We start from the raw sequence: 144179 nt of genomic DNA, 5'->3' as shown, positions 1-144179 counted from the left end.
TCTCTATGTGATAAAGGGTTAGTGAATATCTTTTCCCAATTAATCTGAAGACTATCATTTGTCCTATTGACTACTTCCTTTGGCTTGTAGAAGCTTTTCAGTTTGATGAGGTCCCATTTGTCAATTGTTGGTAATTTCAAAAATAAATATAATGCCGTCTCTCTCACATATTTACTATTTCCCTTTTATTCATCCCTTTTCCACATTCAAGTCTTTTTGTATAGTTTTACGATCTATTGAATTTTATCAGTGCGATGTGTCTGATTATTGAATTGGAACATACATTGATATACAACTTAATATGGGGCCACATCCCCCCACAAATATTTCAGTAACTATATAGTTTAGAAAAAAATTGATCATCCTGAACTCTTTCCCCATATATGGCCTGACTATTGACAGGTTATTGTTGCATAACTCATTACAGGCTGTCAGTTCATTATTGTAATTAGGATTTCCTGCCCAGAAGAAGACAATTTATAGAACTCTCCCTTACTTCACAGATCTTACATTCTTTATGTACCCTCTTTCAGGGTGTTCCACCAAGCCTTAAATGAGGGTATATAAATGTCATGATTAAAGTCAAGTACTCAGTTATCATTTATCTTTAACAACTTAAATAGCTATGATTTTATATACTCAGAAACCATTGACTGTAAGAAAAACTTCTTTGATTAAATTCAATAGAAGAATTTGTCGATAGGTATAAACATAAATATTTAGATGGAAGTTTAATATTATGACAACTTAACTAAACAAGAGTAGGAGGTTTAAAATACTGTATTTATTTAATCTTTTATTTAAATGTACCAACACCTGACAATATTAATGATACTCTATTATTCTTGGATACATGACTCTAGCAAGGCTGTCTTCTGAAAGCCTCACTGAGCAGATGATTAGGCAGAGACCCACAGCCAAAGAGTGGATGGAACTTGGGGATACTTATGGAAGAGTTGCCAGAATGATTGAGTGTCTGATGTTTATAGGAAATCCAAAATAAAACCAACAGAGTCAACTAACCAGAACAATTGATGTTATCAGAGAAACATCAATCGAAGACCATATAGGGGTTAGCCCTAGGTCCTCCACACATATGTAGTAGATATGCAGTTCAGTCTTCATATGGGTCCTAAACAACTGGAGCATGGGCTATCCATAATGATCTTGCCTATATGTGGGACATGGTCTCATAGTTGGGGGGCCTTGACTTGCCTCAGTGGGAGAGGATGCAACTAATGGGGGGATATCTGAGGTAGTTCTCCACCCTCTCAGTGTAAAAGAGGAAAGCAAAGGGGTTTTGGAAAGCTGTGACAGGAAGTGGGGACAGCAGACAAGGTGTAAAGTGAATAAATTATATATATATATATATGTGTGTGTGTGTGTGTGTGTGTGTGTGTGTGTGTGTGTTTGTGTGTCTGTGTGTGTGTGTTTGTGTGTGTGTGTGTGTGTGTTGCATGCAACTTTCATGTATTTATCAGTGGTGCAAAGTAAGTTTCTTCTGAAGTAAAAAAATATGAAATATTCCATTCTGGAGGGAGAATGGAATGTATAAATTGTTGGAAACTCACGAGAGTACTTGATATTCATGAAACCTTGAGACATGAGGCTTAGGAGACCTTTCTTGAGAGGTTTGGGACTCATTTTGGTATTGGTTTCTGCCCTCTAGATGTGTAGGAACCTCTATTGTGACGTGCCGGCCGACAGGAACAGGAAGTGTAGTATGATGATGTCATTATGCAGGTGAAGGAAGGTACAAGATAGAATGACAATTGGACAAGAAGGAAGAATGGGCAAGAGAAAAGTTTTAGAGAGGAGGAGGAGACTGGACCAAGGAGGAAGAGCAGCCAAGAGAACATCGAGGCAGATGAGATAGCATTTTCAGCAAATGGTGCTGGTTCAACTGGAGGTCAACATGTAGAAGAATGCAGATCGATCCATGCTTATCACCCTGTACAAAGCTTAAGTCCAAGTGGATCAAGGACATCCACATCAAACCAGACACACTCAAACTAATAGAAGAAAAACTAGGGAAGCATCTGGAACACATGGGCACTGGAAAAAATTTCCTGAACAAAACACCAATGGCGTATGCTCTAAGATCAAGAATCGACAAATGGGATCTCATAAAACTGCAAAGCTTCTGTAAGGCAAAAGGACACTGTGGTTAGGACAAACATGCAACTAACAGATTGGGGAAAAGATCTTTACCAATCCTACAACCTAGATAGAAGGCCCCTTATCCAAAATAGGGCGGTACAAAGAACTCAAAAAGGATTAGACCGGAAAGGGACAAATAACCTATTAAAAATGGGGTTCAGAGCTAAACAAAGAATTCACAGCTGAGGAATGCGAATGGCTGAGAAACACCTAAAGACATGTTCAACATCTTTAGTCATCAGGGAAATGCAAATCAAAACAACCCTGAGATTTCACCTCACACCAGTGAGAATGGCTAAGATCAAAAACTCAGGTGACAGCAAATGCTGGCGAGGATGTGGAGAAAGAGGAACACTCCTCCATTGTTGGTGGGATTGCAGACTGGTACAACCATTCTGGAAATCAGTCTGGAGGTTCCTCAGAAAATGGACATTGAACTGCCTGAGGATCCAGCTATACCTCTCTTGGGCATATACCCAAAAGATGCCCCAACATATAAAAAAAAAGACACGTGCTCCACTATGTTCATCGTAGCCTTATTTATAATAGCCAGAAGCTGGAAAGAACCCAGATGCCCTTCAACAGAGGAATGGATACAGAAAATGTGGTACATCTACACAATGGAATATTACTCAGCTATCAAAAACAATGACTTTATGAAATTCATAGACAAATGGTTGGAACTGGAAAATATCATCCTGAGTGAAGTAACCCAATCACAGAAATACACACATGGTATGCATTCATTGATAAGTGGCTATTAGCCCAAATGTTTAAATTACCCTAGACACACAGAACGCAAGAAACTCAAGAAGGATGACCAAAATGTGAATGCTTCACTCCTTCTTTCAAAGAGGAACAAGAATACCCTTGGGAGGGAATAGGGAGGCAAAGTTTAGAACAGAGGCAGAAGGAACACCCATTCAGAGCCTGCCCCACATGTGGCCCATACATAGACAGCCACCAAACTGGAGAAGATGGATGAAGCAAAGAAGTGCAGGCCGACAGGAACCGGATGTAGATCTCTCCTGAGAGACACAGCCAGAATACAGCAAACACAGAGGCGTATGCCAGCAGCAAACCACTGAACTGAGAATAGGACCCCCGTTTAAGGAATCAGAGAAAGGACTGAAAGAGCTTGAAGGGGCTTGAGACCCCATATGAACAACAATGCCAAGCAACCAGAGCTTCCAGGGACTAAGCCACTACCCAAAGACTATACATGGACTGACCCTGGGCTCCAACTTCATAGGTAGCAATGAATAGCCTAGTAAGAGCACCAGTGGAAAGGGAAGCCCTTGGTCCTGCCAAGATCGAACCCCCAGTGAATGTGATTGTTGGGGGGAGGGTGGTAATGGGGGGAAGATGGGGAGGGGAACACCCATAGAGAAGGGAAGGGGGAGGAGTTATGGGAATGTTGGCCTGGAAACGGGGAAGGGGAATAACAATCGAAATGTAAATAAGAAATACTCAATTTAATAAATATGAAAAAAAAAGATTCCTCTCTGCACATTTATAGGTTTTTAATGAATATTCTTAAGGGATGCATATAGGATTTTGTGTATCTAGATGAGCAAACTGTATGTTATCTAGGTGGGCAATTATATCTTATCAATTGTATCAGAGTTTATTGTGTGTGTGTGTTCTTCCATGTGGCGATTTAATTGAATTCAAGAGAGTGTGTGTAGGCTAGAGACACTGGGGCACCACAAAATTTGGGTGCGTATGTTTAGCATGGTGGCAACCATCCTTGGGAACTTGACAGGTAGAGAGATTGTTGCCAGGCTCACAGAGTTGCCATCTGCAGTGTAATATGGGATGGAGCAAAGCGGGTAAGAGACTTTGCTGACTGAGATGAAAATGTCAAACATATGCCATGAGGTCCACGGTTCTGTCACTAGTGTGAGGTAAGAGAAAGCATATTTTAATTTTACTGCAACAATTGTGCAACTTCTGTCAGTTGTCACCAACGCTGACGTCTGACTCTCTGATTATGCAGTTTCCTGATTATCCTATGTCTCTTTAAGCAATCCCTGATAATTCATTTGTTCATCATACTGGACTGGTATAGATCTTTTCTTGGTTCCAAGTCACTTTCCTAGATGCCATGAAGTGACACACAACATATCTATCACATTTATTAATGTATAATTGAAACATGAGAGTACATGAAAACCCTTCTAAAATGTGAGACCTTACTCTTCCACTGTGCCCTACAGGTGTAGAGAGCAATACTTCCTCAGTTTTTTATAATGATGTGAGTCAGACAGGAGGCATTTAATCACTAGTTTATCTTCTGTGATAGTTATACTGAAAACCTGACACAAAGATAGTATAATCACATCATTTTCTTCTCCCTCTCAGTAGTCCCAAACACACCCTCCTTGCTCATTTTTGGGAAGCCTGTAGTTATTCAAATGACAATTATTAAAGTGTAGAGAAGGTACCTATAATAAGTAAGTGGAAATTAAGACAGTAATGTATTCATACTATCTATAAATATCTAATGAGAAAGCACTGCTCGCTGATGTCAGGAACTATGTCATCTCAATTTTATCCTAAAGATTATCAATGGGAATTTTACAATATAATTTTCTAAGAGTTATATTTGGTATATTTCTATGTAATAGGAAGATAATGGGCACTGTAGTCATGAAATAACATTAAAAGTAAATTGCTTGCCTGTACTTTTACATGGACTTGTTTACTTTTTATGTGATGGCTAAGTTCTGAATTAGAATTTAAAAAGTTAAATTCTAATATGAAACTCTGCAGCTTCATATTGGCTAGTTTTAATTATATAGAAGTTCACTGGAATATATATATGTATATATATATATATATATGTGTGTGTGTGTGTGTGTGTATACAAACACATTTGAGGACTGACTAGATTCAAGATTTATTATTTTCTATTTGTGAAATTTTTATAATAAAATATTGAAAATATTAAAAAATAATTTGGCTTGTCATTCATAAAAGCATGATTGGAAATTTTGGTACTGATCAGACTATTTATTATAAATATTGTTAGTTGATGAGAATTATAAGAAGTAGATAACCGAATGGGTGAAAATATTCTCTTAAATGTTTAGAGAACATATATTATTCAAAATTTCCATGAAGTAGAAGGAAATTCCCTGAATTAAAATGTAGAAATAAGCTCTTGCTCTCTCTGGATCTTCCTCTTCTCTTGCCTTCCTCGTCCCTGTCCATTCTCTCCCCATTCCCCAGCCTTCCACGTGCCCATGGCTGGCCTCCTTTACTTATCCCCTCTGCTACTCATCTCTCATTAAACCTCTCCACATGGAAAAAAACGTAGAAATTACTAAATATTTGATTCCTAAAATGTACTCCAAAAAATGTTAATGATAGACTTATTTTTAAAAATATTAGTTTTTACTTTTCTATGAACAATTTTCTCCATTTTGCTTATAGATGACTTTCAATAATTATTTTATTTTTATTTATCATTTTTCCATTTTTTTAAGTTGGGTATTTCTTATTTACATTTCAATTGTTATTCCCTTTCTCGGTTTCCTGTCCATCAGCCCCCTAACCCCTCCCCGTCCCCTTCTATAAGGGTGTTCCCTTTCCATCCACTGCCCATTACCACCCTCCACCCTGAGAATCTCCTACACTGGAAGTCCACCCTTGGCAGGACCAAGGGCTTCTCCTTCCATTGGTCCCTATAAAGGCCATCCTTTGCTACATATGCAATTGGAGCCATGGGTCAGTCTATGTATAGTCTTTGAGTATTGGTTTTGTCCCTGGAAGCTCTGGTTGCTTGGCATTGTTGTTCTTATGGGGTTCCAAGCCCCATCAGCTCTTTCAGTCTTTCTCTAATTCCTCCAACCAGGGTCTTGTTCTCAGTTCAGTGGTTTGATGCTAGCATTCGCCTCTTTATTTTACATATTCTGGCTGTGTCTCTCCGGAGTGATCTATATCCAGTTCCTGTGAACATGCACTTCTTAGCTTCATCCATCTTATCTACTTTGGATGGCTGTATATGTATGGGCCACATATGGGGCAGGCTCATAATGGTCATTCCTTCCGTCTCTGCTCTAAACTTTGCCTCCATATCCCCTCCTATGGATATTTTTATTCCCCTTTCAAAAAAAGAGTGAAGCATGCGCATTTTGGTCATCCTTCTTGAGTTTCATGTGGTCTGTGCATCTTGGGTAATTTGAGCTTTTGGGGTAATACCCACATATCAGTGTGTGCATACCATGTGTGTTTTTCTGTGACTGGGTTACCTTACTCAAAACGATATTTTCTAGTTCCATTCATTTGTCTATGAATTTCATAAGTCATTGTTTTTGAAAGGTGAGTAGTACTCCATTGTGTAGATGTACCACATTTTCTGTATCCATTCTTCTATTGCAGGGCATCTGGGTTCTTTCCAGCTTCTGGCTATTATAAATAAGGCTGCTATGAACACAGTGGAGCATGTATCTTTGTCGTAATAATTGCTTTATTATTATTAGGAATCAATTATTAGTATGTTGTGTAATATTAACAATTTAACTATGTTTAGATATTCATTGTTAGTATTTAATAATACTAGTATTTATGAAAGTAACTGCAATTGATCATATTTTCTCCATATATATATATGATATAAGACTTATGAAAAACATTCTCAATCATAATGACTTATGGCATCATTCATTGTGCCTTTTAAGATCAGCTGTGTTTTAGAAAATGTGGTTCATTTACACAATGGACAACTACTCAGCTATTAAAAATGAGGATAGCTGAGTTTAGTAGGCATGTGTATGGCAATAGAAAATAAAATTCTGTGTGAGATAATTTCGACCCAAAATGTCATGTGTGGTATGTTCTCACTAATAAGTGGGCATTAGCCAAATGGGGGAAAAAAGGCACAGGATACCAAAAATACAGCCCTCAGAACTCTGAAAGATCAACAAGCTGAAGGGACCAAGCAAGTGAGGACAACTCAGTCCCACTTAGGAGGGAGAAGAAAGCAACTACAAGGGGGCAGGAGGGAGGGACAGAGGAGGAAAAGAGGATGGGATGAGAGAGAAGGGAACATGAACAGAAGCTGCTGACCCCTCTGATTGAATTAGGGAATAGCTGGAGGAAGCTGAGGAGGAGGGCAACCCTCTAGGAAGACCATCAGTATTAATTAACCTGAACCCCAGACTTCTCTCAAACACTGGATCACCAACCAGTTAGCATATAACGATTGAGATGAAGTTTCAAACACATGTAGAGCAGAGGACTCCTGGGTCTGGGTTCAGGTAGAGAAGATGTACCTAACCCCCAAGAGACTGGAGTTTAGAGATCTTGTGGGTGGGTGGGGTAGGAACATTCTTGTGGAGACACGATGGGGGAGTATGAGATGTAGAACAGTTTGGTGTGATAGAACAGGAGGGGAATAAAATCTGGAGAGTAAAAACAAATTAAAAGAAATTTTAAAAAATCTGCTGTATTTAATTGAAAAATATTTCCTATCAAAAATGCTGTTACTATGTTGAGTTTGAAGTGGGAAAGATGTTAACACTTGCTGTGAACAGTAATTTTCAAATAGATTTGTTCTTGGTGTTATTTAAAAATGAGTGATATCATAAAATATTCTAGTATTATTATTTAAAGAATTGGTACACAATCCATTTTTCCTGAAATTTAAATACTTCCATGAAGTAATAATAAAAATTTATACAAAGAAATTTGTTAACATTCGAACTATTACTTTTAACATATTTGAATGTAATGCCTATGATTTTTGTTTGCCAAATTCACATTAATAAGTATTAGTTTTTATTTTAGTTCATATCTGTTTATCTTTCTAATTTTATATAAGTTAGACTATTACCTAATAATAACACGAACTTAAAGGTAATAATTTACCCAATTTATATTGTTTTATCCTTCTCAAATATTTTGGTTCAAATATCTGATTTAAAATTTGTGGAAATGTCCATCATAATGGGGATCTTGACTGCAGGCAGGCAGGTAGGCACAATACTGGAGCAGTAGCTGATAAATTCAATCTTGTTTCTCAGAAGAAGAGAGATAGGGGGAGAGAGAGAGAGAGAGAGAGAGAGAGAGAGAGAACAAATAGAAAGAGTCAGAGACATAGACAGAGAAACAGACAGAACCGACACACATCCTCCAGAAAGGCTGCATTTTCTAATCCTTCCTAAACATTTCTAAATAACTGGAGATCAACTATTCAAATGTATGAGCCTATGGAGGTGAGCCATACTTATTTAGAACATCATACCCTCCAAAATGAAGGGCACATTATTGAAGGGAAGACAAGAAGGTAAGAGCCGGAAAAGAGGGGGGAGGGAAGAAACAACAAAAGACACAAACAATAACAACAAGAAAAACTTCATGGAAATGTATTTGCAAATGGAAGAGTAATAGGAAATGTAACCTTCAGGTAGAAACTAGTAGGAGCTATTCTCATCCACGGGTTAAGGTCACTATGCCAGCAATTTGGTTTCTTTGTTGTTTTTGTTGTTGCTGTTGTTTTTGTTTTTCTAAATGCTTCTCTTTCACCCACTGTACTCTGTTGTATTCATTGTCACTAACTTCATTCACAGGCTGTTTCCCATGGGCTGTCCCCTGATAATCATGCTGCAGCACAAAAGCCCTCAGCAGATGGTAGCACTGTGGCTTTAGACATCTCAGACTTCAGAACCACTAGAGACAAATATGTTTTCTTTCCACATGTCTTAATTAGGGTTTCTATTGTTGTCACGAAACACCATGACCAAAATTAACTTGGAAAAAATGATTTATTTGGCTTACTTTTCCATACCACTTGTTGTCATCAAAGGAAGTCAGGTGAGGAAGTCAAACAGGTGGGAACTTGGAGGCAGGAGCTGACACAAAGGCCTTGGAGGGATGCTGCTTACTGGCTTACTCCAAAGGGCATGCTTGGCCTACTTTCTTATAGAACCCAGGGCCAGGCACACAGGGATGGCAACACCTATACCCTTCTCATTCATGTACTATGTAAGGAAATGCCCTATGACAGGATCTTAGGAAGCATTTTCTAGATTGCAGTTTGCTCCTTTCAGATATCTCCTGTTTGGGTCAAGTTGACATAAAATTATGCAGAAGAGCATGCTACTGAATTTGGAACACTGTATTCCAATAAATGAAAACACATTGACACTCTTTTTTTAAAAATTTAGTTGGTATTTTAGGTAACACAGGATAAATATTAAGTCCTTACATTGATGGACTGAAATGATTTTCTATTATGTTTTTGTTTTAGAGAATGTTTATCAATCTGGATGCACAATAGTTACCAGGACTTAGGGAGAGGGTTGCTACTATGACAAATGCATAGATATTAGCAGATGGATAAAAGTATACAAATTCACAGGAGTACCACTAACGAAGAATTTTCCAATTCAAACTGTGAGGGTCAGTGGTATAGTATTTCTGTCCTCAAGTGCAATGCCTAACTCCATGCTACTCCAGCTAATTCCTGTTTTTAGAAGTAAGAAGTGATCAGTTCACAGGCTGTCTGGTGCAGTAAGCCTTTCACTCTTTTCATCTCCCTACATGTTATTTCAGTCAGTCAGTGTCTGTCCAACTCATCGATGCTTTCATTAACATCTTTAAAAATATTAAATTGTTCCTTAAGTACACTACTGGCTCATTCCACTGGCCAGAAAACAAACCAGTAATACTAATATTTGATTATTAAAGGGAATTAAGAATTTCAGTGGAATTCTAAAAAGTAAACTAGGTTGGCTTTTTCTTCTCTGTTTTAATACTGATGTGTCATTTATGATTCCATCGTAACTATTGTAAAGCTATACATAAAATTTGTTTCAATGAAGCTACCAATCATTTAAAAATAGCATTAGAATTTAAAAGCTGGTAAATTCATCTATAAGTATTCGATGTTTCCTCATTTAACTTTTCATGCTCTTAAATGTGTTGTTAAGAAGAAAATAAAATTTTATTTGCAAATAATTTTCAGATATGTTACAAAACTTATTCTATTTGGGATTTAGTATTTATTTATGTATTTATTTTGGTTTTTATTTTGCTTTACCTGATTTCTTCAGGTAGAAAACATGATGTTTTCCAAACTGGTTGTAAAGAGGATATTTTTGCTGAGGAAACGTTAGCCTCACAGTTTCTTTAGTATTCAATTAAGGTGCACAGTTCACATTCAAAGTAATTTTCATACAGAACTTTGAAAGTCATTGTCCATATTCATTCTTATACACAGCATTCCTAAGGAGTGTGGAGCAAGCTTTATTCTCATTTCTTTTTTTTGTAAAAATCAAAGTAATTATATCCCTAGAATTTCTTAGTCTTTCATCCCCTACTCCTCACAAATGTCAGCTTTGATATCATTAATTTTGGTTCTGTTAAACTCTTATGTAGTAGACGCACACAATTTGCAGTTGTGTAGTAAGCATGTCAGAGGCACCTGTATTCCTGTTTACTCGAGTACTATTCATAGAGCTCAGACAAGGATGCGACCTTTGGTCCATCTCTATGTGACTGTATAAAGAAAAGGTGGTACAATTATATCATAGAATCAGTCCCAAAGGTAAAGTTCTACTACTTATGAAAACATGAGTTGACCAGAAGGACATTGTTAAATACCAAAATTCAGGTATAGGAAGACAAACCTATATTTCTTAAGTGTGGAACTAGAAAATGTGATTTCCCTAAAGTGGAATGGGGAGTACTGGATATAAGAGGCTGGGTAACGGAGAAAGCAGAGGGAAAACTAGGGTGTTTTGTGGATGCATAAAGCAGAAAGTAGCAAGGCAATATCTACTATTCTCTAAAGTGCAAGATAGTTCTAGCTTGTAACAATGTATGACTACACATTTCAAATAACCAATTAGAAGAGATGCTGAATATCCTGAGCATGTGCATAATGGTGGAGGTAATAGAAATATGAATTATCCTAGTCTCATTAGGACATAATAGGTTATGCAAAGCAAATTCATACAGTAAATGTATAAAAATCTGAGCCATCAAAAATAGATCATTGGATAATTTTTAATGAAGAAAAGAACATTTTTTTTGTTGCAAATAATGTTGTCAGCTATTGTAACTATCTTAAGGCAGAGTTCAATAAAGTATCTGAAATCAAATCTTTCCAAAGTAAACATCATCTGTAGCAGTATAACTGATAGAATTGGATAAACAAAAAGGTACTTGTTATTTCAAGAATATTTTACAACTAATGTAAACCATATCTTTCTGGCTTATGATATGTTTAAGTAAAATCATTTCTTAAAAATTGACATTTGCTAACCCATTAAAAAGCCTATATTATATATTTTTGCTACAGTAACAATGAGGGTTAGCTTTGTGATTAAAATAATACAGATGACACATAGTTGAAACTGTCCTTTTCTAAAGACCATAACACAAGTAAAGTGAGTCAGACAGCTCTAAGCAATGGCTATATCCATGGGATTTTGTAGGCTGAATTAGATAATGAGCATGATTCTTCAGGGATATTTCAGATTTAGGTTGAAAAGTAAGTAGAAATACTGATTAATTAATAATAAACTTTGGACTTATCATTCAAAGTTAAATTTTTAAATGAATAATAAATGTATTGTATATTAGAAAATATAGAAATGTATTAATAGGTAATTAGTCTATTTAAAAAAATTATTCTATATTGCAAAATATAGAAATATAGTAGCATAAGATAAGCATATTACTTTTTCACTTTTTATTGGATTTTTTTTATTTACATTGGGAATGTTATCCCCTTTACCCCACCAAACCACACACCCCCTCCTGTCTCCCTGCCCTGACATTCCCCTACACTGGGGCATCAAGCCTTTGCAGAACCAAGTGCTTCTCCTCCCTTTGGTGCCCAATAAGGACATCCTCTGCTACATGTACAGCTAGAGCCATAGGTCTGTCCATGTGTATTCTTTGGGTAGTGGTTTAGTCCCTGGGAACTCTGGTTGGTTGGCATTGTTGATCTTATGAGGTTGCAAATGCCTTCAACTCCTTAAATCATTTTTCTATCTTCTCTATGGGGATCACATGCTCAGTTCAATGGTTGTCTGTGAGCACCTGCCTATGTATTTGTCATGCTCTGGCAGAGCCTCTCAGGAGCCAGCTATATCAGGCTCCTGTCAGCATGCACTTCTAGGCATCAACAATATTGTCTGAATTTGGTGGTTCTATGTATATGGATTGGATCCCCAGGTGGGACAGGCTCTGAATGGTCATTCCTTCAGTTTCTACTCCAAACTTTGTCTCCATATCTCTGCCTATGAATATTTTTGTTCTCCCTCATAAGAAGGGCTAAAGCATTCACACTGTAGTCCTCTTTCTTGAGCTTCATGTGGTTTGTGGACTGTGTCTTGGGTAATCCGAGCTTTGGGCTAATATTCACTTATCATATGGTGTGTGATATTTTCGTGATTGGGATATCTCACTCAGAATGATATTCTCTAGTTAGATCCATTTGCTTAAGAATTTCAAGTAGTCATCGTTTTTAATAGCTTAGTATTAATCCATTGTATAAATATACCACATTTTCTGTGTCCATTCCTCTGTTGAAGGGCATCGGGATTCTTTCTACCTTCTAGCTATTACAAATAAGGCTGTTATGAACATAGGAGGACATGCGTCCTTGTTATATGTTGGAGGATCTTTTGGGTATATACCCAGAGTTGTATACCTGGGTCCTTAGGTAGTAATATGTCAAACTTTTTAAGGAATCTACAGAGTGATTTCCAGAGTGGTTTTACCAGTTTGCAATCACACCAACAATGAGTGAATGTTCTTCATTCTCCACATCGTTGCCAGTTTCTGTTGTCACCTGAGTTTTTTAACTTAGCCACTCTGACTGGTGTGAGATGGAATCAAAGGTTTGTTTTGATTTGCATTTCCCAGATGACTAAGATTGTTGAACATTTCTCTAGGTGCTTCTCAAACATTAAATATTTCTCAGCTGAGAATTCTTTGTTTAGCTCTGTACCCCATTTTTAATAGGGTTATTTGATTCTCTGGAATCTAACTTCTTGAGTTCTTTGTATATATTGTATGTTATCCCTCTATCAGATATAGGATTGGTATAGATCTTTTCCCAACATGTTCGTTGCTGTTTTCTTCTATTGACATTGTTCTTTGCTTTACAGAATCTTCACAAATTTTTGAGGTCCCATTTGTCAATTCTTGATCTTAGAGCACAAGCCACTGTTTTTTTATTCAGGAAATTTTTCCCAGTGCCCTCCTGTTCCAGGTTCTTCCTCACTTTTTCTTCTATTAGTTTGAGCGTATCTGGTTTTATGTGGAGCTTCTTGAGCTACATGGACTGAGCTTTGTACAGGGTGACAAGAATGGATTGATTTACATTCTTCTACATGCTGACCTCCAGTTGAACCAGCACAGTATGGTGAAAATGCTATCTTTTTTCCAATAGATGGTTTTAGCTCCTTTGTCAGAGATCAAATAGGTGTATGGGTTCAGTTCTTGTCTTCAATTTTATTCCATTGATCTACCTGTTTGTCTCTGTAGCAATACCACAAATTTTTTTATTACTATTGCACTGTAATACACCTTGAGATCAGGGGTGGTGGTTCCCCCAGAAGTTCTTTTATTGTTGAGGATAGTTTTAGATATTCTGTGGTTTTTGTTATTCCAAATGAATTTGCCAGTTGCTCTTTCTAACTCTATGAAAATTGTGTTCGAATTTTGATGGGAATTGGTTTGAATCTGTAGACTGCTTTTGTCAAGATGACTATTTTTACAATATTAATCCTGCCAATCCATGAGCATGGAAGATCTTTCCATTTCCTGAGATCTTCCTCAATTTCTTTCTTTAGAGACTTGAATATCTTGTCATACAGAGGTTTCATTTGCTTGCATAGATTCACACTGAAGTATTTTATATTATTTGTGACTGATGTGAAGGTTGTTATTTCCCTAATTTCTTTCTCAGCCTGTTTATCCTTTGAGTAGAGGGAGGCTCCTGATTTGTTTGACTTAATTTTATAACCAGCAACATTGCTAAAGTTGTTTATCAGGGTTAGTAGTTCTCTAGTGGAACTTTTGGGGTCACTTAAGTATACTATCATATTGTCTGCAGATAATGATATTTTGACTTCTTCTTTTCCTATTTGTATCTCTTTGACCTCCTTTTGTTGTCTGATTGCTCTGCTAGATCAGGAATTCAACACCCATAGCTAAACATAGTTAAAACAATATACAGCCACCTAGTAGGGCATATCAAACTAAGTGAAGAGAAACTTGAAGCAATCCCACTAAAATTAGGGACTAGTCAAGGCTGCCCACTCTTTTTCTACTTATTCAATATAGTACTGGAACTCTATTACTTTTAAAAGAACAAATAGTTCAATATTTTTGGAGGCAAAAAGATAATGCTTTTAGTGGTATACAGATAAAATGAAAAAAATCATGTACAATTACAGAAACATTTGATGGCTAACTATGATTGCCAGTTGATGGGATTTATAATCACCTATAAAAAATCTTTGAGAAAGAATTAGATTTGCCTAATTAAAATGGAAAGACACACTCTAAATGTGGACTATACCATTCCATGTGATGGAGACCTAGCCTTAATCAAAATGAGAAACAAGTTGAACAACAAATGCAATGGGCCCAGCTACCTTAAATTCCTTACCATGATTTCACTGACATTGTGCACTGTACACTGGACTCACAGCAAAATAAGCAGTCCTTTCCTTAAGGTGTTCTTGTTAGGTATTTTATACCAACAACATATCAAGTCTCTAACACAGAAGGAAAAGGAAATGAGTTTCACCCACATGCATAAGACTTTCACATGGGAAAATCTGAGAATGTGGTCATGAGGGAGCTGTGAACTGAGGCAGTGACAAACATTTATACTGTAAAGAGGAAAGGAAGGGGAACTCTTGCTCTTTTCAACTCTGCAAACCAGAAGAGAGAAGAACCAAGCCAGCAACTTTTTATTGGATGTGGGATTTTGAATTCTATGAAATGTTGAAGAGAATCCAGAAATATAAGCATTTAAAGACAGTGGCTATTTCTCCTGTGTGGCAGCTTTCCTGCAGAGAGTTCAGACACAGTGAGAGTATTGGCTCGGTTCAGAACCTGCATGTCTCAAAGGTCTCCTGGAACTATGTTTATTCATTGCATTATTGGGGACCCTGATGAGTATGTGTAGGCAAATCATTTTCATCTTGAGAAAATGCATGATTAATCTGGTCATTTGTCTGTTTAATCTTCTCTGAACTTTACCTAAAACCAGTACAATTTCTCTGAGCAATAGCATACATATATGTGCCTGGCACCTCTCCATTCAGCCATTGCCTAATGTTTCAACCATGCTCCAGCCTACTTTAACATATTTTCCTATGAATCATTTCAATTTCATAAAACTTTGTTGTTGTTGCCTGTAAAGTCTGGTGCTCAGGCCTCGACAACGTATCTTTTGAATCTTTTCATTCTTGATCACAATATTCAGCATCATTACCATCGAAAGTATCAATTCATATCATCAAAAATGTAAATACTGAATTTCTTTGTTCATGTACATTCAAAATATTCATTAACCTTAACCAAGTAGTCTTCTATTATTGCATATATTTCTGATTCCAGATTTAACCCCTCTAAGAAAATCTTTTCTCAATTCAAAATCAACTCTCATGTTCTTTTTAGACATTTGTGTTTTATTTTTTCCATCAGGTCCATGAACAGAAATTAAATTCATATCTAAATTTTTCTCTATATTGAGGTAAATATGAATAATCCATGACTTTCCTAACAATTATCTCCAGAAACAGAACTTTTAAAATATATCTGATAATATTATATTTGAAAATATTAATATAATCCTATTTTTAGAATGTGTCTAATATGGGTTTATCATAACCTGTGAAAATAAATGCAGGCAAGTACCATTTAATGAAAGCAAGAAAGCAACATAGATGCTCAAAAAGAATCAAAATCAATATAATATAGCAAATATAAATACAATCCCACAATTGTCTAATATCACACAGTTAATAAGGAGATTATAAAATGTATTCAAAATAAAAAACAAATACAGGCCATCTGAACAGATCTACAGTTAGCAACCTATCCCAAAATATATTTTGGCAGAAAATAAGATACACTTTATTCATCACTTACTTTTAAGGCAAAAGAATACTTAATTAGATCGAACTTACAATGTCCTTCTTCATGTCCCCAGTGAGCCATGTTCCCTAAAGCTAGAACAAAACCTTATACATAAATGATATTTATTAGTCTACCTTACTGCATTAGCTACCCACAAAATTATGAGTTCCTTGAGAATCTAAGTTTTATTTCATTTGTCTTTTCTGTTTCTTCCTTGAGTTCCTGGAACGCAGTAAGGGATAGATGACTCCTAGCACAGTTGTGTTGATTCCACAGTCATAGCTCATTAAGGGAAGCCTGAGGGCCAATATGAATCACCGTCTTCCTTCTTAGTCACACGCTCTGTTTTACTCATTCTAGTTATTTATATCACAATGACTCCACAAAAAGTCACAAACCCATGTCATTTTAGCAGAGTTCATTAGATACTATGTCCCCTTTAATTGTTTTGTCTATAGCACTTTCTGTCTTTATTTCTTTCACTGTTTGGTTGTCTCCTCCACTGTCTGTTTCCCTCCCCTTTACCATTTCTTTGTTGATTTCTGATAATCACTTCTGTCTCCTCATTCGTGTAAAACCCTGGACATTATTTTATTTGCTCATTTTATGACTCTCATATAGGATACTTCTAATTATTTATATAGAACAGTAATATTTAAAATAGATTGTTGTTTGACTATACTCTCCATAGTTTGATTTTCCATTTATCTTAGGTGCTACATTGCTTCTTCCTACTCAGATTCGGTATTGCTGTGCATTCAAAACCCATTCTAATGTGTGCAATATGATAGCGACTTCTATTGCTCAGAATATTTATAGTCCCTTCACCCCATCTTTACTTAATTTGTCATTGCTTTTAGAATTACTTGGTAGTAAGAAACAAGTTCAAGCAGAATTGGATGGAAGACATAAATGTCATGTTCATTTATGACTTTTGTAAATTGTATGGTAGTCTTCCTTTCATGGCTTTGTTCCACGTGTCTTAAACAAGGTAGAGTCCAAAGGGACAATACTGTGTATTGCCCAATGCCACTTACACATCTCTTCTACTTTATCAATGGCTGTAGCTTTTCTCTTTTTTCAAATGAAACCATGGTTTATTTATGGTTATATGCACAGAAAATTAGTAGGAAAGCTCCTGAAATCAAAAAATTCTAAGTGATTTTAGTTATTTCAAAGGCAAATATTTAACACCTTGACCAAAATTTTATTTAATTAATTCATTTATTTTTACACTCCAGATTTTATCCCCCTCCCGGTCCACTCCCTGAGGGATACACACCCCATACCTCCACCCAGCTCACCACCACACACCCCAACCCTGTCTCCATAAGGATCTTCCCACCTCACCCACCCCACCAGACCTCTAAACTTCCTGGGGCCTTCCTGAGTTTTAGGTGCATCTTCTTTGACTAAACCAAGACCCAGGAGCCCTCTCGTGCGCGCGCGCGCGCACACACACACACACACACACACACACACACACACACACGTGTGTGTGTGTGTGTGTGTGATCCAATGTCTAAGAGATCTCAGGGTTCCAAGTTATTTGAGACTGCTAGTCCTCCTACAGGTTTGCCTTCCTCCTCCTTAGCTTCCTTCAGCTTTTGCCTAATTCAACCAGAGGGGTCAGCAGTTTCTGATTATTGGTAGAATGCAAAAATCTTCATGTGACTCTTTCAGCATCTTGTTGGGTCTTTGGGAAGGTAGCCATGATAGATCCCTTTTTGTGAATGCTCCATAGCCTCAGTAATAGTGTAAGGACTTGGGGCCTCCCCTTGAGCTAGATCCCTCACCAGGGACCTGTCACCAGACCTCCTTTTCCTCAGGCTCTTCTCCATTTTTGTCCCTGCATTTTTTTTCAGAGATGAAGAGTTATGGGTCAGAGATTTGGCTGTGGCATATCATCCCCATCTCTCACTTGATGCCCTGTCTTTCTTCTGGAGGTAGAGTCAATAAGTTTCCTCTCCCCACTGCAGGGCTTTTCATCTAGCATCCCTGCCTTTGATTCCTGAGAATCTCTTACTTACCAGGTCTCTGGTACATTCTAGAGGGTCTTCCAAACCTCCTTCCTCCTAAGGTCACGTGTTTCCATTATTTCTACTGGCCCTCAGGGTTTCAGTCCTTTTTCCCCACCCAATACCAGATCATGTTCCCTCTCCCCGAACACCCTATCCCTTTTCTCTCCTCTGTCCCTCACCTTTTCCTCCCTTGTGATTGCTTTCTTCTCCTTCTTAATTAGAAGTGAGGAATCCTCACTTGGTCCCTTTAGTTTGTTGAACTTTTTGAGTTCTGTGGACTATACCTTGGGTATTCTGTACCTTTTTTTTTTTGGCTAATATCCATTTATTAGTGAGAACATACCTGCATGTCCTTTGGGTCTGAGTTACCTCACTCAGGATTATATTTTCTAGTTCCAACCATTTGGCCACAAAACTCATGATGTCCTCCTTCTTAATAGCTGAGTGGTATTCCATAGTGTAGATGAACCACATTTTCTGTATCCATTCTTCTGTGGTGGGACATCTGGGTTGTGTCCAGCTTCTGATTTTCACAAATACGGCATATATGAAATAGTAGAATACATGCCCATATGGCATGGTGGGGCATTTTTGGAGTATATTCCAAGAGTGGTATTTCTGGATCTTTAGGTAAGTCTATTACCAATTTTCTGAGGAACCTTCAAATTGATTTGCAGAGGGATTGTACCAGTTTGCAATCCCACCAGCAATAAAGGATTGTTCCTCTTTCTCCACATCCTTGCCAACATGTGTTATTACCTGAGGTTTTGATCTTAGCCATTCTGACTTGTGTATGGTGAAATCTCAGGGTCATTTAGATTTGCATTTCTCTGATCACTAAGATCTTTAATACTTCTTTAGGTCCTTCTCAGCCATTTGATTTTCCTCTATTGTGAATTCTCAGTTCAGTTCTAAACCCCATTTTTGGATTGGGTTGTTTGGTTTTTAGTGGCTAGCTTCTTGAATTCTTTATATATTTTTGATATTAGCCCTCTATAAGATGTAGAGTTAGTGAAGATTATTTTCCAAATCTATAGGATGCATATTTGTCTTATTCACTATGTCCTTTGCCTTACAGATGCTTTCCAGTTTCATGAGTTCCCATTTATCAGTTCTTGATCTTAGAGGTTAAGCCATTGGAATTCTGTTTAGGAAATTTCTGTCTGTGTCAATGAGTTCAAGGCTCTTTCCCACTTTCTCTTCTATTAGATTCAGTTTATCTGGTTTTATGTTGAAGTCCTTGATATACTTGGACTTGAACTTTGTGCATGGTGACAAATATGGGTCTATTTTCATTTTTCTACATACAGACATTCATTTTGACCAGTGCCACTTATTGAAGATGCTGTCATTTTTCCATTGTATATTTTTTTCTTCATCAAAGATCAAATGTGCATAAGTGTATGGTTTCATTTCTGAGTCTTCAATTCTATTTCATTGATCAATCTGTCGGTCTCTGTACAAAAACATGTAGGTATTATTACTACTGTTCTGCAGTAGAACTTGAGGTCAGGGTTGGTGACTCCCATAGACATTCTTTTATTGTTAAAAATTGTTTTCACTATTTTGGTTTTTTTGTCTTTCTAGATGAATTAGAGAATTGCTCTTTCCATGTGTTTGAAGAATTGTGGTGGGATTTTGGTAGGGATTGCATTGAAGCTGTAGATTGCCTTTGGCAGGATTGCCATTTTTACTCTGGTAATTCTGCCAATCCATGAGCATGGAAGATCTCTCCATTTTCTGAGATGTTCTTTGATTTCTTTCTTGAGAGACTTGAAGGTCTTATCATAAAGGTCTTTCACTTGTTTGGTTAGAGTTACCCCCAAGATATTTTATATTATCTGTGGCTATTGTGAAGGGAATTGTTTCCCTAATTTCTTTCTCAGCCAGTTTATCATTTGTCTAAAGGAAGGCTACTGATTTATTTGAGTTAAATTTATATCTGGCCACTTCGCTGAAGTTGTCTATCAGCTGGAGAAGTTTTCTAGTAGAACTTTTGTGGTGACATATATACTATGATATCATCTGTAAACAGTAATACCTTAAATTCTACTTTGCCAATTTGTATCCCCTTGATTTCATTTTGTTGTCTTATTGTTCTAGCTAGCACATCGAGTACTATATTGAATAGATATTGGGAGAGTGGGCATCATTGTCTTGTCCCAAATTTTAGTGATATTCTTACAAATATCTCACCATTTAATTTGATATTGGCTGTTGGTTTGCAGTAAATTACTTTTATCATGTTTAGGTATGGGCCTTGAAATTCCTGATCTCTCCAATACTTTTAACTGGAGGGGTATTGTATTTTGTCAAATGCTTTTTTCTGCCTCTAAGAAGATAATCATGTGATTTTTTTCCTTTGAGTTTGTTTATATGGTGGATTATATTAATGGATTTTTGTATATTGAACCAACCTTGCATCCCTGGTATGAAGCCTACTTGATAGTTGTGAATGATGATTTTGATGTGTTCTTTGATTCGATTTGTAAGAATTTTATTGAGTATTTTTGCATCATTGTTCATAAGCAAATTATGTCTCAAGATCTTTTTTTTGGTAGGTCTTTGTGTTGTTTAAGTATCAGAGTAATTGTGGTTTCATAGAATGAAATTGGTAGTATTCCGCCTGTTTCTATTTTATGGAATAGTTTGAGGAATATTGGTATCAGGTCTTTGAAGGTCTGGTAAAATTCTAAACTAAATTCATCTGGCCCTGGGCTTTTTGGGGGAGGGTTGGGGGGTTGGAGGTTGTTAATATCTTCTATTTCCTTATGGCATATGATCCTGTTTAGAACGTTTACCTGCTCTTGATTTAACTTTGGTATGTGGTATCTGTCTAGAAAACCATCCACTTCACTCAGATTTTAGGCTTTTGTAGTAAGATGTAATCATTTTTTTTTAATTTCTCCATTTCTGTTCTTATACCTCCCTTTTTACTTCTGATTTTGTTAATTTGGATACTGTTGCTGTGCCCTTTAGTTAGTTTGACTAGGGTTTTATCTGTCTTATGGATTCTCAGAAAGAATCAGCTTTTGGTTTTGCTGATTCTTTGTATTTTTGTTTCTATTTGGTTGATTTTAGTCCTGAGTTTGACTAATCCTGGCTTCTACTCCTCTTGGGTGAGTTTGGCTCTTATTTTTTTTTCTAGAGCTCTCAGGTGTGCTTTTAAGTTGCTAGTGTAAGATCTATCCAATTTCTTTATCAGTGCACTTAGTGCTATGAATTTTCCTCTTAGCATTGTTTTCAATGTGTCCGATAGGTTTGGATATGATGTGTCAACATCTTCATTAAACTCTAGGAAGTTTTTATTTTCTTTCTTTGCTTCATCCTTGACCAAATTATATTTGAGAGTTGTTCAGTTTCCACATGTATGTGGGTTTTCTGTTGCTTTTGTTCTTATTGAAGACCAGCCTTAGGCTATGGTGGTCTGATAGGGTGAATGGGATTATTTTAATACTCTTGTATAGATTGAAAGTTGTTTTGTGACCAATTACATGGAGAAGGTACCATGAGGTGCTGAAAAGAAGGTGCATTATTTTGTTTTAGGGTGAAATGTTCTGTAAATTTTTGTTAAATCCACTTTAATTTTGGTTTCTCTATCTATGTTGATTGAGAGTGTTGCTGGGGATAGTAACCTGGGCTGGCATTTGTGTTCTCTTAGTGTTCTATTAGAGCCTTAGCATGACATCTGCCCAGGCTCTTCTGGCTTTCATATTCTTTGTTGAGAAATCTGGTGTAATTCAGATAGGCCTGCCTTTGTACGTTACTTGGCCCCTTTCCCTTGCAACATTTTATATTCTTTCTTGGTTCTGTGTGTTTAGTGTTCTGACTATTATGTGATGTGAGGATTTTCTTTTCTGGTCCCATCTATTTGATATTCTGTAGGTTTCTTAGACCATTATGGCCATCTCTTTCTTTAGGTTGGGGACGTTTTCTTCTATGAATTTGTTGAAGACATTTTCAGGTCCTTTGATCTGGAAATCTTCATTCTCCTCTATTCCAATTATTCTTAAATTTGGTCTTTTCATTTTATCCTGAATTTCCTGGATGTTTCAGGTTAGGAGTTTTTTTTTATATTTTGAATTTTCTTTGACCATTGTGTCATTGTCTTCTACTGTATCTTCTACTATTGAGATTCTCTCTTCTATCTCTTGTATTCTGTTTGTACTACTTACATCTGTAATTCCTGACCTCTTTCTTAGGTTTTCCATTTCCTGGTTTGCCTCCATTTGTGTTTTCCTTATTGTTTCTACTTCCACTTTAGATCTTGGGCAACTTTATGCAATTCTGTCACTTGTTTGATTGTGTTTTCCTTTATTTCATTAAGGGATTTATTTGTTTCCTCTTTAAAGACTTCTACCTGATTACCTGTGTTTTCCTGTATTTCTTTCATTGAGTTATTTATACCTTATTAAAGGACTCTATTATATTCATAAGACAGGATTTTTAGGTCAGCTTCCTGATTTTCAGGTGTGCTGGTGTATTCAGGGCTTGCTGTGGTGGGAAAACTGAATTCTGCTGATGCCCAAGTATTTTAATTCTGTTTCTTATGGTCTTTTGCTTGCTTCTTGCCATCTGGTAATCCCTATTGTTTGCTGGTCTGGATGACTCGGTCTGGAGTTTGCCTCTTCTGTACCTGGTTTGCAACAGGTCTCCTGGTGGTAGGCCTGTGGGGCTTCCAACTGGAGGGTATTCAGAGGGGCAGAGAAGCTGCTGATTTGTCACCCTGGCTGCAGTAGATCTCCTGGAAGGCCTCCAGACTGTTGGGTTTTCAGAGAAGCAGTGATACTGTTGTCCTGTGAGAAGTTCTTATAGGTGGAGTTCGGGGGTTGGGGATGGGGGTGTATGGGCTGTGGTTTCTGTTTTCTTGTGTGTAGCCACAGTTCAGGGAGGCTTTCAATCTTTTGGTCAATTGCCCTGTATGCCTCAGAGCCCCTGAAAAGTTTTCACACTGTGATGTCAATTGCCCAGTTGCCCTGTGTACAGAGGAACTCCCAGGATGCATTCAAGCTGTGGTGTCCTGGGAGCAGTGGACTTCCTGGAATGCTTCAGGATGTGGTAACAAATGTTTCGAGTACAGTGGTTCTTCTGGTATGCTGCAGGATGTGTTGTCAAATGTTCTTAGTGCAGGAGGTCCTCTGGTATGTCTGTGAATATAGCCTCTTCAGGGGAGCAGACATGCTAGCAGTCTTTCCGCACAGAAAGGACAAGGCAGAAGAGGATTAATATTTGGCAGGTGGGAAATTTGGGGAGGTGGTGAGTCCCCAATTCCACTGGCTTCCAGCAGCTGCTGTGGGACTTGGGAGGCTTTTTCTTACCAAATGCGGAGTGCAGAGGATCCTCTGGAATGTCTGAAGATAATATTCTCTTCTGGGGAGCACAGGACAGCTAGGAGTCTGTCCCAGAAGAAAGGACCAGGCAGAAGAGTGGCTGTAGCTTTTCTGATAAATAAAATTACTATTTTCTGTGTTTTTAACAGGTATATAAAACATAAATTTAGGCAACACTTTTATGTCTCTTGGAAAAGTTAAGTACTTTTTATTTGTTTCCAGATATCTTGCTTAAGAAAAATTCCTTCTCTTACTACAGCAAAACATGGTGTCCATTTTAGATGACTAAATTGAGGAGGCAGCTTATAGCTTTGCACCTTTTTGTTGTCACATCACATACTAAGCTCTTCTTCACTGTTGGTAATGCGCTTTTGCAAATCACGGCGTTCTTCTCAACCAAATTAATCCTGATCTAGGGATAAAGGTGGAAGAAACTGACTCATCGCACATCAAATGTCAATCTGAAACAGCAGTTCTCAAATTTGTTGGTTCATACTAATGAAGATTAAAGATGAAAATATGTGTGTGATACCTCCACAGAAGCAAGGTTAGTAAACAGAAGTTAAAGAAATTTGGAAGAAACTCCAAGAATGGGAGGAGTTTACAAGGGAGAAAAAAAAAAGTCTAAGATTTTTATTTTGTTTATATGACTTATGGCATGAACTGAACTAATATTGGTGTGATGTCAGAACTACTTGCCCAGTTCTTAGCCCAATCAGAGCTTGCTCATGTCTTTCTCACTCAGTTAGGGTCATTGAAGAATACATCATTTTATCTCTGACCCCAATTTTCCATCCTTGACTGTCTGCTATTGGTCCACAGGACTTGCAATTACTTGGTGACTGTCTGTTACACCATTGTTTCTTTATTCTCACATTTATTAGATCACTTACTTTTCATGCTGCTACAGTAACCAAAACTACAGTCTAGTTGATTTTTGCTACCTTGTTTTAAATGTCTTGTTCTTAAGGATGTCTGCCAATCTCTTTGCTGGGGAAGCCATTGCAGAAGACATCCATCCTTAAAAATTTAGTCTAATTCAATACTTACCTTTGAAATAAAAATACATGAATGGGAAATATCTTTGCCTCTCAGAGATCCTTGTCTGTTTGCTTGAGGTCTGCTTCTCTCTCATACTGGGCTGCAAGCCCTGATGCTTATTGTTCCTTAAATCTTGTTCCTGCTACTTTAAATCCGGCATTTCTGCCATTTTCTTCCTCTTGGCTTCTATTCTTATTGCAGTGTGTATGAGCATATGTAGTTTGCACCACAGTCCCACTGTCTACAGTGAGCTATCTCTTGTTCCACAGAGAATACATATATTTTACACTTGTTTTAGTTTCTTCTATTATTAGATTTTTTTATTCCAATATTACTTCACTTCTCCCTATATAATGTCTTGCCTCTTTTCCTTTGTGATGATACATTAAGATTCTAGTGGATTCTCAGTGTATCCATACTCACAATGGATTATTTCTGAAAAAATTCTTATCAAATTTTGCTTACCTCTTGCTCATCTCTTCCCTCTTCTTCACAGATTCCCTTGAGTTTTAATTTTCTCTTTAAATAACAATAGCAAATAGCATACATAGATCTGGTAAGGCTGCGTTGCATAGTAGTGTCAAGTAAAAATCATTTTTTCATTTATACATTTACATGTTACCTACAAGCTGCATGTGTTAACATACTTGACAACATTGTGAAAAATCAACCCTATGTGGCAAATGGAATTCTATTACATTTTGATTTAAAATGTAAGATCATTTCACATCATTTGAAAAAAATCAATTTAAACCATGCTTTCAAAATGTGTAAACCATTACTCATTTCTTATTGTATCCTGTATGTCAGATTATGTGGTGACTTTTTGAATTTTTGTTCTCCCACTTGTTTTCATCACGGATAAAACTCAGTGTTTTATGGCATCCAGCAAGGGGAGACTTTGGGCACTTAAAGGTAAAATTGAAAAATTTATTTCCACCAGAGTTGTGCTGGTTAGGGAATTCAGTATGTACTTAAAATTCTATTTGGTATTTGAATAATCTAGGGCAACTATTATTTAATCACAGTATCCAAGTGATTGAGTTTAAATCAAAGTGACATTTTGATTTACCCTCATAAATAATATAGTACTCTAAAAGAATATTTGTCATGATGCTGTACCTTTTAATAAGACATACATCACAAATATTTATGATATGTGAGTAGAAAATTTACATAATACATTAGAAGCCAACTTTGTGTATGTCAACATTATGTTAAATTCAATATTGTTACATATATAAAGTCTCACTCTGGGACAAAGGTGATAAAACTGCTCAATGAGATTGAACCTTATAAACATACTGATAGAACTGCTATGTAAGCATACCTGTCATTAGCAACTCCCTTCAGGTCACTCCTTTTTTATTATTATATTATTATAATCTCCTTTTCTCAAAGCCTGCACTGAATCAAGCTTAATTCTAAATTCTATGATTAGCTCTCATCCCAAACACAAGTGGAATCCTTTGTTCTGTAAGTCCTCACTGATGGAAATGTACCAGTATATCTTAGGTTGATGGTCAGCACAGTTTAACATGAAAACAATAGTGTTCTAGCCTCCTCTACTCAGTAACTAGAAGAGTCTGCTACAGCCACATGCTCTGCTTACCTTCATTGTGTGCATTCCTAGCCTCATTTCCTTACTGAAAACTGAGCTTTCAACCTAGTTGGGCATTATAACCAGAGAGAAAGTTTATCTTTTGACAGTGAACATTTCTCTCCAATTTTCCATACTCTCTTGACCCTAAGACACCTTAGTGTTGTAGTCTTCTGTAGATGCAGGAATTCAAATACAATTGTTCTTACAATGGCTATAATTTAAATCACATGTAAATTTTTGGTGCCATGACTTCTTTGAATACATGAATATATGCAAAATATTTTCTAATTCTAGAAATTACACAAAAATTCTTTCACTATGTTTTTTCTATTTTGTGATTTGGGTTTTATTTGAGATGGTTTTGAAGTTCTTAGCTCAAGTGATTCTTCCCCACTGGCATTCTAAGTGCTGGACTACAGGTATTCAACATATATAACTTTATCTTGTCTTATTTAATGGGGGAATATCAACTCACATTTATTTCCCACAATGACGAATTTAAAAATATCAACTCATAGATGAAAAAGTTAATGTGCAAGGGAGTTAAAGAATTTTATTTTCCTTAAATCATTCTCTTGAAATTTAATATATCTTTAAAATATGAACTACATAGAAACCTCATAGATGTTGTATATAAGCAATAAATTGTTTCTCTTTTTCACAACAGAGAAATATAGTACACAATGAAGTCACTGATCTTGTTAGAGCTATATAAAGAAGGATGGATGTATAACCATGTCTTATATGTCATCTTTTACAAAACATTGATAACTAAATTTTAAAATGGCTCTCTGATATTTTTAACTTTAATACTTTAAATAAATTATAATCTTATATAGCCACTACACTTGAAAAGTATTACAGTAAAAACTGTGTTATTAATTCTTTCTATAAAACTCCCAATGCTACAATAGTTTCAGGTTCAGAGGCTTATAATTTATTTTTATACTGCTATGAGTTGATTCCAACTTGAATAATTTAGGCTGGACTGCATTCAGCAGCCAGGCAAGATGAACTTAGGGAAGTACTGGGCCTTGTATAGTAGGCACTCTGTGAGTGCTGATGACTGCTGACATTACACCTTGTGCTAATAACCACCAAGCCAAAGAGGCAAATACCTTTAAAGTTTGTTGGAAATGCATCTAACTTTCCACTGGTGAGGAATTTTATGGCCTTCCATCCGCAAGTCATATAATGGTGGGGTAGGAAAACCAATTTGACTCCAAAAGAAGAAAAAGCACAATGTTTAAAAAAATAATTTAATAATTTTATTGTACCAAATAAAAAATTTAGAGTAAGATAGCTACATAACTGTCTGTATTATTTGTAGGAAATATAAGGTGTATATTAAAAATATTTTGATCCATCTTTAACAATGTTGACAAAACTGAAAAAAGGAGAATGAGTGGGTAGAATAGGTAGGAAAATAAACTAAGCTGGTAAGAATGTGAAGCCATGGAAAATAGCAGATCCGTGGCATGACCTGAAATAGCAAAATAGTTAGAAAAGAATTATCATGTCATTTAACTTTGCAACTTGCAGGCATGTGCACTATATCCAGGAACTTGTTTAGAATTATTATTAAAAGAAGCATTATTTAGACCATGAAAGAAACAAACTACATATCCAGATAGATCAATACAGTTGGTTAGACTAATACCACACATTAAATAATATGATTCTCCAGTATGTGGCATATTATGATACTATTGAACTTTAAAGACACTTTCTTTTGTCTGATATCCTTATCATAAAAATACCTTCTTATGTAACTTCTAAAAGTTTCAAGGAACAGTAAGTCATATAAAGTCAGTAGTTATTAATAGGGGCTAGAATGAAGGGATTATGAGGAGTTAATTTCTAATAGTCAGTTTTTCGGTTAGAAATAGCAAAATGCTTGAGATTCTATGTGGTAGTTGTGACACACAATCCTGTCAATGTGTCTTGTTTGCTGAAATGCACCCCTGAGCACATTTCCAATAGTAAACTTAATGGTGCAAGTGTTTTACCCATTACTAGTAACAACAATAAACATCTCATAATGAAAGGATATTGAAGGATATTGAATGGATTTATCATGATTAACTAAGTTTACTCATAATAAAGAAACCAGGGTTTATCATATCACAAAGCTTAATTAAACAAGGTGAGCAGGTACAATCAATGTAGAAAAACTTACAACTTGGGGCTCTGCTTAAAGTTTGTGCTATGAGATAGGAAGATGGAAAGGAATGGAAACATTTTCAAGATAAAGAGGTAATTTTGCAGTTATGATTGGCAAGAAATTATTAGTAAATATAAAGTATAATTGTAAGTCATTGGTTTAGCACTGCTGTGTACTTGCTTTAAACAGTCACCATACAGGGTTAAGGAATTGATTAAATTAAGTGACCAAGAGTATGAAGGAAATTGTACCTAGAAAAATAAACACTAGGATAACAAAAAGGATATGATGTATTACTGAGTCTATGGCTCTGGAAGTTGAGTGAAGTTGTGATTCTTCATCATTCAATAGAATTCTCTTGTAGCAGAGCAAAGATTGATCAGTGTGATGTCAGTTAGCTTATCAAAAACTAAGGTTTGTCAAGGGAAACAAATGAAACTATTTTCTCACTGGTAAATTCTTTCCATAAATCACAGCACATATGCCTTTCCTCAAGCTAGAGAATATACTAGAAACAGTTATCATTAAATAATCCATACATAGTACTATGTACCTATAATCACTGGAGTCAGAGGCAGAAACAGGAAGATTTTGTCTTGTAGGCCAGGATTACATAGCAAACAACAACAACAACAACAACAACAACAACAACAACAATAATAATAATAATAATAATAATAATAATGACAGTAGTGGTAATAATAGTGGTATAATAATCATTAATTGCTTTAATTCTTATGTCATATATTTATACAATTACATCTGTTCCTATACCTTTATTTAGCATATTAATAAGACTGTTGATATTCTAATATTCAACTATTAAATGTTGCGACAAAATATCAGCCAGATATCTTGTGAGAATATTTTACCCAACAGAAAAGAATGAAATAATGACACTCAGACCCTCCATATTTGTTTTCCTGTCGGTATTAATATACACCATTAAGGCACATTTTGAGTGCACAAAATAGAAAACAAAAGTATGATATAATATAGTCCACTGTCATTATAACAATAGACAAGTTCTTCTTAAGTATAAAAGCATGAAGTATTTCACAACAAACTGATTGAAACATTTATTGATATTCAGGGTACTCGGAAAACATTTTAATACTAGGCTAAATTATTTTTGATAAAACACAGATAATTTATCTCTAGTTTGTTGTATAATCAATCATATTTTGACTAATGTATCCATATATCTAGGGTGAACATGTTTGATGTAAATGTTTTGATTTCTATATAAAATTACTCTGCTAATGTGTTAAATGTTTATTTTAACTCAAAAATCAATTTTGTTGCATTATTTTATTTTTGCAAGCTGCCAAGTATGAATGACCTTCAAAATATATCTGGGGATATTTTGAGTCTCTGAGTCACTCACATACCCTGAAATATACTTAAATCTTTTAACTTGAAAATTAGTAGTTCGATATTCTTTATGCATTTATCAGCCTTAGATTTTTGACACAGTGAGTTGTCAACTTGAAATGTTTTGACTTTTTGTTTGTGCATATGGTATGCTGGATCATTTCTGATCTTCTAATACCCATAAACTATATAGAAAGCAAGATTCAATAAGAATGATGATCGAAACTTGACTTGACATTGTCCATTTTGGTAATCATCATTCTTTGTAATAATTTAATTACTTTTAAGTGATTAAAGCCATTTATACATAATCAAGAGGAAATCTATAAGGGAAATTAGGCAAGTAGAAACCCAAGTCTCACTGACAAATTAAATAGAGTTGTCCTACCTTATATTTTTAATAAAACAAAGAACTGGGTAATAACCAAAACAGATAAAAATGGGAGAGATGTAACTCATGAAAAATGAAACAGCACTCAATGATCTTCACATGTATTATAAAACTTTTTAATCTGAGAACAAAATCTAATGCATGACACATGTGTGGAGGCATGGCCCCCGGTTGAAGGATGGAGACACCCACCCATCTCAAAAACATAATCCAGAATTGCTCCTGTCAAAAGAAAATGCCAGGATAAAGAGTGGAACAGAGACTGAAGGAAAGGCACCCAGAGACTGCCCCACCTGGGGATCCATCCCATTTGCAGAGACCAAGCCCAGACATTATTGTTGATGCCAGGAAGCTCTTACTGACAGGAGCCTGGTACAGCTATCCGCGGGAGGTTCTGCCAGAGCCTGACCAATAGATGCTGATGTTTACAGTCAACCATTGCACTGAGCACGGGGAGTTAGGGGAAGAGCTGAAGGAGCTAAAGGGTTTTGCAACTGCCGTAGGAAGAAAAACAATATCAACTAACCAGAATTAAAAATCCCAGGGACTCCATGCTACGGTATAGAAGCAGGAGTTGGATAGGGGGGAGCACCCTAATAGAAGCAGAGGGGGCCCAGAAGGGGATAGGGCGTTTGTGGAGGGGAACCTGGAAAGGGGGATAATATTTGAAATGTAAATAAATAAAATAATCAGTAAAAAAACTTTCTGAATGAAATTCACCCAGAAGTTTTATTGAACTGCAGAGTCAAGTATACATCTTTGGAGCTCTCGTATCTCATAGAGTTTCACAGGGAGCATTTAGACCTGAACAGACATGTAGGGGTTTCACAAATGTTCCTATGAACCATGCACAGCTATGAAATGATACTTGAATTGCACTTGTGCAAGAAGTTAGATTTTCCACTCCGAAATAAGCTATTACTGGAGGAATTTAAAATTTGAGTGAAAAGGAAATTTAATTGTTATGCTCCTGCCTCTTAAAGGATGTTGAGCTTTTAATGTTAATGTTTCTAATGTAACAATATTCTAAAGCTACAATCAAATTATCCTTCAAATATATAAATAAACAAATGTCATCCACACTTACAGTGTGAGAATATGAAATACTCTATGTGAAGCCAGAGCATGTGCACTCAGATAAGAAAGGACGTAGTCAGCAGCGGCAGACCACAATAGAGGCAAAATTCAGAAAGAGAAGAGGACAATGTCTCAGAAATTAGTATTTTATAAGATCCCACACTAAAAGAGAGACATGATGGGTAATGGATGAAGGCACAGTATTCAGGTTATTTGACTCATTACCTACTGTTATGTCAGCTCTAGGTAATCCAACACCCACTTCTCACCTCCAAAGTTGTCTATACCAATGTGTACATACACCCACACCCACAAATACCCACACGTAAACACACAAAAACACATGGATAAATTAAAAAGTATATATGTTTATATATACATTTACATGCACATGCACACGCACATATACACATACATATGTACACATGCATTTTCAGGAAAAATACAAATTTTTACAAATTCTACAAAAATCAATAAAATTTTATAATCATCTAATAAAAACATGTGTGAGGAAAAGAAAACAAATGTTATTTTCACTTACAATAAGGCAGATAAAAAGAATTGTGTAAATTATAAATATTTTGACACATTATTTAATGTAGATTATCCCAGCATATAGATGGCTGAAAGTTTGTGGAAATTCTGAGCTTATAGTCACATTCTTTCTCAAAAGCAAATAAACAAAACCCATAAGTACATGAAGTTCTATATTATACATTGAAATTAACTATAAATGCATTTGAGCCTATTTAGATTAGAGTAACACAAGTATGTTATAAAAAGAAAATGTGTTAATGAACCATCTTAAAATGCTCATTTTCAGCATCAAAAAAGCAAGAGTGAAAATCTACATGACTTCAGGGAAATCAATTTCAAATAAATGTATGGGGGAGAGTTACAAGTCAAGATGAGAGGAAGTGTAAGAAACCCACAGGGCCGAGTGAGGATTCAGTGGCATCAATCAAGTACTCATCAAGGAAAGACTCAAACACAGCCGAAGAAAATTTGCTGAGGAAATTCACCACCAAAGCATTGAAAACATGAAGGAAAGAGATTCTGAAATATACGTGGAAAGCCAACAAAACTAAGTAGAGAAAACGGAAACTCTCTTTAGTAAGTGCTAGAAGAGCAAGAAAATTTAATTGTGAATATAGAAACTCTGAATTATTTTGTGAGGCAAAAGAGCATGTTAGCTTTCCTCACTCATGGCCCTAGGGTGATACTGAATTGACTTTCAGAGTCGTCGCTCATCTGAATGAACAACCACTTAAAAAGCTTTTTAGCTTGTCTCTGGGCAGACAGGACCGAACTGGTGCACATGTGAGCACATAGAAACTCTGACAGCAAGCACAAGGCCTGGTGCAGCTCAAGTCAGACTGGATTGCAGCATGGAGATAAGAGGACATGGTATTGCAGACCTTAAACCACAAATCTACTTGCAACTGAAAACTACTCACAAAGAAAAACTGAGTTTCCTCAGTTTGCTGACACTAGATATACTAGAAACTCTTGGGGAAAGGCTCATGCCCAGGAACAGCAGTCAATACAAAAACACTCCTGGCTTCGTTTAGTTTAGTTTCATTTGGTTTATGACTTTTTACCTATTGTTTTTTGGTTATATATTTTAATTTTGCTTGCTTGTTTTTGTTTTTCTCTTTTTTATTTTGAGAATGAAAGAAAGATCATGAAGTTTAATATGTAGGTATATAAGGAACTGGGGAGTATATGATAGGATTGGAAGAGGAGAAAACTTAGTGAACAATAATCAACAATCATTGAATATATATATATTCATATATATATATATTCATATATATATATATATCTTAAGAAGAAATATATGAAGAAATTGAAACCAGAACAACATTCTCTCTTTTAAATAAGGCAAAACTAGGAAAAACAGAAAACGGAAAAATTCTTGTTTTAATTCATCAGGATAACAGTTCACAGTATTCTATTTTGGTTCTTTTGGTGTTTTTACCTCATTTTGGTGTTTGAGTAATACTGGCATCTTACAAAGAGTTCAATACTGATCCCTCTGTAGCTACTTTAAATGTTAGTCTAACAGCTGACTGTACATTTTTTATTTTATTGGATATTTAATGTATTTACATTTCAAATGTGATCCACTTTCCCCCTCCCATTCCCCCTGCACCTCCTCCTGCTTCTATGAAGATGAGAAAACTCTAACAGACTCATTCCCACCTCAACACCCTGGTATTCACCTACATTGGGGAAAGGAGCCTTCACAGGACCAAGGGCTTCTCCTCCTCTTCCTGCCAGACAATGCCATCTTCTTACATATGCTTCTGGAGCCACAGGTCCCTCAATGCATATTCTTTGCTTGGTGGTTTAGTCCCTGGCGGGAGGGAGAGCAGTCTGGATATTTGATATTGTTGTTCTTCCTATGGGGTTGCTAACCCCTACAGCTCCTTTGGTCTTTTCTCTGCACCTCCACTGGGGCCCCCCTTCTCAGCACAATGGTTAGATGCATGCATCCCTCATTTTTTTTCAGTAAAGCTGGTAGAGCCTTTCAAGAGACATCCATATCAGGCTCCTGTCAGCAAGCACTTCTTGGCATCAGCAATAGTGACTAGTTATGGTGGCTGCCTATGGGTGGATCCCCACATAGGGCGGTCTCTGGATGACTTTTCCTTGAGTTCTTCTCCACTGATATCCCCATTAACATTTTGTTCCCCCTTTAAAGAAGACTGAAACATCCATATTTTCCTTCTTCTTGAGTTTCATTTGTCCTGTGAATTCTTTCTTAGGTATTCTGAACTTCAGGTTAAAGCTATTTATCAGTCAGTGCATACCATGTGTGTTTTGTTTTGTTTTGTTTTGTTTTGTTTTGTTTTGTTTTGTGATTGGGTTACCTCACTCAGAATGATATTTTCTAGTTTCATCCATTTGCCTAAGAAATTCATGTAGAGATTGTTTTTAATAGCGCAGCACTCTATTGTGTAGATGTACCACATATTCTGTATCCATTCCTCTGTTGAATCTGAGTACTTTCCAGCTTCTGGCTATTATAAATTAGGCTGCTATGAACATAGTGAAGGATATGTCCTTGTTATATATTAGAGCATCTTTTGTTTATATGCCCAGGAGAGGTATAGCTGAATACGACTATTCAGGTAGTACTATTTTCAAGTTTCTGAGGAACCTCTAGGTAGATTTCCAGAGTGGTTATACTAGCTTTCAATCCCACCTACAATGGAGGAATGTTGATCATTCTGCACATCCTTACCAGTATCTGCTGTCACCTGAGTTTTTGATCTTAGCCATTCTGACTGGTATGAAGTAGAATCTTAAGGTTGTTTTGATTTGCATTTCTCTGATGACTAAGGATATTAAACATTTCTTTAGTGTTTCTCAGGATATTCCTCAGTTGAGAATTCTTTTGTTTAGCTCTTGTACACGTTTTTAATAGGATTGTTGTTCTCTCTGGAGTCCTAAATTCCTGATTTTTGTATATTAGATATTATCCAGTTATCAGGATGTAGTTAATATTGGTAAAGATCTTTTTCCCAATTTGTCATTTGCCATTTTGTCCTATTTACAATGTGCCCTGCCTTACAGAAGCTTTGCAATTTTATGAGGTCCCATTCGTCAATTCTTGATCTTAGAGCATAAGTCATTGGTGTTCTATTCAGAAACATTTCCCTTGTGCCTATGTGTTCCAGACTCTTCCCCACTTTCTCTTCTATTTTCAGTGTCTGGTTTTCTGTGGAAGTTCTTGATCCACCTGGACTTGAGCTTTGTACAAGGAGATAAAAATGGGTCAATTTGCATTCTTCTATGTGCTAACCTCCAGTTGAACCAGCCCTATTTGTTAAAAATGCTATCTTTTTTCCATTGGGTGGTTTTAGCTCCTTTGTCAACGTTCAAGTGACCACATCCAGTGGGGCTCATTTCTGGTTTTCAATCCTATTCCATTCCATTGACCTTGCTTATCTCTGTTATAATACCGTGCATTTTTTTTAATCATCCTCTGTAAACACAGCTCAAGGTTAAGGATGGTGATTCCCCAAATTTTTTTATTGTTGAGAATAGTTTTTCTGTCCTTGTCCTTTTTTTTTTATTTAATGAATTTGCAAATTTTTTCTAACTCTCTGAAGAAGAATTGAATTGGAATTTTTGATGGGGATTGCATTGAATCTGTGATTGCTTTTTGATAAAATGTGTAGAATCCCTGCCAACATGGAGGTCTTTCCATCTTCTGAGGTCTTCAGTTTTTTCTTCAGAGACTTGAAGTTCTTGTCATACAGATCTTTCACTTGCTTGGTTAGAGTCACACCAAACTGTTTTACATTATTCCTGACTATTATGAATGGTATCGTTTCACTATTTTTTTCTTAGCCTGTAAATGTTTTAAAGTCCAGAGGAATTCTGCTCTTTCTCTCATCTGCCTTGGACATGATTTAGTTGAAGGATTTTTATTATTATTATAGTCTACTCAGGGGTCACAGCTCCGTTTACTTTCTTGGCTTCTTTAACCTCAATGGCTTGATGGAATCTAGTTTATTTGTATTTCATTGTGAAGGCATTTGGAACTATATATTTTCCATGTAGCACTGATTTCTATATGCCCTCGAGGGCTTTGTCGTTGTTGTTGTTGTATTTTCATTTTCATTTAGTTATAGTAAAATTTTCATTTCTTTCTTAACTTTTTTTAATCCATTCATCAATACTATTGCATTGTTTAATATTTATGAATTTCATGAGTACTAGAAATTTGTTTGCTGTCAATTTTAAGTTTTATTGTACTGTGGTCAGCCAAACACAAGGAGGAATTTCAATATTTTTTGAATTGGAAAAATTCATTTTGTGTCCCAGGATTTGGTGTGTTTCAGAAAAGCTTCTGATATGCTACATTCTTAATTAGAATAAAGTTTCTCTCATTTTTCTTTATGATTAATTTTAGTTTGAAGTCTTTGGTCAGATATTGGCATAATTCCTGATTATTGTTGGAATTCATTTGATTAGAGTTCTATCTAAAATGCAAAAATATGATTATTTTATACAACAGATGGACAGATTTTGTTTCTTAATCCATTTAGTTATCTTGTTTGTTATTGACTGGAGAAATGAAGTCATTAATACTGGTAGTTATGATTGAAATGTGTGTAATAAGTGCATGACCTGGACAAAATCATACAATATAACATGCTAATATAGATAGGGAAAAGTGTCACAGACCTCAACCCTCTAGTAAGAACTATAGGGAACAAAGGATCATTGGAAATCATGTAGCTTTGACTAGGAAAATGGTTACGTAAGTATACACAAAATGCACCTAATTTACATTAGTAGTATGTGTATGCATTTGTACTTTTAATAAAGTATTTAACATACATTAGTTGACTGATGCTGTAACAAATTTCTAAAAATATTAATGGTGTCAATGCTTGAATATATGCTTGTTTCATTTTACCTTGAATACCAGAAGTACAAGTCTCACTGGGATGAGGTCACAAAGTTTTAAAGATTGGTTCCTTTTGGTGGTCTGTGGAAATAAAATTCAAATGCATCCATGCAAACTTTCATAAGTGCTACCTTTGCTACTTTTAGGAGTTAGGTGAGTTTGACATTATATCATTATAAAATATTTTAAAAATAGGAACTGCATGTTTCTTACATCACCGTTTTCATCAGTTTGTACAGTTTAATCTTGTACTTTCTATAATCACCATATGAACAAGATTGTCAAATCCAATATGCTGATGATGCTAGCACTGAAGTAGGATGAAAGAGGGTCTTAATTACTCTTTTGAGTCTGAGACATAACAAATCTTATATTCACTTGACTCTCATTGTCTTGCATAAGAAAATACAATACCCTCTATTGAGATGATACTTACAGCAACTCAACACTTCAAAAAGATAAAAAGTTATTCTGTATTATACAGAACACAAGCTCTGACAACATTATAACAAGATAGTGTAATAGGACATATTGGAAAATTATCTGGGAAAATCATTTGCTAATTGTACTGGCTGGTTTTATGTGTCAACTTGACATACGCTGGAGTTATAGAGAAAGGGGCCTGCTTTGAGGAAGTGCCTCCATGAGATCCAGCTCTAAGGCATTTTCTCAATTAGTGATGGGGCAGGGGAGGATTGTGGGTGGTGCCATCCCCGACCTGGTGGTCCTGGGTTCTATAAGAAGGCAGCTGAGCAAGCCAGGGAAATCAAGCCAGTAAGGAACATTCCTCATGATCTTTGCATCACCTCCTGCCTCCTGCCTTTTTTGTTCTGTCCTGATTTCTTTTAGTGATGAATAGCAATGTGGAAGTGCATGTTGAACAAACCCTTGCTTCTTGGTCATGATGTCAGGAATAGAAACCGTGATTAAGGCACTGGTGAACATGTTTAGTGCTCTTAGATTGATTTAACTTTATTTACATTATAACTCCCCAAGGATACTATTTTAAAATGATTCAGGGTTTCATTTCATCAATAATGAGATTTTCCATCTGTATATTTAATATGCAAACATCAATTTTTAATAGAAATACAAGTGACTTTTTTAAATAAATATTTTATATGATTCAAGAAATATTCAGAGATAAAATTTATACTATCAAACATTTCTGATTTTTTGAGAAAATGAAAGAAGAAAGGAAGGTGGAATAAATTTCTGAAATTTGTGGATCAGTCACTCATTTTTAATTAATGAATTATTTATATAGATTGAATTAATAATTAGTAAATAAATTAGATATAGTTAGTGAATCTTATATAAATTGGTATCATATTGTAAACATGAGATTATATTTCAATCATTCATATTAAATTTTTTCTTTGAAGTATTTCCTCATATTCAGTACTATATATACATACATATATATATATTCATGTTTTTATACACTTAATAACACACAATTTGGAATAATTGGATGTAGATGTTATTTTGTTATGTTTTTAAAAAATGATATAAAGTACTTGACTATAGAAATATTATTTATTTTGTTTAAAATTATGATTACATATAGTCTTTATACTTCAAGATATGCACTTCTTTTTCAATTCACTTTCCTAGAGTGTACAGTTTAAAGTAAAGTAGCCACTTACATCTGGAAAACTTTGAATTTGGGCAATGATATACTGGGCCAAGAGAAAGAAATGGGAATAAAGTCTAATTATACATGAGAAAATTAAGGTTGAATGGCCTATGATTTGATTTGACTTTTAGTAATAATTTTATACTACCCATAATTCAATCTTCCAAGGTGAAGCACAAAAGTACAGACTTCCCACAGCCTCTAAATAGTATACATCTAAAATTTCATTACGTCAATATCTCACTGTATAGCTTGAACTGGTGTCAAGCAAGTAATCCTCTGGTTCTTGTATGCTGGGTTATTGTTATGTATATGCTCACGCAAATGTTTGCTAAAATTTTATATAAGTCTTTACCTGTATTTTATTATGACTGCACTCTGAGCTTTTTAAGTCATTATAAAATTGCTCTAGCTTAAATTTTAATTTCTCCATATTATATGCTGAAATTGTATCATTTTCCATTTTCTTCCATATGTTATATGTGTGTGTGTGTGAGAGAGAGAGAGAGAGAAAGAGAGAGAGAGAGAGAGAGAGAGAGAAATGATATTTTCCCCATCTAATCTCTGTGTTGAAGCTACTTTCATTTTATGTCATTTATATTTTTTCTTTATATTAAAATCTACATAACTTGAGAATTGATTCACATTCAACTTGGCGTCTAAAATAGTTTTCAAATCATTGCTGAAAAATTTTTGAGCTAAATAATATGCTTTAAGAAGGGGTTCTCATTCCATTCTTTGTGAGTCAGAAAAGTAAATGGTGCACCCCAACCTAGAGTTAAATATTTTTCTTCACTTGTCTCTTTCCTGTATTAATTCTAAAACAAAACAAAGTAAATTTTGTTGATTGGCACATAATCAGATTTGTTTCCCTACCGAGTTTCTTTTAGTATATTAAAGAGAGGTTTCAGATTTTGTGGTGCTATGATGACCTATGCTATTTTGACAAGAGATGATTTTGGAATAATTTAGAAGTAAAACCATTTTGATTTGGGTTTTAGGCCTGATTCGAGCAACTCTATCCAAAACTGATCCCCTTGTTTTCTGCTACCTGTCTTTGTTAGGATTTCTACTGTTCTGGTAAAATTGTAAACAAAAGCACTTTGGAAAGAGTTTATTTGGTTTACATAGCCCATCCCAGATCCGTGATCTACTGGCAAAAAAGGGCAGAAATCCAAGGTAGAATAAGAGATGGGCTTGAGCCTTCCAGTTTCTGCCTGCTTCAAGAGCTATCCCTGTTCCCCAGCTCTCTGTACGCAGATTCTGCTGGGAGAGAGAGAGCAGTTTTTAAGATGCTGACACACCTGACAACACAGGTGAGCCATCATTGCTTCTCACATTTCTGGCCCAAGAGGAACTCTCACAGAGCCCTCAGAACACAGGAAACAAGGAGCACTCTGGGACAGCATCTTTCCAGTTTGTGTCTGTGCCCTGAACTGACCCTGTGCCACTGCTCTCTGTACCCAAATTTTGCTGGGAGAAAGCCAGTTTCCAATAGTGCTGACACACAGGCTTATAGGAGGGCCAAGCCACTGTGAGAGGCAGCAAAACCAGCTAACACCAGAGAAAACCAGATGGTGAGAGGCAAGGACAAGAAAAAAAGCAAAAGAAAACAAGGCCACTTGGTATCATAAGAATCAAGTTACCCCATCACAGCAAGCCCTGGATAGCCCATCACCCTGGAAAAGCAAAATTTTGATTTAAAGTCACAACTCCTGAAGATGGTAGAGGACTTTAAGAAAGACATAAATTACTCCCTTCAAGAAATACAGGACAACACAGGAAAACAGGTAAAAGCCCTTAAAGAGGAAAAAAAAATCAAACAAGCAGGTGAAGGAATTAAACAAAACCATCTAGGAACTAAAAGTGGAAATGGAAAAAATAAAAAATTTCACAAAGGGAGACAATCTGGAGGGTAGAAAACCTAGGAAAGAGATCAGGAGTCAAAGACACAGCATTAACAACAGAATACAAGAGATAGAAAAAAAATCAGGGGCAGGAGATATCATAGAAAACATTGACACAATGGAATATTACCCCAACGCTTTATGAAATTCGTAGAAAAAAAAAAAATCATCCTGAGTGAGCTACTCACAGAAAGACATACATAGGTATGCAAGATAAGTTAGAAATGGAATTACCCTAGATGCCTAAGAAAGACATGATCAAAATTACTTCCTCCTTCAAAAAGGAAAAGAATACAGGAAGAAGGCAAAGATTAAAACAGGTAAAACAGGTCAAAGCCCTGTGGCCCTTTATATAAGCCAGACAAGAAAAAAAAGAAGTCAACCAACAGGAGCAGGTGAAGGAATTACAACAAACCATCAGAGGCGGGCTGTGCAGCAAAACCAAACTGAGAATGGGAAAAGGAATGGAAAAAGAAAAAGCTTGAAGGGGGCAAAGGAGACAACAATCTGAGAGGGTAAGCCAAACCTAAAGACTATACATGGAAAGGACTCTGATCATAGGAGTCAAATCCTAGACACAAAGGGAAGCCCTGGGTCCTGCTAACAACCCCCATGAATAGACTGTCGGGGCGGCAAAAGGGGGATAGGGAAAAAAAAAAGGGAAGGGGATGTTTGCCCGAGGGGGGAATAACAGGTATATAAGAAATATTCAAGTTAATAAAAAAAAAAAAAGAAAACATTGACACAACTGTGAAAGAAAATGCAAATAGGTCCTAAGCCAAAACATTCAGGAAATCCAGGATTTCCTTTGAGAAGATCAAACTTAAGAATAATAGGTATAAAAGAAAGCAAAAATTCACAAATTAAAGGGCCAATAAATATCTTCAGCAAAATTATAGAAGAAAACTTTCCTAACCTAAAGAAAGAGATGCCCATAAACGTACAAGAAGCCTACAAAACTCCAAATAGATTTGACCAGAAAAGAAATTCTTCCCTTTGTATAATAGTCAAAACACAAAATGCACAAAACAAAGAAAGAATATTAAAAGCATTAAGGGAAAAGTGTCCAGTAACATACAAAGGCAGACCTGTCAGATTCCCATCAAATTTCTCAAAAGAGACTATGAAAGCCAGAAAAGCCTGGTCAGAGTCTATACAGAGCCTAAGAGAGCACAAATGCCAGCCCAGGCTACTATATCCAGCCAAATTGCAATGAACATAGATGGAGAAACAAAGATACAACATGACAAAACCAAATTTGCACAATATCATTCCACAAATCCAGCCCAACAATGGATAATAGATGGAAATCTCAAACAACAGGAGAAAAACTACATCCTGGAAAAAGCAAGAAATTAATCTTCTTTCAAGATAGCCACACAAACATTAATCCACATCTAACGACAAAAATTACAGGAAACAACATTGTGCCCTAATATCTCTCATCATCAATGAACTCAATTCCCCAATAAAAACACATAGACTAACAGAACAAATACAAAAGAGGACCCAGCATTTTGCTGCATACAGGAAATATACCTCAGTGACAAAGACAAACTCTACCTGAGAGTAAAATGCTGAAAAACAATTTTTCAAGCAAATAGTCCCAGGAAACAAGCTGCAGGAGCCACTCTAATACTGAATAAAATCAACGTTCAGCCAAAAGTTGTCAAAAAAAGATAAGGAAAAAAACTTCATATTCATCAAAGGAAAAATCCACTAAGATGAACTCTCAATTCAGAACGCCAATGCTCCAATGCAAGGGCACCTACATTCATAAAAGAAACTGTATTAAAGCTCAAAGCACACATTGAAACTCACATAGTAATAGTGGGAGACTTCAACACCCCATTCTCAGCAATGGATAGACCATGGAAGCAGAATGTAAACAGAGACACAGAGAAACTAACAGAAGTTCTGAGCAAACTGGATTTAACAGATAACTATAGAACATTTCATCCTAAAACAAAAGAATATACCTTCTTCTCAGCAGCTCACAGTATCCTCTCCAAAACTGACCATATAATTGGTCACAAAACAGGCCTCAGTAGATACAAGATTGAAATAATCTCACACATCCTATCATACCACCATGAACTAAGACTGTTTCAAAACAACAAAAATGACCAAAAGCCCACATACACATGGAAGCTGAATAATGACCTATTTAATGATAACTTGGTCAAGAAAGAAATAAAGAAAAAATTAAATACTTTTTAGAATTTAATGAATATGAAGGCAAAACATACTCAAAACAATGGGACATAATGAAAGCAGTACTAAGAAGAAAACCTGTAGCTCTAAGTGCCTCTAAAAAGAAACTGGAGAGAGCATATACTAGCACCTTGAAAGCACACTTAATAACTCAAGAACAAACAGAAGCAAATATACCAAAAAGGCATAGTCCACAGGAAATAATCAAACTCAGTGTTGAAATCAACCAAATAGAAAGAAAAAACTATACAAAGAATCAACTAAACCAGAAGCTGTTTTTTTTTTCTTTTTTCAGAAAATCAACAAGTTAGGTAAACCCTTAAACACACTAACCATAGGGCACAGAGAGAGTATCCAAATTCACAAAATCAGAAATGAAAAGGGAGATATAACAACAGAAATTGAGGTATTCAAAAATCATCAGATTCTACTGCAAAAGCCTGTATTCAACAAAACTGGAAAATCTGGTTGAAAAGGGCAATTTTCTAGACAAATACCAGGTACCAAAGTTAAGTCAGGATGAGATAAACCATCTAAACAGTTCCATACCTCCTAAAGGATTAGGAGCAGTCATAAAATCTCCAAACCAAAGAAAGTTTAGGATCAGGTGGGTTTAGTTCAGATTTTTATCGGAACTTTGTAGAAGACCTAATACTAATACTCTGCAAAATATTCCAGAAAATAGAAAAAGAAAGAACACTATACAATTTTTTTCTATGAAGCCAGAATTACACTTATGCCTAAACCACACACAAAGACCCAAAAAAGAAAGAAAACTTCACATGAATTTCTCTTATGAAAAGGTGCAAATTTCTCAATTACATTTTCAAAAACCATATCCGATAACACATAAAAATGTTTTTCAATCATGATCAAGTAGTCTTCATCCCATGGATGCAGGGATTATTCTATATACAGAAATCCATCCGCTTAATCTACTATATAAAGAAGCTCAAAGAAATAAATGACATGATCATCTCATTAGATTCTGAGAAAGCATTTGACAAAATTCAAAACGCTTCATGTTAAAAGTCTTGTAAAGATCAGGAATCCAAGGCCCATACTTAAGCATGTAAAAGCAATATACAGAAAACCAGTAGACAACATCAAACTAAATGGAGAGAATCTTGAAGCAAACGAATAAAATCAGGGACGAGACAGGCTGCCGCTCTCTCCCTACCTTCAATATAGTACTTGAAGTTCTAGCCAGAGCAATCAGAAAAAAAAGGAGGTCAAATGGATACGAATTGGAAAGAAAGAAGTCAAAAGATCACGATTTGCAGATGATACGATAGTATACTTAAGTGACCCCAAAAATTCCACCAATAAACACCTAGACCCGATAAACAACTTCAGCAAAGTGTTTGGATATAACATTAACTGAAACAAATCAGTCGCTTCCCTCTACTCAAAGGAAAACAGACTGAGAAAGAAATTTGGGAAATGACACCCTTCACAATAGTCCCAAATAGCATAAAATACCTTGGTGTGACTCTAACCAAGCAACTGAAAGATCTGTATAACAAGAACTTCAAGTCTCTGTAGAAAGAAATAAAAGAATATCTCAGAAGATGGAAAGATCCCTCATGCTTATGGATTGGCAGAACTAATATTGTAAAAATAGCCATCTTGCTGAAAACAATCTACAGATTCTATGCAATCACCATCAAAATTCCAATTGAGTTCTTCATAGAGTGGAAAGAGCAATTTGCAAATTCATTTGAAATAAAAAAAAAAAAACAGGATAGGGAAAACTATTCTTAACGATGGAAGAACATCTGGTGCAATCATCATCCCTGACCTCAAGCAATTACAGAGCAATAGTGATTAAAAAAACTGTATGGTATTGGTACAGAGATAGGCAGGTAGATTAGTGGAATAGAATTAAGAACCCAGAAATGAACCCACACACCTTTGGTCACTTGATCTTTGACAAAGGATCTGAAACCATCCAGTGGAAACAAGATAGCATTTGCTTTTATTTAAAATTTTTATTACATATTTCTTTACTTACATTTCAAAGGTTATTCCCCTTCCTGTCCATAAGCCCCCATTCCATCCCCTTCCCCTCCCCCATAAGAGTATTTCCCCTAGGCATCCCCATTATTGCCCTCCCCCATATTCCCCTGCACTGGGGGTCCAACCTTGGCAAGAACAAGGGCTTTCCCTTCCACTGGTGCCCCAACAAGGCTTTTCTCTGGTACATATTCAGTTGGAGCCCTGGGTCAGTCCATGTATAGTCTTTCAGTAGTGGTTTAGTCCCTGGAAGCTCTGGTTGGTTGGCATTGTTGTTTTTATGGGGCTTCAAGCTCCTTCAACACTTTCAATACTTCCTCTAATTCCCCCCAAGGGGGTCCTAGTCTCAGTTCAGTGGTTTGCTGCTAGCATTGACCTCTGTATTGGACATGCTCTGGATGTGTTTCTCAGGAGAGATCTATATCCAGTCCCTTTCAGCATGTATTTTTTAGCTTCATCAATCTTATTTAGTTTTGGTGGCTGTATATATATATATGGGCCAAAGATAGCATTTTCAACAAATGGTGCTAGTTCAACTGGTAGTCAGCATGTAGAAGAATGCAACTTGATCCATTATTATCCCCCTGTACAAAGCTCAAGTACAAATGCATAAGGACCTCTACAACAAACCAAATACACTCAAACTAATAGAAGAAAATGTGGGAAGAGGCTTGAACACATGGGCATGGGGAAAATTTCCTTAACAGAACACTAGTGACTTATGCTGTAAGATCCAGAAAAGACGAATGGGACCTTATAAAATTGCAAAGCTTCTGTAAGGCAAAGCACACTAGGACAAAACAGTAACCAACAGATTGAGAAAAGATCTTTACCAATCCTCCATCTGATAGAGGGCTAATATCCAATATGTACAAATTAATCAAGAAGTTAGAGTCCAAAGAATCAAATGACCCTATTATAAAATGGGGTACAGGGCTAAACAAAGCATTCTCAGTTGAGGAATATCAAATGGCTAAGAAGCACCTAATGAAATGTTCAACATCCTTAGTCATCACAGAAATGCAAATCAAAAAAAAAAAAGAAAGAAAGAAAGAAAGAAAGAAAGAACCCTGAGATTCCACCTCACATCAGTCAGAATGCCTAATATCAAAAACTCAGATGACAACAGATGCAAAGGAGGGTGTAGAGAAAGGGGAACACTCCTTCATTGTTGGTGGAATGCAAGCAGGTACAACCACTCTGGAAATAAATCTGGTATTTTGTCAGAAAATTGGACATTCTACTACCTTAGTACCCACCTATAACACTCTTGGGCATATACCCAAATTATTCTCTAATATATAACAAGGACACATGCTCTACTATGTTTATAGCAGCCTTATTCATAATAACCAGAAGCTGGAAAGAACCCAGATGCCCTTCAACAAAAGAATGGATACAGAAAATATGGTGCGTTTACACAATCGAGTACTACTTAGCTATTAAAAACAATGATTTCATGTAGTTCTTAGGCAAATGGATGGAACTAGAAAATATTATTGAATGAGGTAACCAAACACACACACACACACACACACACACACACACACACACACACACCATGATACCATGATATTCACTATTCACTCACTGACATTGGATATTAGTCCAAAAGCTCAGATTACACAATGATGTAATCCACGGATCACATGAAGCTCGAAAAGAAGTATGACCAAAGTGTGGATGCTTCAGACCTTCTTAGAAGGAGGAACAAAAATATTCACAGGAGGAAATACCAAAGTTTGGAGTAGAGACTGGAAGACAGGCCATCCAGAGACTGCCCCACTTGTGGATACAGACCATATTAAGCCACCAAACCGAGATAATATTGCTGATACCACAAAGTGCATGCTGACAGAAGCCTGATATAGCTGTCTCCTAAGAAGCTCTACCAGCGCATGACAAATACAGAGGTGGATGCTTGCAGTCAACCATTAAACTGAGAACAGGGTCCTCAACGGAGAAGTTAAAGAAAGGATTCAAGGAGCTGAAGGGATTTTCAAACCCATAAGAACAACAGTGCCAATTAACCACAGCTCGCAGGGACTAAACCACCATCTAAAGGGTACACATGGACAGACCCAGAGCACATCCTTGTTGGGCACCAATAGGCAGAGAAGCCCTTGATCCTACCAAGGCTCAATGCCCCAGTGTAAGGGAATGTCAGGGCACAGATTGGGAAGGGGTAGGGAGGATGGGTGGGGGAATATCCTTATAGATGCAGTGGTAAGTTGGATGGCATAGGGGGTTTATGGGTGGGAAACTGGAAAAGGGTATACTATTTGAAATCTAAATTAAAAAATATACAATAAAAAATTATAAAAAAGAGATATGAATTGAATGGGATGCTATTTGAGTATATTTAATCGTTTGCTCTTCCTGGCTTGATCAAAAATTTTTATAACACACACACACACACACACACACACACACACACACACACACACACACACACACACCACCACCACCACCACCACCACCACCAACAACACAACACCACCAACAACAACAACAAAAATCGCTCAGCAGGACCAACATTTTTCTTTAGAAAAGTATTATCCTTAAATTTCATGACTATATAACAAAATAAAAAAAACACTGTGAACAGAAATAAAGAAAATATGCTATTTTAATTTTTATATGGTCATTAAGCTTAATATTATTTACAAGGCATTTAAAACTTTATTCTTCATTTAAACCATGTCAGTATATGTATAGATATACAGATAAACATAACACAGTATGATTCTCTGTAGCTTTTACAAACATTCTTAATAATGTTATTTATTCCTCTTCCTTTAATCACATCTAATCCCATTTGAAATTCCTGTACTCTTTTTTTTTATTTCTGCCTTTGTAGCACCCTTGTCCTGCTATTTAACTGAGCCCAGGAATCCCAGTGGAAGAGTTAAGGGTAAAACTGAAGAAGCTGAAGGGAATTGCAACCATACAGGAAGAACTACAGTACAACTAACTAGATCCCTCAGAGCTTCTTAGGTGGGTGGGGAAGCAAAGGGAAGTGAAATGTGGTATGGATTCATGGAAGGGAGTCTGGGAAGGGGGACAACATTTGGAATGTAAACAAATAAAATAATTAATAAAAAATAAAGATTTCATGCTAAGAATCACAATGGATAAAACTCATGTTTTTTTTTCTGGGTCTAGATTTTACACACACACACACATACACACACACACACACACACACACACACACACACACACACCATGCCTTTATCTAGAAATAGCATAGTTTTAATTTTCTTTATAATTGAATACAATGCCATTCTATATATGTATCATATTTTCATTAATCATTCATCAAGTGAAGGACATTTAATTTGTTTTTATTTTCGAGCTATTTTGAATAGAGCAGCAGTGAACATGGTAGAGGAAGCACCTGTAAAGTAGGGTGTCAAGTCCTTTGGAGTATGTCAAGGACTAGTATAGATGAGTTCTATGAGAGATCAGTTTTAGCTTTCTGAGAACTCTCCAGTCTGATTTCCACAGTAAGTATACCAAAGCACAATCACACCAACAATGGATAAGAGTTACCCTTACATGGTCACAGTCATTTGGCAAATTATTTTCTTGCTCTTAGCCATTCTGACTGAAGTAAAGTAAAAACTCAAAGAACTTTTGATTTGCATTTCCCTGATAGCTAAAGATGTCAAAAAACTTTTTGAGTTATATTCAAGACATTATTATTTCTTCTTTTGAAAACCTTCTGTTCAGAAACATAGCCTATTTTTTTATACCTCAGGATAAGAAAACATTGAGAAAGGGGGAGTAGAAAAATTGTGATAGCCAGAGGTCCAAGACATCTGCTGTTTCTTGTATATATGACAGGAAAGCTATTCCCATGAAATCTCTACAATATGCCTAAAGAAGACCTAATCAATGAAAACATTACTTGACTTGCCAACATAGATGAAGTAAATCTCATAGGATTACCCTGGATTAAGAGGTACAAGGAGATATTAACTGCTGAGAAAAAAAGAATATGTCTTCCCTAGATTTAAATATCCTATCTAGTCATTCAATACCATAGTGTTACTCCAAAAATCACACATTTGAGCAATACCCATTGGTTTCAATAGAGTGCACATGTTTGTGTGTGTAGGGGACAATATATACTAGTACACTACATAATAATATAATATATTTTATTATGGTGATTTGAATATGGTTGCAGTAGCACCATTAAGAAGTATGGCCTTGTTAGATTAGAAGTGGCCTTGTTGGAAGAAATGAGTCACTGTTGGGTCAGACTTTGAGACTCTACCTTAGTTGCTAGAAGAAATTCTCCTTCTTGCTGGTTTGGATCAAGATGTAAGCTTGCTGGTTCGCTCAGCTCCATCTCCAGCACCAAGTCTGCCCAAATGACCCCATGCTTTCCACCATGATGATAATGGACTCAACCTCTAAAAATGTAAGCCAGCCCTAATTAAAGGTTTTCCCTTATAACAAAGTGAATAAATTTTAAAGGGGGGTGTTGAAGAGATGGTCCAGCTGTTAAGAACACTCACTGTTCTACCAGAGGTCCTGAGTTCAATTTCCAACAACCACATGGGGACTCACAACCATCTGTAACAGGATCCAATGCCCTCTTCTTTGTGTCTGAAGACAACTACAATATACCTATATAACTAAAATAAATATTTTAAAGGTTTTTTTTTTGTATAAGACTTGCCTAGTCATAGTATATTGACACAACAATTGAAAACCTAATTAAGACAACAGAAAGAAGGGAAATATGCAACCTCAAGGTGGGAAGTAGGGGGACCCTCTAGAATGTGCTGGAAACCTGGGAAGTGAGAGACTCACAGACTCAAAGAGACGGACCTTAGACGAAATGCCCAATAGTGGGGAGAGGGAAATTCAAGAGTCTACCTCCAGTAGAAAGACAGGACATCAATTGGAGGGATCAGGTTCCGATCCCATAGTCAAACCTCTGACCCAGAATTGTTCCTGTCTATAAGAACTACAGGGACAAAAATGGAGACGAGATAGAGGGAAAGAAGGTCCAGTGACTGGCTCAAATTAGGATCTATCTCAAGGGGAGGCTCCAAGGCCTGACACTATTACTGATGCTATGGTGTGCTTACAGACAGGAACTTAGCATGGCTGTCCTCTAAGAGACTCAACAATCTGCTGACCTATACAGAAGCAGATGGACAGAACCACACAACCAATGGACAGAAGCCAGGGATCCCTGTGGTTGTATTTGGGAAAGGATAGAAGAAGCTGAGGAAGAAGGTGACCCCATAGGAAGATCAGCAATATAAGCTAATCTGTACCTTGAGATCTCTCAGACACTGAGCCACTATCCAGGCAGCATACACTATCTGGTCAGAGGCCCTGACATATATAAAGCAGAGGACTGCCTTATCTGGCCTCAGTAAGAGAAGATGTGTCTAACCCTTGAGAGATTTGGGGCCCAATCTCAAATTGGGAGGTATGGGATGTGGAACTGTGGAAAGATGGACTGGAAAAGGGTAGTGACAAGACTATAAAAAATAAAAGTAATAATAATAATAAAATAATGAATTATATAATACTATATATTAATATTATATACTAAATATTATATATTATTTTGTATACACACAAATATATACATATATATGTATATATATGTATGTTAATTACAACAGAGTGGAGAAAGAAGGAGGGGAAAGAGAGAGAAAGAAGGAATAAAATTGGTAAGAATTTAGAGAATGTTGTGAAAATGTTCACAATCATGTGAAATTATCAAATAATTAATAAAATATTATATAAAGCAAAATAAAACTTTAGTATTTTATCAACTGTTAACTAGTAGCCTTGGGATATAAAGAAGGGAGTCAGCCTTTATTTGTCCATAGCCCATAGCCATGAAAAGTAACCCCAGGTCTTGCATTTGCTTACCACCTGCAGAAACAATATGCTTGGGTATTGACTATAATCTACCCTCTTCCAAGGCAAACCAGAAAACATAACTATAACTTTCTCATGGCTAAATAAATACATACATACACATACATTCACACAGACACAGACATATACACACACATAGACACACACACACACACATACACACACACATACACACACACATACACACACTAATGTCCTATTCTTTAGTTAAGGTTGGGGCCTCTTATTCCAATAAAGCAATCTCATCCTGATGAGATTGTGTCTGTTTGCATCTATGCCTCATTTTCTTATACTAACAATATAATCAAAATCAAATCAAATTTCCAAATAATTCTTTCATGTAGGCATTAATGGCTTTATTCATATCCTACAATTTTCTGGTCTGCTGAGGGTCCTTGCAGGAAAACCATCAATGAAAAGACAGGAATGTAAAAAAATGCAAATTGATACATTCTTATCTCCTTGTACAAAGCTTAAATCAAAGTGGATCTTCAACCTCCACATAAAGCCAGATATACTGAAACTAATAGAAAAGAAAGTGGGGAAGAGCCTCAAACTCATGGGCCTAGAGGAAATTTTCCTGAGAAGAACACCAATGGCTTACAAATGAGACCTCATAAAATTGCAAAGCTTTTGTAAGGCAAAGGACACTGTCAATAGGACAAAATGGCAACCGACAGATTGGGAATGATCTTTACCAATCCTTTATTTGATAGAGGGCTAATATCCAACCAATATCTACAAAGAACTCAAGAAGTTAGACACCAGAGAACCAAATGGCATTATTAAAAATGGGGTACAGAGCTAAACAAAGAAACTCTGAACCATAATTCTTCCTGTCTGGAAGAAATTCAGAGATGGAAATCGAGAAGAGCCTGAGGAAAAGAAGGTCCAGCAATAGGGCCAAAGTGGGATCCAGCTCAAGGGGAGGTCTCTTGACCTAACACCGCTACTGCAGCTACAGTAGGTCACAAAAAGGGACCTATCATGACTGCCCTCCAAAAGACCCAACAAGCAGGTGAAAGAGTCAGATGCAGATACGTGCAACCAACCAATGAACAGAAACTGCTTACCCCCTTTGAATTAGAGAAAAGCTTTAGAAAGCTGAGGAGGAGGGCAGCCCTGTAGGAAGACCAGCAGACTCAATTAACCTGGACCCCCAGGATCTCTCAACACTGGCTCACCAACCTGGCAGCATACACCAGCTGAGATGGAGGCCCCAACACGTATACAGCAGAGGACTCCAGAGTCTTGTTTCAGTCAGAGAAGACGCACCTAACTCTCAAGAGACTAAAGGCCCCAGGAAGTTTAGAGGTCTGGTGAAGTAGGGGTTAGGGACACCCTCATAGTGACCGCAGGTTAGTGGTCTGGAAGGAGGTATGAATATGGAACAGACGGAGGTTGGGCTGGGAGGGGAATAAAATCTGGAGTCTAAAAGTAAATAAAAATATTAAAAGGAAAAAAATTCTCAAACGATGAATATCGAACAGCTGAGAAGCACCTAAAGAAATATTATTCAACCTCCTTAGTCATCAGGAAAATGCAAATTAAAACAACCCTGAGATTCTACCTCACACCAGTCAGAATGGGTAAGATCAAAAACTCAGATGATAGCAGATACTGCAGAGGATGTAGAGAAAAAGAAACACTTCTCCATTGTTGAAACTGGAAATCAGTCTGGAGGTTACTCAGAAAATTGGACATACTGGTATCTGAGGATCCAGGTATACCACTCCTAGGCAAATACCCAAAAGGTGCCCCAATATATAACAAGGACACGTGCTCCACTATGCTCATAGCAGCCATAATTATAATAACCGGAAGCTGGAAAAAAAAGATGTCCTTTAACAGAGTAAAGGATATAGAAAATGTGTTACATTTACACAATGGAGTATTACTCAGCTATTAAAAACAATGACTTCATGAAATTCTTAGGCAAATGGATGGGGCTTGAAAGCATCATCCTGAGCAAGGAAACCCAATCACAGAAAAACACACATGGTATGCACTCATTGATAAGTGGACATTAGCCCCAAAGCTCAGAATAACCATGCTAAAATTCACAGACCACATGAATTTCAAGAAGGAAGATCAAATTGTGGACACTTCAGTCGGTCTCAGAAGAGGAAACAAAATATTCACTAGAGGAAATAAGGCGAAAAAGTGTAGAGCAGAGACTGAAGGAAAGGCCATCTAGAGAATGCCCCACGTGGAGGAAATCCATACCATATACAGACACTAAACCCAGACAGTATTGCATTGCCAAGAAGTGCTTACTGACAGGGGCCTGATACAGCTGTGTCCTGAGAGGCTTTATCAGAACCTGATAACCACTGGACTGAGCACCAGGTTCACAATGAAAGAGTTAGGGAAAGGAGTAAAGGAGCTGAAGGAATTTGCAACCCCAAAGGAAAGCAACAATGTCAACTTATCAGATGCCCCAGAACTACCTGGGACTAATGCACCAACCAAAGAATACACATTGAGCATCCCATGGCTCCAACTGCATGTGTAGCAGAGGATAGCCTTTTGGGCGTCAATTGGAGGAGAAGCCCTTGGTCCTGTGAAGGATTGATGCTGCAGAGTAGGAAAATGTCAGGACAAGGAGGCAGGAGTTTGTAGGTGGATGGGTAGCCCCCTCATATAAGCATGGAAAGAGGATGGTATAGGGGACTTCTGGAGGGGAAACCAAACTGGGAAAACAGATAACATTTGAAATGTAAATAAGTAAGATATCCGATTAAAAGTAAGCAAGCAAACAAACAAAAAGACTGGAATGATACTCATTCAGCCCAGTTTTATTATAGATGGTGTGATAGTACTTCTACAGGCTCTCATCATACCTCTCATTTTGTCATATTTAAGCATAGCAATAATTTTGGGGAAAAGTTTTCAGATAAAAATAATCCCCATGAGTACATCAAAATTTGATATATGTTTACATACAAGCACTTTACAAAGTACATATAGATTTGTCCATAAGATGTGTTCTTGTTGGTTTAATTCTCCTGGCTTCTTCAGTGCTGATCTGTGTGCATTCTCTTTTTTCATACAGACATTTTTCCCTCTACTGTGCTCCCTATACAACCACTAACTGATTAACCTATTTGAATAACTGCTGTGAATGAGATAGCCTGTCCTAAGAATCTTTACACTTTCCTGTGATTTCTGATATAATGCTGTGTGTGTGTGTGTGTGTAAATTTCATGTAGATCAAAGTAAAATTACATAATATCTATGCTTGAATAAGGCTGGACAAACTGATATTTAAATGTGGTTGTGTCTTAGCCATAGGTTCCATTTATATTCTGCCAGTAATATGTCTAATATTTCTGAGGGCTAGTTATAATATGCACTTCCATGCATCATCATGTGAGAAATAAAACACAGATATATCAATAAAGAGGGAAAATACAGAATTGTAACATGTCTATACATAAAAAAATTCCATGACTTCTCTTTAATCATTGTTCATCTTTAGTGGTTCAGTTTTTCTGGTTATGAATACAAATGCCTGTTTAACGTATATAAACTACCCTTGTGGCATATTTCTACAGCAATATAAAATTGTGAAAATATAAGATATGAAGCAGGTGCTTTAGAAGATGTAGAATGTGATTCAGCAGAAAATTAAAGGTTATTTGGGGTAAATAGTATAAAAGACATTTATTTTTCTCGAATGTAGGGATGAAATGAGAGCCATACTAAGCTGTGTGAACACCCTGCTTACCTGAGCCCAAAGCATTTCTTTCTCTAACTATGCTTAGGCCTAGAAGCTTCTAGCCTGTCTACAATTAATCTTTCAAGGTAAATGGTTCAATTTGGCTTCTCTTGCCTATTGACTGATTTTCCACTACTAAGTACCATATTAAATTTCATAATTTTTAAAAACTCTTCTCGCTCTTTCTTATTCTCTGGTTCATTCTATATTATCAATACTTTATAATAACTACAAATAATTCTATATTATCATACTTTACAATAACTACAAATAATATATAATATCTTGGAGTGACTCTAAACAAGTGAAAGACCTGTACGACAAAAACTTCATGTCCTTGGAGAAGAAACTAAAGAACTTATCAGAAGATGGAAAGATCTCCCACTCTGATATATCAGTAGGATTAACATAGTAAAAATGGTAGTCCTACTAAAATTAACTCTACAGATCTGTAGAATTAAAATTAATTCTACAGATTCAATGCGATTCCTATCAAAATTCAAACTTCATTCTTCCCAGACCTTGAGAGAACAATGCTCAACTTCTTATTGGTTTAAAAAACAAACCAAAAAATAAAAAATAAAAAAAAATGAGAAAAGCTAAAACTGTCCTGTACAGTAAAGGACCTTCTGGATGTGTCACTATCTTATCCCTGTCGGAATGGGTAAGAGGAAAATCTTAAGGCACAACTCAAACTGGCAAGAATGTGGAGCAAGAGGAACATTTCTCCCATGCTAGGGCTAGGGGCAGTGTACACTTGTACAAACAATTTAGAAATCAACATGTCAGTTTCTCAGAAAAATGGGAATAGACCCAACTCAAGACACAACTATAACACTCCTGGGCATATACCAAAATGTATTACAACACATGGACACTTCCTCCTTCCTATGTTTATAGCAGGTATATTAGTAATAGTAAGAAGCTGGACACAATCTAGATGTACCTCAACTGAATAATGGATAAAGAAAATGTGATATATTTATACAATGAAGTATTACTCAGCCATTAAAAACAATGATGCCATAAAATTTGCAGCAAATGGATGGGACTAGAAAATATCATCCTGAGTGAGGTAACACAGTCACAGAAAGACAAACATAGTATGTATTCATTTGTAAGTAGATTTTAGTTATAACATAGAGAATAAACATAATACAAGCCACAGTCCCAAAGAAGTTAAGTAACAAGGAGAGCCCAGGGGAGTATGCATGATTCTCATTGAGAAGAAAAATTTGGTTAGACATAAAAGGGAATATATAAAGAGGAGGCAGTATGAGAGAAGGGTGGGGATGGGAACAGGAAGCATGAGGTCAAGGGAGAACTGAAGGAGAGAGTACTAGCAGGAACAAATGGATTGAGAGGCATATTTACAATGAGCTAGGAAGCTTGGACAATAGAAACTCTGAGGAATCTGTGAGGGTGACTCTAGCTAGACATTCTAGTAATAAAGGATATGGAGCCATTTCCTGTAACTAGGTAAGATTTCCAAGGGAGAGATTGGGACACCAACCCAGCAACAAAACCTTAGACCTATAATTTGTCCTGCCTATAGGATGTACAGAGGTAGGGAGTGGGGCAGAATTTGAGGAAATGGACAAACAATACTGGCCCAGCATAAGACTCTTACCATTAGCGGGAGCTCACCCTTGACATTATTGATTATATTCTGCTATACTTGTAGACAGGGGCCTAGCATAAATATTTTCAGAGTCATTTCATCCAGCTATTGATGGAAGATGTTGCAGGAATAGACAGCTAAACATTGAATGGAGCTTGGAGAATCTTATGGAAGAAGGGAAGAAAAATTGAGAGGGTCGAGGATACAACAAGGAAACCTATAGAATCAATTAACCTGGGCTCATGGGGCCTTATGGAGACTGAACTGCCAAGCAGTTAGCATGAATGGGACTGATCTAGGGCCTATGACTATATGTAGTCACTGTGCAGCTGGGTCTTTGTGTGGAGCTCCTAAAGTGAAGAACGGACTTTCTCTGAATACATTGTCTGCCTTTAGATCTCTTTTCTCTAAACAGGTTGCTTTGTTTAGCCACAGTAGAAAAGTAAGAGAGTAGTCTTGATGCCACTTGATAAGCTAGGTCTAATTGAAGTCCATGGAAGACTTTCTCTTTTGGAAACAGAAGGGTGATAGAGAAGGACTCTGATGAGAGTTGGGAGAGGAAGTTGTGATCTAGATGTAAAGTAAATAAAAAACATTTCTACTGGATGAATTTTTGAAGTATTTATCCATCAGTTTGATAAAACAAAAACATGCTTTAGAAAAACACAAACCTTTACAAAGGTCAAAGCTCTTATTTTTGCCAAAAATAGTCACAATTCATAGAATTCAAAACATGATTTATTATAAATGCACTTTACTATGGGAAAAATAATATGTCTAAGACTTCATTGGATTTGAACTATAACCTAGAAGTAAAATGTTCTTCTAGCATTATTTAAAGCATGTATCAGTCATGCTTTATCTACAATTAAAGCTGGAAAAAGGTCAAAAAGTCATGTTTCTCTTTTGTAATAACATACGATACATGTATAATAGACTAAAAATAAAATATAAGTCTAAATATCCTTCATATATATATATAATTATGGCCTTATTTTTTAAATGCCTGAATTATACTAACTAAAAATGCAGGACATATAATTACTACATTTTTTCTTACTTTTGTAGGTCATAGTACATATACATCATTGTTCACTTAAATAGAAAAATTTTAATATCTAGATTAAGTGTCCAACTTTTCTATTCACTTTTGAATCATTTCAATTAAAACTATTTTTTATTAAAATTTTTTTCATAGACTCAAGTGGTCTTTTTTTAATGCCACAGTTACTTTCATTGTATTTTACAGAAGTAACAAAAGCCCTCTTAAAGGTTAGAAAATTATATCGAGAGCCACCTTTTGTCAATTTGTATGATTGTTTCTAAAAGAAATCCTGCCATACTCAAATGCTTCTTTCTAAATTTCTGCTGACCAGAAATGAATTATATCCCTACTTAAATCACGGTGGTAGACACTTTCAAGTATAGTGCCCAGAACCTTGACATTTGCAGTTTGAAAGCTCCTAGAATTTTGCCTTGTGCACACTACATTTTAATGAATATTTCCTCATTTTATTTGCTACTTGTCTTTGTTCTATTTTCATTTTTAAACTTTCAAATGAAAACAATGAGGTTTTTTTCCTCTGCAACATGCTTTCCTCAATCACATTGTACTTCCAACAACTCCATGTGTATTCCATGCAGGCTGTACCCTCCTTTTTCTCTGGACATCTAAATTTCTCTGCATCCAAATAATCAGCTGGAAAGAGGTTATATTTCTTCTCCCTAAAATAAGTCAAATTGTAATTGCATGGATTATGGAAGTATTTTTCTTCTTCTTTTTTATTTATATTTTTAAATGCCTTGGCTAGTTCAAAGGCTGGGCACTCCTAAACCCTAGGCCCACTTGGGAACTTGACCAGTAGCTACTTAACCAAAATCTCACATGCCTGGATGGCTTTCTCTCCTGCAGCTCCTATGTTCATCCATATCTCTTCACTGGAAACATGGCGATTCCTTTCTCCTCTCTACTGCAACATAGCCTGTGCAATTTTGAGAGTCCCACCACATGGCCCTTTGCCCAACTACTGGCAAATGGCATATCTATTGATTGATCAAAAACCAATTGTGGACAAGTACCTTTAGAGTTTGCACAGGCAGATTCCTGATTGAATCACAATATCAGAACCAATTTCCAACATACTACAGCATGCTTTGGGATGTTGAGGGACAACTTGTTAGAATTGGTTCTCTCTCCATCATATGGGTTTGGGGACTCAAACTCAAGTAATCTGTCTTGGAGGCAAACACTTTTATCCACTGAGATATTTTGTAAGTCCAACCAGATTGTTTATTCACAGATCACCTGCACACTCAATGTATGCTAGCGCTTGTGCACTCGCACACACTCAGCATTGACTTCTAAAACTATTTATATGTTGTGAATCATAAGTCATTATGGTGTTTACTGTAAAATAGGTAGTCTCTATACAATTTATTTTTTTTCTCATTTTCTATTGGATTTTTTAATTTACATTTTAAATATTATCCACTTTTCCGGAAAAGGGGAAAGTATTTTTCTTTAGCGTGTTACACTTGTCAATCTATTAGAATGTGTGTATCGATATTTGACTAAATTTTATCAATTCTAAAAGGCTTGATTAATAAATTAAAATTTGGCTGAACTGTCATAGCTATATTGTGTTTATTGATGTTAGATGACTACTCTGCTGATCATTGCTTCAGTAAGTGTTTTTGTTGATCATACTTAATAACAAGTTTGCCAATTCAATCAAGTATGCTTCTACGTGTTAAGAGTTTAGCATTGCCAATCTGTACAAAGACCACATGACATGACATTATAGCAAAAGTTTTTTTTTCTTTTATTGGATATTGTTTATTTATATTTCAAATGTTATTCCCTTTCCCTGTTTCCTGGACATAAGCCCCCTATCCCATTCCTCTCCCCTTCTTCTATAAGGGTGTTCCCCTCTCAATCCACCCCCCCTTTCCCGGCACCCCTGACATTCCCCTACATGGGGTTGGGGGGGGGGGCGGTCCAGTCTTGACAGGCCCAAGGGCTTCTCCTTCCATTGGTGCCTAACAAAGCCATCCTCTGCTACATATGCAAATGGAGTCACTGGTCAGTCCATAGTCTTTGAGTAGTGGTTTAGTCCCTCGGAGCTCTGGTTGGTTGGCATTGTCATTATTATGAGGTTGCAAACACCTTCAGCTCCTTCAATCCTTTCTCTAATTCCTCCAATGGAGATCCCATTCTCAGTTTACTGGTTTGCTGCTAGTATTCACCTCTGTATTTGACATGCTCTGGTTGTGCCTCTCAGGAGACATCTATATCAAGCTCCTATCAGCATGCATTTCTTAGCTTTAGTTTTGGTGGCTGTGTATATAAGGGCTGTATCCACATATAAGGCAGGCCCTGAATGGCCATTCTTTCAGTCTCTGCTCCAAACTTTGCCTTCATGTCCACTCCTACTATTTTTGTTTCCTTATTAAGGAGTGAAGCATCCACACTTTGGTCAACCTTCTTCTTGAGCTTCATGTGGTCCATGGATTGCATCTTGAGTAATTCGAGTTTTTGGGCAAATACCTTCTGATCAGTGAGTGCATATTATGTGTGTTTTTCTGTGATTGGGTTACCTCACTCAGAACAATATTTTCTGGTTCAATCCTTTTGCCTATGAATTTCATGAAGTCATTGTTTTTGATAGCTGATTAGTACTCCACTGTGAAAATGAATCACATTTCCTGTATCCATTCCTCTGTTGAAAGGCATTTGGGTTCTTTCCACCTTCTGGCTATTATAAATAAGGCTGCTGTTAACATAGTGAAGAATGTGACTTTGCTGTTTGTTGAAGCATCTTTTAGGTATATGCTCAAAGAGGTAAGCTGGGTCTTCAGGTAGTGCAAGGTCTAAATTTTAGAGGAGCTTCCAGACTGATTTCTAGAGTGGTTGTACCAGTTTACAATCCCACCAACAATGGAGCAGAGTTCCTCATTCTTCATATCCTCTCCAGTATCTGCTGTTACGTGAGTTTTTTTTTTTTTTTTTTTTGTCTTAGCCATTCTGACTTGTGAGAGGTGAAATCTCAGGGTTGTTTTGATTTACATTTCCCTGATGAGTAAGGATGTTGATCATTTCTTTAGGTACTTCTTAGTCATTTGATATTCCTCAGCTAAGAATTCTTTGTTTAGCTCTGTACTCCATTTGTAATAGGGTTATTTGACTGTCTGGAGTCTAACTTCTTGAGTTCTTTGTATATTTTGGATATTAGCGCTCTATCAGATGTGGGATTGGTAAAAATCTTTTTCAAATCAGATGGTTGCTGTTTTGTCCTAATGACAGTGTCCTTTGCCTTACAGAAGCTTGCAGTTTTTTGAGGTCACATTTGTGGATTCTTAGACCATAAGCCATTGGTGTTCAGGAAGTTTTCCCCAGTGCCCATGTGATCAAGACTTTTCCCCACTTTTTCTTCTATTAGTTTGATTGTATCTGGTTTGATGTGGAAGTCCTTGATCCACTTGGACTTAATCTTTGTACAGGGTGATAAGCATGGATCGATCTGCATTCTTCTACATGCTGACCTCCAGTTGAACCAGCACCATTTGTTGAGAATGCTATCTTTTTTCCACTGGATAGTTTTAACTCCTTTGACAAGGATCAAGTGACCATAATAGGTGTGTGGGTTCATTTCTGGGTCTTTAATTCTATTCTACCTGTCTCTGTACCAATACCATACAGGATTTTTTTTTCTAACACAGTCATCTTTAATGGAAGCAAGTTTTGAAGTTAATAATGGTCCTATTTTCAATGGGCTGAATTAAATTACACTTCCCATCTTGTATCTTATTATTATTTTTTTTTAGGACTGATTTCTGACTTCTCTCTCTCTCTTTTCTTCTCCATCTTTATTAACTTGGGTATTTCTTATTTACATTTCGATTGTTATTCCCTTTCCCCCCTCTCCCTCCCCCTCCCATTCTATATGGGTGTTCCCCTTCCCATCCTCCCCCCATTACCGCCCTCCCCGCAACAATCACGTTCACTGGGGGTTCAATCTTGGCAGGACCAAAGGCTTCCCCTTCCACTGGTGCTCTTACTAGGCTATTCATTGCTACCTACCATACAGTTTTTATCACACTTGCTCTGTAATACAGCTTGAGGTCAGGGATGTGATTCACCCAGAAGTTCTTTTATTGTTGAGGATAGTTTTTGATATCCTGGATTTTTTTATTCCAAATAATTTTGCAAATTGCCCCTTCAAACTCTATGAAGAATAGAGTTGGAATTTTGATGTGGATTGCATTGAATCTGTAGATTGCCTTAGGCAAAATGCCCATTTTTACTATATTAATCCTGCCAATCCATGAGCATGGGATGTCTTTCCATTTTCTGAGATCTTCTTCAATTTCTTTCTTCAGAGACTTGAAGTTCTTGTCATACAGATCTTTCACTTGCTTGGTTAGAGTCACACCAAGGTATTTTATGTCATTTGGGACTACTGTAAAGGGTGTCATTTCCCTAAGTTCTTTCTCAGCCTGTTTATCCTTTGAGTAGAGGAAGGCTACTGATTTGTTTGAGTTAATTTTATACCCAGCCACTTTGCTGAAGTTGTTTATCTGGCTTAGTTGTTCTCTGGTGGAACTTTGGAGGTCACTTAAGTATATTATCATATCATCTGCCAACAGTGATATTTTGACTTCTTCCCTTCTAATTTGTATTCCTTTAACCTACTTTTATTGTCTGATTGCTCTGGCTAGAACTTCTAGTACTATTTTGAATAAGTAGGGAAAGAGTGGGCAGCCTTCTCTAGTTCCTGATTTTAGTGGAATTGCTTCAAGTTTCTGTCCATTTAGTTTAATGTTAGGTACTGGTTTGCTGTATATTGTTTTTACTATGCTTAGGTATGGGCCTTGAATTCCTGATCTTTCTAGAACTTTTATCATGAAGGGATGTTGAATTTTTTCAAATGCTTACTCAGCAGCTAATGAAATGATCATGTGATTTTTTTCTTTGAGTTTGTTAACCTAGTGGATTATGTTGATGGATTTCCATATATTGAACCACCCCTGCATCCCTGGGATGAAATGTACTTGATCATGATGGTTGATTATTTTGATGTGTTCTTGGATTTGGTTTGCGAATGCATTTGCTTTGATATTCATAAGGGAAATTGGTCTGAAGTTATCTTTCTTTGTTGGGTCTTTATGTGGTTTAGGTATAAATATAATTGTGGCTCTGTAAAAGGAAGTGGGTAGTGTTCCTTCCATTTCTATTTTGTAGAGGTGGTATTGAGCAGGTGGGAGTGGGAGCATCTTCCTAGAAGCAGGAAGAGAGGGGAGGGGGAATGGGAGAGTGAGAATATGGGATAACATTTAATTGTAAATACATGAAATATGCAATAAAAATTAATTTAAAATGATAACCCTCAAACCTGCAAATTTCATATTATGAATGTAACTGACTAAGAAAGGATGAATTTTACTTAACAAACTTTAGAATAGATTTGCTTACCATGTATGAAAAAAATTATAAATTACTAAAAATTCACATGGAATGATTTTAAGAAAGCCATCCTCTAGATGGATGCCTGAAACTTCAGTTCTAGAAAGAAGTTTCCAAAGTTTTTGAAAATTAAAATAAAGGTGCATGGATCATTTCTGGCGCTTAACTGTGTCTTAGACAGTATGTGTAGGGATTCGTGAGAATCAAGGAACCTGGAAAGGGAACAGAACAGATGCTTCTCGCATAGAAAAAAATGTATATTAGAAAAACCCTTATATTTGAAACTTCAGACACAGCATTATGAGGAAATACACAAAACAAATATTGTAATCATGATTGCCACTATTTGTAGCATTGTTTGTTAGAAAGATCATTGTAGGTAGAACCCTTCTCCAAGTCAACATGGCCATGCCCATCACCGAAATGCCTTGTGTTCCTAATACTGCTTTATATTCTAGTTTGTGTTCTGTTGCACAATGAAAAATATGGGAAAAGGTTTACTTGGCTTATAAGTTAAAATCCAGCTGAGCAAACTCATGGTAGGAACTTGTCTAGCTAGTGTTCTATACACCGTGACCAAAGGCACTCTTTTAATAGGAAGCCTGTAAAAGGGCTTGCTTACATAAAGTTACAGAGAATCATTCCATTATTATGTTATTATATTATCCAGGGCAAGGATCATGGCAGCACACAGGATACCTGGTCTTGAAGAAGCATCTCAGAATTCTACATCTGTATGTTCAGGAAGCAGAGAGAGGCATTGGGCCAGGTTGTGTCTTTGAAATCTCAGACCCCTGTAATAAATTTCATCCAAGAAGACCATACATCCTAATCCTCCTCAAAAATTTCCATTCCATGATTAATAATTGTTCATCTATATCCTATAAGGGCAATCTTACTTGAACCACCACAGACTCAAGGAAGGAACTGGAGGCAGAAACTGAAGTAGAAACCACTGAGGGATGCGGCTTAATGGCTTACTTTCACACTTATGTTTATCTATTAATATTTTTCAATTTTTCTTTTATGATGTTTTAGTGTGTTTCTCAGGTTATCCACAAACACAGAAATTTGCCTGCCTCTAACTGTTAAATTCTGGGATTAAAGATGTGCATCACCATGTCCAGGAACCGCTAAAATTAATCAACTTGCAAGTTCTATTTGCCAAGGCAAAGTGCTGCCCATAATGGGCTAGAACACTTTGTATCAATTAGAAATCATAAAAATATCTCACAGTCATGACCACAGGATGCTTCTTATTAGGTATATCATGTAAATAACCAAGATTAGCTATTATAATCCTCAACAGTAATGTTTATGGGATTCTTTCTCTGTTAATACGAAAATAAATGAAGTAAACCTAATGCAAATTCCTATGGAAGAAATAAAATTGAAAGGGCTTAATATTGTTTACTTTATAATAGCATATTCTACACATGATAAAACTAGGGAGACAGTTTGAAAGTCAATATTTTTAAGAATTCCTGAGAAGAAATAATGACAAAATAAACATAGAGAAACCTCAAGGAAGTAAAATTACTGTGATAATAGAATGGAATATAAGCAATTACACATTTGTCCAAACAGCAGACTACACAAAGGAAGAGTAAAGCCTAATAAAAACTGGAAACTTTTTGCAATAAGAATATATCCACTCAACTTCATTGACTGTAACAGAGGTACACTCAATAAGTGGGAGGGAGGCTATGCACATGGTATGTAGGAAATCTGTGTACACTCAGATGTATGTTAATTATTTTTCCCTCTGGTTTATTATTTTAAACAGAATCTTACTAGGTATTTTATGCCATCCCTGTAACTTGAAATGTATTATAGGAACTACCTTCAAACTCAAAATTTTCTCCTCTTAGCATCCCAAGCACTTGGAAAGTAGGGGGTGAAAAATTGTGCCCTTATGGTATTATGAAAAAAAAAAAAAAAAATAACCAAAAAAAAAATCTTTTCTAAAAAAAAAAAAAAAAAAAAAAAACTAGGGGAAATTTTTAATACATCTTTTCAAAGAACTTTGAAAGCAGCTGTAAACTACCAAAGCCTACATTAAAACAAGAAAGAAAATTCACAATCCACATGGTTTTATCAAGTAAACCTTTCCAGCCCCCCTCTGTGTGTGTGTGTGTGTGTGTGTATGTAAAATCATTTCTCTTCAAGGCAGATCCCTTACTATTTTATTTACACTGTTTAATATTTTGTACTTTGAGGTAATTATAAAGAAAATCATCAACTGTAAATTGATTATCCTGTTGCTATATAGTGACAATTATATAAATATATATTGCATCAGTAAATATGCTTCTCAAAAGTTAACAAAATTTCCAATGTGATATATATATGTATATGTATGTATATATATATGTATATATATATATATGATCATATTAAGTCTGTGTCATCTGCAATTATAATATAAATCATACATGCATAGTATATAAATCTTCAATATACTTTCAACTCCACTGATGTGATTATGCATTTTAGAGTACAGAAATGCATAATTATAGGCTCATAGAGAAACAAAGAAAAATTGGCATGCAGCAATAGACAGACATATTGGTGAATAATGTTTGTGCACTTATGAGATGATAAAAGGTTTTTGGAACAGTGAAGAATGTTAACTTGAAATCAGGAATCTAAAACAATGGAATAGAATGAGTCCTGCCTATCAGTACAGGTGAGTGAGCAGTAAAAACACAGGATATGTGCACAAGAGATATTTATTCAGCTATAAAGGAAGATAAATAGTAAAGTTCACCAGGAATGGATCTAGAAAATTATTCTACATAAGGTAACTGAAAGCCAGATAAAATATACCATCTTTCTCCTCAGATGTGAGTTTTTCAATTTTGTATGTGTATATATGTTAGTGGATGGGTGGAGATAGGGCAGAATCCTGCAGTGGCGATGATGAGAAATGCAGAGTGGTTATGAGGAATTAGGGAAAAACAGGAGAATGTTTGACATCACAGCTAAGCAGAGAAGGAAGGGTAAACACAGGGAAGATGTTGGAAGAAAGGTGAATCAAAGAAGAAAATTGTGTGTAGAAACACGATAGAAATCCTATCATCTTATACAATAATTAAAACCACAAACAGGACTGGTGGCCATGCTTCATTTTGTAGTCAGATTCAATAAGGGTGACCAATAAATATAAATGTAGGATAATATTGTTTCACTTAAAGAAAATATTCATTTCATCTCCAATATTCAATATTACCTTTTAAATTATTTTTAAAAATATGATATGGAGGACCAGACTGGAAACCAGATCAGGAGCAGTCAGTGTAACACAGGACATTACACTTATCCACTTCATCAGTTTAATTAAATATTCTCAGTGAATTTGAGGCCAGTTAGGGTAACAGTAATATTTCACAATTTTCAAACCAACAATTACAATTAAAGACACTGTATTTAGTTGGCATAGCAAAAATAAACTTGTAAGTTTCTGTCAATATAGACCACTGCTTTCCATGCATTTCCAGTGTAAAATGTGCAGAGTTCTGTAGCACTCACGTTACTATAAGGTTTCTGCCTCACATGTTAATATGCATGTATGTTCTGCATGTGTTTGTGTTATATCCACACAGAGCAGAAGTGACCTGTGAGTAGGCAGGGCTGGGAAAGGGAGTTCATGCATGCTGTGGCTGAGCAAGAGCTCTTTCTGTTTTATTGTTCTCAGTACATGGCTTTCCTTTCTACACTTCCAAAGGTAGGGAAGCATTTGATGCACTTCACCATAAAACTTTTCTCTATGTCAGGACTGGCCTGCTGCAACACATGCATTATAATGTGAGATGGTGCAGTATAATTTCAAATTCAATTAGTCAAACAGGTCCTGAGTAGCTGTTAAAGCAGGGCCAGTATAAAACTGAGGCTGATGGATCCTCTGACTACAAAAGGTGCAAACTGACATACATGTGAAGGTATTGTGGAGCATCAGGAAAAAAGGAGGAACAGGGCATGCCTCTGGGTACACATGTTCACTCAGCCCTAAGCTGTTCTTGCTCTTCTTGTGATGACAGAGTAGAATTGGAGGTGTCAGGGGGAGAAATGGGCACATAATCCATTTTCTGTTGCCCAGAATTTTTCAAAGGATATTTGTATCACCAACATTCTGAATTCATTTATCTTTTCAACTGAGGCCTCTGAGAGATGAACGTGAATACATTTCAAAAACCAAGAGTAAATCAGCGGGTAGAAGTTGGACAGTTGTATTGTTGACAACATACAGATTATTTTCCTAAGCATTCTGAAATTATGACCTTGAATAACAAAGTGAAAACAGCTGCTCGAAGTTCTGCTTCTTGTTCTACTTCTATCCCAACAATAATCTTCCTCTAAAATCCGAAGAAATCCTAAAAATATATATCGAATTTTAACACAACAAAATATATAGCTTCAGGTAACAAAAGACCTACAAATTTATATACATATATCTTTTTGCTTTAAATGAATTATTCAAATAAAAAATGCAGGCTAAAATTTAGAGGGTTTATACCTCAAGATTAAACTTGAGAGTACGTTCAGCAGCTGTGACATACAGGGTAAATTTAAGCTGCCTCCATCTGGGTTTTAAAGTAAGGTTTACTGCAACACAGCTCCACCCATTCATTTGCATATCATCTATATCTGTAACATCAGAAATGCCTAATCAGAGTGCTATATGACTTGCTGTGCTTAAAGTGCTTATTATTTGGAAATTTACGAAAAAGCTTGGTAGCTATAACATAAAAACGAACACCTCTTTCAGGGTTTGGATGCACTAAAGAACAGATGCTTGCATTCCGAAGTCCCTGCACCACAAAGAATGACTCAAAACTACTCTAGGTCAGATGTTTGCTAACGTAAATATTCAGCAGACTAGTTATATGGCCCAACACAGTCATAACCTGTGTATCGGCGAATAGACAATAGTCAGCATCTGTTTATAATTGTGCTTATGGATATAGCTATGTAAAGATTAGACAATTTGAGAGCCAGACAATTATAGGCTAAAGAACGAATGTAAAAGTTGGAAATGAAACTAATTGTTATATTCTAATAACTGGAATTAAAAACATTTTAGTATTTTTTTTAATTTGTAAGAAATACAAGTGCTGCTACAGGAGGAAGTGTATGAGTAAGAAGGCAATTCACAACTGAAAATTGTACCCGTGAATGAGGGGCCACTTTTTTAAACTATAAAATAACACATATTTCTAACAAGTATCAATTTTAATCATGCAACTATGGTGATAGGACATAATTAGAATTAGTTAATGTCTAAAATGTTTTAAATGAATAAATAAGTAAATGCCACATAAAAATTTCAAAGATCAGTAAATCAAATGAATGAAACAATATAACCACCAATCTAACCATAGGATACCACCTGTAACTCTCATTTTATTTAATTATTTATATTGAGTAAAATATGAGTTATGAAAAATAGTCAAAGACAGTATTATTAATATTATTTAATATAATACATCCCTCCCTGCAAAAGATATTTAATCTCAGGCCCATCCTAATGGAGTGTGGTTTTATGCATCCACTTTCCAACATGGCAATAAACTGTTTAGAACCACGGGCTGTATATTTTCACCAAGATCCACAGTGAGGAGCCATGAAGAAGGCCTTTACCTACAGAGCCACAGCTTAACTCCCATAGAAGGTCCCTCTGGTCACAACTGCCACCAAGCCTACGTCCACCAAGCTAAGGATAATCTTCCCGAATAGGACAAGCCAGAACCCCCTTATGCCTCCCTGGCCCAGGCTAGACACTGTCTACAGCCAATGAGCCCCCAACTCTGTTCTCTGTTCTCTGGAGACTCCCAGAAGTGCCTGGATATCCAAGAGTTTGGGAACTCCATGACCCCAGCCTTGTTAAAGGCCCAGGGACATCGGAGCCAGCTCCAGCTTTCCTATGTCTCAGACAGTGGTTTTCTACTCCAGGTCCAGAAAGGTGGCCCAGTGCTTCCCTGAGACCCAAAGCTGCGGGATAAATGCAGTCAAACACCTTGTGTTCTGTTTTCCCAAGTAGAAGTAGCCTTGCCCTGTGGTGGAGTGGATGCCCGCCTACAACCCTACAAGTATATATCTTGGAATGACTGCTGAAAGCAGAAAAGTAAAAAGGAAACACTGCCAAAGGAAAGGCTATAGACAGCAATAGGCCTGAAAATGGCAGAATGCAGGCAATGCGATTGTGTAAATTAAGTAAGAGGGAGCATTAATTTAGGGAGAGGGTGGAAATAAATACAAGAGGAAAAGGAGAATAAAATAACAGTGAAGGTTCCTGAAAAAGTCATAAGGAACTACACAATTAACTATTCACCCAGAAAACCTCTATAATAAAAGCAAGAGTATATATGTATATATCCATATACATAAAAGGTTTGTGTGAAATGTTCTTATCTGAGCTAATAACACTCTGTCAAAGAACCGAAGACATCTTAACAAAATCCAAATATTGACAGGAGAAGCACTCTTTCGAGTTTTTGTGCAGGGTTGCCCAAGAGACTTTCAATCCATGCATTTTATTGATCTTACCCTCAGTGCCCCTCCAGATACATAGAATAAACTTTTATTGTGAAATACTCTGTTAACTTTGAAACAGATCTCAGAGGAAACTGAAGTAATATTGACTTGAATGCCTCCTCCCTGAGCACAAATTTTGATAGTTCTAGAAATCCCCGTGAAAGTGTCCAAAGGGAAGAAAAAGACACCGATTCTTCTCAGCTTTGGTGCCTATATAGTAGAGCATCAAATAATTATTCTGTTGGTAGTGAAGTGAACCACATTCCTTGGTGGTACCCAAGGGCTGTATAATGGTACCTAAGACCTATGTCATCAACAATGCTGACACTATGCCTGATACTGGAAACATAGCTAGTGCAATCATAGTCATAGGAGGGACTACAACCACTAATTTACTAAAGCCACAACATCCCTAATAACAATCAGTAAACATTTGTCTTCAAACCCACAAAGAAACATAATCTTCACTCCTCATCAAGGAAACTTTGTTTTACAACGGACAGAGACCACTACAGGAACAAAACCAATCAGTTTGCAGAGAGAGTTATAGAATCCATTCCCAATGTATATGTGTTAAACATTCCCTGTCTGTGACCACAACACGTACAGAATTATAATCCTGAAGGTGCACCACTGATACACATACCTTGGTGGGAACCGACACTCTCTAATTAGACTTTGTATGTTCTAAAAGAGAAAAAAAAATATGTCCAGTACTGAAAAACCTAGTCAACTAACAAAAGTTAGTGAAATCATGGATTTTAGAGAAACACCTACAACTGCTATTTTATTGAAGTGGCATGATCCCAAAGTACACTATAAATTTGTGACTTTATATCACATGTAGTCCTCATCAAGGAAGCGTCTCTGTGCAACAGATGAAGACAACTACAGAAAACCTTACCTTTTAAATCAGAGTTGTTGAGTCCACCCATAACAAAAACATTTACAAAATAACCCCCACGGCTAAGACTCAGCATTTTGGAAGAGCAGGTGGAAAGATTTGAAGAGCAAGATGAGTGAGTTTGCTGTTAGGCTCCAAGGAAGAGCAGAAGCTTGAGCTCATAAAATCTCATCAACATGACTGTCCAAACCTGAACTCTGCAGGTCAACGAAAATAGATAGGAGAAGGACCATGAGACCTCAAACTTACACAAAGAGATACAGGCCACTAGGGAATCTGAGAATGAATAGTAGAAATAGTCTTCTCTAGGGCAGAGGACATTAATTCCTCACTAATATCAAATAGTGAGTCCTGGAAATACATTACAGACTAACATTAGACACAATGAGAAGATCTGTAAAGAATAAAATATATGTAGAATAAAATCAGACATTGTGTGTGTGTGTGTGTGTGTGTGTGTGTGCGTGTGCATGTGTGTGTGCGTGTGTAAGAAGAATCAATACAAAGAGGCCATGGATTTGAAAGAGAACAAAGAGGAGTATATGGGAGGATTTGGAACTGAAAATAGGAAGGGGAAACTTATGTAATGGTATTATAATCACAAAGCTAAAACACTAAAACCTTTAACTTTTTGGCTTGGGTTTTAAGGATGAATAGTGTTGTACTTTTATACACCTGGAACAAAAATATTCAATATATCAAAATTTATAAAAATGCCATTGTCTTTATTTGTCCTGAACTAAATAGTAAGTATACATAATACTTTTTATGGCTATACAAACTCTCAAATAATCTAATATGAAATGTTAGACACTTGTACTCAAGCATTACATCTAGAAAGGATTCTTTTCCCAGATGAAAAAATTATGCATAGGTGAGATGATTATTAGGTTATGGATTGTATGAACACACATGTCAAAATGTCTACATCTGAGCCATGATGATATTCTCTATTCCTCAGTTATGTTTTCTTGCAGGAATACAATGTTATTTGATGAGTATTTTGAATTATGCCATCTGACATGAGGTGTTTGTATTAATACGAAATGAAATAATAGTTATGTCTTCTGTTTCCTCCAAAAATAAACCCAGAACAATTTTTTGTTACTGAATATAGCTTTGTCCTCTAGAGTAAAATCAGACTTTCTTTTTTAACTCTGTTAAGTCAGTTTATTTCTGTTGTTGTTCTTGTTCATATCCTTACTACTAAAACAATCTGTATGCTTTATATAAATTCTATTACCTCTCTAGAATGTGACCCTATTTCAGAGGTTTCCCCTGGAAAATTTGATGGTTTAATATATGGAAATCTCTAAGAACCGTATTGTGTACCCAAAATAGGGTTCATAAAATGATTAGTTGAAAATCTGTCTTCACTTAATAATTGATATCCCACTGGGGAATATATTGTACAGTTTGTCAAAAGAATAAACCAATTATCTACCTTTAGATTGAAAAATTAATTTAAGTGATATGAATCATTTCTGAAATGTGTGCTGGATAACAGAAGGAGCAGTCTGACAGCAGGGGAGAGAAAGGCTCCTCTATTCACCATTCCTTTTGTGAGCTCAATCATGTCCACAGGATAGACTGGTTTAAATAAAAGCATTCCAGGAGCTTGGGTTAAGTGTCTAGTATTTAAAGAATAAAAAACGAAAGTACATATGTGAGAATGTTACCAGCCTTAAGAGGAAGCAGTTAAGGGGAATTGTAAGGAAGCAGGAAGTAGGTGAGTCGTAGTTTGCCATAATATTACTGAGGTGAAATAACACAGCCAAAAGCAACCTTGAAGGAAAACTTCCGTTTTGCTTAGAGTTCCACATAACAGATAATCACTGAAGAAATTCAGGGTAGAAACTCAAGCAGGGCAGCATCCTGAGGCTGGAGTTGATGCAAAGGCCATGGAGGAAACTGCTTGCTGGCTTGCTCCTGATAACTTGTTCTCCTTTTCACATCATGCAGGAAAGCCTGCCCAGTGCTGGTCCCTCTCACACCAATCACTGAAGAAAAACAGTGGCCCATAGGCTCGCCTCCAGCCTGATAACATGGAGTCATTTTTTCAATTGAGGTTATCTTCTCTCAAATGATTCAAAATATGTGAATCTGATAAAAGCAAATAAACAAAATAAAAAAGCCCTGCTCAGTACAGTGTGCATGTCTGCAATTAAAAACCATCAGAGGATTATGGGAGGGGGTGAGTGGATGGAGGCAGTGATTGGGATGTAAAGTGAATAATTAAAAAATTATTAAATTAAATTTAAAAAGTTGTCATAGGAGTTCACAGATATTAAAGTTCAGAGGAATTCACAAAGGAATGACCTTGTCCTATACCAGACAGGAACTCAGTGAATGGTAAAGAAGTAATTTTGAAAACCAAAATAAAATATTTTATTGTAAAAGCTTATTTTAGTAAAGCAACAAACCTTTAAAACTATGGAGAAAGTAGAAAATTGACATCTAAACCAAAGTTCTTTTCTGTCTTTGTGGGTAAGAACTCTACTTCACCAAATTTGTCTTGATTTGAACATTTTGGTCACCTAACTTTAACAGGAATCCATCTAATTCTCAAAGACTAGTGAGGGCTCCAGGCTAAGACCACAGCCTTTAAGGTTGTAATAAGCTACAGGTTAATGTTGGGTACAACAGCTCAGATTTATAGGATTCTGCCCAGATGGCAATGGAATGGCAAAAGCCAGAGGCCAGTTGTTCCCAGAGCCAAAAGGCAATTCATTATACCAAGGAATGGGAACTTAGAAAATGTCACTGATGTAAATCTAAGGTTTCAAATTTTCTTTTCTTTTTCTCCCTTACATGAAAGTGAGGATGCTATGCTTCTGCGCTCTCTGTTGAGGCCCCTTCATTTTTCCTTTGTTGCTGTAGGAATAAGGAGCAGAAGCTGTCCTGACGCAACAACTCATATGCATATATAGCCATACCAATAAGATTTGTGATAGCTTCTCTCTGGTTATTGTGAGTCAGTCCTTAATTCACATTCCAATTTAATAAAAGAGAATATTAAAACAAAAACTTTGTGTCTATTCAATTTTCTGAAGTTGATTTGTAGACCTTACTCTTCACAGAGATATTATAATTTATGTATGTATACACCCACATTTGGATATGGTGGGAGAAGTATGTGCATGTGTCTACAAAGAGAGAGGATAAGGCATGTGGTATTTAATTATTTATTTATTCATTGATTGTTATTGGACATTTTATATATTTACATTTTGAATGCTATCCCCTTTCCAGGTTTCCCCCTCTCCCATACTGCATGCCCCTGTTTCTAAGAGTATGCTCCTACCTCACTGCTCAGGCATTCCTCTACACTTGGTCATCGAACCTTCACAGAGACAAGGGTTCTCCTCCTATTGATGCCAGACAATGCCATCCTCTGGTACATCTGTGGCTGAAGCGATGGGTCCTTCCATGTGTACTCTTTGCTTGGTAGTCCCTGGGAGCTCTGAGGATTCTGGTTGGTTGATATTTTTGTTCTTACCGTGGGGGTTGCAAACCTCTACAGCTCTTTCAGTCCTTTCTCTAACTCCTCCATTGGGGTGCCCATGCTCAGTCTGATAGTTAGATGCTAGCATCCTCATCTGTATTGGTAATACTCCAACAATTTGTTACTCAATTAATTTTTTTGGAGACACATCTCTCATTTGACTAGAGAATGAAAATGAGAGCATATACCAAACGGTTAGCAAAACTCAGAACCAAGTTGCTTCTATCTTTCTATTCCTTGGATTATAGGCATGCATTGCTACTGTACATAGTTTTTTGAAATTAATTACTTTATTTATTTACATTTCAAACGTTGTTCCCCCATCCCATGTACCCCTTTCCTATGAGACCCCAAGCCCAACCCACTTCGCCCTTCTCCTATCCCACTTCTCTAGAACATCAAGCCTCCATAGGGCCAAGCATATTCCCTCCCACTGAGGCCAGACAAGGCAGCCATCTGCTACATATGTAGCAGGGCCTGCAACCCAGCCCATGTATCTTCTTTGGTTGGTGGCTTAGTCCCTGGGACCTCTGAGTTGTCTAGTTAGTTGATACTTTTTTTCATCCTATGGTAGCAAAATCCACTTCAGATCCTTCAGTCCTTCCCCTAACTCTTCATAGGGGTCCAAAGATCAGTCCAATGGTTGGCTGTAAGCAAATACATCTGTCTCAGTAAAATGCTAGTACAGTCTCTCAGAGGACAGCCATCCCTGACTCCTGTCTGTGCACACATCTTGGCAATAGTGTCAGGGTTTGATGTGTGTGCATGGAACAGATCCCAAGGTGAGGCAGTTTATGGATAACCTTTCCTTCAGTCTCTGCTTGCTTGCTTGCTTGCTTGCTTTCTTTCTTTCTTCCTTCCTTTCTTTCCTTTCTTCTTCCTTTCTTCTTTTCTTCCTTCCTTCCTTCCTTCCTTTCTTCTTTCTTTTTTCCTTCTTTCTTTCTTTCTTCCTCTCTCTCTCTCTCTCTCTCTCTCTCTCTCTTTCTTTCTTTCTTTGTTTATTTATTAGTAGTTCCCTCAGGTTTCACCTCCTCACTTTTGGGCATTTAGCTAATGTCATCCCTACTGGGTCCTCGAAGCCTCCCATATCACTTGTGTCTGGGAATTTCTAGTGGTTCAACACATTTGCCATCCCACACTGCTGCGTATTTCATTGATTCTGCTGATCCTCTGGGCTTTACACATGTCTAACCCTACAACTGATCCTTCCCCCATTTTTCTTCCCTCTCCTCTATCTTACCCAGGTGCTTTCATCCTTCTGCCTCCTGTTATTATTTTGTTCCTCCATCTAAGTGGGATTGAAGCATCCACACTTGGGTCTTCCTTCTTATTAAGTTTCATATTGTCTGTCAGTTTTATTATGGGTATTCAGAACTTTTTCTTTAATAACCACTTATTAGTGACTACTGACCATGTATGCACTTTTGAGTATAGGTTACATCACCTAGGATGATATCTTCTAGTTCCATCAATTTGCCTCCAAAATTTGTAATGTGCTCATTTTAAATATATGAGTATGCTCCATTGTACCACATTTTCTGTATCCACTCCTCCGTTGAAGGAGATTTGGTCTTGTAACAGCCTCTGACTATTACAAATAAGGCTGCTATGAACTAAGTGGAGCATGAGGCCTTATGATATGTTGGAGCATCTTTTGGGTATATACCCAGTAGTGGTATAGCAGCATCTCGAGGTAGAACTACTTCTAATTTTCTGAGGATTTCCAGAGTGGTTGTACCAGTTTGAAATTCTAACAGCAACAGAGGATCATTCCACTCTCCATATTCTCCCCAGCATCTGCTGTTACATGAGATTTTTTTACCTTAGTTATTCTTATTAGTTTAAGGTAGAATCTTAGAATCTATTTGATCTGCATTTCCCTAATGACTACGGATGTTGAACATTTGTTTTTAGGTGTTTCTTGGCCATTCGAGATTCCACAATTGAGAATTCTCTGTTTAGCTCTGTAGCTCATTTTTAAATTGGGTTCATTTGGTTTTCTGGAGTCTAAGTTCTTGAGTTCTTTTTATATTTTGGATATTAGTCTTCTGTAGGATGTAGGGTTAGTAAACATCTTTCCCCAATCTGTAAGTTGCTAATGACAAAGCCCAATTGACAAGGTTCTTTGTCTTACAGAAGCTTTTCAGTGAATGTGTTCCCATTTGTCAATTGTTGATCTTAGAGCCTGAGTCATTGGTGTTATGTTCAGGAAATTTTCCCCTGTGTCCATGTGTTCAAGGTTCTTCTCTGCTTTCTCTTCTATTAGATTCAGCTTATCTAGCTCTATGTGGAGGTCCTTGATCTACTTGAACTTGAGTTTTATATAAGGAGATAAGACTGGATCAATGTTCATTCTTCTATATACTGACTTCCAATTAGACCAACACCATCTGTTGAAGATGCTTTCTTTGTTCCACTGCATGGCCTTGTCTTCCTTGTCAAAGATCAGGTGACCATAGGTGTGTGTGTGTTTATTTCCGGATCTTCAGATCTATTCCATTGATCAATATTTCTATCTCTGTATCCCTAATACCATACAGTTTTTACCATTATTGCTCTGTCGTATATCTTGAATTCAGGGATGTTGATTCTCCCAGATGTACTTTTATTATTGAGGATGGTATTGCTATACTGAATTTTTTTATTCCATATAAAGCTGAAAATTGCTCTTTCGATGTTTGTGAAGAATTGAGTTGGAATTTTCATGGGTACTGCATTGAATCTGTAGATTTTTTTTTGGTAAGATGGCCTTTTTTACTATGTTAATTCTCCTAATCCATGAACATGGGATCTCTTTCTATCTTCTGAGGTCTTCTTTTATCTGTTTCTTCATAGTCTTGAAGTTCTTGTTATATAGATCTTTACTTGTTTGGTTAGAGTTACACCAAGATATTTTATATTATTTGTGACTATTGTGAAGAGAATTGTGTCCCTAATTTATTTTTCAACACATTTAATCTTTATATAGAGGAATATATTTATTTATTTGTTTGATTCATTTAATTTAATATCCTATAATAGAGATGAAATTGTTTATCATCTGTAGTAGTTCTCTGGGAGAATTTTTGGGGTCAATTGCATGTACTATCATATCATCTTCAAATAATGATATTTCGTCTTCTTTCTTTTTTTTTCTTTTTCTTTTTTTTTTTTCCGGAGCTGGGAACCGAACCCAGGGTCTTGCACTTGCTAGGCAAGCGCTCTACCACTGAGCTAAATCCCCAACCCTCACTTCTTCTTTCTTTTCAAATTCTATACCTTTGACTTCCTTTTGTTGTCTAATTGCCTTAGCTAAAACTATGAGTACTATATTAAATAAAACCTTAAGACATTTTTTTTTCTGGTGGCTTATTTCATTGGGATTGCTTAAATTTTCTCACCATTTAAATTAATGTTAGCTATTGGTTTGATATATATTGCTTTTATTATGTTTAGATGTGTGCCTTGAATTCCAGATCTTTTAAAAACTTTTCAACCTAAAACAGTTTTGTACATTTTCGAAGGATTTTTCAGCATCTAATGAAAGGATCATGTGAATCCTTTCTTTGATTTTGTTTGTACAGTGGATTACATTGGTGAATTTCTATATAGTTAGCCATCCCTGTATCCCTGAGATGATGCCTACTTGATTGTGGTGAATGATCATTTTGATGTGTTCTTAGATTCAGTTTATAAGAACTTTATTGAGTATTTTTGCATGATATTCATAAGTGAAATTGGTCTGAAGTGTGGATGAGGCATCTGTGTAACTTTGGCTTCATAGAGTGAATTAGAATTCTTTTTTTTATTTTGGAGAATAATATAGGTCTTCATTGAAGGTCTGATAGAATTCTGCACTAAAACCATCCGGCCCTGGGCTTTTTTGGGAAGACATTTAACAACTGAGTCTATTTCCTTAGGGGTTATAGGGCTGTTTATATATTCTACCTTATCCTTATTTAACTTTTATATGTGATATCTCTCTAGAAAAGCATTCATTTCGTCTGGATTTTCCAGTTTTGTTGAGTATAGGTTTTGTAGTAAGATCTGATCATTTATTTTTGAATTTTCTGAGTTTCCATTGTTATTTTCTCTTTTTATTTATGATTTGGTCAATTTGGATACTATCTCTGGGCCCTTTAGTTAGTTTGGCAAAGGTTTTATCTATCATGTTTATTTTCTCAAAGAACTCAAATTCTTGTGGTTTTGTTGATTCTTTGTATAGTTCTCTTTGTTTCCAATTGGTTAAGTCTAGCTCTGAGTTTGATTATTCTCTTCCTTGTACTCTTGTTGAATGGTTTGTTTCTTTTTCTTCTATATCTTTCAGTGTAAAATCTCTGCAACTTTCTTTATGAAGGCACTTAGTGCTCTGAATTTTCCTCTTAAAACCACTATCATTGTGTCACATACATTTTGGTATGCCATGGCTTCATTTTCATTAAATTCTAAAAAGTCTTTAATTTCTTTATTTCTTCCCTGAGTAATCATTGAGTAGAAAGTTCTTTACTTTCATGAATATCTGGACTTTTTGTTGTTATTAAAGACCAGCCTTAGTGTGTGGAGATCTGATAGAATACATGAAATTATTTCAATATTTTTCTGTCTGTTGAGTCTTGTTTTGTATCTGTTTATGTGGTCAATTTTGTAGAAGATAATATGAGGTGCTGAGAAGAAGGTATATTTTTTTGCTTTAGGATGAAATGTTCTATAGATATCCATTAAATTCATTTGGATAATAATTTCTGTTAGTTTCACTGTGTCTCTATTTAGTTTCTGTTTCAATGACCTATCCATTGGTGAAAGTAGGGCTTTGAAACCTCCCACTATTATTATGTAAGTTTCAATGTGGTTTTTGAGCTTATTAGTTTCTTCTACAAATATGGGTGCCTCTCTACTTGGGATGTAGATGTTCAAAATTGAGAGTTTATCTTGGTGGATTTTTCCTCTGATAAGTGTGAAGTGCCCTTCCCCATCTCACGTGATAACTTTTGGTTGAAAGTCTATTTTATTGGTTATTAGAATGGCTACTCCAGCTTGAATATTGTGTGTGTATGTGTGTGTGTGTGTGTGTGTGTGTGTTTGCCTATGTATGTATGTATGTATGCATGCATGTATGTATGTATGTATGTATGTATGTATCTATATATGTGTGTATTCACAACCCCTACTTCTAAATAAGTGTACATTGTGGAATAGATAGAATTAGACTCTGACAGCCAGAAGTTGAAGAAGATGTGATATAAAGGGAGGCAAGTGTACCTATGAAATCTTAACCCACAGTCAACTAAACAAGACTGAAAAAGTGATATTAGTAGTTGACATGCCAGCAGGGAGGGAGAAATCTCACAAGACAGTATGTCTACATGAATTGGTATGGGTAATTAATGGCTGCTGAAAGAGGAAGAATCAGTCATCTCCATGGATGAGTCCCCAGGAAGGTTATCTAATTCCACATGTTCATTAGTAAACACATACAACATGCAGACTCCTAAGTTTGTAATTATATATGCATGTACATTAATATTTATATATGTGCTACAACAATAACAAAAGTAGTGCTTATGAATTTGATAAGGAGTTGGAGGTATAAGAGAGAAGAGTGATATGGGTAGAAATTGTTTAAATACAATATTCATACATGGATTCTCAAGATAAAAAATAAATTATAACGATATGAACATTTTGATTAAGAGCAAGTGTATCCAGCAAAATATAAAATGAAATAATACTACTTATCCCATTACTTAAAAGAAAATATGTGAATAAAACCTATTACAAGGATTTATCATGGCTTTATATAATCTTTTGTAAGTTTTCTCTGTCAACTTTTATGTAGCGTAAGCTGTTATATCAGAAATGTTGTAATTTCATTTAACTAATGATGTCCATCATTGTGACCCATGACAGCTTGTATAACTCAGGGCTTATATATATATATATATATATATATATATATATGTTTCTAATACAGAAAAATGATAATTATCTTTGCATCAAAAATAAATAAAGGTCAAGGGTGTGGGTCCATTGCTAAAACACTTGTCACATAAATGTATGTGTTTAGTTTAGATATCCTGCAGAAGTGTGCATCTGAAATTGCAGTGCCAGGGATCTTTAAGTTGTCACTAGAAGAAGTGGACCACTTCTCAGTTCATAGAAACATGGCACTGTGATATTGATTAGCATTTAAAATACTGTCCAGAAACCATTGATGTTTTTCTTCCACTCTATTACATTGAGCACTGTATGTGGCAAATCCATTATCAAAGTTTCATTAGTTTTAATTAAAACTCAATAACTGGCATGTTCTGAATAAGAAACACAATGGCATCCATTTTCAACAGAACAAATTACAGACTATCACCACATTTAAATCGAGTTGAACAATTTGGTTAAAGTCTTCATGCAAATATTGCCGAGGATAGGCATCCAGATTTCTTCTCAGATTGGATCTCAAGTGATGAAGGCTTGGAGGGGAATAAAGTCTAGGCAGGGGAGAAATTCTTTCACAAAACAGGAGTGTCAGCATTGTTTGTAACATTACTCTCTTTCTGGTGGAGAATAAACTGAAGTGCATGAAAATCAAGATGAAAAATACATTGTTATTGCTCAGTAAAATGAAATTGATATGTCATTTAAATACCAGTAGTTATTCTAGGTTATAAACACTAAACTTGTGTTTAGTTTCCAGAACTACGAATTAAATACATAAAAAGGCAGATAATAAGAGCAGTATTAACTTTCTGGTGTAAAATTACCTTTAGAGATAAGCAGGATGATAGATGCTTTAGAGGTAAGCATTCAGCTGGAGAAGGCAGGATGAGGGTCCATCCCTATAACCCTAGAAAGCAGATCATTCTGAGCATAATGCCAGTCTGAACTACATCATCTGAAGACTAGTACATAGTAACATCCTTTGTAAAATGTGAATATAAATGAAGAATGGTGCAGGTCTCTGCATAAAGCATATGGCATAAAAAAAGACGTTTGGTCTCAAATTTAGATACCCAACACTACATAAAAAACACAATGTTAAAGTCTGTGTTTGAAACCCCAGTGGCAGTGGTGCTGAGGTAAGCAGATCATAGAGTGCAGTGGCTACCCAGACTAGATGAGTGTATTAACACTTAGTGCATCTTTAAAGGTGATATGAGGCTTTTCTTCCTCATACAACACAGTTATGCATGTTCCCTAAAATTTGAAACACATATAATAAAGCAAAAAGGAAATATTGTCTCAGAAACTTTAGTTATGATAATTTCCACATGAAAGGGAGAGGGAGATGGAGAGGGAGGAGAAAAAATAGGGGAGGAAGCCAGCCAGGCAAGCTCAAGAAAGATAAGAGACCATGCTGGAGCTGGATGTAAGTCTCCTACACATTTGTAACAAATGTGCAGCTTGGTCTTCATGTAGGCCTCTAACAAGCAGAGCAAGTATTCTCTCTAACTCTGCTGCCTGCCATTCACTCCTCTTTTCCACTACCTAGACTGCCTCTTTGGATCTCAGTGGGAGAGGATGAGCATAGTTCTGACAGGATTCAGTGTCCCATGGTTGGATGATATGGAAAGGACAGGGCATCCCCTTCTCTGAGGAGAGGAAACAATGGGGTAAGAAATTTGTAAGGATCGAACAGGGAGGAGAAGAGGAAGTGGAGTGTGGTCCAAATGTAAACTGAGTAAAAACATTAATCACTGAAACAAACAAAGACTAAAACAACAGAAACTAAAACAATCAACAAAAGGGAAAAAAAAACAAGAAAGAGCAAAACAAAACAAAACAAAAATAACAACAACAACAAAAGGAAAATCATACCTCAGATTTCCTCCTGTATGTTGCTTTTCTCAGGAATTTGGTGAATGAAAAACAAAAAGAGAATTAACTACAACTTTTACATAGAATGCGTTTTCACATTTTTAAACAACTATCTCTCTCCTCTGTTTCTCTTTTTCTGTTTCTTCTTCCTCTTTCTTTTTGCTCATCCTTCTAGTTCTTTTATTGAGTGTCATGTATGGTTGAGATGGTTTTCACATTGCAAAGAAACACATTTTTAAAAAAAAGAATAAAAAGGGAGAATCAAAACCCTTGTGAACCATCCACACTTAGGTATTTAATGTGTGGAAGGCAGAGGGTAATGATAGCAACATTGAAAATAACTAAGTAGATGTATTAGACTTTTGAAAAAAAGATGTAATGAAAACAAAGTTCTTTAATTAGATATAAAAACATTTCTTCAACATCTACTATTTAAAATTAAATGTCTGACAGTGGGGAAGAGCCTCGAGGCATGGGTACAGTGGAAAATTTCCTCAACAGAACACCAATGTCTTATGTTCTAAGATCAACAATAGACAAATGGGATCTCATAAAATTCTAAATCTTCTGTAAGGCATAGGACACTGTCAATAGAACAAACTAGCAACCAACAGATTTGGAAAAGATCTTTACCAATCCTACATCCAATAGAGGGCTAATATACAATATCTACAAAAATTTCATCAAATAATTTCCAGAGAATCAAATAACTTTATCAAAAATAGGGTAAAGAGTTAAACAGAGAATTCTCAGCTGAGAAATATTGAATGGCTGAGAAGGACCTAAAGAAATGTTCAACATTCTTAGTCATCAGGGAAATGCAAATCAAAACAACCCTGAGATTCCACCTCACACAAGTCAGAATGGCTAAGATCAAAACTCAGTTTACAGCAAATGCTGGCAAGTATGTGGAGAAATAGGAACCCTCATCCATTTTTGGTAATATTGCAGACTGGTACAGCCACTCAGAAAATCAGACCTATGCTCCCTCAGAAAATTGGACATAGTACTACCTGTGGACCCAGCTATACCACTCTTGGGCACATATCCAAAAGATGCTTCAACATATAACCTAGGCACATACTCCACTGTGTTCATAGCAGCCTTATTTATAATATCCAGAAATTGGAAAAGACCCAGATGTAGTTCAAAGAGGAATGACTACAGAAAATGTGGTACATTTACACAATGAAGTACTGCTCAGCTATGTAAAGCAATGATTTCCTGAAATTCACAGGCAAATGGAAGGAACTAGAAAATAACCTGAGAGAAGTAACCCAGTCACAAAAGAAAACACATGGTGTACAGTTACTGAGTAATGGATATTAGCCCAAAATTTCATAATAACCAGGATAGAATTCACAAACCATGTGTACTCAAGAAGAAAGAGCAAAGTGTATATGCTTCATTCCTTCTTAGAAGGGGGAAGAAAATACTCCCAGGAGGAAATATAGAGACAAAGTGTGGAGCAGAGATTAAAGGAAAGGTCATCCAGAGAGTGCCTCATCTTAGGATCCAACCCATATATAGACACCAAACTGTGACACAATTGCGAATTCCAAGAAGTGCATGAAGTCTGATGTAGCTCTCTCCTGAGAAAGTTTGGCAGAGCCTGACAAATACAGAAGTGGATGCTTGCAGCCAACCATTGGACGGAGAATAGGATCCAATACAATATTTAGAGAAAGGACTGAAGGAGCTGAAAGGGGTTTTTAGTCCCATAAGAAGAACAACAATATCAACCAACGAGACCTCCAGAGCTCCAGGGACTAAACCACCAACCAAAGAGTACACATGGAGCAACCCATGGCTCCAACTGCATATGTAGCAGAGGATGACCTTGTGTGGCATCAGTATGAGGAGAGGCCCTTGGTTCTGTGAAGGCTCGATGCCCACAGTATAGGAAAATGAGAGGGTGGGGAGGCATAAAGGAGTGGGTGGGTGGGTGGGTGAGCATACTCATAGAAGCAGCAGGAATGGGAAAAAAATAAGGGGTTCCAGACAGGAAACTGGGAAAGGGGATAACACTTAAAATGTAAATATAGGAAATATCCAATAAAATAAAAAAGTTATGTATATCGAAAGGAAATAAGAAAATACCTTCTACAAAGAAAGCAATATTCAGACCCAATATTAGAATGGAGTTGGCAATGCCTTATGTGAAATTTAAAGTACTTAGAGTAATATTGCTGTTTGGGTCAAGGTAAATGAAAAATAACCTTCAGGAGAGAACTTGAAGCCATAAGCAATAAATAGGTTTCTTTATTAATGAAAAACAGACCTATAGGATTCCAAGTGCTGTGAAAAGACTCCTGGAGCAACACAGCAAAGCAATGGATTCGGAATCCCTGAAAGCCATTCTGTACATGTTATTGTAATTTAGGTCAGAATAAGAAACAAATCTAAACTGTTTAGAACTGTGATACAAATATCTGTACCACACCTTTCCCAGTGAAACCATCTTCAGTCACATAATCTGTTAATGGCTACTTTATAAATGTTGCAGTTTTCTTGTTGCAGATTAGCTCCCAAGTAATTAGACAGGAATATTTTATTTATTTAACAGCTTTAAGGCACAACAACTGAGCAGTTTACTATATTTTTATACTCTAAACTAGCCTTGCTACCTCCCAGCTAAACTCTTGAAGATAAAGCATTTTATGGCTTTCTCTCCTCCAGATCTTTTTTAATGTCTCCTGGATCCTCTCCTTTTGGTGGGATCCCTACTACCTCTCTCTCCCACCTCCTCTTTTCCCTGAGAGGAAGTCCAGTTCTATTTTCTCTCTTGCTCAGTCATTGGCTGATGAGCTTCTTTATTGACCACTCGGAATAATTGGGAGCAATATTTACACAACATCGAGACAGGAGATTCTCAGAGTGAGGTCTACATGTAGATAGGGGGCCACAAAAAGCAAAATTTGATTAATACAAGGATAATCTTTACATAGGGTATAATAACCTTATGCCTACAATATGTAAGTTCAGGACTGGAAAGATGTTTAAGCGGACTAGCTATTCTTAATGAGGACTTGGGATTGATTCACAACATGGTAACATACTATTACTTGTAACTCCATTCTTGAGAAATTTGACACTCTCTTCTGTTCTGAGAATACTAGGTGCATAGACATGCAGGCAAAACACTCATGCAGATGAAATGAATGAATTAATGAGTGAGTGACTGAATAAACAAAGGTAAAACATTCTGGAAATTGCTATAAGGCAAAAGAGAAATATAGAGATATTTAAAAAGAAAACATACTAACTCTCAGTAATCTTGCCAAGCATCTGTCATACTTAATGACAGACAGGGTTTTTTCCTGTCCTCTTGCTAAGCAATAGGAACCCTATCAACTATATGATTGCCCAAAACTTTGTGTGTTCCCCTTCGCTCAGATTTTCAGCTAAAGGATATAGTTACTCCTTAAGAAGGGTAAACCACCAACATTGTTCTACTGCAGCTCTTTTTACATATCATTGAAATTAAAATTCAGGAAACACTGTCAGAATGCCAGGTGTGCTATTCTCCACCATCAATGAAAGGTTGTAGAGAAAGGTCTATCACAGAAGCAGGAGGCCAAGAATATGGGAACCCCTAGTGCTTTTTCTCTGGGCATTGAGGTTGGCTGAGTCTATAAATGATCATTTTAACCAAAATGTGAAACTTTAGTGGAGATCAGGGTAGATAAGAAATGCTGAGAGTATATTAGAACTACTGGGCTATGCAAGAGGTAATCACCTTGAAACCTAGTATGTTAATAAGTTAATTAATGCATACAATAATCCTACATGATTATGTTAGTCATTTTCCAAGGATATAAATAACGATATATATCTAATAAAAATGGATAAACATTAAGGAAGAAATACAGATAAATAAGAAGCAGTATAATTACACAACTGTACATGTATTATAATAATTTTTATAAATTTTTAGTGGAAAATAGATCCTTCTTTTATATAAAACATTCCATCCATGGTTTCCTTCCTTATACTCCTCCTAGTTCCCCCTACCTCCCCATCCCACAAATGCCCCACCTCCATTTCCTTTTTTAAAAAGAACAAACTTCTAAAAGATGACAAACAAAAGGACAAAACAAGATACAGTAAGACAAGGTGAAAGCTCTCATATGGAGGATAGACAATGCATCCAAAGTGGAAAAGGGTATCAAAAGCAAGAAAGAACAAGACTTAGAATAATTTCAAGCTAACTGCAATAACATATATGCAGAGTACCTGGTGCAGACCCATACAGTTCTCTTGCTTGTTGCTTCAGATTCTATGAACCCATATGAGCCCTGCTTGTTGGTTCAGTGGGCCATTTTTCCCAGTGTCCTCTATCCCTTCTGACTCCTACTGTTAAGTCTCAAACACAAGGTCAAATGGCTGAAGTGTGTGTGTGTGTGTGTGTGTGTGTGTGTGTGTGTGTGTGTGTGTTGGGGGTGGTATTTAACACATTAAAGCACACATGGTTACCAGTTTCTCCTAGAACTTCCAAAAATATGTTTTTATAATAAGCCATGAAAAAGGAGAGTGTACTTTGCTTGACTAAAGCTTATATTTATTTTTAACAGATGCTCAGTTCTTAATGAAGACAAATTTGTAATCATGCCTGCAATCATTTTTTTCTAGAATTACCTGATTTCCAATTCATAATTGATTCTGTATGAACTGATAAGCCTGTGAGTTTATAATGTGTCTCTGTGTATACTGTGTGACAAAAAAACCATGGAATTAATAATGAAGGGCATACATGTATACACATATGTACAAATATTATGGGAAATCACATCATAAAGTCATATTCACATTTATACTTAATTAAGCATGCTTAAGGCATGCAAGCGTGTATGTAAGCCACTACTAGAAAGATGCTCTTCAACTTATGCTTATCTTGATTTTGAGCCACTTGAGGCTGATGGAGAATATGAAAATCTATAAAAGAAAGGTTATAGAGAAAAGGGCTTGTCATGTCAGAATATCTGGAGGGCTGGAGAAATGTGCTTGAGGCGAGATTTCTAGGAATCATGCCCAAATCTACTTTGAATAATTGGCAGTGGTCACCATTGTCTCTCCATTCACTACTCCAGTGAGGACAGTGTCCACTATACACCAGGAATGTCTACACTGTTGCCATGAACATTATCTTCAGCATCTGCTGCTGCCACAAACTATCAAGTCATTCCCTCATCATGAGTAAAAATTCACAAGTACTGATGCCTGAGCCTAAAGTGTTTGTGTCTGCCTGCCTCCTGACCATTTGATTCTTTCTGATTGCTTGAGGGCATGTGTTTGGTATATCCTGTCATTCTCTAATGCTCAGGCTGCAAAGAAACCCATGCAAAAACATTGTGCTTTGTGCATTGTAGAGATAAAGTGGATCTGAACAAACTCCACAGAGTTGTTACAGTAGGAAATGTTGATGAAACAATTTAATGGTACTGATTGACTGTTCTTATCAGAGGCACACTGAGGTTTGGAAAATGTACAGCCCAAAGCTGTGTAATGAAAAAAAAATACTTGATTAACATCAGATACTGCGTGTACTGTGCTACAGAGCATATACACTGGAGTTCATTGTGGATTTACCAATGACATAAAATCACACTCTCTTATTTCTATGGGCTTTCCTCCAATCTCTCTCCCTTTCTCTGTTGTATCCTTCCAGACTGAACCAAGTGAAGATTCTCTCTCAGACATTATTTTGTGCAGCCCTGTGGCCTAGTAAATGTGGAGACATTGAAAAGGTCAAGGTGGCAAAGGCTAGCATGGATGTTTTCTCTCTGCATCAGTGTCTAATCCTACTCACATCTCTTAGAATACCAGTTCCACACAGACACATGTAATGACATCAGCTTTCTTGGGACAATGATGTCACAGTTTTCTATTGTTGCATCATCCAAGGGTGGAAACAGCCCACTCTTGCGGTATCTTGGTATTTTATTGCCCATTATATACATTGTAATCTTTCTCTTCCACGTAAGTAGTACTTTAATACACTTACCATTAGATTAGCATGAAAAGGATATATACTTAGGTACTTTTAGATATAACATATTCATTAGTAAATTTGATAAACCTGAATATTAAGATGTTGTAATAAAGATCTCACTGGAAATTGTTCATGAGTCGGTAGTGATTTGGGTCATGCTAAGATTTTTATATTGTTTAATATAACGCATTTATTTATATGCTCAAATATTTTGAATAGTTTGTGTTTTTCTAAGATAACTCTGCAGTATAGTTTTCCTAGGGAAGGGATTGAAGGAGGTGATGGGGTTTGCACCCCCATAAGAACAACAATACCAACCAACCAGAGCTCCCAGAGACTAAACTACCATCCAAAGGGTACACATGGACAGACCCATGGCTCCAACTGCATATGTAGCAGAGGATGGCCTAGTTGAGCACCATTGGGAGGAGAAGCCCTTGGTCCTGCCAAGTCTGGACTACCCAGTGTAGGGGAATGTCAGGGCAGTGCAGCAGAAAGGGGTGGGTGGATGGGTGTGGGAGCACCCTCATAGAAAAAGGGGATGGGATTGGTAGGTTATGGATGGAAAACTGGGAAAGGGGATAACATTTGAAATGTAAATGAAAGAATAGCTAATAAAACAATCAGAAGACAAATGCAAGAGGGACTTTTTGACTGATGAATATTTTATAACAAAGGATATATTTCACTTGAAAAATGATGATCAGATTTTTACTAGATTCTTAAAATTCCACACAAGATGTAGTTGTGGACTGCTTTGAAGAAATCCAGCATCAAGAAGAAAGGGATCACTATGGAATCCTTCCCTTTCTAACATCATTATTTGGGTTTGTCATTTTGAATACAACCTGTAGGACAGACTTAAGAGTAAAAATATCAAAAATAATGATGATAACCATGGGGCACAGTTTCTACCCTAGCACTTGGGGACAGAAAAAACCAGCACCCCCTTTTCTGTAGTGTTATATTATATAAGGATTTGAGAAATGATCTGCTGTAGTGCAGTTTGCCAACTGGACAATGTTGCATATTTCTGATTCCCCAAACCTCTGCTTAGCAACATCACCAGGAATAATTGCCCATTCTCACACATTCCTCTTTTATTTCCCCTATCATTTCTCTACAGCAAAATAAAACATAAAAATACAAATGAGTTACATTTACTTACATTTTGTTTTGATAAATGTATTTAGAGCAGCACTGCACTTATTTCAATGTATATTTTATTTGTTCATTTATTTTATGAAAAAATAAGCATGGTTCTTATTGATACTTTTCAATATTGATAATTTAACGTTAGTCTCTTTTACAAACAAATAAAAATATATGTCATGAATGTTTTAGTTACTATTCAAGTGCTGTGAAGAGACACTATGACCACTGCAACTTGTAGAAGAATACATTTTACTGGGGGCTGGCTTACAGTTTCAAAGGGCTAGTCCATTATCATCATGGCAGCAAGCATGGTAGCCAGCTGGCAGGTATGGTGCTGAAGAAGTAGCTGAGAGCTGACATCTGATTACCAAGTTGAATGCAGAGAGACATTCTTTAACCTCAAAACCCAACCCCCAGTAACTCTCTTCCTCCAACACTGCCACAGCTACTTAATTCAATGAGGTCAAACTTCATAATCAACCTATGGGGCCATTTCATTAAACCATTATGGTAGTTTTAAATTCTTCATAATCCTGAGAAGATTGTAAGTGTGTGTGTGTGTGTGTGTGTGTGTGTGTGTGTTGTTGTTGTTGTTGTTGTTGTTGGCATGCACTGTGTGGGTACATGAGTGGAGACATTGACTTATATAAGCATTATCACTCATGAGTGCATAGAATTGTTTTGAGCCAGAGGTAGGGGAAAACGGGAGGATGGGAGGAGATGGGGGAGAAGTACAGAGTGTCAGAAATTTGAAAGTAGGTGTGTAGCAGCCAGAGAGTGGGAAATGGTATAGCCACTAGAAAGTCCCAGATGCCAGGAACCCAAGAGGTTCCCAGGACTCAACAGGGAAGACTTTAGCCAATACCCAACAAAGGGGAGATAAAACCTGTAGAGACCATATCCAGTTGAGGGATGGGGTCACCCACCCACCTCAAAAATATTAATCCAGAATTTCTCCTGTCAAAAGAAAATGCAAAGACAAAGAGTGGAGTAGAAACTGAAGGAAAGGCCATTCAGAGATTTCCCCACCTAGGGATCCATTCCATCTGCTGACACCAAACCCAGACTCTATTGCTGAGATCAAGAAGTGCTTGCTGACAGGAGCTTGGTATAGCTGTTCCCTGATAAGCTTTGCCAGAGCCTGACCAATACAGAGGCAGATGCTTGCAGCCAACCATTGGGTTGAGTATGGGGACCCCAATGGGGAAGTTAGGGCAAGAACTGTAGAAGCTAAAAGGGTTTGCAACTTCATAGAAAGAACAACAATATCAACCAGCCAGACCCTCTCCCTCAATGCTCCCAGGGACTAAACCACCAACCAAAGTGTACACAGGCAGTACCCATAGCTCCAGCTGTATATGTAGCAGAGAAATGCCTTATCTGGAATCACTTGGAGGGGAGCCCCTTGGTTCTTTGGAGGCTTGATGAGCCAGGACAGGGGAACGCTATGACCTGAGGCATAAGTGGGTGGGTGCATGGGGGAGCATCTTTATAGAGGCAGGGGAGCAAGGAGGAGATAGGGGGCTTGTGGAGGGGAACCTTGGAAGAGGGATAACATTTGAAATGTAAATAAATAAAATAACCAACAAAAATACAAAGTTAAAAGTCTCTTCTAATAATAAATATTTTATTTGTAACTCCCTATAAACTGAAAAAGAAAAATTACAAATTGCATACATAAAATATGGAATGAGCAAAATATATACTACCAAGCCTAAAGGAAGACACTGGTCCATGGTCACCAAATGCTAGATGGACCAAAATAAGACAGAACACAGCAGAGCAAACTTGAAATGCTATAGTTTCATGTCTGCTGTAAAAGTGCTTAAATGGCTCTTCCCTTTCAGCTCTATTGCCTGTGTCACTTCTCTCTCCTGGCCTTCTTACAGGAACTACCTAAAGCTCTTCTTGGCAGACACCCCACAACTCTGACATCTTTAATATCGTGGAGGCCCAGACATAATCCAGACTTCAATTTCATAGCTTCTTGTAATGGCCTTTCAGCACTTCTACTAAGGAACACCATTGTCACATGCCTGACCTCAGCAGCCCTCTTTAATGGTAGAAGAGGTTTCCACAGCTCCTTCCCTTGTGTATCCTACACGACTCTGAAGCCATAACCACTATGTATAACACTGCAAAGTTCAGCTGTTCTCTTGGATCTCAGCCTGGGCTGTTGAGTCACATTCTAATTACCTTTTATTTGTTGATGCTTTTTAGAAGCAACGAATTTCATAGGCCTTTCCTTTTCACAAGTTGTCAGTTTAGCTGGGTGGAGACTTGCCCTGAGACTACCCTTTGTTCATGCTGTGTTTGATCATGCCTCTTCTTAACTTCCTTATGTCTTTTAGTACAACCTTGGCCATATATTAAACCGACTTGTTTCTTTTTGTCTCTTTGAACTGCACGTTCTGTGTTTCTTTTTGTCCATCTTGCTCATTTTCTCCATGACTTGCATAAGTGATGTCTAATAAGCAAAAGGCAGAATCAATATTAGGCTGCTTGATATCTCTACCAGAGAAATGGTCCATTTTCCAAAAACCTGCCTAAGAGAAAATTTTAGAACAAGGGCAGAAAGCAGCCACCTTCTTTGCCAAATTATCACCTGAATGGTGGCAGTTCTGCAGTGGGCTAGGACCTCTCCCATCAATAACTAATCAAGAAAATGTCTCACAAAGTTGACTATGGAGCAATGTAGTAGAGATATTTTCCCAGTTGGTATTTTATCTTCATAGAAGATCCCAGCTTGTGTAAAGTTGACAAAACGTAACCAAAACAAACGTCTTCTCTATTATATCACTCTTACGATCTGATTTTTATGTCAGTGCCATGATGATTTTGCCCTTCTGGCTTCATCACATAATTTAAAACCAAATAATGAGATATGTCCAGCGCTTGTTTTGTGCTCAGGATGCCATGGTTTGAGAGCTTAGTCTTTTCATAGAAATTTTAATTTTTTCCTACTTCTGAGAAAACTGTCATAATACAAAATAAAGCTTTTGATTAAAATGTAATTTAAACATCAGACATATTTGTATGTATAGGATTTCAACTTAGTTGAAATTAATCATAAACTTTTATTATAACTATTTCTGATTAGATAAACATCATTAAAATATAATAACTAGATAAAGACCAATCATTTCCATAGAGATAATCTGTGAAATATTATTCACACTTACTAAAGCTAAATTTGTTAAGAAATTATATCAGTACAAACTACAATTTATTCTAAAATTCAGATTTCATTGAAAATATTGTGGATTTTCTATGTGTGATTTCATATCTACAGTGCTTCTTAGTTTGAGTGAGAATTGGCCTTAGTTTGAGAAATTGCATCTTAGTATGCACTTTACTTTATTGTCCCACTTTAGATTCGTTTAGGTTTTTAGTTGAAATGAATGCATGATGAGGAGTTTTGGAAATTGATTTTGTACCTAAAGTAGTAAATGTGTAACTAGTTAAAGTCACCAGGAAGGGAGAAACTTCAATCAAGTAATGGCTTCCATCAAACTGACTTGTAGAAACGTCTGTGGGATATTTTCTTAATTTGTTCTTTATCTTCAAGGTCAAGGCTATCTTGCATGGTGCCTTCAAGACCAAAGAACCCCTGAACAAATTGACCAGGACTATATAAATAAGCAAGCTGAGTGGAATGTAAGTGAAAAGCAAACCACTGAACAGTCATCATGCATGTTTTTTGTTTCGGTTCCTGCCTCCAGGTTTGAGTTTGTGTTCTGGTTCTAAATTATGTCAGTGATGCACTGTGATATGAATTTAGATCCTTTCCTCCCAGTTGCTTTCAGTCAGTGTTCTATCATGACAGAACACAGAAATTGGTACCACAAGCATGGTAACTGTGATAGACCTGACCATGTAGGTATCATGACAGAATACTCTATGGAAGGAAGATGGAATGCTTTAGAAATTTAAGCTATAAAAAGCCACTTAATGAGCTCATGTGGAAACTTAGATGATAATGTGAAACTAAATGCTGATGAGGAAAGCCTGAATTGTGATGTTTCAGAATAAAGCAAGGCATTTTTCTGGTACTTTGAAAAAGAATCTGTGTTTTCTGATCATCTGGGCCTGGGGAATCAACTATAATCAATAAAAATAGCACCTTTGAAATGAAGCATTTGCTTTACTCGGACAATTGATAGGTGAAAATGGAAATCAGTTATGACTAATAATACTAGCATCATCTACACAAAAACCTCCTGGGACAACATTTTTCATTGTCAGCACATAGATTCTATGATTGCAATTTTGGGAGTGAGTCTAAGGTTGCATTATAAGCTGGAAACCAGTAAGACATGATTAATTGTCTCTCAAATTTTATTGGGTACCTCCAAAACTTATGGAGGTATCTTAGAGTGCAGCTGACACTTGGTACTGAAAAATGTTAGGAAATATCTGGGTGAAATTGAAGCCTCATTTGTAGTGGACCCCCCAAACTGAAATATTCTTGGAATGAGTCTGAGGCTTGGCAATATGGAGTAGGAATGGAAACCTAGAAGTGTAGCCAGGAGGCCATTAGCAAAGGTGTGTCCTCAGTTACCATGAAGACCTAGAATACTGGTGATGTTAGAATCTAGGAATGATCAACCAGGACAACAGCTGGTGTGAAATAAGAACCAGCCTGAGGATATGAGATAAACTATGTGGCCTGTAGAGGGCAGAGGTGAAGAAGTGAAGCTGTCCAATCTCTGGAGCCCAGAAGATTGGGAGTGAATTACATATATTCAATACTGAGTCATTTACATTTTTGGATTTCAATTAATGATTTTATCTGATTGAACTATATTCTTGTTCTCTCCTCATGGAAAAGGAAGCATGCTACTCATTTTGTATTTTATAGGATCCTCTGGTGAAGAAGCATTAGATAAAGCAAAACAAACAAGTCACAACAACAACAACAACAACAAGAAAAATAAAACTCACTACCACCAACAAAACTACCAAAACAAACAAAAAAAAACTTTAGATTTTATTAAAGAATTTGAATATTTTTAAAAGACGTTGGGACTTTAAAAATTATACTGTATTTTGCACTGTGGTTTTAACAAGAAATCTTAGAACTATTAAGAGAAGAAAGATAGTTTAGTAATGATTTTTTAAATTTGCTAGGCAAGGAATCATTTGATTTCAACATGGTAGCACTGTTTGGGGAGATTTTGGAAACTTAGGAGGTACTTTCGCGAAGGAGGTACACTATCAAGGAGGTACATTTAGAATGTAGAATCAGGCTAGACTACTTATTCACTATACATTTGCTGAGGGTGTGCAGTGGTTAGCCTCCTGCTTCTAACATTTCTCATTTGCCTTTCATTATGCTTTCTCTTTGGTGAAGTAGTTACCCCTCAAAATTGTGAGCCTGAACAAATTCTTCTGCCTTTAAATTTCTTGTAAGCTCTTTAAACAAGCAATGAGAAAAGTAATTAATATAGTTATAAAGCTGAAACAAATATCATTAATAAGTATTTGTTAAACCACTTCATAGGCAATATGGTTTAAGAAATTTATATGGTTAAAAACAATGTACTTCTATATGGATTTGCAGAACAGATGGCAAGAGCATTTATCTTATAATCGTCAAACTGATTATAAGTTTCACAGTTTCTAGTTCCAAAGCTTGTGAAGGAAATTGAGTATTTAATTAATATATTTTCATTAGCATATATTTATGTGAGAACCTGAAGGTGGTATCAAACTAGTCAATGACATCTGTCCCTCAAGAACACATCACATTCTCAAGTGAGAAAAAGCTCTGGCTTCGGATCTATAAGTTTATGGAAATATTACAGAATTAAGCAGCCAACTGTATGACTTTAAAAAATATGCTGTTCATCCTTTCCTCATCTTATTCTTCCTAATACAAGCCAAAATAATTATAGAAAACTCAAACAAGTTAAAAAAAATCTACATTGCTGGACTCTGTGGGATGCCCCAGCTGCAACAGTTATTGGGGCAAAAATCTTACCTGAGTCAGAGGCAGGGGAGAGAAGATCAGAGGGCCAGGGGAATGAGTAGTTATATGCAATAGTATGGGCTAGGGAGCTGGAAAAACCACTAGAAAGTCCCAGACACCACGGATGTGAGAGGTTTCCAGGTCCCAATCAGAAATGGCACTAGCTGAAATGCCCAACAGTGGGGAGATGGAACATGAAGAGACCACCTCCAGTACATAGACATGTTCCCAAGTTGAGGGTTGGGGTTACACACCTATCTCAAAATCTTTGACCCAGAACTGGTCCTATCTAAAGAAAATGTAGGAACAAGAAATGGAGCAGAGACCGAAGGAAAGGCCACTTCAACTTGGGATCAGTCCCATGAGCATACATCAAACCCCAACAATATTGCTGATGCCAAAAACATACAGGCTGACAGGAGCCTGGTACAGCTGGCCCCTGGGAGGCTCTGCCAGCACCTGGCCAATAGAGATGCAGATACTCACAGCCAACCATCAGACTGAGCACAGAGACCCCAATGAGAGAGTTGGGAAGGACTGAGGGAACTGAGAGGATTGCAGTCCCACAGGAAAAACAACAATATCAACTAACCTGACCACCCAGAGCTCCCAAGAACTAAACTACCAACCAAAGAGTACACATGGAAGGACCCTTGACTCCAGCTACATATGCAGCAGAGAATTGCCTTATCTTGCATCAATGGGAGCTGAGGCTGTTGTTGGTCCTCTGGAGGCTTAATGCCCCAGCATAAAGGGATGGTAGAGCATTGAGGAAAGAACTAGGCGTGGGTTGGGAACATGCTCATATAAGCAAAGAGGAGGGGGTATTGAATGGGGTGTTTGCAAAGTGGAAAATGAGAATGGGGAAAACATTTGATATTTAAATCAATAAAATAGGGGTTGGGGATTTAGCTCAGTGGTAGAGCGCTTGCCTAGCAAGCGCAAGGCCCTGGGTTCGGTCCCCAGCTCTGAAAAAAAATAATAAATCAATAAAATAACCAATAAAAAGGAAAAAAAAGAAAACCTGAATGCACAGGCTACAAATAATGATCAGTAATGGTTTTACAGTTCTAAAGGACATAGCTTATTTAGGTAACACATTAGGCCTATGAAAGGCTAGGCTGGGTTTAATGGAACCATGTGGAATATTTACTCTCTTCTTTTAAAAAATACAAAAACATTATAGAGTATTATTAAGTGGTTATTATCTATCAAAACAGTTTTCGCAGTATTTGTAGAATTTGAAGGGGTAAAAAAGCAAGTTTAAAATACTACCTAACTACAAAATATGTTATGATTCTATAAGAAAAATTGTATCAACATCAATTTCATGTAATTTGTGTAATGACAAATGCAACAATGGAGAAATGCAGCATAACAATCCAAACAGGTCTAGAAAACAAGGCTTTGACTAACCATACACACTAATAATGACAGAGCAGTCCAAGAATTGATGGGGAGATGGGATATCCATATGCAGATAAATGAAATTAGATTCCCATTTCTTATCAGCTATATACACTAATCCAGGATTAAGAGCATGATGCTAGCCTTTCAAATGTGAAATTACAACTAGAAGCTCATACTGGAGAAATGCTTCGAAGCACAAGAATGGGCAAGGATATTTCTAATGACCCTTCCCAATAAGAAAAAATTAAGCAAACATCAGTGGAACTGCAGTAAAATTAAAAGCTTCTACACGTCAAAAAAGTAAACAATAAACAAGAAAAAACAACCCACATAATGGGAACAATTGATGTTTACAATTGTTATTTTTGGCAAAAGATTGATAGCCAGCTAATGTAAGGACTCCCCTAAAATCCAATTGTTATAACACACACACACACGCACACACACACACACACACACACACACACACACACACACACACACACACACCACAATACATACCTGCCAGAGATCTAAGAAGAAATGCAGAAGAAAATAGGAAAATGGTATGTGAATGAAAAAATCACTCAACATCATTAATTATCAGGGAGATGAAAAGCATATCTACAATGAGACATCATCTATGCTAAGTATAATAGCTATTATCAAAAAGACTCGTGAATGTAGTATTGGTGAGCATGTGGAGAAAGGAGGAAGGAAAGTTTGCATACTGTAGGTGGACATGTAAATTACTTCAGCCACATGAAACATAGTATAAAATTGCTCAGGAAACTAAAATCAGCACTTACTCTAGCAATTCTACTAGCATACATATATTTAGACAGAATATTGAAGATGCATTTATACTTCCAAAATCTTTGAATCTCTACCTACTATATATATATATTATATTAACTTAAAATAGAATATATACACTATTTTATATATATAATATATATAGTTAATGGGTAAGGAAAAGTCCATATATTAATTGAATATTAATTAGTCAGATTAATAAAAAATCTTGACCTTGTACAAAGAAATGAGTGGAATTTCTGTCTAGTATGTTAAATGAAATAAATCAGTCACAGAAAGATAAGTACTACATGATCTCCCTGATATGAGATGTTAAATTCATATTTTACAGTAGTTGAAAGTGAAGTGGTTACCAGAAGCCAGGGAATATAGGAAATAAAGAGTAACAACAGAAGCTTTCTAGATATTGTTTATTAAAACCAAAGTTGTGAGATGCTGATGCTTAGGAGAGTAACCATTAAACATAACAATGGTCAGCTACTTTAAAAATATCTAGAAAAAGAGAATAAAGAAAGAAAATGATGTCTGTTTGAGATAGGTATGCTCACCATGATTTAAACATTACTCAGAGTATGAGAGAATGTATGCACAAAAATATTACTCGAATATTGTGGGAGCCTTATTGGCCTTAGTCTTTTTTTTTTTTTTTTTTTTTTATTAACTTGAGTATTTCTTATGTACATTTCGTGTGTTATTTCCTTTCCCGGTTTCTGGGCAAAATCCCCTTCCCTCCCCCCCTTCCTTATGGGTGTTCCCCCGACCCTCCCCCATTGCGCCCTCCCCGCAACAGTCTAGTTCACTGGGGGTTCAGTATTAGCAGGACCCAGGGCTTCCCCTTCCACTGGTGCTCTTACTAGGATATTCATTGCTACCTATGAGGTCAGAGTCCAGGGTCAGTCCATGTATAGTCTTTAGGTAGTGGCTTAGTCCCTGGAAGCTCTGGTTGCTTGGCATTGTTGTACATATGGGGTCTCGAGCCCCTTCAAGCTCTTCCAGTTCTTTTTCTGATTCCTTCAACGGGGGTCCTATTCTCAGTTCAGAGGTTTGCTGCTGACATTCGCCTCTGTATTTGCTGTATTCTGGCTGTGTCTCTCAGGAGCGATCTACACTTCTGCACTTCTTTGCTTCATCCATCTTGTCTAATTGGGTGGCTGTATATATATGGGCCACATGTGGGGCAGGCTCTGAATGGATGTTCCTTCAGTCTCTGTTTTAATCTTTGCCTCTCTTCCCTGCCAAGGGTATTCTTGTTCCTTTTAAAGAAGGAGTGAAGCATTCACATTTTGATCCCGTCTTGAGTTTCATTTGTTCTAGGCATCTAGGGTAATTCAGGCATTTGGGCTATTAGCCACTTATCAATGAGTGCATACCATGTATGTCTTTCTGTGATTGGGTTAGCTCACTCAGGATGATATTTTCCAGTTCCAACCATTTGCCTACAAATTTCATAAACTCGTTGTTTTTGATAGTTGAGTAATATTGTAGGATCAAAAGCTTCTCCCTGTAATGCACAAGAAGTTTGCATTCATGGAATGTTTTCAGCTGGAACAAGACCCTTCTGGGTCTCCAGCAGGGTTTGACCCCTGCTGAGCCCTGCCCTTGCATGTGGAAGCTTTTTGTCCCCAACTGGGAACAGTCTGGCCAGGTACTTCTCACCTGAGTCAAAGAATTAGGTTGGCCTTCCTGGTTATTTTCCTAATTTATTTAGGTCACATAGCCGGTCCTTTGTTACCAAGTCTCAACCAGGGTTCCCCACTGTGCTTGACAGATACCAGCTAAGTGGTGTTCTTTGGATATATAGTTTGGTCAATAAAGAAACCAGAGGCTCTCCTCCTCTTCTGGCTTGATATGAATAATCTGTGTGTGTGTGTTTCTTTCATCCCACAGGCTTTTGCCCGATTCTCGGTACCGTGTCGGTGCAGGCGCCGACAGAATATTCCATTCATACATATAATTTTCAAGTAGCAGTTCATACTAATTTGATAATGGAGACATTTTGTACTGTGAATCCATGACTGTTTATATCTAATTGTGAGAGTCGTTGTAGAAGACTCGCTGCTATGTTCATTGAAACTTTCTCTTGGTACATTTAATATCCATGTATTAGGGCTGTGGTCTAGGACTCAAGTTTCAGCCTCAACAGAGGGAAAAAATGCATTTACATCCCTCAAATTGCAGTGGGAAATAAATTTTTCACATCAACAGCTGTTGCTTCTTGATGAACATAAACCAAAAGTTTATACCTGTTTGCTTCCAAAGTATCATTTAAATTATAGAAACCAAAAATAAAACAAAAATTTCTCAAAAGGATGGGTATTTTGTAGTCAGGATTATTGGAATATCTTGATCACTCTAACTTTTTTGTAGTATAATAAATCATGTCTTCAAGGCACTTGACATCTTTTCATAACTTGTAACACAATGCTTTTCTCTCTAACCACCTAAGGCCTTTGGTGACAGCCCATGTTGTAGCTCTGCAGAGCAAGCTGTCTAGGTACCTCAGACAAGGCAACAACAACTTTCAACCCCATAAATAGCTGCTCCCCCAGGCTCATGAATGAACCAGTAGTGAAAGCAACATGTTTCCTAACAAATGCCTAAAGAATGTTCTTTGTTAAAGTTATAATAAATTCAATATAGCAATAGGAGGCAATGCTTTAAGCCTACAGAGTACATTTGGGATTGTAACCCTGTGGACTCTCTGATATAACAGAGAATCTGACAATTTCATTACTGTTTCTTAGATTGTATCAACTGTGGAACACACTAATTTGTCCAATATATGAAGCCAAAACTGAATAAAGAATTTGGAACAAAAAGAACAAATAATATTAGAAGACGCTGTTCCTAGGATCAGTGTGAAGTTAGGGTGGAGGAGCTATGAGGTGAAGCAGTGGCTCGCACTACAGTGATTTCTCAATGTGAGCATACGGCCAACTATGAGCAAATCATGATTCTGCCAACTGGCGTGATGGACTGGAAAGCCATGGTTCCAAAATTAGAAAAAAAAACTATGCTACATTAGAGGAGGTTATGTTTGATATGAAATTAAAAATTATTGAGGGTTGGAAAGACAGTTATGCCAGAAAAAGCAGTTACTCCTATTTCAGAAGCCCTTAATTCCATTCCCAGCACCCACATCTGGTAGCTTATAACTACATATAAAACTGTTCCAGGGGATCTAATACTGTCCTGTCCACAATGGCATTGTACTCAAATACACAAACCCACACCCACATAGTTAAAAATAAATACTAAAAATACTTTAATAGTAGCTGTGACTCATTACATTTGGGATATATAATGTGAAGAGGCTACCTCCTGTAGCCAGGAACTAATATTATTGGAGTGATAGAGTCACCAACCAATCTACAAAACTTTCAGTCCAAATTTTTTCCTGTTTACAAGAAATGCGGGCACAGGAATGGAGCAGAGACTGATAGAATGGCTAAGCAACAACAGGCCCAACTCGAGACCTATCCCATGGGCAAGCAGCAATCCCTGACACTATAAATGATACTCTGCTATGCTTGAAGACGGGACCATATTGTCTTCTGAGAGCCTCCTCCCAGCAACAGACTCAGACAGATAAAGACACCCACAACTAGATTGTGGGTGGAACTTGGGAACTGTCATAGAAGAAAAGGAGGGATTGCAGGCCGCAAAGGGGATAGAAACTCCACAGGAAGAACAAAAGTGTCACCTCATTTGGACCCTTGGGGCTCTCAGAGACTGAACCACCAACCAAGAAACATACAGGGGATGCATCTAGGCCTCTGCACATATGTAGCAGATGTGCAGCTTGGTCTTCATGTGGGTCCCGAACAACTGGAATGGGGACTATCCCAAAAGCAGATGCCTACTGGCTATGTCGATACGTTCTTCTAGTCCTCCAGTCTTATCTGGTCTCAGAGGGAGAAGATGTGCCTAGCCTTGGAAAGACTTGAATTACCAGGGTGGAGGTGTACTCAGGAATCCCCCACCTACTCAGAGCAGAATGAGAGGGGGGATGGGTAAAGGGGACTGGGAGGGGTCAGTGAGCTGGGTGTGAATCGAATAAGTAAAGATGTCAAATTATGTTAAAAAGAAGTGCTAATAAACTCCAAATATTTTAATGATGAATACAGGAGGCAGAGGGAGAGAGGGATCTGAGTAGGAGAGGGGAAGGTGAGGGGAAAGGGGGAACATGATTAAGTATGGGTGCAGGTAACAGGAGAGAAGCCCTGAGGACCACCACAATGAATTGTAGGGAGCCGCGATGTGCGCCTTAAAAATGACACTGTTTTCCACCTTCCACCCTCCCGATGGTGAGCGCTCCTTGTAGTAAACAAGTCCTTATTTGGCTATGCCTGCCTGGCCTGCTAGGTTTTGCATAGTGACAGCCTGTCTGCATGACCCACATGGCACTTTGGGGTTGGTTGGCGTTGGGTACTTAAGCTGATGTAGGGTGTTCCCCGGGGTAGAAGATTGTATCAAGGTTCCTGAGTAAACTGCTTGAAGAAGATCTCCTCTGGTCTTGTCTTCCTTGCTGGTCCAGGTTGGGTGCGACAATGAATGAAAATATGCAACCTCAGAGGACGGGAGGTGGCAGGACCCTCTAGAATGCACTCTCGTACATTCTGGGAGATGAAAGACTCTAAGGATTCAAAGGGAGGACCTTAGTTGAAATGCCGAACAATGGGGGAGGCGACTTGTAGAATTCACCTCCAGTAAAAAGATAGGGCATCGAGTGGAGGGATAGGGATGCCATGCCACAGCCAAAAAATCTGACATAGAATTCTTCCTGTCTAAATGAACTACAGGAACAAAAATAAAGAAGAGACAAAGGGAAAGGAGGTTCAGTGACCCACCCAACTTAGGATCCATCTCAAGGAAAGGCTCCAAGGCCTGACACTATTACTGATGCTATGGTGTGCTTGCAGGAACCTTGGAACGCTGCCCACAGAGAGGCCCAACAAACAGCTGACTGAGATAGATGGAAATATTCACACCCAACCAATGCACTGAAGTCAGGGACCCCTGTCAGCGTTGAATCAGGGAATAGCTGGAATAAGCTGAGAAGGAGGGTGACTTCATAGGAAGATGAGCAGTCTCAACTCCTAGATTTGTGAGATCTCTCAGATGCTAAGCAATCAATCAGGCAGCCTGCAGTAGTTGGTCTGAGGCCCATGACCCATATACAGCAGAATACCTAGTGTAATCTTAATGAGAAAAGATGTACCTAATCTTTGACAGACTAGAGGTCCCAGGGAGTGGGAGGCCTGGTAGGGACAACCTCTTGGAACTGTGTGACGACAGGTCAGGATGGGGGTGCCAACTAGGCTGCAAAAAGTAAAAGTAGTTAAAAAAATACTGTGGGTAAAGAAGAACACTCCTCCATTGTTGGTGCGATTGCAAGCTGGTACAACTACTTTGGAAATCAGTCTGAATGTTCCTCAGAAAATTGGACATAGTACTACCTGAGGACCTAGATATACCACTCCTTGGCATATACCCAAAAGATACCCCAACATATAGCAAGGACACAGGCTCCCTTATTAATAATGGCCAGAAGCTGGAAAGAACCCAGATGTCTCTCAACTGAGTAATGGATACTGAAAATGTAGTACATTTATACAATGGAGTACTACTCAGCTGTTAAAAATAAGGACTTCATGACATTCTTAGGCAAATGGAAGGAACTAGAAAATATCATCCTGAGGGAGGTAACCCAGTCACAAAAGAACACACATGGTGTGCACTCACTGATAAGCGGATATTAGCCCAAAAGCACAGAATACCAAGATACAATTCACAGACCACATGAAGCTCAAGAAGAAGAAAGATGAAAGTATGGATGCTTCAGTCCTTCTTAGAAGGGGAAAGAAAATACTCCCAGGAGAAAATGTAGAGACAAAGTGTGGAGCAGAGATTAAAGGAAAGGCCATCCAGAGACTACCTCATCTCGGGACCCATCCCATATATAGACACCATATCCAGACACTATTGCTGATGCCAAGAAGTGCTTGCTCACAGAATCTTGATATAGCTGTTTCCTGAGAGGCTCCGCTAGAGCCTGACAAACTCACAGGCAGATGCTCGCAGCCAACCATTGTACTGAGCACAGAGTCCCCGGTGGAGAAATTAGAGAAAGGACTGTAGGAGCTGAAGTGGTTTGCAGCTGTATAGGAAGAACAATATCAACCAAGCAGACCCCCCCAGAACTCCCAGGGACTAAACTCCAAGGCCCCAAGATCTGATAGTATTACTGAGGTTATGGAGCACTCACAAAAAGGAATCTATCATTGTTCTGTTTATTAAAAGATAAGCACAGGGGCGATTATGTTCTATGGAGGTTTGTTGAGGTATGAGAACAGGGGTGTCTCAGCAGGCCTGTGCTGAGACATGAGCATGTGGAGAGAAGGGGGAAGGGGAATTGTAGAAGAAGGGACAAAGGGGAAGTGGGTAAGAGCAAGAGAGTAAGAGAGGAGTAATAGAGCAAGGAGTGGGGCAAACAGCCTCTTTTTTAGTGCCAGGAATACCTGGCTGTTGCCAGGTAACTGTGGGGGTGGAGCTTAGACAGAATGCAAACAATCCTGACTGCCCTCAGAAAGACCCATCAAGCAACTGAGTCAGATGCAGGTATTTGCACCCAAGCAATGGACAGAAGCTGCTGACCCCTTGCTTGAAGTAGAGAAAAGCTGGAAGAAGCTGAAGAGGAGGGCAACACTATAGAAAGACCAGCAGTCTCAATTAACCTGAATCTCCTAGATCTCTCAGACTCTGGACCACCAACCAGGCAATAACACCATCTGACATCAGGTCCCTAACACATACACAGAAGAGGACTGCCAGAGAAGATGCACCTAACCCTCAGGAGACTGGAGGCCCCAGGGTGTTTAGAGGTCTGGTGGTGGTGGTGGGGACATTTTTGTGGAGAGAGGGGGAAAGGGGGATGTGGAACAGTAGGAGTGTGGACTGGGAGGGGAATAAAATCCGGGGTGTAAAAAACAGATTAAATAAAAAAAAAATAAAAATTGAAAAAAAAAAAAAGAAAAAACGGATGAGCAGATAAAAGCAAATTTTTATGGAGCATTTGATCAAGTTAATGACACGGGCTGACAAATAATGTGGCATGACAGAGTGGGGGGATGAATATTAAGGACAAACAGCCAAAGAGAATTAAAAACAAAATAAAACAAAAGTTTGTAAATTAATGCATCTGATTTAGAAACTTGCAATCCCATATTCTATTGAAGTTATTTCTCCCTAATAGGTTTTCATTTTTTAGTACTTCCTGAGTCTTGGATTGCTGCAATACTCAATCATGGATGTTCTGGGAAATATAAGCTGACTTTAGAAAAGAAGACACAAGATTTTAAAAGTAGTGAAACATATGTGCAAACACAGATGTGCTAATTAGCTGCTCCCCTTTGAAGGGGCCATCTCTGTACACATTTAAGCTGAGTAACCCTCATGCTCTCTTCATGTTATTTGCTCAGCACAGCAACTCAAAAGAAGGACTATGCTCATATTTTTCTGGAAATTTGTTTCCTCAAATCTTCAGAAGTAAAACCCTTATAAAATTGCAGGTGTTTTCTATTTTTCTGCTTTCTCTTCAGGAAAAGTCTCCTACTTTGCCTGAGGTGTGAAATGATGCGCTGGAGTTCCATCAAAATGAGAAGAAGAAAATCATGCAGAGAAATGTCTGCTGCTGCTGGCATGGTGAAGTATTCCATTGTCACTCGCCTTTAATCTCTCATGCTAATTTTATAAATGCTGTCTTATCCTTCCTATGAGACACAGAAAATACTTAACATGATAAATGCTGTCTTATCCTCCCTAAGGACAGTTGAAAGTTCTAGTTCCTCGCAAGGTATAAAAGAACAACGGAGTATAGAGTTCCTATGCCAGAATTTTGTTCCATGCTTTGTGACTTCAGGTATTCTATCTCTCTGGATGCTGAAGACCTCATACCCCAAATAAATGGGCAAGAAAGAGTCCTCTCCAAGTTTCAATTACTATATTCATCTTCAAAAGCATGGTGCAGAAATATGTTAACATTATAGACAAAAGACAAGCTCTATATTTCCAAAAATAAACACAGACTTTCCCTAATTTATATTACACACACACACACACACACACACACACACACACACACACACACACACACAAATGAAGCAGGTAAAACAGGTGTTTATTTCTGAGAGTTTTGCCTTAGGGTGTTAACTTATGTAGTGACAGACTGGTTGTCTTCTGTTACAGAAATAGGAAAATATGTAAAGTCTGATAACAGGTCATTATAATGAAAGAGTTGATAGATTGAAAAAGACATAAAGAATTCAGACTCTTCTAAAATGTATGCCCAAACAAGACTGGGACAATGCTAACATCAATGGACAAGTTAACATGGGAAGGGAAAAATTTGCAGTCCCACCCCTAAACAAAGAACTAGGCAAAAAATGACTACTGGGAGTAGGAAACTTAGTCTTTCTTATAGATGAACCCCATTATTAAAGGAAGTTCAATGCAGTAGTCGGCCTTGGAACCATATACACATAGACAACAAAAGTGGATACAGTTATTTGTATATAAATATAATCTTGCATAGGTTATTATTGATATACATATGTGCATTATTGATATTATATATCATAATATGTGTATATGTACAAAATTAATATTCATTACTTACAGTAAGAATGACAAATGTAACAGTACTATAAGGTGAACTGCTGTAATGAGGATATAAAAGATATAACACATAACACTCTTTGCCTTGCACTCTCTGGAGTCATTTGAAGGCCAAGAGCCAAGTCTTGAGGCCTCCTCTGCCTGAAGCCATTCACTATGAGAGCCCACAGGAAGTCAGTCTCCAATTCAGTTTTCAGGAAACTGTATCCTCACTAGATAGTTTCACTAAAATTTCCTAAGAGATCTTGGATCACAACTGCCAAGCCAGTTGTATTAGAATTTCTAATCTTTAGAAACTGTAAAGGTAATGAATATTTCTTTGTGCTGCACACTTGGAGGTAATCATATTCAGAGCAGCTCTGATCTGAATACTTCTTATCTCACGTTCACATGTTGATACCTAATCCCTGGTGTGATGGTATTGTATCCAATACATCTAACCAAAACAGTAGAAAAGATGACTGATACTTTGATTATATATATTACTGAATTTGCATCTATTCAAATACTTAAAAACACCAATCAGAAGATTCTAACGAAAGCAAAATTACTATCACCTGCTTGACTTACCTGTAAAGTAGTAAACCAGGACAATAGTCAGGGCAACACAGGTTGTTTAATCATTTGCTTTTTCAAAATGAGAACTTTTAGAGTAAAAATGTATCACCTCATCACAATTTTATACACAGAGACAGACTATTGTCTGCCAATACTTGTTTAATTGTTAAGCTACCTCAATAAACTCTATGTTACTATAAAATTCTTAATACCTTAGGTTGGATCACAAATAGAGTGTTTAACAAATTGCATGAGGACCTCAGATTCCTCCACCTCGCAACACACTCAGATACATGGACACACAGACACACAGACATGCACACACACACACACACACACACACACACACACACACACTCACACACACACAAACACACACACACACCCCAAACAATACTCAATTACTTACTTAACTGCATATCATAAAATAAGACCTATGAGTACAATAAATTATTCTCTATGGTTTAACTTATAAATCAAGAAAAATTCAGTAGTCATTATATTATTTATATATTTATAAAATAATTAAATATTTCGTGAACTAAATGCCATTTTCACAGTAAATAGAGAAATAAGAACTAACAAGAAATCTTCAGAGTATTTTTTCACATGGCTTTGGTTCTAGAGGAATAACTTTAGAGATAAAGTAGAATATTTTATGTGTACATACTTTATTCAGATTACCTCTTATAAGTTCATGAGATTTACTTACTTCAACTTAAAATGGGGAAAATGATGCTTTTATCTTTAATACATGCAAATAACTCATATGTGTAAAGGCAGACAGCTGAACAGAAAACTGGAAGAGAACTAGGATATAAAATTTAACGTACACACATTTGCTACTTACCTTTGTTCTCAGAGAGTGTAGGCAATACTCATGAAGAAGCCTAGTATGTGGAAATGGGCTCCTTTTACTTAGCTCTCCTTTGCTGTCCAGATTATTCTTTGATTTCTGTCCATGAAATCATGATTATATTTCTCATTTTAAGCTCAACTATATTTACCCATTATTCTCATGGGTAAATAACTTTGATTTCACACAGTATGTAAACACATTTACAATCATAGTAGACAGCAGTGCAAAGGTGCAGTGCTTGGTAGGAAATGGGAAGCTGACAAGGATATGGTGATGGGTACCATAACAAGAAGTTTTGGAAATGTAAAATCCAGTTAAGGTTTGTCCGGGATATTAGAAGAAAAGATTTTTGGTAAAAATAGTTACCTAAACAGTTATGTATATGTCTTTCATGTTAAAAAACTTCAGATACAGTGTCAATTTTCTTGTTATTAGAATAATTCTCAATCTACAGTAAGCATAAACAATTTAATATCAAGTTTGTAACAATACAAATGATGCCTATACCTTATTTAATATTTTTGTACCGTGTAATAGAATCTCTTTATGGGGTGCCTGAAAGTCCTTGATGATCTTTTCCTTTCATCTTCAACTGCAATGTACAGTTCCTTCCTGTTAGTATCTGTTGCATATATTTACTACCATGGAGAGCATATTAATTCGTAACAAAGGAAAAATGCAAAGTCAGTTTCTCTTGCTGGGCTGAATATTCAGTTTTATTTCAGAGTTGAAAGCTAGCCCAGAAACAATGATTATTTCAGTTCTAAAATATAGACCCTCTAGGTTATTTTGGAGGCTCATACTAGGTCATCTGGCTGACAGCTTCTTTTCATTTGGTAGCTAGCCTGGCTACAGAGAAAGAACTGAAGAAAACAAAAATAAAGCACAAAACCACACAAAACCCCAGGTGGAGAACAGAAGCCCCGAGCTGCCATCATACTCATTCATCCAACAACAGTTGTTAGGGACCTGTCACTCTCACCAGGTCAGGCACCTATTCACAGGTAGCATACCGGCAGCCAAAAGGGAGAAACTGCTGCCCTTAGTGGAGCTGTGCTTTAGAAGGGAAACAGAAAACACACATTGCTCGGATGTTTTGGTTCTGAATTTGTCGGTCTTTTTCACTGTGTGCAAAGGGTAGGTCCCACAAAGTGAGCTGAAGGAAGGACTGGCATGAGGTGTATGTTGAAGAAAATATTCAAATAGAGGTAATAACTGCAAATCACTCACAGCGAGTACTACTAGCATTTTCTAGCAATAAATAACGTAGCATGTTTGAGGGAGAGAGCAATGGAGTGGAAGAGCAGGAGTAATGTAATGGACTACACCTACACTTTCTATACCGTGTGGGCTGAGATAGAAGGATGCAAGACTAGCCTCATTAAATACTGAGATCCGGTCCCAATAAATAAATACCAAACATATAAATAGAGTGGAGTGGGCAGCAAAAATCAGCCAGGGATAGCAGAACAAGCAGAAAAGGGCATGTGCAGGCCATGCCTGTGCATCTGGAGGGAAAGCTGATACAGGGCTGAGACCAGGAATGGCAATGTCTCCTGTGCAATGACTAAACATTTTTTTTTACAATATAATCATTTCACCTTTTAATGGATCACTGGGCCTTTGTAAATGTAATGGTAGGCTTTTTAACTCACATGCTATTTCCCAAATAACAATTTGGAAGCTTATACTTTATTTAAAAATGCCTGAGTTTGGAACTAATATTAACCTGTTTATAGTATTCTATGTCTAATATATAGCTGGTTACCTCTCCTCAGTTTCATACTTTCTACTTCCTCTGACTATGAGTGGGGAATCTTCCCATACCTGACTCTTTCCCAGAGTTCCTTTCTTTGCCAGTTGTCCCACCTCTTTTCTACCCTTTACTACAGGCCATAGGCTTATAATTGACAGGTGATGCTTCCACACAGGACAGATGAAATTGTCCCTACATGTAAATTTGGGGAACTTGACACTTAAATGTCTGACAAACTGAAATAAAATACTTATTTTGGCTGATAAAAATTAAAAATCAAACACTCTGGGCATGTTCTCTTTGGAAAATAAATTAAAATTGGTGAACATGATTAATAATATTATAAAATTTTTCATGGAGCAAGTTCTAATTTGGGAGTTAAGCAGTGTCTGTTATTTCATTCACAAAGCAAAAACATTTTATTGGAAATTTTACTTTTCAGTCCCTTTGTTACAAATGTATATGTTAGTACGTACTTTATTATATTGTATGGATTTAAAAAATAGGCAGAATAAAACATACTTTTTATTCTTACTATGTACACTCTATTAACATTCATATGATTTTACTAAACACTTGTTTTTACTTTACAACTAAATTTTGTGGGGGAGTATGGACTCTATTAAATGTACACATATTTTACATAGTTTGTTTCTATGTATATTAAGATAGAATGATACAAATGCAAAATAATTACCATTAAATATTTTTAAAGATAAAATGTATGCATATTAGTCTTTTGTCTACATGTATGTAAGTGCACCAAATGCATGCCTAGTGCCCAGAGAGGACAAAAGAGGACATGAGATCTTATGGAACTGGAGTTACAGATGTTTGTGAATTGCCATTTGAATACTGGGAATAGAGCCCAGATCTTCTGTAAAACCAGCAGGTGCTCTTAAACACTAAGATACCTCTCTACCCTCCAACTAAAATTTTAATTATACTATTAGAAAAACAAAGTTATAAAATTATTTCTTTTCATGACTGCTAAAAATAATGCTATTAATGTTAGTTTTCATTGTAGTTTCTATTTTAATTAGAATTTTCAAACTTGTGATTTATTTATGAAGTTATAGTTCATCATTTTTTCCAATTTACTATTGAAACGTATTTTATTCCATTATAACAATTATTTCAAAAGAGTGATCTTGGGTTGTTTGAAAATAGGCAACACAAATCTGCTGGTAGTTTCTGAACAGTATAATTGAGCATATGAATTGTTTACTTCAGGGTTTGTGGCTTTATTTTATGTCTTGTCTAGAAATTACCTCTGGCCGCAATTAGATGGCATTAATATTTAATATTTGTGGATTAAATTTATATGAGCTTCCGGGAAGGGATGATTTTTTTTAAATATGCAGAAACTCAATTTCTTGAGAATGATAATTTTTTTGCTCTGCTCCTCTCTCACTAATATGAAATGGCACTTATTCATCCATTAGTTTACAAAATTTTAGTAAGTATTTTTTGTCTTCTGTCTGTTCATGCCTACCGAATAACTTATTGTTCTTGCACAATAAAATACTATCTTAGGTATATCAGTTGCATAAGAAGCAATTACGTGCAATTCTTTTGTGTTTTTGTCTTATTTTTCTAGACACTGTGCTGCTTTTAACTGTTTGGCTTTCACATAGATTGCAGGATTAGATGTCCAATATTCTTGTTTATATGATAGAATGGAAATTCACTTAGTACATGAATAGATTTTTCGAGTATCACATGTTTTATTTTATTTTCCAAAACTAATTATTCCCACTAGTTTATTTTAGGTATTAACGACATTTTTGAAAAAAAAAAAACAAACTGTGTTTTTCTCCAAAAATGACATACCCAGGATTTTGTTGTACTTGTGAACATCTTGGTATAGTTTGTTATATTTTCCTTGGGTCTCAAATTGCATGGGTATAAGAATGATGGTTGAAATTTCAATGTTGAATCAAAACAGTTGATAGGGCTTTAGCAAGAGGTAGTTCTTTCTCCTTGTGGGACAAATATCCCTTTCCCATGTCTTTAATTTCTTACCCCTTCTCTCTTGTCCTCTATCTTCTGTCTTTGCCTCTTATTCCATACCCGTTTTTCCCTACCAGTCAAGTAAATATCCTTCATGCTGAGAAATTGGTCTTGTAGTGTCTTGTGCCACTATGGGTTCTTTCAACAGTGTTACTACATAAAAATTATTGTTTACTGATGACAATGATACTTTTAAATATCTGTGAGAATTGAAGAAATCCCTTCCATATATTTTAGCTATTCCAATTTAAATTGCACTTTATTTTATAGTTCTAGAATATACATAGATTTGTCCTCTGTCATCTATCTATCCATCTATCTATCTATCTATCTATCTATCTATCTATCTATCTATCTATCATCTATCTATCTATCTATCATCTATATCTATCACTGTATCATCAATCTTTCTAGCTATCATCTATCTACTATCTTTCATTTAAAGTGCTGAGGATGAATTCCATTTCATGGATCAGGAATTAGAGTAAAACAGAATATTGATGGTTATACATACAACATTAGGTCATAGGCTTTACCTAAGAAAGTAACACTATTATCCTGCTAGTAGACAGAATTTAAATGACTACTAGTGACTTGTTGCTCTGCTGATAGATCTTTCTGTTCTTTTCAGAAAACCTTGTTCTTGCAGTAATTAATAGGAAACTTTGAACTGATAAAAGTACTCAAACTTAAATCTTATACCTCCTTCTTAAAGTCCAGTTGTTTGATGGAAGAGGACCGAGAAAAAAATGTTAAGAGGTACAGTTGGTAGATAACTTCAAGTTTTCCAGACACAACCTGTAGTTTTACAGGACAGCATGAACAAAACCTATGGCTGTCCAAGTTCAAGTGAGTAAAAATCTCATTATACAGAGTTGGTGGGCACAAAATCTCACTATCTATTGAGAACATATTGGAATTTGTTGGGTAGTGGAAGGAGAAAACTATGTTACATTTTATGGTGTCACAGCTGGTGGGTCAACTACACTTCAAGTCAGGATACATTTCCAAGAGTACCTGGAGCTGGACTCTATGGGTTTTAAGACAGAAAAAGAAAAATTTAAGCCAAGTGGGCATGGAGTTAAAAGTGGAGAAGGTGCCTATGGGAGAAGCTAGTGGGAATAAATAAGATCAAAAACATTGTGTGAAATTCACAAAGAATTCATAGAAATATTTAAAATATGAAATAAATGTAATTAGAATTTAATTTTTAAGGAAATGTGACTTTGCCATTTTTAACACATGGTTACTTCTTTTAACACAGTGTTGCAGAGCCAAAGACCTATTGGCCAAAACTAATGAACAGTTTCAACAGACATTTGCAACTAGAAGATCAAAATGGCAGTTGTTAAAATTAGACTGCTTCACAGATTAAATGGTCTCCCGAGAACTTTCTGTCCTGTTAATTTACCTAGATGGCAGAGAGGTAAATCACAACCAGACATGGGATTATTATAGGTTGTCAGATAAGAGGCACCAAAAAGACTGAGATTTTTATATTGTATATATGAATTTAAGGCAACCTTATGGATTGTGCAACAATCAAGTATAAAATAAATGTCTTTTTTCTTTATCTGAATTCAAAGTTAAGATGGATATTATTTTATTGTTACATTTTAATTTTTACAGTACTAGATAGCTAAGCCACAAATTTGCACAACCAAGTTAGCATAATTGCTCCATAAGCAGTAAACAAAGGAGTGACTTCTCTAATCCATGGTTGCTAATATTTAATGCAGGAGAGAAGTTTTTAAGTAGAAAAATAAACTATTCTAAACAGCTTCAGAAAATCCCTGTAACTGACAAGGTTCCACTAGGACTCTGTCAGATCCCTGCAAGGGTAAACGATGAAAGCTGAGAGTACCTCAGACTAACTGATCTATCCTTGAAAGAACTTAGATGAGTCAAGATGAAAAGAAATCTCTTGGAGTCAGACCATCTGCTTAGAAGAAGCAGAAAGGAGCTGAGCTGACTGGAAGGGGTTTAGACCAACTGAGTCACTTGGAAATGACACATTTCAACATGTTGAGGTGCCTACAGGGCATGCAGCGTGTCATAAGTTCCTACGTTCTGTGAGCTATCACCCATGCTGGGTTTGCGTTTAGTGGTTACAGCTATCTTCGAGTTATTTCTATTCCTCTAACTACGATCCTATATTCCTGTAACTAAGCTCAATAAAATGTACTGGTTCACCAAGTTGAACTTTGTAATATTTTTACCTTGGTCCATCACTGGATACCTATCTGCATTGTGTAAGCATGTGTGTTACATTTCCACAGGTTTAGTTTTATCACACAACAGTCTTATTACCAAGAAATCAATTTCCATTAAAATAAAGCTCAGGAATAAACTTTTGTTATAGCATTTATATTAAACATAACTATTATTTGGTTAATTATAGGTATGTACAGCTTTGCAGTATTTACTCATATCTCCCTATTTGTTTTAAAAGCACTGTAAAGAATACTGATATATTAGGTAGAAATATGATCATGCGTGGGTACTGTCAATGTAATATATTATTTCAAGTAGGTATTGATATGATTAGTTTATGTACAAAAAATATAAACACTGTCCTAATAGTTTTGTAGTATAACATAATAAATATTTTTTTTTACTGAGCACTACATGATTCAGAAGATTGTGTTATGGTAGGGAGTCTTCTACACATAATTATTTAATTACCACTCTACATCCTTTTCCAAGATGGCTCCATGATGGTAATTGTCAAGAGTCTATATGGAATAGTCACAAAACAAAACTGAAAACTGTAGCACTTTATTGCAATAAAATGATAAGAAGAAGATTCAGCAAGATTAAAAAATAGATCTCCTTTGCTCAGAACAGAAAGAAAATGTTCAATTCTTCTCCTCTGTTAAAAATACGAACATGTTAATAGCTGGTTTCTTGTCCTTCTTTTCTGCGGCTGTTTTTTTAAATCTATTACTCCTGAAGCTTGTAGACAGATTTTTAAAGCCAGTGGAAAACCTGAATCAATAAGCAGTAGTGATGAATATGGTGATGTAAATGATAAATTCAGAATGCATGTTAACATCAAAATGTTTATTAACACAAGAAAGGGCAAGTGTAGTGCAAGTCAGAAATGTGAACTTTTGGAATTCCTTTCCCTGGCTGAAACATTACAGAAAAGAATTCTTCAAATAAACCAACAGAAAACACATTAGTAGATATTATATTTTGTATATCTTTAACAGTCTGATAAACAATCATACCATAAGGCAATATTTTAAAGAATGTGTCGCTAAATATAACTCAGTATTTTTCTTCCAACTACAGCATATTCAAATTAAAATGATTAAAGCTCATGACTGAGCTTTTCAAGTACTTATTTCTACAGAGATGTGAAATTCCCATACTGTGCCACAGATAAGTACCACAGAGAATCTTTTTGACACAATATCTATCATAATTCAATATTAGTCAGGAAACATATAGAGTGTGCCAAAACTGTGTCCTATTGTAAATGTATTAAAATATAGATATATGAGCACTTGTTTGTAAATTTATCTTTAGGTTTACATAACATTAATCTTAAATGCATCATTGAGTATAATTTCAGCAAAACATTTGCAGTTATTAGAATAATTCTTATATTCATAATAAACATATTACATACTAAGCATATTTTAAAAATCTGGGGCTGGGGATTTAGCTCAGTGGTAGAGCGCTTACCTAGGAAGCGCAAGGCCCTGGGTTCAATCCCCAGCTCCGAAAAAAAGAACAAAAAAAAAAATCTATCTGCCATTGTTTGAGATGGCATGCTGCTGGCTTTCTATGTGGATGCAGTTTCTTACATTCCTATATTACTGAGGTTTTCCATCCAATCGCCCAAGGCTGTTTCCAGCTATACCTGCAATGGTGCTTTAAACTTAGGGGAGAATGTGTTTATTAGACATATGTCATGGTTAATATTTTTTCAAGTTCACACAAGCTATTGTCATTAGTGAAAAGGGAATCTTTATTGAGAAGATACCATGACTATCTTAGAATATGGGAAAATATGTAGGGTATTTTCTTGCTTAATGATGAATGTGGGTATGCCCAGCCCACCATGATTGGGCCAACCCTGGGAAGACATTCATGAGTTATATAAGAAAGCAGGCTGAATAAATTATTTTGTTAGGCAATCAGGAAACATTGTTTGTCTATGGCTTCTGTTTAGTTAATGACTGCAAGTTCCTAACCAACTTCTAATGATAGACTGTGATCATGAGATAGGAAGTTAAACAAAACCCTTCATCCTCAAAATGGACTTTGTCAAGGTTTTAATCATACCAATAGAAATCAAACTAAGACAAATATTGGCACCAGACAAGCCAGACCTGACCGGGTTGCTTTAAAAAAGATGTTAGAAATGTCTGGAAAACTAACTCAGAGAATCCGTGGAGTATAGAGAACTTAATGAGCTGATGTTAATGTGTGGAATATAGTAGTTCAAGAAGAGATGCTGATGATGGAAGCTTGACTATATTTGGGTTATTTGTATGACAATTTGAATAAATAATCTATGGTCATTCTGATGAGCTAGTGCTGAAGAATAGAGTGTGATTAACAAGAGACCAGGACTACTAAAGTAAAACCTTTGCTAATCTGAGACAATCATATAGGCAAGTTAAGACTGAAGACTCAGGTGTGACTAGGAGAAGACTAGCATATTCGAGATAAAGATATTTGGGTAGTGTGTTTTCACATTGCACGGGAGGCTATGGTTCAGAGGGGAACAAAGCTATACTTTGACCCAGCATGGAATTTGGTGACTTTTTAGGAGGTTATCTGACAAACTGGCATGGAGGAGTCATGGACCCCATTTGAGGCCTGGCATCATAGGTGTTTAGCCAGCAGGGGTAATTGTGCAGCCTCACAAGAAGTAGACTCATGAGATTGGAAGAGAAATTGAGAGAACTTGAGATTTGGTACCATGTGGAGGATCAGAGTCCATGAAGCAAGTGCTGCTGGGGCAATTCATGGCAATGGATTCCAGTTTCAGTCAGAACTCAACATTTTGGCTATCCTATAACATAGGATGATCACCAAGGGGAGAAACAGCTGCAGCTGTGGAGTGGAGTTGGCCTGACCTAAGGAGACAAGCTGGGTGTGACGGGCAGCAAAGTCAGTGAAGTGCTGCTTATGCGGACTTTTAGAAGATCATGACTGAATCCCAGATAGAAACCATTGAATTCCATCCACTGTTGAATTTCTTTTTTTTTTTTTTTCCTGTTTAGAATGTAATTATGAACTGTTGCTTTTTCTTGGAATGAGAAGTATTTAATACAGTTTTGATTTTATGAGAGTTTAGAGATTTTGGAATTTTGAGAGACTGGTTATTTTTTGAGAAGCTTAAGATTAGAGAAAGCTTTGGAGGTTTTAAATACACTTAAACTCTGGGATTTTAGAAGTTAGAATGCCTTATATTGTGATAGCAATAACAATAGAAGACCTTGAAAATGAACAATAAAGAAAAGATTATCGTTTTAACAAATGAATTTATTTGTAAAGTTGACAAGGAGAGATTTGTCTTGGCTAGTTTTTGTTAACTTGATACAAGCTAGAATTATATGAGAAGAAGAGACCACTATTAAGAATATATTCCCAACAAATTGGCCTGTCTGCAAGCCTATTGAGAATTTATGGAACAGCAAATGATAGGGGCCTACCACAATATAGGTGGCATAAACCCTGAGTATGTGGTCATGAAATCTATAAGCAAGCAGGCTAAGCAAGTAATGAAGGGAAGCAGTGAATTGCTAAGCAACCCTCTTCTATAGCTTTTTTCAGGTTCTAGCTCCAGGTTCCTGCCTTTATTTCCTGCCCTGACTTCTGCCAATGATGGACTGTCATATGCAACTATAAGTTGATGTTAACTTTTTCCTTCCCAAGTTGCTTTGGTCATGGTAAAGGTGAGGCTTCAGAGATAAAGTAAGGAAGCCAGAAACATTACAGAAAAATATTGTTAAGGAAGGCATGTTTAGAAATAGATATACAGAAAATAGAAAAGTCATGCTTTCCTAATAGTTTCAAAGGTTGTCCAATTACCAACTAAACAGTGTTGTGATATGCAGCCTTTTTTTACATTTTTTATTTGGATATTTTATTTATTTACATTTAAATGTTATCCCTTTCCTAGTTTCCCCTCTGGAAAGTCACTATCCCATCCTTCCTCCCCCTGTTTCTATGAAGGTGCTCCCCCGAAAACCTACTTTTGTCTCCCTTGCTTGGCATTTCCATACACTGGTGAATATGGCCTTCGCAGGACCAAGTACCACTCCTCCCATTGAGGTCCTACTAGGCCATCCTCTTCTACATATGCAGCTGGAATCATGAGTCCCTGCATGTGTACTCTTGGTTGGTGGTTTAATCCCTGGGAGCTTTGGGAGATCTGGTTGGTGGGTATGTTGTTCTTAATATTGCTTGCAAACCCTTTCAACTTCTTTAATCCTTACTTTAACTCCTCCATTCCCCAGTACACAGTCCAATGGTTAGCAACATCTAAGCATCCACATCTATATTTGTCAGACATTGGCAAAGCCTCTCAGGAGACAGCTATATTAGGCTTCTGTCAGCAAGCACTTTTTGGCATCCTCAATAGTGTCTAGGTTTGGTGTCTGTATATGAGATAGATCCCCAGGTGGGGCAGTCTCTGGATGGCCTTTCCTTCAGTCTCTGCTCCACATTTTGTGTCCGTATTTCCTACCTCGAGTATTTTGTTCCCCCTTCTAAGAAGGACTGAAACATCCAGACTTTGGTCTTCCTTCTTCTTGAGCTTCATGTGGTCTGTAATTTATCTTGGTTTTTCTGAGGTTTGGGGCTAATATCCACTTATCAATGAGTGCACAGGGTGATATTTTATAATTACATTCATTTGCCTAAGAATTTCATGAAGTCATTGCTTTAATAGTTAAGTAGTATTCCACTGGTAAATTTACCACATTTTCTGTATCCATTCCTCTGTTGAAGGACATCTTGGTTCTTTCCAGCTTCTGGCCACTATAAATAAGGCTGTTATGAACGTAGAGGAGCATGTGTCCTTGTTATGTTAGAACATATTTTGGGTATATGTCCAGGAGTGTTTAGCTGGGTCCTCAGGTACTCAGCTATGTCTAGTTTTCTGAGGAACCTCCAGACTGATTTTCACAGTGGTTGTACCAGCTCGCCATCCCACCGAAAATAGAGGAGTGTTCCTCCTTCTCTACATCCTTGCCTGCATATGATGTCAACTGAGCTTTTTATCTTAGTCATTCTGACTGGTGTGAGGTGGAATCTCAGGGTTGTTTTAATTTGAATTTTTCTGATGACTAAGGAAATTGAATATTCAGTATTCCTCAACTGTGAATTCTTTGTTTAGCTCTGTACCCTATTTTTAATAGGGTTATTTGATTCTCTGGAGTAAAACTTCTTGAGTACTTTATATATTTTGGATATTAGTCTTCTATTTATTGCAGGATTGCTAAAGATCTTTTCCCAATATATTGGTTGCCATTTTGTCCTATTGACAGTGTCTTTTCCCTTACAAAAGTTTTGTAATTTTATGATATTCCATTTGTCTATTCTTAATCTTAGACCATGAGCCTTTGGTGTTCTGTTCAGGAAATTATTCCCTGTGTCCAAGTGTTCGAGGCTCTTCCCCAATTTTCTGTTAGATTCAGTGTATCTGGCTTTATGTGGAAGTCCTTGATCCACTTGAACTTGAGCTTTGTAAAGGTGCTAAGAATGTATTGATTTGCATTCTTCTATACTTTGTCTGTCAGTTGAACCAGCACCATTTGTTGAAAATGCTGTCTTTCTTCCACTGGATGGTATTAGCTCCTTTGTCAAAGATCAAATGACCATAGGTGTGTGAGTTCATTTCTGGGTCTTCAATTCTATTCCATTGATATACCTGTCTGTCTCTGTAACAATACCATACAGTTTTTATCACTATTGTTTTGTAATACAGCTTAAGATCAGGGATGGTGATTCCCCTAGAAGTTCTTTAATTGTTGAGAATAGTTTTTGCTATCCTGTTTTTTTTTGTTATTCCAAATGAGTTTGCAAATTTATCTTTCTAACTCTGACAAATTTCCTTAGAATTTTGATGAAGATTGCATTGAATCTGTAGATTGCTTTCAGGAAAATGGCCATTTTTTCCTATATTACTCCTTCTAATCCATGAGCATGAGAGATATTTCCATCTTCTAAGATCTTTGGTTTCATTCTTAATATACTGTCTCTGTGTCATTATTTATGTTTTCCTGGTCCAGTTCCATGTTTTAGGACACAAGAATTTTAGAATGACAGGGAGTATATACTAGGTCCCAGTGTCCTGTAATGGTTCTGAAAGATCTCACCAATGAGGTAAGATTCATACCTCTAACTTCCTATACATTTTCAATTTACCACAAAATACCTGAGAAGATGCCCAAATAATTTCCTCCTTATTTATTCTGTACACCACTCTCCCTATTCAGTATATTTCTGTCCATTTCTACCTCCTCTCAATGTAACCTGGGAAATTTACTGTCTGTCTATAAGACTCCAGTATCCACTTTAATACCACCGCACTGAATTTTTCCCTATCACGATCGCCATAATATAAAAATTTACTTTCATCTGTTTCTTGAGAATATCAATAATCAGGTAAATTATCCAACCAACTCTCATTTAGAATGCCTTTATTTTCTTCTGTTCCAGTCTAGAGTAACTATATTCTCCGTTTCTATCTGCTAAGTATTTTGGGATGCTTATGTACACTTACTTCTACAATTCTATCTCAGGATTTCACCATCATTTTTTGCTCAGGAATCAACCTTGGTGGCTGCTTAGAAGCATATTGCCAAATGGTCATGTTTTCCCTGTATTTTCATTTTTATAAACAAATTATCAGACTATTCCACTGCAATTGAATTACACATTGGCTTTTTGCCTTCCCACAGATTAAACTCAATTAGTCACCTACTTCCCAAGTCAGCCTCACACTAGTAAATAAAAATAATCTTTTCTGTCTATATTAAACATTACATTTTATGCTGCAAATCTTTCTGTCACAGTCTCACTCAATGATTTTTTTGAGGAAATACCAGTTAGCTTATACTACCAGAACCTCCACATTTGAGTAATCCTTTCTCCATGTGCTTGTTTATCACGTTTTGTCTGTTGTACCTTGGTGAGTTAGCAATGGTCACTGCTCTCCCAGTCAGTCGTGTGTATCCTTAGCCCAGACCTGGCTCCTCTTCATTTTAATGGCTTGAATGGACCTTCTTTGTGTTTACAAAACCTCCATTATTATGTAAATGAATTATCTGGTGACAAATTACACTAACTTGTTAACACTTTTACACTGTATTTCTAACTATCACTGTGAAAGAGATAGCTTTACATACATGGACATTTATTTATGTCTTAATCCACTTGTATGCTATATTTTAAAGATCACAATCATCCAGGTTTTTCTCTTTAAACATTTTTTTCTACTTCTGGATTCACATTATGCCTTATGACTGTTTTCCAAGTAACAACAGCCAATTATTAAACTGAGAAAGGGGTTCCCATTGGAAGAGTTAGAGAACGGATTGAAGGAACTGAAGGGATTTGCAACCCCATAAAAAAAAACAACAATACCAACCAGGGAGTTAAACTACCATCCAAAAGTACTCATGGACGGATCAATTGTTCCAGCTGCATATGTAGCAGAGGATGAGCTTGTTGGGCACCAGTGGGAGGAGAAGCCCTTGGTTCTGCCAAGGTTCGATACCCCAAAGTAGGAAAATGTCAGGGCATGGAGGTGGGAAGGGGTGGCTGGCTGGGTGGGGGGACACCCTCATAGAAGCAGGGGAAGGGGGATGGGATAGGAGGTTTGTGGATGGGAAACCAGGAAAGGGGATAACATTTGAAATATAAATTAAAAAAATCCAATTAAAAAAAAGAGAGAAAGAATCCATAGACTCTCACTACCATATCAGCCTTCTATGCCTATGTACTTTAGCTCTCTTCACATGCACTACCTCCGTGCCTATATGGGGCCACCAGAGTGTCATGGACTTCATTTCATCTGTTCTAGAATACGACAACAATAATCATGATTTTTTTCTGGCATTTTGATCGTTGCTTGATCTCCAGGAACCCAAAGGAGGCACAAACAGCCTTAAAGCAACCTGAACACATAAACAGCTTTTACACGTAGGGTTGCAAACATCCTTTTCATTCTATCATATGCTGCTCTTCCCCCATGCTTGAATATCTTCTTTAAAATCCCCATTTTGGCCACAAGGTAAACTATATTGTTATTTTTCTTAGGCAAATACATCTTTTATGCTTCAGCATTTTGTCTTTTTACTTAGTTGCTCTGATGTGTAGATGGTAAGTAAAGTTGCCTCTGGTACAAAAGCATCTGCCATATCCTAAACTTATACATCTACCTAATTGTTTATAAGCTTTCTGCTACTCTAGTATACAAACCAATGGTCAGAAATATTTTTATTTATTTTTGTTGATATATCCACAGAATAATTTCATTGATTCTTTATTCTCTGTTTCCAGTAAATGTATACTGATAAAATCATTACTTTCTTTGAAATAAATTATTTCCCCAAGAGGAGATAGTATTTAGTCAGTTTTGTACTTCTATGAAAGATTAGCTATCTTAGCATATTTAAAATAAAAGCACTCCTCAAGATTTACTTCAATATTCAGCTTTCAAGCTTATATCAGGTTACAAAATGCTTTCTATTGTCTTTTACTTTTAAAGTATATCTGTGTGCATATTCATTGTACTGTATTACACAGAGCATATTTAGACACATACACTGAACTTCATGCATATTGTATTCATTAGTACCTTTTATTTCTTTAGGTACTTTAGCTTCTATTTTGACATATGTATATGCAATTCTTTTATGGAATGATAAAACTTTTGTAACAACACAGCTTTAAAAGAATGCTATTTCTATTCATTATACATTAATAATCCAGAGGTGGAAATAGGATTCAGATCTGCAACATCTTATAAGAATTAGAAATTACTGAAATATTAACAAAATTAACTAGTCATAATCTGTTTATCTATGAATCTTCACATATATAATTAGTATTCATTTATGAAGCATATAATTTTTCCTTCTTCGTATCTTTACTGCTTTTATTTATCATTGACTAACTTGCCATCTAAAGCAATAATATATGAGCATACGACTAAAACACGATCTATTTAAATATATATTATTTTAACCAAGATACTTAAACTAGATATGGTAGACTATTCTTGAAATATGAGTTACTGGCAGGGTGAAGTTAGAAAGTAAATTAGAAGTAAATCGAGTTTAGCGACAGCTTAGATAGCATGGTGATATGTGATTTCAAAATGATAATTAAGTGTCTACTTAACATTCATTTATGTTAATTTGGAAAATATAAAATTTCTGTTTGTTAATTATTTAAATAGCATTTTAATAACATGGAATATTTTAGAATACTATTCTGTTAAGTTTGTAAAAAATTCTCAAAAATATTTATAATATGCCTCATTTATAAAAATACATATGACACAGTAAAAAAAATAGTTAATCAAATCTTTCAATATACTCACTTGAGGGAATAATCCATGTAAAATTTTACATTTTAAATATGAATTTACATTTAATGAAAGGCTTTTAAAATATTATTATTAAATTCATTAAAAAAAAATACAATCTATATTATAAAATGTAAGACTGAACCCCCAGTGAACTAGATTGTTGGGGGGAGGGCGGCAAGGGGGGGTAGGATGGGGAGGGGAATACTCATAAAGAAGGGGAGGGGGGAGGAGGATGTTTGCCCGGAAAAATAACACTCAAAATATATAAGAAATAATAAAGTTAATAAATAAAAAAAAGAAAAAAAAAAAAAAAGAAAAGATCTTGGTTCAGTTTCCAACACCCACATGGAGAGGTACAAGTGTCCTATAACTCAAGCTCCAGGAGACTGGTGACCTCATCTGGGCCCTGTAGCACCAGATGTGAACTAATGCATTCATATATGTGCAGGCAAATTACTAATGCTCATAAGATAAAAATAACTACGTCTTTTAAAAAAAGAAGCATAAATCAAGAAATTTCTGAAAGAAACATAAATTTATATCATTTGAAAATTACAACTCAGTGCATTTCCCAGTATTTCTACGTTATTTAATGTTAAGATTTAAGGATCTCAAAAGTGGATCTGTGAGAGTATCCTCTAAAATATAATGTCACTTGTCACAATTTATTGCTAAGTTGAAGGGATATGAATTTGATGCCAACTCAATTAGTCAAATTCATAACCTATCCACTGACTTGCAAGAGAAGTTAATTAAGGAATAATTTCTAGTGCCTAAGAAAAGTATTAATTATTTGAAAGTGTTTCTTCTCTGCCCTGACCTATCCCACAGTTTTAGAATAATGTGTCCTGAATGATAATACACTTGATAGACTTTTAAAAGGTGTTAATTAAAATGGAAGGCAAAGTTAGGATCGATAGATGTCTGCATAATGTGCTTAATTTTATAAAATTCATTCATAATTCATGTAAAGATTTGATTCTGAATCCAAAAGTGTAACTGCAAATTTTTCAAATATTTGATTGAAAGTAGTGCATTCACGATTCACTTCACCTTCCACTTATTCCTTTGTACTTATATAACTAAATACTGAAATATTGTACTCACATTACTATTGAATATTGATGAATAGTAGTCAAATTACTTAAAACTAATACTAGAAGTTAATGTACCGTAAGTAAATTTTCAAATTTCTTGTAAAACTGGAATTATCAATTATCGTTTAAGTGGAAGTTTCATTCATACAATATATTTTATCAACATTTTCTTCTCACTTCATTCCTCTAAGATCCTCCCAGTAAACTTGTTCATTCAACTTTTTGTTCTTTATTTCTCTCCTAAAAAATAATATGGTGCACACCTCTAATCCCAGCACTTAGAAGGTAGAGGCATGCAGATCTCTAAGTCTAAGGCCAGCTTGGTCTACAGAGTGAGTTCCAGGACAGCCAGGGCTACACAAAGAAACTCTGTCTCAAAAAAAAAAAAAAAAAATCAAGCCAAAACAAACTAAACCAAACCAAACAAAACACACACAGAAAATGGCCCACAAAAACACAAACAAGAAAGTCAAATTATAAAAACAAATGGCCAAAGGGCCAATAACATAAGAAATAAAAAAAGGCTACAAAATTGTTATTGAGTGTTAGCCAACTACTCTTGGCCAAGGCTCAACAGGAAATGTGGATAATATACCTAGTGAATCTCCAGGAGATAGCTAATTCGTTTACTGCCAGTGTTAATCAATTACACAATTACAGATAGCTTCTTTGTAGGAGAGGAAGCCATGCCAATTGTTCCCTGTCAAATGATGGGCAAGCATCTTACTTGAGCCTGTGTGTGTGTGTGTGTGTGTGTGTGTGTGTGTATGATATGATATATATGTATGTATGTATGTGTGTATATATGTATGTGTATATATATTTATATGATGTGTCTATGTGTATGTGATGTGCATTTGTTTATATGATGTATTTATGTGTATATGATTTATATATGTGTATATGTGTATGTGCATATGCGTATGTGTGTACATATGTATATATGCATACATGCATATATGTATAAATATATAAATATGTGTGTGTTTTTTATGTATGTATGTGGTTAATAAAGATTCATGCATACATATTTATGTAACAATAATGAAAAATATTGCAATTGGAAAAAAGAGCAAAAAAAGCTATGTGGGAAGATTTGAAGAAAGATGGGATGAAATGAAATTGTTTAATTATAATCTCAAAATATATGTATTCTAATTTTTCTAGTTCTTTGGCAGGACAGAATATGATACGAATTGAGTTTTAATGAAAATTGTATTCTGACTGTATTTTCATAAAAGCAGAATTCTCTTTTCAAACTTAGAAACAAATAAATATTATTCAATTTCTATTAGCCTTTACCTGAAAATATAAACCAATAGTGATTTATATGATAATGTCCCCATACTTCTAGAGTGTTTTGGTACTATTTATGGAGATAAAGAAGGTGAGCCTTGTTGGAGGAAGACTGTCTCTTTCACAGATTGAGCTCCTTTTTCATTTTTCATTCTCTGATCTGTGCTTCTGATGAAGTCCTGACCTCTCAACTTATATTCCTGCCATGACTTTTATGTGCTACCTTGCTTCTGCTGGAATACATGGACTTTTTTGTAAGGAGACAAAGTACAGCATTCTTTATTAGTATTTTTCATAGTTGGCTTTAATAGTAACAATTATTTTGAAGAATGCAGAGCGTGATGTTAACAAGACTAGTTTTGTTAACACAAAACCCAATTCCCATCTTCATAAAGTTGAAAACATTATCATTGCACTGATTGAATTTTTTATATAAGAAAATAAATATAAAGTCTTTTCAAAACATTCCTTTAGCATGTTTCCCCTAGTTTCTTTTAAAAAAAAAGAAAAAGAAAATCCACCTCATAATGTATACAGTGCTTCCTTGGAAATCACATACAAAACCTTCTATCTATAACAAAATGAATACACTTAATAATTGTGATGTGAACAATTCTATTTGAAAAACATGATACAGGCAACTATTAATTCATTTGGATACAAGGAAATCATTTTGAGTAACATTGTTTCAACAAGATTATCTCCATGTAATACTATTATAACTGGAAGGAATACCAAAGTATGTTATCAACATTTTTTATTCATTTTTATTTTTTCCTGTTCTTGAAAATAGATTCTGTTCTCACATAATATATCCTGATAATAGATTCTTTTACCTCTACTACTCCTTGTTCCTACTCCCTTTCCCTCCTTTCTGGATCAACTACATTTCTTTTCTTATTTGAAAAGAAATGCCGTCTAAAAGATAAGAATCAAACATAACAAAATAAAACACAAAGAAAAAAGTATCATCTTGAAGTTGGACATTGCATCCCCACAGGAAAAGAGTTCCAAGTGCAGGCATAAGAGTCAGAGACCTACATGCTCTCAGAAGCAAGAATCCTTTAAAAGTACTAAGCCAATCATAATATATAGTCAGAAGACTTAGTGCAGACCCACATAGGCCCTGGCTTGCTGCTCCAGTGTCTTTGAGCTTAGAAGTGCCTTGCTTAGTTGATTCAGAAGGCCTTGTTCTATTTGTGCCCTCCATCCCTTATGACTCTTCTATAATTATACCTACTCTTCGGTGGGATTCCCTGAGCTCCAGGAAAAGGAATTTGGTGGAGAACCACAAAGAGTCTCTTTCTGCATAATGCCTGACTATAGGTCTGGGTATTTGTCTCCATCTGCTTCTGGAAGAAGCCTCTCTGATGAAGACTGGATAAGGCACTGCTCTATGAAAATAGCAAAATAGATGATTTGTTATGAATCATTTTATTGAGTTTCTTAAGACCAGTAGTGTTTGGTTTTTATCCTAGATCTCAAGATATTTTGCCTCTGGTTCTTGGTTTCCTAAGCAGTGTCAGGAGTAGGACCCTTCTCCTGGAGTGGGCCTTAGGTCAAATGGCCACTTCCCCAAAAGCAGTACCATCAAAATTCTAGCATATATTGAGGCTTGGGCAAATTTAGGTTAAAGGTTTTGTGACTGTGTTAATGTCCACATTTCTCTTTAGGTAGCCTGCAGAGTACCTTCCCATACCCAAGGCACTAAAATGTAAGGGTGAGGGTTCTATGTAGGCACCATCTCCCTCTCATGTTCAATTAGTTGTATGAGTGGTGTCTTCAGTAATGGTGGCCCACTGTCAGTTTGGTGAGAACAACCATTTGTCTTAGCAGCAGCCTTGGTTGTTAGCAAATTTCCATGGAACCCCCTTTTCCAACAATTCATTGAATTCTACCAAATCCTACCACTAGAAGATTACCTGTACTATAAGAGATTACAAGTTAAGTATTCAGACTCTATCTCTCACAGCTAGGGGTCCTCATTAGGAATAACTTCATAGATTGCAAGAAGTTTTCACTGCACTAGGTTTCCATACTAACCCCCAAAATGTTCTGCCACAGTACCAGCTGCCTCTCCCTGCACTCTCTCCTTCCACCCAATCACCCCACACATACCTGATCACATCATACCAGCCCATACCTCTCCATCACTACATTTCCACTAAATGCCTCTTTTTTACTTAACCCCTCTTGGTATAGCCATATCCACTGGAAATGGTGAAAGTCTGGAGGCCAGTATGGCAGCTTGACACAGTTCCAACAAATGTTAGTGAATTACTACAATTATTGTTCTTCTATCTCTAACTTTTGAGTTTTGGTCAGTGTGTGTTACATTATTGGGTACAATCTGCATTATGGTTCAATTTATGTTTTTCCCTCAGGAAAAAAATGTATCTGAACCTTTCTATAGGAAAATCCTAAAATTAACTTTATCTGGCCATTATTTGAAAGTCTACTTTATGTCCTGGAGATCATTAAGTACATAGTACACAGCTTGGTGAGGCCATTCCTCCAGGAATCTCCTTGGACTATCTGCCCATGAGCAAACTCAAATAGTGTAATTGGTGCATGGTAAACAGACACAAATGACAAATCCTGACTGACCAGGAGAATAGGTTACAGATTCAAGGCCTTACATTTTACTGTAGACTTTGAGAACCTCTGATAATTTAGTTTAAAGATAGGGAGTCATATGGAGTATATATCTGAAGGAATAAAATAGTAAAATAATAATTAAATATAATTTTTTCCTAATTTACAGCATAGATTATGAAATATATAGTAAAAGAAGTTAGATGTTAGTATTTGCTTCTCATAAAAAGACTGGTTCAGATACTTTGCATTTGTCTGGAATGGTTTCAAAAAGCAAACCTTGCCATCCTCAAAACAGCTATCATATATTAAATGTGTGTGTGTTGGTGGAGACATTCCTTAGATTCTTTAAATTGGAGTTACAAGGTAAATAGTAATAATCATAATAATAATAATATCTGTTTTGTTTGTATTTTCTAATTGTATATGACCTTGCAATACTAGATATGCAATGAAAAATCAAGCACTTCGATCATTATTAGTCTGCTATTGTTCTTGAAAGTTATATAAATAAGCATCTGATTGCTAGTCAGCTATGATATTTCCCTGACCATCAAGCTTGACTCATTTCCTCTCCTTGCTGTCTCCTTATCACCTCTATGGGCTGCCCTGTCAGTCATAACTCTCCAACTTTCCTATTTATGCTGGGGAAGTTCCCAAAAATCCACTTATAAGTGAATGCATATCAGATTTATTTTTCTGAGTTTGAGTTTACTCACTCAGAATGTTTCTTTGTCACTCCATCCATTTCCCAGAAAATTTTATGATATCTTTTATTGGGAATATTCTCCCTTGTGTGAATGAACCACTCTTTTTCTACCCATCCTTCTGTTGAGGAATCTGTAGGTTGTTTCCATTTTCTGGCTATTATAAATAAAGCCATATAGTTGAGAGGTGTCCTTATGATAGGATGAAATGTGCTTTGGTATATGCTCCAACACAATGTGGTTGGATCTTGAGGCAGATCAATTCTCAGTTCTCCAAGGAACAATCATATTAAAGTGCAGAGTGACTATACAAGTTTGCTCTCCTACTAGCGACAATATATTAACAGTTACATGCGACCACTATCACTGTATAACTTTAGAATATTTTTATTAATCTGAAAAGAAAATATAAAACTGATTGCTAGGCAATTTTAATTAATACCTCCAATTCGAAAACCACTTATATACTTTCTGTCTTTGCAAATTTTCTTACACAGGACATTTAATGTAAATGAAATCACAAAATAGGTATCCTGTGAAAGTTGACTCATTTTAATATCTCCCCGTGTGTGTGTGTGTGTGTGTGTGTGTGTGTGTGTGTGTGTGTGTGTGTGTGCGTGTGTGTGTGTGTGTGTGTGTGTGTGTGTGTGTGTGTGTGTGTGTGTGTGTGTGTGTGTGTGTGTGTGTGTGTGTGCGTGCACAAGCATGTGTGTATATCAGTATGTGGTTGCCTGTTTCTGTGACCTGTGTAAAGCTGTACCTATGCTTAGGTGAGTTGAAATGCCAGAAGAAGACTTCAGATTCCTGGGAGCTAGAGATGCAGATATTTGTGAGCTGTCAGATACACAGTTAGAGCTAAAATCTGCTTCTCTACAAAGCAACACATGTCCTTCACTGATCAGCCATCTCTTCAGCCACATAACTTGTTTAATTTACTTATTGTTTTTTCAGGGTTTATAGAAGTAGTAACACTATGATGTGGCATTTCAGTCAGTAACGAATAATATGCCATTGTATAGATAACAGATATACCACTATCATATATGCATTAAACTTTTTGTCAGATGAGAGGCATTGGGATTGTTTCTACTTTTAGCTTTTATGCATGTACTTTACTTTATCATTTGTTAAGTAATATTATTGCATTATGTGTGTGTGTGTGTGTGTGTGTGTGTGTGTTAATTTGGGCACATAGTCCATAATTATTTATGGATAAGAAAAATTTTCGGGAGTCCGTTATTACCTTTCACTGTGAGTTCACTGTGAGATGTAACTCAGGTCACTAGGCTGTCCAAAGGATGCTCTTATCCCCTGAGTCATTTTCATAGCCATTAGTAGTCATTTCTCTACTTCGAGCACTCGTGTAAATACAGGTATGAATGGTATTTCAGTTGCTGTGCCATATTGATGATGATTTGCTTTCCATCAATATTAGCACTATATTTTTGGTTTCCCTCAAAGAGGAAGATTGAATATATTGAACATATTATAGAATTATTATGCAATTATAGAATAACTATATAATATTTCATAGATTTTATCAACTTTATTACAAAAAATCAATTAACTTACACTAAGGATATATTTCTTCCTTTTCACCATGATTTGAATTATTAATGAAGAACATACATCAAAAACTAAGTTTCAATATGAACTCAGCAGAATACTTTTGAGAATATTTTTAGAACATTCTTGACATATAAATTATTAACCAGTATACATCCCAGTTATTAGTTTACTCTGAGTTTCTCATTTTCATCAACAGAAAACAATATAGTTAAATGTAATGAGTTTCTCATTTTTACCAACTATGTGCTTGGATATGCACTATTTTTATTTATACAGCAATTTTCCTTAGCTATGTGAATTAAAATTTTAATATTTAGTCTACCAAAGTTTAGAGGAACCAGATTTTAAACAAAACTGTATAGTGTGTTCTCCTGCAATGGAAATATCTGTACATCTTTTATTGATGAATTACGATTCCATTAAATTGAGGAAATCTAATCTTTGTAAGAACGTAAGGTTTGTGTTAACATAGCTGTTATTCATTTTAATATTTCAGGCTTTGTCAAAGTCACGACATTCATTCCAGATGAGACACACTGTGCTACACCTTTGGAGGATAATGCTCTAAACATATTATATACACGTGCATGGAAATGAGACTATTTCAAGGTAATAACCTACTCAATATATCACAGTCCCTCAGTCTTTGTGTCTCCATGTCTGAAGGCCTCTTTAGTGAGAATATTTTAGTAGATACTCCAACCTCAAACACAATTTTTACTACTGTTGGATAACAGATACTTTATTCTTAAATCAAATATGAGTAAGCATGGCTCAGAGGAAAGGTTAGGGTTGCTGCTAGAAACATCCACCAATATAAAAGTGATTATGTGGGAAATTTTTAGCTGCAAGACTAAGTAAAAGAATGCATTTACCATGTATTTTGTGGGAAATACTAACAGGTAGCTTATAGCAAAATTACTAAAAGTCTTATATCAAATACCTGATTGTTTCTTGGATTTCAGACTGATAGAAGCAGCATGTCTGCTAAAAACAAAATTTAAAGATTTTGATAGTCACAGGATCATAGGTCAGACAATGTTGGACAATAAATAGCTTTTGAAAGAACTGAAAATACCTCAAGATAATTTAAGTGTGGTCTTCTTTCCACAGTGATGAAGTTCTGAAAAAAATCTTTGATGAAAGTATGACTTTTAATGTATTTATTTTCTTGAGAATGTCAGTTTACAATTCATCCTATTATGTAAGCATCACATTTCCTTTAAGTTCCATGGTGCAAGAAAAGCTTATTTCAAGTCTCATAAATATGGGGGCATCAAAGTAATCTCTAGGACAGAGAAATAGTGTGAAAGGCCACTTAAGAAGACCAAAGTATGGATAATTAAGTCCTTCTTATCAAAGGAAACAAAATACTCACACGAGAAATACTGAAACAAAATGTGGAGGAGGGACTGAAGGAAAGGCCATCCAGAGACTGCTCCATCTGGGGATCCATCTTAAACCCAGACACTATTATGAATGCTAAGAAGTGCATGTTGGCAGAAACCTGTCACCTGAGAGGCTCTAACAGAGCCTGACAAATACAGAAGTGGATGCTCGAAGTCAACCACTTCACTAAGAACAGGGTCCCCACTGGAGGAGTTAGAGAAGGGACTGAAGGAGCCGAAGGGGTTAGCACCCCCATAGGAACAACGCTATCAGCCAACCAGACACTCCAGAGTTCACAAGGACCAAACCACCAACAAAATATTACACATGGAGCAACTGATGACTCCAGCCACATATATAGCAGAGGATGGCCTTGTTGGGTATCAGTGAGAGGAAAGAATGTAGGTCCTGTGAAGGCTTTATGACCCAGTGGAGGGGAATACCAGGGTGAGGAGGAGGGAGGGAGTGGGTAGGTAAGTGGGGAAGAATACTCATTGAAGCAGAGGGAGCTGGGATGGGATAGAGGGTTGTCTGGAAAGGGAATAACCTTTGAAATGTAAATAAAGAAATTATCCAATAAAAAGAAAAATAAAAGAAAGGAAGGAAGGAAGGAAGGAAGGAAGGAAGGAAGGAAGGAAGGAAGGAAACACATACCTGGATATTACCAAGGCTTCTAACCATTGTAATGCATAGCTCATGTCTACATGTAACATAATAAGAGTTTCACATGCAAAGATATTATAATGCAGGTCACAATAGGGCCTGAACATGCAAAGGCTTTTTAACCAATGAAATACTCTCGTCATTATCTACATTGACTACAAATTGTCCTATGTCTAAAGTTATTTGCACTGTGTGAAATATTTTCCTTGATGTTCAATGTACTTGAAATTAGTTATTACCTTTTAATTCTATTTTCATAACCAATTAGATTCTGAAGCTGATATAAAATACTGAACTGTAACTTAGGAATAGTTGGCCTCAAACATGGGATTTATTGTAGTAGTAATAGTACTTGTTGTGATAGTTTCAGTTGTCAACCTCTTTTGTTATCATCAGATTTCTGATAGGAGGCTTGATTGGACCATTGTATTACAGAAGAATACATGTGGTGCTTCCACTTAAATTTTTTTTTTGTGATAAGGGTGATTTAGCAGATAATAATTATTGTTCTTCTACTGGGTCTGAGTTTGATCCTTTGTATTTATGTCCAGTAACTCAGAATCTCCTCTAATTTCAGATCAATAAGTCTTTGAAAACTCTGACTTCTGTGAATCTAGCCTCTGAGAGTACCCACATTTGTGCATACATACATATAAACATACAATTTTAGAAAACAAACACAAAGATATCTTCTCTAAGATACCAAATATTATTAATTTTAGGAATTGAACTTGTAAGATATCAGATTCTATAGATTTTTGTGGGTATGGACCAATCTCATTTTTCTGTTTTGTATTGAAAATGAAAATTAGGATTCCAATTAGGGTCATTTTATAATATATTCTGTTCAATTACCATTAAGAAAATTTGCACATTGCACATTACAACAATCTATACTATGGAATACCTTAGAGAAACATTTAATTGATAAACATGGATTCTTCAGATGTTAATCACTTTAACATAAGCCACATCTAAGACTCAATGCTTTTATCATAATTGTATAAAAGAGTCCACACAAGTTTTTATATATTCCTAACATTGGGGTCAGGTTGGAAAAGCAGCAGAACTGGTTCCTGTAAGTTCTCACTCAGTGTGGATCTGCAGGAGCTGCACATGCTGTTTCTCTGACAGCCTCTTTCACAAACTGTCCCCTTGGCAGGTAAAATCAAAGTTCCAGAATCTTGTAATTTAGCAATTATATATATATATATATATATATATATATATATATAAATATTCAAATTAAGCCACAATACATCAACACAATAAATTCACTGCCAATTAGTAAAGATATAAACTGCCCATCTAGACAACATGAAATTAACCTAGTCCACCTGGATGTAGATCATCCCGCTCCATTGTCTTCATCTTGATTTTTCCCACTCCTCCTCCTCCTCCCTTCTTCCTAGACTTTTCCCTGCCTGCCCTTCCTTCTCATTCAGTGATAGGCTACACCTTATCCTGGACCCACCTTGCTGCATAATGACAACATCCTACACAACTTCCTGTCTGGTTATTAAAAAACCCCTTTTTTTAATCAAATATAAGCTGTGTATAACTATTACCATTAGAAAATCATCTAGACAACTGTGTTTTCTCAAATTAGCTTGGGTAGGCTATGAGACTAAATTAGTCTTCAACTCCGCCAGAAATCTGAGAATGGCTAATATTACCTGATATTATCAGAAGCACAAAACATAGCTTCTAATACTTAGCCAATTGATAGAGACCTCTGATGACCTGGACAGTCCCTCATTCCTCAAAACATTGGAGAATCAGTCTTCAGCCTCCTGACTCAGGATCTTCTGACAGACCTTTATTATGTAGAATTTTGAAGGGGTGATAATTCTGGTTCAGTAAAGTCAACTATTCCACATAATGTGTCCCTTTCAGGACAGTATTTGAGATGAATTGACACAATTCTTGCCCAGTGACTGTCTCACCCCAATTCCAGCAATTCTATTGATGCTGAATTTCTTCTTAGAATCCTAGAAAGGGTGCTGTCAGGAGCAGACAGGCCAAATGGTCTTTAGTAACAAATGTCCATAAAAATCCTATTCTGTGGACTTCTGACATCTTTGACGACCATCTATCTATGCAAAGCATTTCTGAACTGTTACACCTTGACTGCTCTCAGCCATTTCTAATTGAACTATCTCAAAAACACCCTTTTTAATTACTCAGAACCATGATTTTGTTATGTGGCTCTTAACTTGAATTGCTAATCATCTAAAAACTGTTTATAGTCATAGTTATAGGACTGGGTCTAAGCCTTATACTTTTAAATTTTTTGTAACAAATAAGTTCTATATCAGAGTAAAGATACTAAGCTGTAGCTTAGTTACCAAAAGACATTATGGCTGTACAGATCAATCCAGCTAATTCCGCCATGATAAATTATGACCATTTCTAAATTCCTCATAAAAACAACCTTAGGACAACAACCTGTAGTCCCCCAAAGTCCGGGGAATTGGCATGACAACACTTCAATGACTTTTTCAAGCTGTATATGGGTATTGAGAAATCCTTGGCAGAATAGGGGCTAGGGAAAATGGAATGAATGTTGTAACTTGATGTATCTGTCTTGACTGAACCTAGCTGAAAGTCCTGGAGATCAGGAATCTAAGTAGATACAGTCAAGATTCTCAAGACAAAAGTTTAGAATCAAGATATTTTTTTGTTTGATTCTCTTGAATTTAGTTCTTCAGGAGGTCTCCTTTTATCAAATCTTATCCATCTGACGCTGGAAGGTGTCCAGAGCATAGTCACCCTTTTTAAAAACACAAAGACAAAGCCTTTCTCCCAAAATACCATGTTCTTTAGTCTGTAATCAGAAAGCTTGTGTCTTGTACTCTCTCCCAGAGGAATAACATAACCATAAAACTCAAACTCACACCCATTATGAAAATTAAAACAATTTTCAAAAAAGAAGTAAGCTAAAAAATAGTATGTGAGCCTGTTTAGGCTTTTCTAATCTGGCATATCAGGCCAAATTAGATATCTGGCAAAAATCCTGTAGAGCCCACGTTAAGAGAACCTGAGTTTCCTATTGTGGTAAATATCAAAAATAATCACAACTCCTTGCTTGCTGTCATTTTGAGCTATATGGCCTTTAGTGGGTTAATTCATACGACAAATTAAACACCTTCTAACATTCCAATCCTGATAAGAAGTAAGCAACTTATCAAACCAGAACTTTAGCTCAAAATACATTGATCTGTCAAGCTCTCTACCTGGAGCATTTACATTTTATTTATTAATAATGCCATAGTATATGTCTGTATCCATCCCGTCTGGTATACAGACTTCTATTTTTAATAACCTTGTTAACTGTAAATATCACCACTCTCTACTTAGAGTCAGGGAATAATTTTCCCTATCTAAGTTCCAAACTGTAGGTGAAAATCTCCACATGATTCAGATAAACTCTTTTCTTTTAACTATAAAAACAAATTTAATCACATTTTTATTAATACTTGTCAATCAAGAAGTAGACAATTTGTCAAACCACGGTTTTTATCCAAAATTTCCATGGAGCCTACATTAGAAAGAATATGGGTATCTTGTAAGACTTAGAGTATTAATTCTTTAAAGCAATCAAATTACACCTAAATCAAATCAGTTTCTCAACAACTTTTGTTGAAGAAGGAAGCAACTTCTAATCCCTAACTCTCAGAGCTGCCCTCTTCTCACCTCAGGGGACCTACAGCCTGCAAGCTTAGGCTGTTTCTGTTTCTTTTGTTTAAGGTTCCCCTGCTTGAGACATCACATGACTCAACATGACACTGGCCCCTCTTACTTAGGGAAACAAAAACTTTCTCTCTTACTCTTGGACCGATAATCTCAACTTTCTAGTGGATTTTTGTCCAACACCTTGGTTTGCTACCTGTTGTGGTCAGATTAGAAAAGCTGAGGAACTGATTCCTACAAGTTCTCACTCAGCGTGGATACGCAGGAGCCACACATGCTCTAGCTGTTTCTCTGCCAGCTGCTTCCACACACTGTTGCCTTGGCGGGTAAAATCAAAGTTCCAGAATCTTGTAATTTAGCAAGTAGATGTATATGTTAAATATTCAATCTATAATATGTCCACGGAATAAATTCACTACCAATTAATAAGGATTTAAACTGCCCACCTAGACAAGATAAAACTGACCTAGTCCACCTGGATCAAAATCATTCTGCTCTGTTGTCTCCATCTTGATTTCTCCCACTCCTCCTCCTCCTCCCCCACTTTTCCTCCTCCTCCTCCTCCAATTTTTCTCCTCCTCCTCCTCCCCCTCCTCCTCCTCCTCTTCTTCCCCCTCCTCTCCCTCCTCTTCCTCCCACTCCTCTCCCTCCTCCTCCTCCTCCTTCCTAGACTTTCCCTGCTTACCCTTCTTTCTCATCCAATGATAAGCTTCGCCTTATCCTGGACCTACTTGCTACATAACATCATCCTACATCCTAACATGAATCAATATCGCCAATAATGTGAGTTGCTGTGAGACAAGTAGAAATTTTAGAATGCCATATGGCTTCCCAAGGTTTTAATTTGTGGTACCCTAGCAACTTCAGCACTGGTAATAACAGTTATCCAATTACGTGGAACCAGTTACTATTTTCTTTTCCTTAGTAGGGTGCATCCTACTTGTTTTGGCCTTTAAGAGTTTAGGTTTTAAAGCAAAAGTACTATCAAAATACAGTAGATCTTGGAAAAAATATCAGCCTCTCTGAATTTTTAAATAAGGTATTGAAATTTAAGTTATACTGCTCAGTGAACAAATAGTAAAGAAAACACACACACAAAAAAAAAAAACAAAACAAAAAAAACAAAAAACAAAAAACAAAACCAAATACCAACCGACCAAACAAGCAAACAAAAAATCTACCATACACAGAACAATATAATAGCATCCCTGTTTGTGTTTTTACTCAAGCTAAGATCCACATTACTTGTATTACTTTGGGAAATGTTCAAACACAACTTTGAAATATCATTGGAGATTCAAAATGTTAATATACTATATAAGTCAGGTGTTTGTTTTCTTGCAATAGGGTCTTACCATCTACTGCTGAAAGGTAACTAATAGTTCTTTTTTTTTCTCTCTCTCTCTCTTTTTTTTTTTGCTGGGGACCAACCAGGGCCTTGCACTTGCTAGGCAAGCGCTCTACCACTGAGCTAAATCCCCAACCCCAACTAATAGTTCTTAAGAGCCAGACTGTCTTGGAGGATTGTGGGGCCTAGCTGGCCAGCAATTTACCCAAAGATACCTCACCTATGTCAATGAGATTTGGTTGAGAAAATACATAACTTCTGAGGTAATGTTTTGGCAATTTTGAAAACTTTTAAAATTTAAAAAGTATTTTTAAATTTATAAAATAAAATTACATTTTTCAATTCAGCAACAAGTTAGTAGGTTCCACGTCTTTAATTTTTGATGTAATGTTCTCCAAAGCATTTTTATTTCTTCTCTGGTATGTCTGATCCCACCCCAGTACCTTTTCAGACATAATATTCATCCTCTGTGGATCTAAATTCTAAGATCCCACATTCTTTAAGGGATCTCCCTCCCAATGGTATTTTACATATTTGCTATCTCCAAGAAAATATCAAAAATTGTTACCATGAGCATGGGACATTTGCTTCACATCACATATCTAGGAGTGGTTTAACATATTAAATCAATAAATATAATTCATCACATAAGTAGATTTAAGAACACACCATATGACCTTCTCAGTTATAAAAAAGCCTTTGATAAAATCCAACAACATTTTGTGATAAAGGACCTAGAGAATCCATAAATGTAAGAGTAGTTTTTGCTATCCTGATTTTTTGTTTTTTGTTTGTATTTGTTTTTTGTTTGTTTGTTTTTGTTATTCCAGATGAATTGGCAAATTGCTCTTTCTTACTCTGTGAAGAATTGATTTGGAATTTACATGGGGATTGCATTGAATCTGTAGATTGCTTTCAGCAAAATGGCCATTTTTACTATATTAATCCTGCCAATCCCTGAGCATGGGAGATCTTTTCATCTTCTGTGATCTTCAATTTCTTTCTTTTTTTTTTTTTTTTTTTTCTCTTTTTTTTTCGGAGTTGGGGACCGAACTCAACCTCTACCACTGGGCAATCCCCCAACCCCCCTTCAATTTCTTTCTTAGAGATTTTGAAGTTCTTGTCACAGAACTTTCACTTGCTTGGTTAGAGTCACACCATGTTACTTTATATTGTTTGTGGCTATTGTGAAGAGTGTCATTTCCCTAATTTCTTTCTCAGACTGTTTATCCTTTGATTAGAGGAAGGCAACTGATTTGTTTGAGTTAATTTTATATACAGCCACTTTCCTGAAGTTGTTTATCAGCTGTAGGAGTTCTCTGGTAGAATTTTTGGGGTCACTTAAGTATACTATCACATAATTTTACAAATAGTGATTATTTTTGACTTCTTTTTCAATTTGTATTACTTTGATCTCTCTCTCTCTCTCTCTCTCTCTCTCTCTCCTCCCTCCCTCCCTCCTCCCCTCCCTCTCTCCTCTCCCCCCCCCCTCTCTCCCTCCCCCTCTCTGTCTCTATGTCTCTGTCTGTCTCTGTCTCTGTCTCTCTCTTTGACTAATTGTTCTGGCTAGGACTTTAAGAACTATATTGAATAGGTAGGGAGAGGTGGATAGCCTTGTCTCATTTCCTTTTGATTTCAGTGGGATTGCTTCATGTTCTCTACATTTAGCTTGATGATGGCTGATAGTTTGTTGTATATTGCTTTCACTATGTTTAGGCATGGGCCTTGAATTCCTGATTTTTCAAAAATTTTTTGTCATGAAGGGGTATTGAATTTTCTCAAATACTTTCTTATCATCTAATGAGATTATCATTTGTATTTTTTCCCTTGAGTTTATTTATATAGTGGATTTACATATATTGAACCATTCTTATATCCATGGTATGAAACCTACTTGATCATGATGAATGATCATTTTGTTGGGTTCTTGGATTAAGTTTATGAGAATTTTATTGAGTATTTTTATGTCAATATTCATAAAGAAAATGAGTCTCAAGTTCTCTTCCTTTGTTGGGTCTTTCTGTGGTTTAGGTATAAGTGTAATTGTTGCTTCAAAGAATGAATTAGGTATTGTTATTTCTGTTTCTATTTGATGGAATGGTTTGAAGAGTATTTGGTATTAGGTCTTCTTTGAAGGTCTGATAGAATTCTGCACTAAATCCATCTGATAGTGGGTATTTTTGGTTAGGAGACTTTTAATGATTGCTTCTATTTCATTAAGGATTATGGGACTGTTTACATGGTTTATCTAAACTTCATTTAACTTTGGTACCTGGTATCTGTCTACTTCATACAGATTTTCCAGTTTTGTTAAGTGTAAGTTTTGTAGTAGAATCTGATGATGTTTTGGATTTCCTCAGTTTCTGTTGTTATGTTTCCCTTTTCTCTTCTGACTTAGTTAGTTTGGATACTGTCTCTATGCCTATCTCCTATGATTAGTCTGGCTAAGGGTTTATCTACCTTGTTGATTTTCTCAAAGAACCAGCTCCTGGATTTGTTGATTCTTTGTTTAGTCCTTTTTGTTTCTACTTGGTTGATTTCAGCCCTGAGTTTGATTATTTACTGCTATCTACTACTCTCGGGTGTATTTGCTACTTTTTGACCTAGAGATTTCATGGTAATCTGATTAGATGCATGGGACTATGTATACAATCTTGTATCGGTTGAGGCCTGTTTTTTGAGTAATTATATGATCAATTTTGGAGAATATACCATGAGGTACTGAGAACAAGATATATACTTTTTTTTAAGGATGAAAAGTTCTATAGATATCAGTTAAATCCTTCTGGTTCATAACTTCTGTTAGTTTTACTGTGTCTCTGTTTACTTTCTATTTCCATGTTCTGTCCATTCATGAGAGTGGGGTTTTTAAGTCATCCATTATTATTGTGTGAGCTGCAATGTGAGCTTTGAGTTTTACTGAAGTTTCTTTGATTATTGTAGTTGCCCTTGCATTTGGATCATAGATATTAAGAATTGAGAGTTTATCTTGGAGGATTTATTCTTTGATGAGTATGAAGTGTCCTGTCCTTTTTTTTTTATAATTTTGGTTAAATATTAATTTTATTTGATATTTGAATGGCTACTCCAGCTTGTTTATTGGGATCATTTGCTTGGAAATTTTTTCCCCAGCCTTTTACCTTGAGGAAGTCTCTGTCACTGCAGAGTTTCCTGTATGCAGCAAAATGCTGGCTCCTCATTATATATTCAGTCTGTCAGTCTATATATATTTTTTTGGGGAAATGAGCCCATTGATGTTTAGAGATATTATGATCAATGGTTGTTTTTTCCTATTATTTTTGTTGTTAGAGGTGTAATTATTTTTGTGTGGTTATCTTCTTTGGGGTTAGTTGAAAAAAGATTACTCTCTTGCTTTCTCTAGGGTGTAGCTCCTCTCCTTGTGTTTTCCTTCTATTATCATTCAGAGGGCTGGATTTGTGGAATTTTATTGTATAAATTAGATTTTGTCATGGAAGATCTTGTTTTCTCCATCTATGGCAATGGAGAGTTTTGCTGGATAGAGTAGCCTGGGCTGACATTTGAGTTCTATTAGGAGCTGTATGACGTCTGACCACAATCTTCTAGCTTTCATAGTCTCTGTTGAGATGTCGGTTGAGATTCTGATAGGTCTGCTCTTATATGTTACTTGACCCTTTTCTTTTTCTGCTTTGAATATTCGTTCTTTGTTTTGTGCATTTGGTGTTTTGACTATTATGTGATGAGAGGACTTTCTTTTCTGATCCAGTCTATTTGGAGTTTTATAACCTTGTACATTTATGGGCATCTCTTTTTTAGGTTAGGACAATTTCTTCTATAATTTTGTTAAAGATATTTACTGGCTCTTTCAGATGGGTGTCTTTGCTCTCTTCTATACCTATTATCCTTAGGTTTGATATTTTCATTGTGTCCTGGATTTCCTGAATGTTTTGGTTTAGGATTTATTCGTTTGTTTGTTTGTTTATTTATTTATTTATTTATTTATTTATTTTTGCGTTTTACACTTTCTTTGATGGTTGTGTCAATGTTTTCTATGGTATCCTCTGTCCTTCATATTCTCTCTTCTATCTCTTGTATTCTGTTGGTGATGTTCGCATCTATGACTACTGAACTCCTTTCTAGGTTTTCTATTTCCAGGGTTTGTTTCCCTTTGTGCTTTATTTAGTGTTTCTATTTCCATTTTTAGATCCTGGATAGTTTTGTTCAATTCCTTCACCTGTTTGATTGTGTTTTCCTGAAATTCTTAAGGGATTTTTGTGTTTCCTCTTATGGGCATCTACTTGTTGTTTAAGGTATTTCTTTTTTTTTTAATTTTTATTAGATATATTTCTTTACATACATTTCAAATGTTATACCCCTTCCTGGTTTCCTGTCCATAACCTCCTATCCTCTCCCCCCATAAGGGTATTATCCCCATACACCCCCTTTACTGCCCCCTCCCATATTCCCCTGCACTGGGGGTCCAACCTTGGCAGGACCAAGGGCTTCCCCTTTCACTTGTTCCCCAACAAGGCTATTCTCTTCTACATATGCAGTTGGAGTCCTGGGTCTGTCCATTTATAGTCTTTTGGTAGTGGGTTAGTCTCTGGAAACTCTGGTTGGTTGGCATTGTTGCTCTTTTGAGGTTGCAAGCTCCATCAACACTTTCAATCCCTCCTAGAATTCCCCCCCAAAGGGGTCCTGTTCTCGTTTCAGTGGTTTGCTGCAAGCATTGACCTCTGTATTGGACATGCTCTGGATGTGTCTCTCATGAGAGATCCATATCCAGCCCCTTTCAGCATGCATTTTTTTTCCATCAATCTTATCTAGTTTTGGTGGCTGTATGCATCTATGGGCCACATGTGGGACAGGCTCTGAATGGCCGTTCCTTGAGTTGCTGCTCTAAACTTTGCTTCTATATCCCCTCCTATGGATATTGTTTTCCCATTTTAAGAAGGAGTGGGAGCATCTGCATTTTGGCCATCCTTCTTCATGAGCTTCCTGTGGTCTGTCGATTGTATCTCGGGTAATTGAGCTTTTTGTCTAATATCCACTTATCAATGAGTGTATACCATGAGTGTTTTTCTGTGATTTAGTTACTGCACTCAAAATGTTATTTTCTAGTTCATTCCGTTTGTCTATGAATTTCATGAAGTCATTGTTTTTGATAGCTGAACAGTACTCCATTGTGTAGATGTACCACATTTTCTGTATCTATTCCTCTGATGAAGGTCATCTGGGTTATTTCCAGTTTCTGGCTATTATAAATAAGGCTGCTATGAACGTAGTGGAGCATGGGTCTTTGTTGTATGTTGGAGCATCTTTTGGGTATATGCGAGGAGAGGTATAGCTGGGTCCTCAGGTAGTGGAATGTCCAATTTTCTGAGGAACCTCCATACTGATTTCCAGAGTGGCTGTACCAGTTTGCAATCCCACCAACAATGGAGGAGTGTCCCTCTTTCTTCACATCCTCGCCAGCATCTGCTGTCACCTGAGTCTTTATCTTACACATTTGGATTGGTGTGAGGTGGAATCTCAGGGTTGTTTTGATTTGCATTTCCCTGATCACTAAGAATGTTGAACGTTTCTTTAGGTGCTTTTTCGCCATTCGATAATGCTCAGCTGAGAATGTTTTGTTTAACTCTGTACCCCATTTTTAATAGGGTTATTTGACTCTCTGCAGTCTCAATTCTTGAGTTTTTGTATATTTTGGATATTAGCCCTCTATCAGATGTAGGGTTGGTAAAGATCTTTTCCCAATCTATTGGCTGCCATTTTGTCCTAATGAGAGTGTCTTTTGCAGTTTTATGAGGTCCCATTTGTTGATTCTTGATCTTAAAACATAAGCCGTTGGTGTTTTGTTCAGGAAAATTTCCCCAGTGTCCATGTGTTCAAGATTCTTCCCCACTTTTTCTTCCACTAGTTTGAGCGTATCTGGTTTGATGTGGAGGTCCTTGATCCACTTGGACTTAAGCTTTGTACATGGTGATAAGAATGGATCGATTTGCATTCTTCTACATGCTGACCTCCAGTTCTGTATTTCTTTAAGGGAGTTATTTATGTCCTTGTTAAAGATCTCTTGCATCATCATGAGATGTGATTTTAAATCAGAGTCTTGCTTTTTCAGTCTGTTGGGTTATCCTACAATTGCTGTGGTGGGATAACTGCGTTCTGAAGATGCCAAGTTTCCTTGGTTTCTGTTGCTTATGTTCTTTCACTTGCCCCTTGCCGTCTGGCTATCTCTAGTGTTATCTGGTCTTGCTGTCTTTGACAGTGGCTTGATCCTACTGGTATTCTGTGTCAGCACTCCTGGGAGACCAGCTTTCTCCAGGCAGGGTCAGCCTACTGAGAGCTGTGGCACAGGGTCAGCTCTGGACACACACAGAAACCAGAAGGAGCCTGTCCCAGACTGCTCCTCAGCCCCTTTGTCCCAAGGTCTCCAAGCGGGTCTCTCAGAAAAGAAGTGGTAGTCCTACCTGTGATCTCAGGTGTGTCAACACTCCTGAGAGGTCAGCTATCTCCCAGCGGGATCCGGGCACCAAGGGCTGTGACTCAGGCTCAGATCTGGGCACAGATAGTGACTCTAAGGATCCTGTCCCAAACTGCATCTTGGCTTCTGAGTTCTGAGGGCCAAATTGTGTAACAGTACACACTGGAGCTAAAAACAATGCTTCAACAAATGGTTCTGCGTTGTCTCATGTATAAGAATGAAACTAGACCATTACCTTTAACTCTGCACAAAACTCAACTCCAAACTGGGATGAGCCTCAACAAAAATCTGTTACCCTGCAGTTTGAGGAAGAGAAATTAGAGAATAGCTGAGAATTCATTGACACAGGAAAGACTTCGAAAACAGATCACAGATAGCACAGGTACTAAGACCAACACTTAATAAATAGGACCTCATGTCTACAGAACTTTTGTAAAGCAAATGAAGCCATCGTTATAGTAAAGGTACTTTCTACATTATGCAAATAAAAATTACTACATATCTGACCAATAGTTACTAGCAAGAATATACACAGATCTCAAAACCCAAAACACCAAGAAAACAGTCAAATTCATAATAAAAAGAACAAGAAAAAAGAAAAAGTGCTATGTATGGTGTTGTCGAAATCTAAAATATGGATGGCTTAGAAATATTTCTTAAGTATTAAACCATGTAAATATATATTAAAACTACTTTGACATTTTTATCTTACACTAGTCATAGTGACTAGCATCCTATAAAGAAAGAAGTAATGGCAAATGCTAGAGTGAACTGAGGAAAGTGGGAAAATTTTCACTGCTGATGAGAGTGCAAACTGGTACAGATATTCTAAAGTGAATATGCAAAATTATTTTCTGTGCATTGATTATCTCATTTAATATATTTTCTAGTTCAATCCATTTGTCTGCAACTTTAATAATTTCCTTTTCCTTTATTTGAATAAAATTATATTATGTATATGCAACATACATTTATTAATTATTTATCAGTTGATGGGCATCTAGTCTGGAAACTGAGCTCAAAGCTCCTGTCCTGCTAGCTAGCTATCTTTGTACCAGAAAGTGCTTTGCATCTGGGTTGGAAAAAAAGGCATCTGTGTTCTTACTCAGCTGAGAATCCCATAGACTATGAGATTATCCTCCTTGGCAAGATGTATCCACTTGTTCAATAATGGCATTAATGTTATGAAAGTCGTCAACCTACTTTCCTAATTGTATTTGAGGACTTATCCACTGTAACCTGGTTTTAAAAAATGTAGTGGGACATATATATGGTAAGGGAGAAAAAAATTCTGTTATTTAAACAAATTGGCATAATGCTGTATGACATTTTAAACAGTCATTTTTATAGCAAAAACAGTCTCTATTCTTAGCCTTTATCAGAACTCTGAGAAATGCAAAGACAGACAACTGAGACTGTATGATTTTGGCTTCTAATATTCATGGAGGAACATTTCACAGAAAACACTCTGGACCTCTGGCTCTTACAATCTTTACCTGAGCTTTAGATAGGAGAGGTTTATAGATTATTCTTCTTTGATTGGACTCCACAACTACATTTTGATTCTTTTTGTTTGTTTGTGTGTTTCTTTTGTTTTCTGTAGTGGTCTACTTCTGTTACAAAGGTAAGTTTCCTTCAGGGGTGAGGAATATACTTAATTTTGGA

The sequence above is a fragment of the Rattus rattus genome, chromosome 7 (genome assembly GCF_011064425.1).
Source record: "Rattus rattus isolate New Zealand chromosome 7, Rrattus_CSIRO_v1, whole genome shotgun sequence".
Classification (NCBI taxonomy): domain Eukaryota; kingdom Metazoa; phylum Chordata; class Mammalia; order Rodentia; family Muridae; genus Rattus; species Rattus rattus.
Note: the sequence above shows the minus strand (reverse complement) of the source record.